At 46.3% G+C, this 128,774-nt stretch overlaps 2 protein-coding genes across 9 annotated transcripts; both read right to left on the reverse strand.

Annotated features, from left to right (window-relative positions):
• Window positions 1–42,722: 42,722 nt before the first annotated feature.
• LOC140491572 (multidrug and toxin extrusion protein 1-like) lies at window positions 42,723–85,975 on the reverse strand. Of its 5 annotated transcripts, none has more exons than XM_072589963.1 (17): window positions 85,443–85,975; window positions 83,385–83,486; window positions 82,902–82,970; window positions 80,255–80,403; window positions 71,191–71,233; window positions 69,525–69,569; window positions 68,721–68,818; window positions 65,988–66,085; window positions 63,378–63,491; window positions 62,399–62,466; window positions 62,060–62,168; window positions 60,002–60,077; window positions 56,147–56,219; window positions 50,007–50,139; window positions 47,920–48,014; window positions 46,830–46,890; window positions 42,723–43,731 (listed from the first exon to the last, which is right to left on the reverse strand). In XM_072589963.1, the coding sequence occupies exons 1-17, from the start codon at window positions 85,542–85,544 to the stop codon at window positions 43,535–43,537; spliced, it is 1,632 nt and encodes a 543-aa protein (XP_072446064.1). In that variant the 5' UTR covers window positions 85,545–85,975; the 3' UTR covers window positions 42,723–43,534. The 5 variants fall into 5 exon arrangements, with proteins under 5 accessions (XP_072446064.1, XP_072446063.1, XP_072446065.1 ...); XM_072589962.1 differs by having other exon boundaries at window positions 85,410–85,975; XM_072589964.1 differs by lacking the exon at window positions 69,525–69,569 and having other exon boundaries at window positions 85,410–85,975.
• A 5,216-nt stretch (window positions 85,976–91,191) lies between these two features.
• Window positions 91,192–121,275, reverse strand: LOC140491575 (aldehyde dehydrogenase, dimeric NADP-preferring-like). 4 transcript variants are annotated; one of them, XM_072589975.1, is made up of 12 exons: window positions 121,257–121,275; window positions 119,966–120,107; window positions 114,179–114,351; window positions 109,946–110,177; window positions 107,727–107,812; window positions 105,644–105,852; window positions 104,883–105,000; window positions 102,222–102,363; window positions 99,310–99,476; window positions 95,206–95,305; window positions 94,595–94,830; window positions 91,192–92,372 (listed from the first exon to the last, which is right to left on the reverse strand). In XM_072589975.1, exons 3-12 carry the CDS (start codon window positions 114,338–114,340, stop codon window positions 92,358–92,360), a joined length of 1,467 nt encoding a protein of 488 aa, XP_072446076.1. In that variant the 5' UTR covers window positions 114,341–114,351; window positions 119,966–120,107; window positions 121,257–121,275; the 3' UTR covers window positions 91,192–92,357. The 4 variants fall into 4 exon arrangements, with proteins under 4 accessions (XP_072446076.1, XP_072446075.1, XP_072446077.1 ...); XM_072589974.1 differs by lacking the exon at window positions 121,257–121,275 and adding an exon at window positions 120,381–120,399; XM_072589976.1 differs by lacking the exon at window positions 121,257–121,275 and adding an exon at window positions 120,207–120,370 and having other exon boundaries at window positions 119,968–120,107.
• Window positions 121,276–128,774: the final 7,499 nt, after the last annotated feature.

Below are 128,774 nucleotides of genomic sequence, written 5' to 3' on the forward strand. Positions count from 1 at the left end.
AGTGTATCATACTGAAATAAATTCTTTTCAATTATTTCTTTCAGACTCCAACATTCAGTGACTTTACCTGATTCTGCAGGTATCTGATCTCCAACTGGTAGAGAAACGCTGCCTAAGAAAGAATATTGGAAACAATGGCAGATAGTATGTCAATCATTAATGGGCTGCAAAAGAAAGTGATATTCAGTCATTCTTTCAGGATTTCAGCCAACCCTTTGTGCTTCAACCTAACCTCAGATTATTTTTAGCAGGTTCAATATGGCCCAAGCTGTAACGGGCTAGCCAAAGCTTAGTTCGTAGGAGGGACAAGATTGTGAGTTTTGTTCCCATACCTGACAAATTTAGACTAAACCTCATGTGCATGGTGCAGAACAGTTGTGAGGAAAGGTCACAAACAAGTTGACTTTTATCATGAGAGGAAATAATGGACACTTTAGCTGAGGAGTGGGAGCAATGCAGGAAATTCATTGATTGGGGGTGGACTTTGAGATTGGAAACTGGGATTGGTTGGCGGTTGGGGCGGGCGCAGGTTAGGGCCAAGATTTTGGATGGAAGAGGAGGTCTCAAGGGATACCAGGGTGTCACAGAGTAGGGGCTTTCAAGGGACCGGAACACACAGCACTGACATAGCTGAGGTGACACAATCAGAAATATGTCCAAGCAACATTCCACAAATGAAATATTTTACTGAAAGTCTGTTCCCTCCACCCTGTCCATGCTGCGCATGCAGCTCCCAGTGCTACTCCGCAATGCATAAGCACAACTACAACTCCATCCAGCTTGTCTCCCTGACAGAAATACTCAGTTTTCGCTGTAATTGGAAAAATGCTCACACTCCTGAAAGCCCATTATGCTCATCAAATTATTAATCCATCATAAGAGAAATGAAGTACTTGTCATTATAATCTTAACATTTAAGACAGACAATGCTTTAATAACCTCTTTGAGCTGTCAATCAACCTGTAAACTTACTACATGATTACTATGACTGGGGTTGAACATCTTTAAAAGGAAAGAGCTAGACATCATGTGAAACATTTTTCAGGTTCAGATTATACGTAATCTGACTTCACTGATGATGCATTCTAACAATTATCATAATAGTTATTAACTTGTTGCACTACTCTATAAACAAAACCCTGCAGGGATAATTGTAGATTGTGGAAAGCAAATGACTGTTATTAATGATATAATGGTAGCCCCTTAAAGTGATGTGAACAAAAAGGTATTGTAATTTTTTTCATTTCTCACTGACTGAGGCAGGGATTTTTTAAACTCAATATGCAAATGGAACTATCTTCACAGCCTGAGATTTTCAATTGTCAGTCGCACAGGCTGTTTGTCAATATTATCGAATGTTACAGTCCAGAAGGGGGTAGTTCAGCCCATTGCATCTGTGCCAGCTCCCAAAACAGGGAGCCAAGTAGCCCCATTCTCAAGCCCTATCTCTGCAGACCTCTAAACTCACCATCACCAAGTATCTATCCTGTTCTCTTTTGAATCCTTCTCTGATAACCGCCTCAATCACTCCCCTAGGCATCAAGCTCAACAACTCTGGGTGAAAAGGTTTCTCCTTACATCACTCCTAACCCTCTTGCTGATGACCCTTAAATTATGATGGTAAAAACAAGGTAAAAACAATGACTGCAGATGCTGAAAACCAAATACTGGATTAGTGGTGCTGGAAGAGCACAGCAGTTCAGGCAGCATCCAACGAGCAACGAAATTGACATTTCGGGCAAAAGCCCTTCATCAGGAATAAGATCCCTAGTTACTGGTGGAAACAGAATATCCTCCTTTACCCTGTCAAAATTGGACATAAATTTGTCATAAATTTGAACATGTCAATAAGGTCACCTCTTAACCTTCTTTGCTCCCAGGAGTTTCTCCAATCTTTCTTTGAGTATAAAATCCCTCATTCCTGTTATTAATCAAGTAAATCTAGGGTTAGGAATTTACATAAGTCCACAGCTTGACATTTATGCAGACCTTATCGATCCTTCGTGCGGTGATGCTCCTCTATAATGGTGAGACACTTACAATGCAGATTAATATATTGCCACAGTGACAATGGAACTTGTTTGAACTCAGGGATCAAATGATCCTGTTGATCTTGGGTTTCTCTCACATGTGAATCATACCTGGAGCCTCCCTCACACTGGCCAAACATGGTGCCTGGTGGAAACAGAGGCTTCACGAGGTGTTTGTGCCATCAGTTTTGTTTCTCTCTGCCTGACCTGCACAGTGACTGCAATAAAGGCAAAATGCTGCAGATGCTGGAAATCTGAAATGAACACAGACAGTACTGGAGAAACTCAGCAGGTCAACAATATCTGTGAAGAGAGAAACAGATTCAGTATGACTCTTCCTCAGGTCTAACTGGACTTGATATGTTAACTCTGCTTTTTTTCTCCACAGATATCACTAACCTGCTGGTGTTCTCCAACATTCTGTGGTGCTAAGATCATTTCCATCATTTTTTTTTCTGATTGCAGATTCCAGGATCTGTTGGCATGGCACGGTGGCTCAATGGTTAGTGTTGCTGCCTCACAATGCTAGGAACCTGAGTTCAATTCCAGCCTCAGACAAGGGAAGGATCCCCAGGCCATGATGCACGAGGGTTCCAGAATAATGTTATTCCAGGACTTCTCTCCAGCCGTGGTCCGCAAGAGGAGGGCATTCGATGAGGCGAAGAAGCATCTGAGAGACCTAAATATTCAATACTCCATGCGTTACCCGGCAACGCTGCGCTTCAGCCATGGAGGATCCGTATACAACTTTGGGTCGCCAGAAAAAGCAAAAGATTTCTTGGACTCTCTTCATTAGAGACTGCGGGACTCAAACTGTATAGATAACAACACCCTTTGTTTACCCCCCTTTTTATTCATATTTTTTTCATCCTTCTTCCACTCATCTTCCCCTCGAGGTTGGGTGGGGGGGTTGGGCTTGTTCCTTTGGTTTCCTTTTTATAGTTTGCATGGCTTACTCAATTTGTGGGCAAGGGGGCATTGTTTTGTCTTGCCCTTTTCTTAAGAGCAGGGTTTTCCTCTTTTCTCATTTTACTTAGTTGCCTAATACTCGCCAGGATTGTAATTTTGTAATTTTATATATTCCTATTTTGTACTATATTTGCTAAACACATATGTTTTGCGTTCCTTTCAAATATGTTTTGCGTTGTTTTGTTTTACTGAGGAATGGTTTTTAATTGTGTTGGTTTAAATGTTTTAAAGAATTGTTGTATTTGTGAATTTTTCATGGTCTTTATTCAAGGTTTTCTGAGTGGGGTTCTTCCTCCCGGGGGATCTCGGGCTTGCCTGGATGATCATGGCTAGCCATTCACTTAGGTGGTGCACCTGGAATGTCAAGGGGAGCAATTCACCAATCAAAAAGAAAAAAATATTATCAAATCTCAAAAAAGAAAGGGTCGATGTAGCTCTCTTACAGCAGACACATCTACTTGACAAAGAACATTTAAAGCTACAACAGGATGGATTTGATCAGGCTTTTTTCTCATCTTTCAGTTCAAAAAGTAGGGGAGTAGCCATTCTTCCTTTCCAAATGTTAAGCCAGATAAAAGATGAGTCTGGACGGTATGTATTGATCAAAGCCCTAATATAAGGTCGGTGGAGTTGTGGATAGTGACAAAGGATGTTGTAGGTTACAGAGCTGGGCTGAGAGGTGGCAAATGGATTTTAATGCGGACAAGTGTGAGGTGATTCACTTTGGTCGGAGTAATCAGAATGCGAAGTACTGAGCTAATGGTAAGATTCTTGGTAGTGTAGATGAGCAGAAAGATTGCGGTGTCCAGGTACACAGATCCTTGAAAGTTGCCACCCAGGTTGACAGGGTTGTTAAGAAGGCATACAGTGTTTTAGCTTTTATTAATAGAGGGATCGAGTTCTGGAACCATGAGGTTATGCTACAGCTGTACAAAACTCTAGTGCAGCCGCACTTGGAGTATTGTGTACAGTTCTGGTCACCGCATTATAAGATGGATGTGGAAGCTTTGGAAAGGGTGCAGAGGAGATTTACTAGGATGTTGCCTGGTATGGAGGGAAGGTCTTACGAGGAAAGGCTGAGGGACTTGAGGTTCTTTTTGTTAGAGAGAAGCAGGTTGAGAGGTGACTTAATAGAGACATACAAGATAATCAGAGGGTTAGATAGGGTGGACAGGGAGAGCCTTTTTCCAAGAATGGTGATGGCATGCACGACAGGGCATAGCCTTAAATTGAGGGATGATAGATATAGGACAGATGTCAGAGGTAGTTTCTTTACTCAGAGAGTATTAAGGGTAAGGAAGGCTTTGCCTGCAACGGTAGTAGATTCGCCAACTTGGTAAGTACATTTAAGTCGTCATTAGACAAGCATATGAACGTACATGGAATAGTGTAGGGTAGATGGGCTTCAGATTGGTATGACAGGTCGGTGCAACATCGAGGGCCGAAGGGCCTGTACTGCGCTGTAATGTTCTATGTTCTATTTGGAGAGGAATATGGAATTTTGAATCTTTATTGCCCCCCGCCCCCGGCGCATCCCATTAAATTTGTAACGGAAGCGCTTTCTAAGTTGATGGCTTTTGAGTCCGCCATACAATTATAGGAGGAGATTTTAACTGTCTTGTGGACCCTGAGACAGATTGAGTACTACAGGTATATCTCAGAGATCTAGACAATTGGCGGATCTGAATAAGGAGCTAGCACTAGTAGATGTGTGGCGGTGCCTTCATCCCCAGGGCAGAGACTTTACTTTCTATTCTAACCCACACAAGTGCCATACTAGAATTGATATGTCTTTTGCCCCCTCCACCCTTCTGAATTTGATCCTGTCTTGTAAAATAGGTAATATAGCTATTTCTGATCATGCCGCAGTATATATGGAAGTCAAGATGAGGGATGATGGGATAGGCCCCCGACATTGGCGCATGGATCCCTTCTTATTAAAGGATAGCAAATTCATAAAGCATTTTTTGTAGGAATTCAAAACCTTCTGGGAAATTAATTCAGGTATGGCTAGTAACCCTTTGATGATGTGGGAGACCACAAAGGCATATGCGTGAGGCTTGGTCATCTCATATTCTGTGACCTGGAAAAGACAAAAGGGAGAACAACAGCGCCTGCTCGAGGCTCACCTGAAGGAAGCTGAGACAGTGTACGTTGACAGGCCGTCTATTATTAAACTACAGCCCTTAGGGCAGCCTTGAATACCGTACTTACCCAAACAGCAAAGAAGGAAATATTATTCGCAAAGCAGAGATGATTTAAATATGGCGACAAGCCTGGTAGATATCTAGCGTACCTTGCCAGAAAGAAAAAGGCTCCCCAAGCCATTACATCCATAAGAGAAAGTGCTGCTACCTTGACTTGTGATCGTAAAAAGGATCAATACAGCCTTTAGAAAGTTCTATTGTGAGGATAGAGCTGGGAAGATGGAATCCTTCTTTAAAAAATTTGGCCCTTCCAGGCTTAACCTCGGAGCAGGTGTCAATCTTGAATGCCCCATTGACAACCCAGGAAGTACAGGACGCGGTTAGGCAGCTTCAGAGTGGCAAAGCACCTGGACCAGATGGATTCCAGGTCGAGTTCTATAAATGGTTTATAGGGGAACTGGCCGGGTCACTCATAAATATATATAATTATTCACACAGTCAGGGCTGCCTCCTGCCTTCATTGAGAGAAGCAAACATCTCTCTTATTCTTAAAATGGAAAAGGCCACAGAAGACTGCTCATCATATAGACTCATATCCTTGTTAAATGTGGATTTCGAAATTCTTTCTTAAATGTTAGCATTAAGACTGGAGAGGATCTTACCATACATCATAAAAGAGGACCAGACAGGGTTTATAAAGGACCACAGGTCAACTAATAATATAAGAAGGGTCTTAAATATGATATAGACCTGTCAACAGGGAACAATACCGGGTCTAGCTGTCTCCTTGGACGCAGAGGAGGCATTTGATCAGATGGAACGGCCATATCTTTTTTTTACACTGGAAAGGTTCGTGCCAGAGAGATATTTACTAAACAGGTTTCAGTATTATATAATGATCCCAAAGCAGCAGTGATCACCAATGGTTTAAGCTCGAAAAACTTTAGTGTTGGCAGCGGTTGTCATCAGGGATGTTCTCTTTCACCACTATTATTCATGTTACTGATTGAACCACTAGCTGAAGCTAACATAAAGGCTCTGAGGGTTGGATTGGGCAAACATAAAATCACTCTCTATGCGGATGATATCCTCCTTTTCTTAAGTGATCGTTTGATATCCATGCCCCGTCTAATCCAAGTGATCAATTTATTTGGGATGTTTTCAGGCTATAAAATCAATTTTGTGAAATCTGAGGCCATGCCAATGGGAGGTCTTGCCAGTATATCCAATTTAAAGGACGGATCTTGCTTTCCCTTTTGGTGGTCACTAAAAGGTTTTCTGTACTTAGGTATTTTTATCACCCCAGTATTTGGTCAGCTGTATAAAGCTAATTTTGTGCACTTAATAGAGAAAATAAGACAGAACCTTCAACACTGTGGAGATCTCCCAATATCCTGGTTAGGCAGAATAGGTCAAGCTGACTATCCTACCTCGTCTTCTATATCTGATGAGAATGCTCCCCTTGATTAGATTACTTACAGTGTGGAAACAGGCCCTTCGGCCCAACAAGTCCACACCGACCCGCCAAAGCGCAACCCACCCATTCCCCTACATTTACCCCTTTACCTAACACTATGGGCAATTTAGCATGGTCAATTCACCTGACCTGCACATCTTTGGACTGTGGGAGGAAACCGGAGCACCCGGAGGAAACCCACGCAGACACTGGGAGAATGTGCAAACTCCACACAGACAGTCACCTGAAGTGGGAATTGAACCTGGGTCTCTGGCGCTGTGAGGCAGCAGTGCTAACCACTGTGCCACCATGCCGCCCACAAATGATGATGCTGAGACACCCCATTGCATAAGCTTTACGGCTGGCTCAGCTCCTTTATTTGGAATCATAAACGGCCCATTATCAAATTAGAAAAGCTGCAGGTTCCACAAGCAAGTGGAGGACTGGACTTTCCCGATTTCAGGAGGTACTCCTTATTATCTTATGTAGCTGACTGGGTCTCTTGTGACCCACAATCAGTCTGGTGAGATATGGAGGCCTCCCAAGCAAAATGTCCCCTCATCAATCTTTAATTTATGGACAAGATGAGAGCTATTATGGACCATTGTAAAAACCCTATTGTATTAAATACAATTAAAGCTTGGAGGATAATGCGACAAGATGAGGGTAACCTGCAAAAAACCTCCCTTTATACCCCTCTAGTGGGAGCACCAGGATTTCAGCCAGGGTTGACAGATGCTACATTTAAAACTTGGAAGTCCAGAGGTATCTCGCGCTTGGGAAACCTGTTCGATGGGGAGGTTAGGATGTCCTTTGAGCAGTTGCACCAGAAGTGGACTGCGTAACAGGAACCTTTTTCGGTATTTCCAAATATGAGATTATATACAAAAGAAGACCACACTGATAATTAATCCCTACAAATCGGATAGGAAAGGAGAGTGCTCCTTTTGGTTAGTACTCTTTATCACTCATTATATAATAAAATATCCAAGAACGTGGAACGATTATTTAAAACCTGGAATCAAGAATTAGGATTGGAAGTCTCACTGGGGGAATGCCAGAAAGATCTTTGTTTGTAATAGAACTTAGGCTATTCAGTTAAAGATACTCCACAGGGGTAATATGGCACCTGAACGACTCGCAAAATTCAAGGTAGGAGCATCCCCAATGTGTCCTAAATGTAAAATAGAAGTTGGCACTCTCACACATTGTCGATGAGCATGCCATAAGATCCGTAGGTATTGGGATAGAGTAGCGAATGCCTTGATAGAGATCTTGGGTACGGAGATTAGATTGGATCCAGTGTCCCTGCTTTTGGGCTCTTCAGGTTTTCCCTCCCTGGATGTGCACGGGAGGAAATTATTTACCATCCTCTCCTTTTGTGCAAGGAAAAATATTTTAGTGAATTGGGTAGCTGAAGGCCCCCCAGGAAATTTGAACTGGCTGGTACAGGGACCCCTGGGAAGAGGAATCCCCTATAAATACGGGTTTGATTATGACTTGAGGTAAATCTATTTTGAGCATGTATCTAGTTATTTAATTATTTCGTTATTTATTGCTAGTAATGTATGATATTCTATTTTATGTTTTGGTTGTTTGTAGGATAGATTAGTAGTTAGTTGGGTTTTCTTTTGTTTTTGGTTATTATTATTTAATTTTATATTGATGTTTATACTTGTTTGTATTACTTCTGTAATTTTATAAAACATCTTAAAAATTTTATTTTTTCAATAGAAATACCTATTAAAGAAAGAGATGTACAGCATGGAAACAGACCCTTCGGTCCAACCCATCCATGCCGACCAGATATCCCAACCCAATCTAGTCCCACCTGCCAGCACCCAGCCCATATCCCTCCAAACCTTTCCGATTCATTTACCCATCCAAATGTCTTTTAATTACCTGTGAATGAACGAGAGAAAAAAGCACATTGCTTCCCACTATCCGGCCTGGGATTAGTGCACCTACCTGAGCTATGAATGTATCTCACGCTGTACACAACCCAATACCTTTGCAGATACTTGATGAATTTATTACCTGTCCAAAAGAAGAGAAGAGAAGGAAGCATTCATCAATGATATAACAGATGCCGCAAAAAAAATGCACAAAATATGTCTTTGTTAGCCTGAATCCTCCGATGCGGATAGGAATCCCTACTTCTGACTAGTGGGTGAGGTTGGGATGAGGGGTTATGCTGCCAAGGGGTTACGGAATAGGGTGCCATGTGGGTGCTGGATAAGGTGCCAGGTGGGTATGCGACAGGGTGCCAGGTGAGTACGGGATAGGGTGCCAGGTGGGTACAGGATGGGGTTCCATGTGGGTGGTGGATAATGTGCCAGGTGGGTATACGACAGGGTGCCAGGTGGGTATGGGATAGAGTGCCAGGTGAGTATGGGATAGGGTATGGGTTAGGGTGCCAGGTGGGTGGGGGATAAAGGGACCAATGTCTTTTAAATGGTGTAACTGTACCTGCATCCACCACTTCCTCTGGTAGGTCATTCCACACAGTAAACACTCTCTCTATGAAAAGGTTGCCCTTCACGTCCTTTTTAAATCTTTCTCCTCTCCCCTTACACCTATGCCCCATAGGTTTGAATCCCGCTTCCTTCGGGAAAAGACCATTGATATTCATCATATCCATGCCTCTCATGATTTTGTAAACCTCTATAAGGTCATTCCCTCAACCTCCTATGCTCCAGTGAAAAAAGTCTCAGCCTATCCAGCCTCTCCTTCCAACACAATCCCTCCATTTCCAGCAAGATCCTGGTAAATCTTTTCTGAACCCACTTCAGTTTAATAATATCCTTCCTATAACAGGGTGACTAGGATTGGATACAGTACTCCAGTGGGTTATGGGATAGCATGTAATGTGAGTGAGAGAATGGAGTGTTACTCGGTGGTGAGGTAAGGGAGCGGGTGAGGGATTATTGTAGGTCTGGAGGGTTACTTGAGTGGGGTGTAAGGCAGGTTGGGGAGTCAATATAAGTATCAGGGGTATAGATGGCTCCATGTGGATTTGAGGAAATCAGTGTTAGGAAGTATTGGTGATGGTGGGAGGGATATGGGGGAAGGAGAGCATGGGGAATTAAATCAGTGTAGGCACTTGGGACATTTGACTGGTGGGGCAATTTGCTGTTCGATAAGTTATTCGTTCCAGTGTGGGATGGGCAGTCAGTTCCACAGTAGTTTTAGAGAGGTTGGGAGAACTGGGGAATCAGACGACCAAGGGACTTTGAATCATGGGGCTAGGGTTGGCTCAGGAGAGAGAGTGGGGGGAGTGGTGATGCTGCTGTTATTGGTGGGAGGTGGGGCTCAGTGGTGCTTAGAACAGGTTTTAACTCCTCAAATGTTTCCTGAGTAACTATTCAGACAAGTGAGACAGCTCCTGAGAACTCTCCACCGCTAATTCAGAGTGGCTGGAAATGTCATCTTCCCAGGCAATTCCCACACAGCTCAGCTGCGACATTTGGTCACAACGTGCAACCCCAGTCCATACTTCAGCAACAACTATCTCCATATTGGAAGATTCAGATGATGGTATGTTTTTATTATAAATTAAATATCATTGCTCTTTTTGCCCTCTTTCTTCTTCCTCCCCCCCCCCTTTCCTCCTCTCTTTCCCAACAGATGCCAGTGTTTGATACCCTTTGATTTGCTCCAATCCCAGCTGCTGCAATGTTCTTCAAGCCATCTTCCTCCTACTCAAAGTTCATAAGATATAGGAGCAGAATAAGGCCATTCGGACCATCGAGTCTGCTCCACCATTCGATCGTGGCTGATATGCTCCTTACACCCATTTTCCTGCCTTCTCTCCATAACCTTCAACTCATCACCAATCGAGAATCTTTCTAACTCCTCACTTACTCACTGTGCCAGCATTCACCGCACTTTGGGGTAGCGAGTTCCACAGATTCACGCCTCTTTGAGAGAATTAGTTGCTTCTCAGCTCTGTTTTAAATTTGCTCCTCCTTATCCTAAGACTATGACCTGTCTTCCTTGGGTGCCCCACATGAGGGAGAATCCACTCCAAGTCTATTTTATTCACACGTTTTATCATCTTGAATACCTCAATTTGATCTCCCCTCTTTCTTCTAAATTCCAGAGAGTATAGGCCGAAACTGTTCAATCTCTCTTCGTAAGACAAACCCCTCATCTTTGGGATCAATCTCCTCTGAACTGCTTTCAATGCCATTACACAATAAGGGGGCCAAAGCTGTACACAATACTCCAGGTGCGGTCTCACCAATGCCTTATATAGTTGCAACAAATCTTCCTTAACTTTATATTCTATTTCTTTAGCTATAAAAGAAATTCTTTTCACTTTCTTTATTATCTGCTGTACCTGCTTACGAGTTTTCTGTGGCTCAGGAACGAGTATACCTAGATCCCTCTGTACCGGAGCACCCCAAAGTCTCTCCCCATTTAGAAAATAAGTTGCCTTCCGATTTCTTCAACCAAAAAGCATGACCTCACACTTATCCTCATTAAACTTCATCTGCCACATTCTGACCCACTCTCCTAACCTATCTAGATCCATTTGTAAAGTTCGTATTTCCTCATTGCACTCGACCATCCTGCCTGTTTTTGTGTCATCTGCAAATTTGGCTCTCGAGCTGTCTATCCTTTTATCCAAGTCGTTAATGTAGATTGCAAATAGCTGGGGACCAAGGACCCACCCCCCTGGCACCCCACTGGTTACATCTTGCCATCCAGATGAAAAACCATTTATCCCGACTCTGTCCTTTGTCGATCAGCCAGTCACCTATCCAAGCTATTTAATTACCCCTAATCCCATATGATCCAACCTTATGAATTAACCCTTTGTGCGGCAGCTTAACTAAAGCCTTCTGGAAGTCCAAACATATTGCATCTACAGGACCCTCATTATCCACTTTGCTTATTGCATCTTTCAAGAACTCTAGCAAATTAGTCAAACGTGATTTGCCCTTCATAGAACCATGTTGACTCTGATAGGTAGTGCTTTGACTTTCCAAATGTCTTGATATTGCTTCCCTGATAATTGATTCTAACACTTGCCCAATAACAGATGTTAAACTAATTGGTCTGTAATTTTGCTTGCCTCCTTTTTTCAATAGGGGTGTTGCATTAGCATTTTTCCAATCCACTGGAACTTTTCCCATGTCCAGGGAAATTTAGAATATTGTAACCAATGGATCCACTATCTCTGCTGCCACTTCCTTTAATACCCTAGTGTGTAGGTCATCAGGCCTGGGGGAACCTGTCTGCCCTCAATCCTAGGGTGTTGATTGTTCTAAGCCCTACCCTTTCTATTGCCTCTGCCACGCCCATTCCAATGGTACTATTGTCCTCCACCTTATCTGCCAGTGGGAGGCATCTCAATGCATCTACATTAACCACTTAGCTTCCTGAATGGTATTCTGACTTTTACGTACTGAGAATAAGGACCCAGCACTGATTCTACTGGGAGCTATGGGCAACACCACCTCGTTTTCCTTCAGTTGCCCAAGCAGGGGTTTGTGATCCATTACCATGACAGGTTCCCGTCCGTAAACATACTGGTGCAACGTCCTCACACCAAAGATGACAGCCAAACCTTCCTTCTCTATCTGGGCGCAACTGCATTCAGCATCAGCCAATGTCTGGGAAGCATACGTCATGGGGCGTTCCTCTCTAGTGGGCCGCCAACACTACCCTGATACCATACACGGAAGCATTGCACGATAGCACCACCTCTCGCTTCGGATCGTAGTGGACCAACACCTTAGATCACAAGAGCTGCTTTTTCATTTCTTGGCTTTGCGACCATTTCTAAGGCTGACCCTTTCTCAACAGCAGGTGTAAGGGTGCCAAGATGGAGGCCAGGTGACATATGAATTTCCCGCAATAACTCACGAACCCAAGGAGAAACGTAAGTTCTGTTCTAGGCATGGGGGCTGGGACTCCTTTGATCTTTGCTCACTTTCTGTTCCAACAGGTGTAACTGGGTTTTGTTGACACGGTGATCCAAATAGGTCAGTTGGGGTGCCTGGAACACAAATTTTTTTCCTTCTAAGACATAAGCTCACCTGGGAGAATTGTTTAAGGACTATGTCCAAGTGCTCTTTATTGGTCTTCCCAGTTATTAGTACATCATCCAGAGAAATGGCAACCTGGGATAGCCTTTGTAAAATGTTCTCCATGATCCATTGGAAAAGGGCACAGGCTGATGATACCCCAAATGGCAGTCTTGTTTATTGGTACAAACCCTTATGGGTATTAATTGTAGTGTACGGCTGGGACGCATCACCCAGTCACAATTGCAGGTATGCGCGGTTCATGTCCAGCTTCATAAGGGACAGCATCCCCCTTCCCCACCCCCACCAACCTTGTGTACAAGTCCTCTATGCGAGGCATCAGGTATTCATCCAGCTGTGCAAAGCAGTAACTGCTTGTTTAAAACTCCCACAAAGAGTTTTAAACTGAGCCATTAGGTTTCACAGTCAGTATGACCAGTGCTGCCCATTCTGATAACTGCACTGGTCTGATGAAGCCGTTGCTTTCCAGCTTGCTGATTTCCACCTCTACGTTTGCTCACAAGGCAATTGGCACTGAGTGGGTCTTGCAAAATCTTGGAATTGCTTCCTGGTCAACATGGAAAGTGATTTTGGCCCCTTTGATATTCCCAAACACTTCCTGAAAAGCTCCCAGGTATTTCACTAGGACTTCACTGAGGCAGCCATTTTTAAATTGAAAACAGTTGAGCCAATCCAGGTGAATCTTTCTCAACCAATTCCACCCCAATAGGTGTGGGCATGAGCCTTTTACTGTCATCAGTGGTAACTGTATCAACTGTTTCTCATAGGAGACCGGAACCGAAGTCTTACCCTTAATCTTCAATGGTTCCCCAGTGTATGTTCTCAGTCTGGCTGAGATCTTAGTCATAGAGTCACAGAGATGTACAGCATGGAAACAGACCTTTTGATTCAACCCGTCCATGCCGACCAGATATACCAACCCAATCTAGGGGCACTTGCCAGCACCCGCCCCATATCCCTGCAAACCTTCCTATTCATATACCCGTCCAGATGCCTCTTAAATGTTGCAATTGTAACCAGTCTCCACCGCTTCCTCTGGCAGCTCATTCCATACACTTACCACCCTCTGTGTGAAAAGGTTGCCCCTTAGGTCTCTTTCACCCTAAACCTATACCCTCCAGTGCTGGACTCCCCCACCCCAGGGAAGAGACTTTGTCTATTTATCCTATCCATGCCCCTTATGATTTTATAAATCTCTATAAGGTCACCCCTCAGCCACCGACGTCCCAGGGAAAACAGCCCCAGCCTATTCAGCCTCTCCCTACAGCTCAAATGTTGTGCAAACTTCAAGGTTACAGTCACAAGCAAATCTTTTTAAAGACAGCTTCTGCAATCACAGATACGTCCCTAGTTGCCCTTGAAGTGATGATGACGGTGAGCTGTCTTCTTGAGGTGCTGCAGTCCACAAGACCCACAATGCCCTTGGGGAGGGGGGCATGGCTTCCTGGAATTTGACCCAATGACAGTGAAGGAAAGGCCACATATTTCCAAATTGGGATGGTGAGTCATTTTGAGGGGAACTTGCAGGTGGAAGTAGCCCCATGTGTCTGCTGCTCTTGTCCTTCTTGATGGAAGTGGACTTGGGTTTGGGAGGTCTAAGAATCTTTGGCGAATTTCCAACATGTCTCTTGTAGATAGTACACACTCTCGCTACAGAGCATCAGTGGTGGAGGGAGTGGATGCTTGTGGATGTGGTGCCAATTCAGATGGGCTAAATTGTCCTGGATGGTGTCATGCTTCTTGAGTATTATTTGAGCGGCCCCCATCCAGGCAAGTGGGGAGTATTCCATCACAATCCTGATTTATGCCTTGTAAATAGTGGACAGGTTTTGGGAAGTCAGGAGGTGAGTTACTCACCGGGTTATTCCTAGTTTCTGACCTGCTCTTGTAGACACTGTGTAAATGTGGTGGGTCCAGTTCAGTTTCTGATCAATGGAACTACCAGGATGTTGATAATGGGGAACTCAGTAATGGTAACACCATTGAATGTCAAGGGGTGGTAGTTAAATAGTCCCTTATTGGAGATGGTCATGGCCTGGCCTTGTATGGTGTGAATGTAACTTGCCACTCGTCAGCCTGGTCTTTTTCTGTTGCTCTCTGGAAGAGCTTGGATCTAGATATTGAAGAGATGTTGTTGCATTTGAATGTGGACTGCTTCGGTATCTGAGGAGTCGTGAATGTTGCTGAACATTGAGCAAACATCCCGACTTCTGACCTTATGGTGGAGGGATCCAGTTCCACATACCTCCCCAGCCGCTGAGTGCCTGACACAAGTGACCTGTCCTCTCATGTTAGCCAAGTGACTGCCAGAGGGTGAACTCCCCATGGAAGGCATTAAGACGGAGCCCAATCTCACCCTCACCCAATGTACACCACACCCATGGGACTCCCAGGATGGCTCATGGACAACAGTGATGAGCCAGAATGCTGAGCTGATGTTCCTGATCTTTAGCCTGGGGAGCCACTACAGCAACTGCTGGGCTCCAGTTTCCCTTCCATTGAGAGCAGCAGATAAAGACCAGGCTTTTTCACAAGGAGGAGCTCATCAGCTGGTAATGGCACTGAGCTTGACACTGATAGGAAGAAATCCTTGGAATCCTCCATCGCCAGACCATAGCAACCTGACGGTTGGAGGAAGAGCGCCTCATCTTCTGCCTAGGAACCCTCCAACCACAAGGGATGAACTCAGATTTCTCCAGTTTTCTCATTTCCCCTCCCCCCACCTTGTCTCAGTCAAATCCCTCGAACTCAGCACATCCTTCCTAACCTGCAATCTTCTTCCTGACCTCTCCGCCCCCACCCCACTCTGGCCTATCACCCTCACCTTGACCTCCTTCCACCTATCGCATTCCCAACGCCCCTCCCTCCTACCTTTTATCTTAGCCTGCTTGGCACACTCTCCTCATTCCTGAAGAAGGGCTCATGCCCGAAACGTCGATTCTCCTGCTCCTTGGATGCTGCCTGACCTGCTGCGCTTTTCCAGCAAACACATTTTCAGCACTGATAGGAAGCAATGCAATTTAATCGCTATTTTATACATTAGGATCAATAAATGTGCATATTCTTAACATAAACTCACCGCAATAGCAAGACTGACTGCGTCCAATTGAACTTTCCCTAAATGTCCAGGAGAGATATCATCAGCTGTGACAAAAACTGTAAAGGAAAAAGAGAAATAAGATACACTGACCACTTAATTTTCATCAAAATCCTTATGTCTAAACAAAAATTGAATTTACTGATAATACTTCTTCCAAGAAGCAATTGTCTTTCAACTTCTTTCTCAACATCATACCATTCGCTCATGGTTTCACTGAAGTTTTCACTGTAAATTATGAAGGGACATAGCAGAGCTGATCCAGACAAACCATTTGCTTATGAAGGATTCTGATATCAAGATACACAGGGAAGAAATTATGGTCTTTGACACAATAATTCAAAGTCAAGCGACTACTCCATTGCCCCTTTTCAATATAATACATGTTCATATTCTTCATTGTTTTTACATACCTAGAATTATGATTGCGATATATTTTTAATAATTGCTTTCTCAGGGCTGCAGGAGTTTCACCTTAGATAAATGCAAGGTGCAGCATTTTGGAAAGGCAAATCAGAACAGGACTTATACACTTAATGGTAAGGTCCTGGGGAGTGTTGGTGAACAAAGAGACCTTGGAGTGCAGGTTCATAGCTCTTTGAAAGTAGAGTCGCAGGTAGATAGGATAATGAAGAAGGCATTTGGTATGCTTTCCTTTATTGGTTAGAGCATTGAGTATAAGAGTTGGAGGTCATGTTGCAGCTGTATAGGACATTGGTCGGGCCACTTGTGGAATACACCGTGCAATTCTGGTCTCCCTCTTATAGGAAGGATGTTGTGAAACTTGAAAGGGTTCAGAGAAGATTTACAAGGATGTTGCCAGGGTTGGAGGATTTGAGTGATGGGGAGAGGCTGAATAGGCTGGGGCTGTTTTCCCTGGAGGGTCAGAGGCTGAGAGATGATCTTATAGAGGTTAATGAAATCATGCTGGGAATCATAAACAAAAGCAGAAATTGCTGGAAAAGCTCTGAAGGTTTGTCAGCATCTGTGGAGAGAAAACAGAGTTAGCATTTCAGGTCCTGTAACCCTCCTTCAGAACGTTCTTCAGAACGATGTTGCCAGACCTGCTGTGCTTTCTCAGCCATGTTTCTATGATGCATGTTACTTCATAAACATAATTATGGGTTCATGATTGAAACAAAACTTATTTAAAAGAAATGCAATGATTGGTTAGCACACACACTCAATAAGATAAAAGTGCAAATGTTTATCCTTCTATATATTCCCAAAGTTTACACTCAAACACATTCTTTTCAGGAAAATAAGTGGAATACATTTCTCTGCAGAGACTGGCTTTCTGAAAACGTTGCCCAATAGGTTATTTTTGAAGATAAAAGAATAAAGAATGGAATATTCCAGAGTCTGTCACCCTGATCTTCAAACATATGTGGTCAAGCCACTAAACTTGCACAGATACCTCCAAAGTTTTGCTAACTCAGCGTGTTCAGAAAATACAGTTTTCAGATGTTCTTTCAAAAGAACAAAGAGCTTTCACACTTGAACTGATACAGATCGGATACTGTTCAGGAATAGGATATACCTGCTGGGCAACTTGTTCTTAGCAAGCTTTCCTCCAATTCAGCTTGTTCTCAGTAGGTTTTCCACCAACTGAACCAAATAAAACAAGAATCTCTCCAACCCAGTCACTGTTCAAAACAGCCTCAAAGGGATTAACAGCAAAGTATGCAATTATTAATCTGTCATGCAATTTCTAGGAATCAAAGAACACACAAGAAAGAACAGTATATAAAGGCCCTTCAGCCCATCAAGACTGAGCCAACACATGACACCTTTCTAAACTAATATTTCTTTGTCTCTACGCAGTCCACATCCTTCTATTCTCTTCCTATTCATATGTCTGTCAAGACGCCTCTTAAATATTGTTATTGCACCTGCCTCCATCATCTTCTCTGGCATGGCATTCCAGGAATTTACCACCTTCTGTGTAAAATATGTGCTCTCACATCTCCTTTAAACCTATCCCCTTTTATCTTAAACCTATGTCTGACTTACCCAATCTCTCTACACTTCTCACAACTTCATAAACTTCTATCAGGTCACTCCTTATCTATTGATGTTCAAGTGAAAACAAATTAAGTTTGTCCAATCTCTCCTCATAGCTAATACCCTCCAAACCAGGTAACATCCTGGTAAAGTGTTTCTGTACTGTCTCCAAAGCCTCCACATCGTTCTAGTCATATGGTTACCAGAACTGTACACAAAATTCTAAGTGTGGCCTAACTAAAGTTTTGCACAGCTGTAACATGACCTGCCAATTTTTAAACACGGTGCCCAAACCAATAAAGGTAAGCATGCCATATGCCATCTTGACCACCTTATGCACTTGTGTTGCCACTTTCCAGATACTGTGGACCTGTACACCTAGATCTCTGTACCTTGATGGTTTTAAGGATTCGGCTATTTGCTCTATCTGCCATTTACTGGGCAACACTCGGTGGCCTCACTGCTGCCTCACAGCACCAGGAACCTGGATTCGATTCCACTCTCGGGCAACTGTCTGTGTGGAGTTTGAACATTCTCCCTGTGTCTGCGTGGGTTTTCTCTAGGTGCTCCGGTTTCCTCCCACAATCCAAAGATGTGCAGGCTTGGTGAATTGACCATGCTAAATTGTCCATAGTGTTCAGGGATGTGTAGGCAAGGTGCATTAGTTGGGGAAATGTAGAGTAATACATGTCGGGAAGGGGTCTGGATGGAATACTCTTCGGAGGGTCAGTAAGGACTTGTTGGGCCAAATGGCCTGTTTCCACACTGTAGGGATTCTAATTCTATCTTTCCCTCGTGGATCAGAGCTTCCAAATTGCATCACCTCACATCCGTCTGGATTAAACTCCACCTGGCACTTCTCTACCCAAAAGGCATGTTTAAAAAATCCATCTCTCAAGTCCACAGTGACATTTCAATCACCTTTATTAAATTAAAAACACTCCAGGTATAACCACAGCTTGAAATACAAAACATTTTGTACAATCCCTTAAAACTGGGGTCCACCAAGCAATAAGACCATTAGACACAGGAGTAGAAGGAGATCATTCAGTCCATTGCTTCTGCTCCACTGCTCACTGAGATCATGTGCTGATCTGATAATCCTCAACTTTGCTTTCTTGCTTTTACCCCGTAACTGTTGATTCTCTTAATGATTAACAATCTAAATCAGCCTTAATTGTACTTAATACCTCAACAGCTCTTTGTGTAAAGACTTCCACAGACTCACATTCTTCTGAGAGAAGAAATCTTTCCTCACCTGTGTTTTAAATCTGCCATCCCTGATTCTAACATTGCGTCCTCTGGTCTTAGACTGTCCCACAAGGGGAAACAACCATTCCACATCCACCATGTCAAGCTCCCCTGAGAACCTTGCTTGTCTCAATAAGGTCATGTCTCACTTTTCAAAATTCCAACAAGTATAGACCCAATCTATCCAACCTAATCTCATAAAACCAACCCTCCATCCCATGACCAACCTAACGAATCTTCTCTGGACTGCCTCCAATGCTAACATATTTTTGCTTAGGTAAAGAAATCAAAACTAATCACAGTACTTCAACTGTGGTCCAACTAGTGAATTGTACAGTTTCTGGAATTTTCTGCTCCATTCCCTTTGAATTCAGGTCCAGGGTTAAATTTGCCTCCCCTATTACGTCCTATTTTTTCCCAACTGTAAACTTAATGATGCATATCACTTTCCTCATCCAGGTCATTCATATTTATAATAGTGACTCAGCACTGATCCATGTGGCACACCATTAGCTGTGGGTTGCTGGACTCCCAGCACCACGGGCTAGTGAGAGTAGGAGCAGGAGGATTGAGCAGATGAATGAGTGGCAGAGAAGCTGGTGTACAAGGCTTCACATTTTTGGAGCATTGGGATCTCCTCATGGGTAGAAATGACCTGTGTAAGAGGGGCAGGTCCAACCTGAATTGGAAGGGGACCAATATCCTTGTAGAGAAATTTGCTTGTGGAAGCTTTAAACTAGTAAGGAGTGGGAGCCAAAGCAATTGTGAGAGAAGAGAAAAGGCTGCGCTGTTACTGTAGATAAGGAGAGCAGGTTTAATAGTCAAGGCAGGCAAGAGCTTGGTAGAGAACAAGGTGAGACTGATAAATTAAATTTCACTGACCTCAATGCAAGAGACCTGACAGATAAGGCAGAGAACTCAAGGCATGTTTGGGTTCATGGAACTGGGATATCATAACAATTACAGAAACATGGTTCAGGGTTGGGCATGACTGGTACTGTAATATTCCAGGGTATGCATGCTATAGGAAAGATGGAAAGAAGGGCAGGAGAGGAGGGGAATGGCACTTTTGGTTAGGGAGAACATTATGGCTGTACTTAGGGAGAATATTCCTGGGAGATTGTCCATTGAAGCTAAATGGATACAGCTTAAAAATAAGAAAAGGGAAGATCACCTTGTTAGGGTTATATTATAGGTCCCCAGTAGTAAGTGGGAAATTGAAAAGCAAGTATGTAAGGAGATCACAGATATATGTAAGAGAAATAGGGTTGCAAACATTAGGGATTTTAACTTTCCAAGCATATATTGGGACTGTCAGTGTTGTTAAGTGTGTACAAGAAAACTTTCTGATTCAGTATGCGAATGTACCTACTTGAGAAGGAGCAATACTTGACCTACTCTTGGGAAATAAGGCAGGGCAGGTGACTGAGGGGTCAGTGGGGGAGCACTTTGGGGCCAGAGACCGTAATTCTATTAGTTTGAAAATAGTTATGAAAAAGGATACAACTGATTTAAAAGTTAAAGTTCTAAATTGGAGATGATATTAGACAGGAACTTTGAGTTATTTGGGGGAAGCTATTCACACGTAAAGGGATGGTTGGAAAGTGGGAGGCCTTTAGGAATGAGATGACAAGAGTTCAGAGACAGTATGTGTTTGTGTGGAGGGCAAGGCTGGTAGGTTTTGGGAATGCTGGATGACTCGAGAAATTGAGGTTCCAGTCAAGAAAAAGAAGGAGGCATATATTAGGTAGAGACAACTGGGATCGTGTGTATCTCTAGAAGAGTAAAAGGGCAGTAGGAGTATACTTAAGAGGGAAATCAGGAGGGCAAAAAGGGGACATGAGATAGCTTTGGCAAGTAAGGTTGAGGAAGGTTCAAAGAGATTCTATAAATACATTAAGGGCAAAAGATTGACTAGGGAGAAAATGATCAACATAGTTGCCTATTTGTGGAACCACAGGAGATGGGTGAGATAGTAAACAAATATTTCACATCACTATTTTCTGTGGGAAAGAACTTGGAAGCCAGGGAACTTGGGGTAATAGATATTGATGTCCTGAAAAGCGTTCATATTTCCAAAGAGGAAGTGCTGGATGTCTTAAAACGCATATAGGCAGATAAGTGACCAATACTTGACCAGGTGTTTCCCAGAATTTTGTAGGAAATTAGGAAAGAGGTTGTTGGGTACCTTGCTGAAATATTTGCATTATCATGGTGGCTCAGTGGTTAGTACTGCAGCCTCACAATGCTAGGGACTCAGGTTTGATTCCACTTTCGGGTGACTGTATGGAGTTTGCACATTCTCCCCGTGTCTGTGTGGGTTTCCTCCGGGTGCTCCGGTTTCCTCCCACAGTCCTAAGGTGTGCAGATCGGGTGAATTGGCCATTCTAAATTGCCCATTGTGTTAGGTACATTAGTCAGAGGGAAATGGGTCTGGGTATGTTACTCTTCGGAAGGTCAGTGTGGACAGGTTGGGCCAAATGGCCTGTTTCCACACTGTAGGGAATCTAATCCAATCTAATCAAGAGCAATGGGCGAGGTGCCAGAAGACTGGAGGGTGGTTAATGTGGTGCCGTTACTTAGGAAAGGCTATAAGGAAAGATCTGTGAAGTATAGACCTATGAGCCTTATCTCAGTGGTGGGTAGGTTGTTGGAAGGGATTCTGAGCAACAGAATTTATATGCATATAGGAAGGCAAGCATGACTTTGTGGGTGGGAAATTGTGTCTCACTAATTTGATTAATTTTGTTGAAGAGGTGACAAAGAAGGCTAATGAAACCAGAGCGGTGGATGTTGGTTATATGGACTTCAGCAAAGTGTATGACAAGGTTCCACATGGTAGACTGGTTAGTAAGGTTAGATCACATGGAATTCGGAGAGAGCTAGCCAACTGGATACCAAAGTGGCTTAAACATAGGAGACAGGACGTAATGCTGGATTAGGTTAGGTTAGATTCTCTGCAGTGTGGAAACAGGCCCTTCAGCCCAACAAGTCCATACCGCCCCTCTGAAGAGTAACCCACCCAAACCCATACCTCTACCTTATATTTCCCCCTGACTAATGCACCTAACACCGTGGGCAATTTAGCATGGCCAATTCACCTGACCTGCACATCTTTGGATTGTGGGAGGAAATCGGAGCACCTGGAGGAAACCCATGCAGACACGGGGAGAACGTGCAAACTCCATTCAGACAGGCGGGAATCGAACCCAAGTTCCTGGTGTTGTGGGGCACAGTGCTAATCAGTGGGCCACCTTGTTTTTGGGACTGGAAGTCTATTACCAGTGATATATCACTAGGATCACTGCTATTCATCATTTATATCAATGATTTGGATATGAATATCGGAGGTATGGTTAGTAAGCTTGCAGATGACGTCAAAATGGGAGGTGTAGTGGACAGCAAAGAAGACCTTGATTAGATGATCCAATGGGCCAAGGAGTGGCAGATTGAATTTAATGTAGACAAATACGAGGTATTGCATCTTGGTAATGCAGATCAGCGCAGGACTTATACACTTATTGGTAAGGTCCTGGGGAGTATTGCTAAACAAGGAAACATAGGAGTGCAGGAGCATAGTTCCTGGAAGTGGAGTTGCAGATGGACAGGATAGTGAAGAGAGCGTTTGGTACATTTGCCTTTATTGATCATAACATTGAGTATAGGAGTTGGAGGTCATGTTGTGGCTGTACAGGTCATTGGTCAGTCCACTTTTTGAATAGTGCTTACAATTCTGGTCACCCTGCTTTTGGAAAGATGTTGTAAAACTTGAAAGGGTGCAGAAATGATTTGCAGGGATGTTGCTCGGGTTGGAGGGTTTGAGCTATAGGGAGATGTTGAGTAGGCTGGGCTATTTTCCCTGGAGAGTCAAAGGCTGAGAGGTGACCTTATAGAGGTTTATAAAATCATAAGGGGCATGGATAGCAACAGTCTTTTGGAGAAGTCCAAAACTAAAGGGCATAGGTTTAAGATGAGCGGGGAAAGATTTGAAAGGGACCTAAGGGGCAATTTTTTCACTCAGAGGGTAGTGTGTAAATAGAATGAGCTGCCAGAGGAAGTGGTGGAGGCTGATACAATTACAACATTTAAAAGGCATCTAGATGGGTATGTGAATAGGAAGGGATGAGAGCAATATGGGCCAAGTACTGGAAAACTGGACTTGATTAATTTAGGATTGAATGAGTTGGACTTAAAGGTCTGTTTCTGTGCTGTACAGAACTATGATGCTATGACTCTAAGTAACTAATGAAGGTGCTCGGGCGTGGATCCTGTTCATAAGCTGGGGACTGCTTGTACATGAATGAGAAATTACGGTCTTTAATATAATAAATTAAAATCAAGCAGGACCCTTCACCTGAGTGTGTTCAAGAAAACATATTGTACAAATAAAGTGAGGGACAGAAATTCAATGCTTGTGACCAAAATGATTGAAGTGGAAGGGGTTCATAAATACGGATGTTGTAAATGGACTTGTACTATAATGTTAATTGAAGCATAAATGAATTTGTTAGAGAGCGGAGTACTTTCCTGGATGGTGTACAAAGGCTATGGTGGGTTGTTGGGTGGGTGAGAACTTACAACTGGATTAGTAGTGCTGGAAGAGCACAGCAGTTCAGGCAGCATCCAACGAGCAGCGAAATCGACGTTTCGGGCAAAAGCCCTTCTGGCCTAGCAAGTCTGGAAATACTGCTCACTTCCTGCCAGAGGTTGATGGGTGTCAATCCCTTTAATTTGCTCAGGACAAGTTTGTCACAGGTTCCCCATGTTTGAACAACATTTTCAGAGCCGATTTGCATTGACTCCTCTGTTTTCCAGATCCCTCACTGCAAGCAAGATATAAACTGGTCATTTGACTTCCCTCATTTGGATATTCCTCCACCATACCCACCTTTCGCCTACAGTGTGGAAGCAGGCCGTTCGACTCCTCAAGTCCACACTGCCCCTCAAAGAACATCCCAACCCCTCCCCCTGCCCTTATCCCTGTAACCCTGCATTCTCCATGGCTAGCCTGCATATGCTTGGCCAAGTTAGAATTCCCCATCCACCCTAACCTGCACATCTTTGGACGGTGGGAGGAAACCAGAGCACCCGGGGGAAACCCACACAGACACGGGGAGAATGTGCAAACTCCACACAGTCACCCGAAGCTGAAATCGAACCTGGGTCTCTGGCGCTGTATGCCACCCCATCGTTCTGTAATCTGAGATTATCCTCTTCACCTTTTATCAAACCCACTAATTCTGGTATCATTTGCAAACTTACTGATCAATGTGCCTCCATTCAAGTCTACATCACTTATATATACACCACAAACAGAAAGGGCCCTAACATTGATCTCTGCAGAACCTCACGGGACATGGGTTTCCAGTCACAAATTGGGCAAGGATGGACTAATCTTCACTTTCATGTCATTGTGTAGCATCTAAGGCCAACCCATTTTAAAACAAAGGTGAGCTAAGTTATCAGTTTCTTTCAAAGCACTTACAGAGAGATTTAACCTAAAGAAAAGCTATCAAGCCTGCTCTCACTCTGCAATCTGACTTGTGTTCTACTACCATCAGCTGGGACTGTAGCACAATTACACCTTCCATATCGCAGCTTTATAAGACTTTGGTTCGGCCACACATAGAATACCGCGTTCAGTTCTGATAACCACATTACTGGAAGGATGTGGAAGCTTTGGAGAGGGTACGGAAGAGGTTTACCAGGCTGCTGCCTGGATTAGAGAGAATGAGCTATAACGACAGGTTGGAAAAATTCGGGTTGTTTTCTCTAGAGCAGTGGGGGCTGATAGAAGTCTAAAAGTTGTGAAATGCAGAGTTAGGTTTGAGGCCCAGAATTTCCTCCCAGAGTTGAAATGTCTAATTCCAGAGGACATGCACTTAAGGTGAGAGGGGGAAAGTTAGAGGAGATGTGAGGGGCAGGTTTTTTTGCAGAGACAGTAGTAGGATTGGGAACGCACTGTCAGAGATAGTGGTGGCGGCAGATGCGATAGGGACATTTCAGAGATTTTTAGTTAAGCACATGAATATGTAAGGAATGGAGGGATATGGACCGAGGGCAGGCAGAAGGGATTAGTTTAATTTGACGTCATGTTCAGCACAGCATGATGGGCTGAAGAGCCCGTTCCTGGGCTGTACTTTATGTTCTCACAGGTTACCAGTCCGTAACTTTGTACAAACTGTGATGATGAATATGTTACATTTTGTAACTCATTGATACAGCTCCTGACAATCCTTATACATCCTATTATAAAAATAAAACAGTTCCTCCTAGTCTCCAACTCTCCATGTGCTAAGCCTCAATCCATGCAAATATATTCAGTCAGATTTTGCATTGGTTCCAATGGTGAAACTGTCAGCCCTTGCTGTTGTTATTTGATTTTGGAATCTGCACTCATGCAGGCAAACAGAGAAAACTGAAAATCGCGCAATTGTGAACCAGCATTTCTCCGGAGGGCACACTGTCGGACAGCTTCCTTTTCCCAACTTCCATTCGGATTAATTGAACAGAGGAGAATTTCATTTGGAGTCTCACTGTAAAATCCTTGAGTGTGATTTAATGACCTTCTTAAAACATCACTGAAGTCAGATCACAAGCAAACAACCTTTTCAGCTTTGAAAAAGAAGCATTATAATTGTTGAATGTTAAATCTTTCCATTAAAATAAGGAATTCCACATTTTATAAATAGTAAAATTACACTTGGAAACATGTCTATAACTGGTCATTGTTAATAATTCTTATTTTTCTGCCAGTTCATTGGGGTTTATCAGTAAGAATAGGTTTTGTATGAACTTTGGCCTCACTTTGTCCTTTGGTCACACCTTCACTATTCCTGCTACAGTTAGTAACTGAGCTCTGTCTCTCCATTGTTCCCTGGGGTCTACATGTCCTTTGAGAGAGTGATGTGTACGACCAGTCCAATGGCCAGGATCAGGGGTCCTGAGAGGAAGACTAGCCCATGGTGAATGATCAGTTGTTTTGTGGACAGGATTTCTCTGGCTATGATAACACCGGTGTCCACAATGGAAGCCTCATCCATCACCCGGTGCTCCTTTATCTGTGGTTCCAATTGGCAAACATCAGGAATCGGATTCACTGCTCTATTTCCTGTGTCCACACCTGTAAAGGAAAGCCACATTAAAACATTGTGAGTACATGGTGACACCAGTGGATCTGATTGTTTTCGGAGGATTTGTTTACACTTCACTGGGATCACACTCTGTAATCATGACTCACAATTTCCAAAATTGTCACAAGAATTTAACATTTTATCAAACTATGCAAAATCCCAGTTTACCCATCTGTTGGAGACTCAGATTAACAGAAAACATAGACTAGGTTTCTCTACTATGAATGCTTATTACAAATATATGCTAAGTACAAATAAATAAAGTTTGAACTCAGGTAAACAGCTATGAGTTGCTGATGTATAACTCTAACAGCTAAAACTAAAAAGTCTCCTTCTGAAACTCGCACGTACACACAACACAGACAGACAGAAAAACACTGGTGTTCCGGGTGAAGGGAATAATGGGAAAACAGTTCAATAATACCAGTCCTCAGGTACAATGGAGGGGTTCCTTTGGCTTCCTAACTCCGTCAGTTCTTTCACTTCATCACGCAAGGCATAGGGCGATTCATTCATAAATGATAAAATCTCCCACTTATTCTTTAAAAGCAACAGTTTACAGCAACTGGTGTGAGAAAATGAATTGGCTTTCATCAAGCTTTCAGTGTTTTACCCTATCTTCAATATAAAGGCTTTTGCCATTATCTTTCATACCCAATGGCTGTTCAGCTACCCAACAGCCAATCAGATATTTGTTATCAAACTGCTAGCCTTTTGGCAACTGCCACTGGTTAGAGGCCCTTAGAGCTGGGCCACAAACATATAGTCATCCCCACTGCTTGAACAAAGCAACAGTGTAAACACCACACACACCGAGTTTCAGTAATTTGCTTTTTAAAAGTTGCAGCAATTCCATCCTCAGTCTTATGTTGGCAAACAGCCCTTTTTCCCAGTTTATTAAAAAGTCAAAACTAAACTAAAATAAAAAGATCACACCTTTCCAAGGGACAGTGATCAGATTAATCATCTGCTTGTAATGACTAACCATTGCCAATATCACATGATCTATGTACAGGAGATCAGTCCTGTCTGAACAAAACTGACAAACTTAATCTTTATGCTGGGAGAAAGTGAGGACTGTAGATGTTGGAGTTCAGAGTTGACAGAGTGGTGCTGTAAAAGCACAACAGGTCAGGCAGCATCAGAGAAGCAGGAGCATTGACGTTTCAGACATAAGCCCTTCATCAGGAGATCTCCTGCCCCTTGGATGCTGCCTGACCTGCTATGCTTTTACAGCACCACACTCTCAACCCTTAACCTTTACACTCTCAACTTTGGTTTACTTTAAAAGGTTAGTAGTTTACTGACCACTGTCTACACATTTATTGGGTCACCTCATCAAAACATTTTGCAGTAGATTCTTTGGCATATACAATACAATGCTCTTTTCCCTCCTTTTTTGACTTCTATTTATTATGAGAGAAATTAGATAAAAGAAATTATTTATCAGAGGAATTGGATGAATATTTACAATGTAATTCCATACTCTACCTTTATCTGTTAACAGGTGAGTGATTGAAAGTCAGCACATTTTACCTGTTGACCTGTACTGGGTTTGAGTAGCGGAGGTTCTGTGTGAGGATTCCACACCTTTCATCACTCCCACGTTAAGCAGAGCCTTGTACCAAAACAGAAAAAAAAATGAAAACAGTGGAAGAGCACAGCAACGATCACACTTCCCTGCACAAAGCATTCTCCAATCTGTATTTTTATTCTTATTTTAAAAGCTGCCACTTGTTAACTGTAATTGTTGATGCCATTAATTATTTCATACAGAAATTTACAGCAGAGCTAACACTTTCCTATTGGGTAGGAGAATAGACAAGATCCACTCTGAGCCCTCTTTCACACAACTGTGTGCAGAGCATGACACAGGGAGAAAAGAGGGTGGGGGGGGGGGGGAAGAATAAGTTACAGAAGGAATTGCTTTAATAAATGGTCTCTTGTTACCACTCTTACCTCATCAGATGCTTCATTCCAGTTCATTCTGTAAATCACAGTCAGAAAGAAAATTGCTTGAAAGCTGAGGGAGACATATTCCAGACCAGAAACCTACAAAATAACAATATTGCAGTGAGCAGTGAGACAATGATATCCAATGTTCCTTCCACTTCTGTTTCTGTTCGAATCTCTTTCACTGTTGTCTGAAGATTGATGTTAGCCTGCATGGCGCTAGCTGTTCACTTTTGACCTCAGTATCCTGGATTGAGAGGTGAAGGGATCCTGTTGCGGAAACATATCTAGCAATCCATTTTGGACATGTGTGGAATATTGACTCAGCTCAGCTATGATGCTTGTCTCCTGACAGTCTCTATGGTCACAGATGAAAAATGAGCATGGGAGCACATACAGAGTAAGCATCGACAGACGTTGGCCCCATTATCACCCAGGGCCATGTTGCACCCTGGAAAGGCAGCTTCCACTCAACAACATGCTCCATCTCAAAATGGAATGGAATTGCAGAGAGTGGATGGAGCTTTAATTACCAATAAGAAAGAAAAGAGGAAAATCCTTCATGCATCGAGGTTGGCAGCAAACAGCAGAGCAATTCCAATGGGAAACCCAATTAGGTCATATCCAACAAGAATACCGATCACTCCTAGCTTTTGCTTCCCAGCTCCTCTTAATATTCCATCACATACAGTCTGGAGAATAGACAAACAGAATCTATTGCAGTGATTGCATAACAAAACCTAACGAGTCATCAAATAATTCAGAATGGATTATAGGATTGAGCAGAATCAACAGTGTTATGTAGGGAGGGAATCAGTTGGTCACCTCACCTTTCCACATAGCTGCATTAAAGTTAACAAGGATAAAATTATTTTTCGAGATTAAAATCAACTCATAATCCTGATTATATGTCTGCTGAAAGGCCATCGATACAGAGGGACAATTGGAGTTTCCACTCCAGAGACTGAATGATTTTAGTTGTGTAAGGGAAGCAAGAGGTATGGTATCAAGGAAGGAAATGGAGTTTGGGTACAGGTCAGTCATGAGGAAGGTTAGAAGGACTGATTGGCCTCAATCTGATCCTATGATCCAAAGCTGTGTATCTGTTGGCATTGTGAATGCGGTCTTCATTGCAGTTTGATAACAGCATTGCCAACTTAGCCTAATGACACTAAGGAGACAATCCACCATTGTGGAATTTAGGTATGGTCAAGGGATAAACACTGGACAGTGCAGAGAACTAAGAGGCCATTATCAGTCATAGAAGCATAAAGTCATACAGAACGGAGACAGACCCTTTGGTCCTACCAGTCCATGCTGAACATCACCCCAAACTAAGCTAGTCCCACCTGCCTGCACTTGGCCCATATCCTTCCAAACCTTTCCTATTCATGTCATAGAGTCATAGAGATGTACAGCATGGAAACAGACCCTTCAGTCCAACCTGTCCATACCGACCAGATATCCCAACCCAATCTAGTCCCACCTGCCAGCACCTGGCCCATATCCCTCCAAACCCTTCCTATTCATATACCCATCCAGATGCCTCTTAAATATTGCAATTGTACCAGTCTCCACCACTTCCTCTGGCAGCTCATTCCATACATGTACCACCCTCTGTGTGAAAAAGTTGCCCCTTGGGTCTCTTTTATATCTTTCCCCTCTCACCCTAATCCTATGCCCTCTAGTTCTGGACTCCCCAACCCCAGGGAAAAGACTTTGTTTATTTATCCCTTCCATGCCCCTCATAATTTTGTAAACCTTATCCAAATATCCTTTAAACATTGTAACTGTACCCACATCCATCACTTCCTCTGGGTTCAGAAAAAAATTACAAGGATGTTGCCAGGGTTGGAGGATCTGAGCTATAGGGAGAGGCTGAACAGGATGGGGCTGTTTTCCTGGAGCGTCGGAGGCTGAGGGGTGACCTTATAGAGGTGGTGGTTGATGGGAAATATTCATTCTGGAGTTCAGTTACTAATGGTGAATAACTAGGGTCTGAGGTGGGTCAACTGTTGTTTGTCATTTTTATAAATAACCTGGATAAGGGCGTAGAAGGATGGGTTAGTAAATTTGCAGATAACACCAAGGTCGGTCGAATTGTGGATAGTGATGAAGGATGTTGTAGGTTACAGAGGGACATAGATAAGATGCAGAGCTGGGCTGAGAGGTGGCAACTGGAGTTTAAGGTGGAAAAGTGTGAGGTGATTCACTTTGGAAGGAGTAACAGGAATGTAGAGTACTGGGCTAATGGTAATTTTCTTGGTGGTGTAGATGAGCAGAGAGATCTCGGTATCCAGGTACATAGATCCTTGAAAGTTACCACCCAGGTTGATAAGGTGGTTAAGAAGCCATATGGTGTGTTAGCTTTTATTGGTAGAGGGATTGAGTTTCTGAAACATGGGATCATGCTGCAGCTGTACAAAACTCTGGTGTAGCCACATTTGGAGTATTGCATACAGTTCTGGTCACCACATTATAGGAAGGATGTGGAAGCTTTGGAAAGGGTTCAAAGGAGATTTCCTAGGATATTGTCTGATATGGAGGGAAGGTCTTACGAGGGAAGGCTGAGGAATTGGAAGCTGTTTTCGTTAGAGAGAAGAAGGTTGAGAAGTGACTTAGTTGAGACATATAAGATAATCAATAAGTTAGATAGGTTGGACAGTGAGAGCCCTTTTCCTCAGATGGTGGTGGCTAGCACGAGGGGTAATAGATATAGGACACGTGTCAGAGGTAGTTTCTTTACTCAAAGACTAGTTGGGGCATGGAATGCCCTGCCTGCAACAGTAATGGACTCACCAACTTTAAGGGCATTTAAATGGTCATTGGATAAACATATGGATGATAATGGAATAGTGGAGGTTAGATGGGCTTCAGATTGGTTTCACAGGTCGGTGCAACATTGATGGCCGAAGGGCCTGTACTGCACTGTAATGTTCTATGTTCTATGCTCTATGTTCTACAGTTCCCATTGCCTCAGGAAAGCAGCCAATGTAACCAAAGACCCCTAACACCCCAGTTATACTCTTTCCCACCAGGCAGAAGACATAAAAGTTTGAAAACACGTACCAACAAATTCAAGAATAGCTTCTTCCCCACTGTTATCAGACCAATGAATGGACCTCTCATATATTAGAGTTTAGCTTTCTCTGCCCATTCTCTGTAGCTATAACACTATTTTCTGCATTCTGTTCTATTACTCTGATTTGTCAGATAGCTTGTAAAACTATACTTTTCACATCTCGGTACTTGTGATAATAATAAATCAAATGAAACCAAATTAGGCTCTTGGCATTAACAGAGGTTCTATCTCACCAGCCGCTGAGTGCCTGATACAAGTGACCAATCCTCCCGTGTCAGCCAAGTAACTGCCAGAGGGTGAACTCCCCATGGAGGGCATTAAGACAGAGCCCAATCTCACCCTCATCCAATGTCCCCCACACCCATGAGACTTCCAGGATGGCTCACTGAGAAAGGTGATGAGCTGGATGTTCCTGGTCTTTAGCCTGGGGGGGGGGCACTGAAAAAGCTGCTGGGCTCCAGTTGCCCTTCCATTGAGAGCAGCAGGTAAAGACCAGGCTTTTTCACAAGGAGGAGCTCATCAGCTGGTAATGGCACTGAGCTTGACACTGATAGGAAGCAATGCAACTTCATCACTGTTTTATACAGGAGATATTAGGATCAATAAATATGTACATTCTTAACATAAACTCACCACTGTAGCAAGACTGACTACAACCAATTCAATTTCTCCCAAATGTCCACAGAGCTGAAGGTATTTATGAGAATGATCATCAGCTGTGACAAAAACTGTTAACGGAAAATGAATGAAAAATAATATTTACTGCTAATTAACTTTTGGTCAAACTCTTTTCAATGTAAAAAGAAAGAGATAAAGCCTTTATTTCTGACTTAAAACAAGTGCCTTTCTGAAAAGGTGATGCTATTTGCTAATGATTCTTTGAGGTGTTAAAGATAATGAAGGGAAGTGGCAAAGTTGACTCAAGCAATTCACTTGCTGATGAAGAATGTAAATATCAAGGGGAAGCAAATTGGGAATAATGGCCACTGAAGATTGAAAACAAAGTCAAGCAGAAAATTCCCACCTTCACTTAATGAAACTGGGGAGTAAGATAGCATGTGAGGTTAATGAAGTATTTTCTTTTCTAAACAGAATTAATTAAATGAATTGCAATGAATGGAATTTGATTGAAGGAAAGTGAATGAATAAATTGATATTTGAAGGGGGATTATATAAATTGGTGCAGAATTGCATAAATGAGTTCATTGAAGGAAATTATAGAATTGAGTTTGTTAGACCATTAGGCACATTTCTGAAGCAGATGGAGTGTGAAGGACACAGTGATATTTCAGAGGGGTGTAAACTCATCACTTGCATAGCCAGTCTGGAAACCTGTTTCACTTCCTGCCAGAGGCCGATGGGTTTTAATTCCCTTATTTACCTCAGGACCAGGTTCCTGTAGGCTCCATTTCTCTGGGCAACATTGCCAGAGGTTAGTTGCACTGAATTCCCCACTTTTCCAATTCTTCTCTGGATTAGGAAAAATAAATCAGTTCTTACTTCTCTCATTTTAATATCCCCTCCCACACGAGCTGATCCCACCATCCCAAGCAAGAAATCCCACAGCATTGGGTTCCTCTGTTCCCAACCACTCAGCATCTTCTAATCTGATATATGGTTGTATAATACTATGACTTTAAGAGGTGGATGTTGTTCCGGGTTTTATTTTGGAAGAGAGGTTTTAAGCCAAAGGTGAAGATCTGTCCAGTGAAAGCCCATAAAGTAAACAGCTTGTGAGGCCTTGGGATTTTTTCTAAGATTGGAACAATAGAAGCAGCCTGAATGGGTGGGGTCAAGCTCCCACAGAGCTAGGATTTTTAGTTATAGTTTTAGAGTAGGAGTTGTTGGGGTCTTGAAGCTGGATGTGGAAGCTTCAGGACTGAGATATATAAAACTACGAGATGTGAAGACAAGCAAAACTGGAAGAAATCTTTCCCTTTGATGGAAGGATCAATGACCAAGGGGCACGGATTTGAGGGAAAGGCAGGAGGTTTAGAGGGAATGTGAAGAAACACTTTTTCGTTCAGAGGCTAGTGGAAACTGAAACTCACTGCCTATAAGAGTGAGAAAGGCAGAAACCCTCATCACATCGATGAAATATTCAGATATGCACGAGTAGTGCCAATGCTATGGGCCAAGGGCTAGAAAATGGGATTAGAATAGTTAAAGGATTGCTTTTCACTGGTGCAGACTTGATGAGCTGATGGGCCATTTTCTGTGCCATACCTCACAATGACACTATATAAATGAAAGTCATTGTTAATAATTCCCACTCATTACTGACAGTCTGGGTCAATGTTTCTACAAAAACTGTGTGAAGCTCCTATTGTCCATACTTCCTATTTCAGGACAGGTTGGATTTGTATAACTCAGCTACAGAGTAACAGAAACAGACAAATGCTCCTCAATGGCTATTTTCTAGAAGCTTACCTGACGCTCTTTGCTCCACGACAGTTAACCGAATCTTTTTAGAAGATATTTCGAGGTTGATGCATAAACAACAGCGAGTGTGTCAAAATAACAATGAACAATGAGCCTGACTAAATTTGTAATAACCCCTGATGACTAGCCCTTTCACAAATTAAGTTTGCAGAGTTCTGCTGTTTAATACCTTTTTCTAGTTAATAATGGTAATTCATGAAAATAATGTTTTTGGCTTTCCATCTGTCTGTTTCATTTGAGCGTTTTCCTAAAGGGGATGTTTTGCACCTGCTGTGGGTGATTGGTATTTTGGTGTTTTGATCATTTTATTTATGAAGTTCTGAGGCCCTGCATTATCTGTGTTGAAAAGGCAGCCATAGTATCATTAAAAATGATTGCTTCCATGGTCTAGCCAAGAAGCCATCCTGACTCCTAACCCTAGTAGAATGGATCAGACTGGTCACCCCCATGAAAGACTATAAGATATAGGAGCAGAATTAGGCCATTCAGCCCATCAAGTCTGCTCCATCATTCAATCATGGCTGATGTGTTTCTCAACCCGTTCTTCTGCCTTCTACTGTAACACTTGATCCCTTTACCAATCAAGAACCTATCTACCTATGTCTCAAATACATTCAATGAGTTGGCCTATGCAGTCTTTTAAAGAAATGCGTTCCACAGATTAACCAACCTCTGGCTGAAGAAATTCCTCCCCATCTTAGTTCTAAAGATTTAGCCCTACACCCTGAAGCTGTACCAAAGTTTCTAGTCTCTCCTACTGGTGGAAACAGCTTCTCCATGTCCACTCTCTCTAGGCCTCTCAGTATTCTGTAATTTTCATCAGATCCCCCCCTCATCCTTCTAAACTCCATCGAGTACAGATATAGAGTCTTCAACCACTTCTCATCTGAGCTTGTGGATTTTGGGGGTGAACAGGACTGGATTTCACTTATGATATCTACTGTGGTTGCATGGCCTGTTGGTCAGACTCACCCATGAAGAATAAATACATTGTTAGGGTACAGGAAGGTTTGGAACTATAACGCAGTCAATGTAGTGACAGGAGATGGTGAAGACATTTCTTTAATGTGTAATTTTTTTCACTTGTCCATTGCTGGTGTGTGGGTGCTGCAGAGTCGGACATCACTCCTTGTTCATCTCCAATCATTGTTCAGAAATAGGAGCAGGAGTCGGTTTAACAGTTCCTTCAACCTCCTCTGCCATTTAATAAGCTCATGGTTGGTCTGAGATCTCAAGTCCACTTTCACAGCCTGTCTCCAATTCCATTAATTGTCTTTCAGCCCAAACACCTATTGCACTCAATAACTGAGCATCTGCTGCTCTCTACTTTAGAGAATTCCAAAGAATTGCAACCCTCTGAGTGAAGTTAGTTCCATCTCGCTCCAACATGGCCAATACTGATACTCTAGTCCCTAGATCTTGAGATTCCAGCTAGAGGTGAAACATAGAGTCATAGAGATGTACAGCATGGAAACACCTGATGAAGGAACGGCGCTCTGAAAGCTAGTGTGCTTCCAATTAAACCTGTTGGACTATAACCTGGTGTTGTGTGATTTTTAACTCTGACCAATAAAGGAAAGCATACCAAACGCCTTCTTCACTATCCTATCTACCTGTGACTCCACTTTCAAGGAGCTATGAACCTGCACTCCAAGGTCTCTTTGTTCAGCAACACTCCCTAGGACCTTACCATTAAGTGTAAAGTCCTGCTGCGATTTGCTTTCCCAAAATGCAGCACCTCGCATTTATCTGAATTAAACTCCATCTGCCACTTCTCAGCCCAATGGACCATCTGATAAAGATCCCATTGTAGTCTGAGGTAACCCTCTTCGCTGTCCACTACACCTCCAATTTTGGTGTCATCTGCAAACTTACTAACTGTACCTCATATGCTCGCATCCAAATCATTTATGCAAATTACAAAAAGTAGAGGACCCAGCCCCGATCCTTGTGGCGCTCCACTGGTCACAGGCCTCCAGTCTGAAAAACAACCCTCCACCACCACCCTCTGTCTTCTGTCTTTGAGCCAGTTCTGTATCCAAGTGGCTAGTTCTCCCTTAATTCCATGTGATCTAACCTTGCTAACCAGTCTCCCACGGGGAACCTTGTTGAACGCCTTACTGACTTACTAATTTGGACACAACAATGCTGAGGGAGCAGTGATACATTTACAACTCTACATGGTTTGAGGGTTGGTAGATCTGCAGGTAGGAGGCAATTCCAAGATTTTAACCAATTAATAGTGAAGGAATGATAATGCATTTCCAAGTCAGATTCACTTCAATTCACTTGAGGTTCTTACTTTCACATGACTGAAAATGAGCACAAACCATTGAAGAGAATTGGATCAAAATTCTCATGGACAATTCTCATCACATTCTAATGGACAGACTGGTTGCTGAATTTTCTATATTATAGTGTTTGACAAATGTGAAAGCCAATAAAAGTAATGCCTTCAGGCTGTGAACAGGTCTATTCATTATGAGGGATTTAAAATGAGATGGAGGTTTATACTGAATAAGATGAAGTTCAATCTTTCCAGTAACTCAGAAAGAACACACCAGCAAATGACCAGGTGTTCTAAATTCTGCAGAGTAACTGGCTCACCAGGGAAATGAGACATTGATTTTCTCGAGGCAATTTTGTGCCACTTCCCAAGAAGAATTTCATCATCTACCTCCAAGTTGATTGTCCAAACTCACTGGATAATAGTTTTCTCCTTTGTTTTCTTAGAAGTGGTAACAACATTGCACTAGTTGAGATTAGCAAATGCTAGACCAAACAGGAATCATTTCTCTGGTTTGTGTAGCTAATGTTTGTGAAGGTGATTGTATATCAATAGTGATTGGAACATTGTGGATTTCTTCTTAAAAATGTTTGAAAAGGCCTTTAAAGAATTTGCATAATTTATAAAGGGATCGTTTATATTTTTGGATGACAAGAAATACTGGTCCATGTGATTTGGCAACCCCTGACCTGGAAGTAGTACCGATACGTAGGAAACTGGAATGCCAACATCTTGTCACAGCTAAGATGAAGAGTGGAAGGGAAGAAGATTGATTTTAAAAAACACATTTAGGATATGTGATGCAGTTTCTTTCATTTCCAAGTAATTGATTATCCCAAATTAGCCTTTCTATGCAAAGTTAAAGATGTTTCTTGTTCATCCAGACCACCACAATCAATGGGAGTTGAGAAGGTTCCAGGAGGAAGTACATCATATCAGAAACATTTTATATAGTTTCTCTAAATGGACAACCAATTTAGCTTTTCCCATCATTTCACTGACATTTTAGTAAAAAAGGTACGTTGCCATAGTCATAGATTCACACAGCATGGAAACAGATCCTTCAATCCAACCAGTTCCTGCTGACCATTATCCCAAACTAAACTAGTCCCACCAGCCTGTGCTTGGCCCATAGACCTCCAAATATTTCTTATTCTTGTACTTAACCATATGTCTTTTAAACATTGTAACTGTAACCACATCCACCATTTCCACTGGAAGTTCATTCCACATACGAACCACCCTTTGTGTAAAGAAGTTGCCCCTCATGCCTCTTCTCACCTTACAATATGCCCCCAAGTCTTGAAATCCCCCGCCCTAGGGAAAAGACACCTGTCACTCACCTTATTACACCCCTCATGATTCTATAAACCTCTATAACGTCACCCCTCCACCTCCTACACTCCAGTGAAAGATGTCCCAGTCTCTCCAGCCTCTCCTTACAACTCAAACTCTCCATTCCCAGCAACATCCTGATTAATCTTTTTCTGAACCCTCTCTAGCTTAATAATATCCTTCCGATAACAGGATGACAAGAAGTGGACACAGTATTCCAAAAGAGGCCTCACCAATATCCTCAATAATCTCAACATGACGTCCCAACTCCTACAGTTAAAGGTCGGAACAATGAAGGCAAGCGTGCCAAATGCCTTCTTAACCATCAGGTCTACCTGTGACACAAGCTTCAAAGAATTATGGACCTGAACCCCTGGGTGTCTCTGTCCTAAAACACTACCCAAGGCCCTAGTTTTAATTGTATAAGTCCTGTCCCATGTTTGGTTTATCCAAATTAAACTCCATCTGTCAACGCCTCAATCCATTGATCAAGATCTCTTTGTAATCTTAGATAATCTTCATCAACCGACTGGACCATAGGGCTGTTCTCTCATTAAAGGAAGAGAGTTGGTGGGGCCTTAACCCAAGAGTCAATGCACCCCAGGCAAGGGTAGCAACAGAGGAGGAGAGTCCATCATGGTAATCTCAGCTGGTACAGGAATTGAAACCACGTCATTGCTAACACTCTGTATCACAAACCAGCCATCCAGCCAACTGAGCTAACCAACCCCCAAGAAACATGTTATAGGATGAATCCTGCTTATGCATGCACTTGCTTCTGCAGAGAATCAATTATGTCTGTGAAGGAACAGAACGAGATCATTGATGAAATTGGGAGTGAGCTGCCAACTAATATCATAAATTAGTCATATCTAGTCTCTGTTTATTTTATAGTTTGTATCAGACAAGAAATTCATGTTTAATTTGCATAGCTTATGATTCCTGTGCAGGTAAAAACTTACAGAAAGTGAATATTCTTTCGTAATTTCTTCATTTTGGGACAGTTTAGTGAATTTAATTATGTTATTCATGGATCCCCTCAGGATCTACCCGATAACCCTACACTTATGTTTGATACAGTTATTAACTGTCCAAAAGAAATAAAGAAAGCATTTCTCAAAATCCTGAGAGGCACCACCAGCACAGCACAAAATATACAGACTGAGATGTTTATATAAAACCTTGAGCTTTTTCATTTCTTAGTCCTCATTCCTTATCTTTTCTCCTCTCTTTTTGAGCAAATTCCAATTCTTGCTCATTTTCTGCTCAGTACGAATTTGACTGTTCCCCTGTTTCCCTGGCTATCATCCAACTTTCCACTCCCTAAACCTGGCCTCATCCAAACGTCTACTGCCTGAATCCAAACTCGCATTAACTTGTCCATCTCGGCAAGATCCCTCTACATTAGCACCTATTTCTGCCTCCAATTTAAAATTCTTATACACCTTTTCAAAGTCTCCCCCGACTTCACCATGCCATGTCTCCACTTTCTAATGAAGGGTTTATGCCCGAAATGTTGACTCTCCAGCTCCTCGGATGCTGCCTGGCCTGCTGTGCTTTTCCAGCACCGCCCTCTTGACTTCTGATCTCCAGCATCTGCAGTCCTCACTTTCTCCACATCTTTACATGTGTTGCATTCCTACAAAATTTTGAGAACTTCATACTCCTGAAATTCTGGCCTCTGATGCATCCCCCACTTCCATTGATGGTCATGCTTTTGCTTGCCTGGATCCTAAACTCTGGCTACACAATAAACGTTACTTCCTCACCATCTGTCTCTCTCTCTTCCTTTTCCTTAAAACCATCTTCCTTCATCAATCATTTTGTCACCAATCTTACTGGCTCCTTTTTCTTCACAACGTGTCAGATTTTATAGTCTGATTAAACCCCTGTAAAGCTTCTTGTGAAATTTAGTATGTTTGTGTGTTGATTGAGGGGTAAATGTTGATCCCCATTCAGGTGGAGATTCCCTGCTCTTCACTGGGATTCCGATATGATCTTTCTACATTACCCTTGTCGCAATAAGAGTTGAGCTTTCCAAGACACACTGATCCTTTGAGGGAAAAATTACTTGTAAGAACGGCAGGGAAAGATGGATCCTCAGCCAAACATTTCATCCAAATGATGACACCAGCAACATTTCAGCACTGCACCAGTACAGCCAATCTGGAGCACGAGTACAGGTTTTGCATTTTGATAAAACAAATAAGGGCAGGACTTACATAATTAAAAGTAGGGCCTTTGATCGTGTTGTAGAACAGAGAGACCCAGGGGTTTAGGTACATAATTCTTCAAAGTTTGCATCACCGGTAGACGGGGTGGTTAATGCAGCATTTGACACACTTGCCTTCATTGCTCAGATCTTTGAGTATAGGAGTTGGGACATCATGTTGAGACTGTACAGGACGTTGGTGAGGCCTTTGTGGTACAGTTCTGGTCACCCTGTTGTAGGAAGGGTATTAATCAAGCTGGTGAGGGTTCAGAAAAGCGTTATCAGGGATGGAGGATTTGAGTTGTAAGGAGATAAACTGGAACCTTTTACACAGGAGTGTGAAAGGTTGAGGTTTATAAAGCCATGAGGGGTATAGATAAAGTGAATGGCAGGTATCTTTTCCCTGTGGTGTGGGATTTCAAGACTCAATTCAATACAGAGAGTATTTTAAATTATAACATATCCCTGTCACTCCTGAGCTGACTATGTGTGATCCAATGCAGCAAATCAATTTTTAACTATGCTCATTAACTAGCACAAGAAAGTTTCAAAACCCAAATTTCAACAGAGGATAAATGTCTAGATGTGTTAAATTCCAAAATTCTTCAGTTATAAAATGATTCAGTCAACATGTCGGAAAAGGCAAGGTGCTGTACAATTTTGCTGATTGTTCTTTGTATTGAAGAGGGCAGTGAGGGGCAAGTAGCTATTCTGTTGTAATTACTGCACAAACTTTATCTTTTAAAATGTTTGTAAAACTCACGTTCCATACAGCTGTTTTCATGCAGTGTCATTACTTATATTAAAAACCTAAAACAATTTACTTTTAAACGTGCTTCTGTCCATGTCTCCTTCCTAAGGTCTCTGCATCTCCTATCCAAATTGCAGCACATCCTTTCTCCCTGTCTCTCCTAACCCACATTGTGGGCCTACGTTTATTTCATTAAAAAGAACAGTGAAATGGATTCCTACATAAAAGGCACTATACAGATGCAGGTTATTATTACACTTTGCCACTAGTGAAAGCCTGGATCAGTGTCTCTACAAAAGTGCTGTGAAGCTTCTATTGTTAATGTCCCTGATACTGGGAGAGTATGATTTGTATAACTCAACTACATTATCACAGAAACATCCAAATGCTTCTAAATTGCTGTTTGTTAGAAGCTTACCCGAAGCTCTTTGTTCCATAACTAGCATTGGAAAGATATTTAGACGATACATTGTGGTGTGACACATAAACCACAACAATCGTCTTTACATAACAATGAACAAATGAGCCTGACATGATTCCAGATGAAGGGCTCCTGCCCAAAACGTCGATTTTCCTGCTCTTCGGATGCCTCCTGACCTGCTGTGCTTTTCCAGCGCCACTCTGACCTTGACTCTAATCTCCAGCATCTGCAGTCCTCACTTTTGCCTAAATTTGCAATAAACTCAGATTCTGGCATTTTTGCACATTCAGTTTACAGGCTGCTTTACATAAAGATGGATCTATTTAGCTGTCACATGGATGGCATTTCAGTCAGACTGAAAAGGAGTTTGTCCACAGGGACAGCGTAGTTTCGAAAATGTTGCAGAGTACAGAACATATCCTCAATGAGAAATCGCAATTCCCAAAGACCAAAGTCATGTTTTTGGGATGTGTTAGAACACAAGGCATTCTGGGGGATGCCAGAAAGATTAGTTTCCATTGACAAAAAAACATCAACAAAGTGCAATGCGTCCTGGAAAAGGCAAGTCAGCTTCTGAAGAAAAGTTCCACTGCACTCAAAGAATTAATTCTATTTTGCTCTGCAAAAACACAACCAGACCTGCTGAGTTTTGTATTTGTACCCTGCATCCTGTTTTTAACAGAGTTTATTCCTGACCTGGTGCTGAGTTTAACCTGAGGGTTACTATGCCTCATTTCGGGGGCAAGGTTAAGAAAGCAAGGCTTTTTTTTCATGCAGGAAACAAACCCATCAAACTATCAGCACTCTGCATTGCAAACCAGACATCCAGTCAACTGAGCTAACTGACACCTGCCCCACAAATGCAATTCCTTCTTGCGACTGAACCAGTGGCCCATTTTGTGGAGACTGTTTTGTTGGACACATCCATTTTGTTTCTGGATGGTCACCCACCACCTTAAAACCAGCACCTGGTCAAGATGGTATTCCTCCGGTACTGATGATGGCCTTACAGTATTGTTGCGCAACAATTAATCCCGTAGTGTTCTTCATGCCCAGCAGATAGTGCAATCTGAACTCAATTTAAGAAAACAAAATGGCATTAAGAGTTTAATGATGACCATCCAAAGATGTGCAGGTTAGGTGGATTGGTCATGCTAAATTGTCTGTGGTATTTAAGGCTAGGTGGAATAGCCATGGGAGATGTGGGGGGTTATGGGATATGGTAAAGGGGTGTGGGTCTGGGTGCGATGCTCTTCGGAGGGTCGGTACAGATTTGATGGGCCGAATGGCTTCCTTCCGCACTGTGATTCGACCGAACTTGGATCAGCACTAAGTGTCACCTCCTGTCCTCCATATTTCCATTGTTTAGAATTCCCTCTAGGGACAATCAAACATTTTCTGTCCAGTAAGTCAACAAACAACCAGCAAGCCAATCAGAGCACTGCAAACTGTAGATTTAACCATTGGCTAGCAGTTGAGCGTAATTCTATTGTTTCGAGGTCAAGTAATCAACCTGTTTTTCTTTCTCACACCATGGACCCAACATAACCACCCTCCCCCTGAATATTCTCATCGAACCAGATCACTTAACAGCAATTTTGCAGATAGAACAGTTTTTACTTTAACTTTATTGGTAGAATATATGGATATCCCCAACGCATTAAAAATCAATTTAACTACATGAATAATTGGGAGAAGAAAATCAGATACAAACTGCAGCAACAGGGAGAACTGATTGACTGCTGCCATGCATTAGCCCCGTTGTCTTTCGGCTCAGGGGCTTGAACTCAAATCCAACACAGAATAAAAGTTTTGGGTTGTCTGTGGATTGTTATCAAGACAAAAGTCTCCTCACCTCCCCCCTCAAAAGTCTGGTGTCAAACTTGCACCACCTCCTTTGAATTGGATGGAGGTCGACTTGAACCGGATCCAATGGTTCAGTGCTGAAATTGTGTTGCTGGAAAAGCGCAGCAGGTCAGGCAGCATCCAAAGAGCAGGAGAATCAATGTTTCGGGCATGATCCCTTCTTCAGGAAGAAGGGCTCATGCCCAAAGCGTCGATTCTCCTGTTCCTTGGATGCTGCGCTTTTCCAGCAACACATTTTTCAGCTCTCACCTCCAGCATCTGCAGTCCTCACTTTCTCCAATGGTTCAGTGGCTTTAGAGAACTCAATGAGTTTCACTTCCCACTAAGACAGTAACCTTTCGGAGAGGTTACATCTATCTTTATAAACCACTCCCCTACCCCTAACCCCTGCCCTCGTGCTGATGCTCATCCTATTGACTTCAATGAAGCAACAACCAGGTGGGTGTGCAGGAATGCAGCAAGGGAGGGCATGAGGGATACAGTAAAATCGCAAATTCGCCCATCCACTCCAAAAAAAACAACCAAATTTAACATCCTGGGGGAAAAAAAAATCACTTATCCGAGATTTTTTAAATGTTCCTCATTCACGAATTTCATCCTACACAGGGACCCCTAAGGAACAGAACCCTCACAGGTATGGACGAATGATTAGTCCCATTGTACAGGAAGACTATCACTCTCAGTCAGTCAGTCAATCAAAAACAGACCAAAGCGAGGGTCACCGGACCCAACACGTTTCTCCTCAAAGATGTTGCCAGACCTGCTGAGCTTTGCCAGCAAACTCTGTCTTTGTTTTCAATCAAACACAGAGATCGCTGGAAAAACTCAGTGGGTCTGGCAGCAGCCAGGGAGAGAGGAAGTAGATTTAACGGTTTGTGTCCAGCGACCCTTTTAAGGTTTTGCTGTCTTTCCTTTCTCCACAGTTGCTGCCCTTCTCCAGCACTCGATGGTTTGGATTCCCAGAGTTCTTTGTATTTATTTCACTCCTTGGTGTGCTCTGCAAGTAGGGAAGTCTTCAGTGGGAGTTCCTCAAAAGTTACCGCTAAACGGTGAAGTGGAAGGTGATCCCGACTGCCAGAACCACCAACCCTGCCACAACGGCGAGACCACGGCGAATGAGCAGTTGGACGGGTGACAGGATGCCAACTGCTGGGTTACTCGCTATCAATACGGTGTGTTCAAGCTGATAGGGTTCTTCCTGACCCTGTGACAAAGTTGAGGCACCATCTTCTACAAGATCTGGAACACAAGAGTTTTAGAAGCAACAATTATCTCTAACACCATGTCTAAGGTCAACACAGGCTTCCATGTGCAGTGGCGTCACGGTAATGTCAGTGAACTGGTCATCAAGGGGCACAGGCTAACACGTGGGTTTGATTCACAACAGGGGGGGGAGAAAAAAATATCACTGACAGCGGTTCAAACCGAGTTCCTGAATAAATATAAGTGTCATGCCTATAATTCAATTAACATAAAAATCTGGAAAGTTAGTCTCAACAATAGTAACCAGATTCTGGATTTGTGGTGCTGGAAGAGCACAGCAGTTCAGGCAGCATCCAATGAGCAGCGAAATCGACATTTCGGGCAAAAGCCCTTCATCAGGAATAAAAGCAGTGAGCCTGAAGCGTGGAGAGATAAGCTAGAGGAGGGTGGGGATGGGGAGAAAGTAGCATAGAGTACAATGGGTGAGTGGGGGAGGGGATGAAGGTGATAGGTCAAGGAGGAGAGGGTGGAGTGGATAGGTGGAAAAGAAGAGAGGCAGGTAGGACAAGTCCGGACAAGTCAAGGGGACAGTTACTGAGCTGGAAGTTTAGAACTAGGGTGAGGTGGGGGAAGGGGAAATGAGGAAACTGTTGAAGTCCACATTGATGTTCTGGGGTTGAAGTGTTCCAAGGTGGAAGATGAGGTGTTCTTCCTCCAGGCGTCTGGTGGTGAGGGAGCGGCGGTGAAGGAGGCCCAGGACCTCCATGTCCTTGGCAGAGTGGGAGGGGGAGTTGAAATGTTGGGCCACGGGGTGGTGTGATTGATTGGTGCGGGTGTCTCGGAGATGTTCCCTAAAGCGCTCTGCTAGGAGGCGCCCAGTCTCCCCAATGTAGAGGAGACCGCATCGGGAGCAACGGATACAATAAATGATATTAGTGGATGTGCAGGTAAAACTTTGATGGATGTGGATGACTCCTTTAGGGCCTTGGATAGAGGTGAGGGAGGAAGTATGGGCACAGGTTTTACAGTTCCTGCGGTAGCAGGGGAAAGTGCCAGGATTGGAGGGTGGGTTGTTTGGAGGCATGGACCTGACCAGGTAGTCGCGGAGGGAATGGTCTTTTCGGAAGGTGGAAAGGGGTGGGGAGGGAAATATATCCCTGGTAGTGGGGTCTGTTTGGAGGTGGCGGAAATGTCGGCGGATGATTTGGTTTATGCGAAGGTTGGTAGGGTGGAAGGTGAGCACCAGGGGCGCTCTGTCCTTGTTACGGTTGGAGGGGTGGGGTCTGAGGGTGGAGGTGCGGGATGTGGACGAGATGCGTTGGAGGGCATCTTTAACCACGTGGGAAGGGAAATTGCAGTCTCTAAAGAAAGAGGCCATCTGGTGTGTTCTGTGGTGGAATTGGTCCTCCTGGGAGCAGATCCGGCGGAGGCGGAGGAATTGGGAATACGGGATGGCATTTTTGCAAGAGGTAGGGTGGGAAGAGGTGTAATCCAGGTAGCTGTGGGAGTCGGTGGGTTTCTGCCGAGGACATGGAGGTCCTGGGCCTCCTTCACCGCTGCTCCCTCACCACTAGACGCCTGGAGGAAGAACGCCTCATCTTCTGCCTCGGAACACTTCAACCCCAGGGCATCAATGTGGACTTCAACAGTTTCCTCATTTCCCCTTCCCCCACCTCACCCTATTTCTAAACTTCCAGCTCAGTAACTGTCCCCTTGACTTGTCCAGACTCGTCCTACCTGCCTATCTTCTTTTCCACCTATCCACTCCACCCTCTCCTCCTTGACCTATCACCTTCATCTCCTCCCCCACTCACCCATTGTACTCTATGCTACTCTCTCTCCACCCCCACCCTCCTCTAGCTTATCTCTCCACGCTTCAGGCTCACTGCCTTTATTCCTGATGAAGGGCTTTTGCCCGAAACGTCGATTTCGAAGCTACTTGGATGCTGCCTGAACTGCTGTGCTCTTCCAGCACCACTAATCCAGAATCTGGTTTCCAGCATCTGCAGTCATTGTTTTTACCTCAATAGTAACCAGGAAACAAGCACTGATTGGTCTAAAAACCCATCTGTTTCACTAATGCCCTTTTGGGAGGGAAATCTGCCAACCTACATGTGACTCCAGACAACACAGTAATGTGGCATCTGAGGAGCAGGAAAATCGACGTTTCAGGCCCTGTGCTTTTCCAGCACCACTCTAATCTTGACTCTGATCTCCAGCATCTGCAGTACCCACTTTCACCTAACACAGTAATGTGGCTAACTCTGAAATGCCCCAGCAAGCTGCAATGAGTGTTGGCCCAGTCAGTGATGTAAACATCTGGTCTGGTGCACACGTGACTCCAGACCACCAACAATTTGGTTGATGCTTAAGTGCCCTCTGAAAAAGCCAAGCCTTTCAAGGGCAATTAGGGAATGAGCTTCATTGACTGGCCTTGTGAGCAAAGCCTGTATCCCACGATAGAACAACAGAAGTAAACATTGGAGTTTGTACATTCAATGGGTTGGTCCATCTCCTGTCTAGAGTAGGCTGGAGTATTCTTGTTTACAAGCAGCCTCCAAACCTCTCCAACACCAGTAAAAGAAATGCAGTTATTTGGTAAAGTAATGCATGTCCTTTTTGAGAGAACTTGGTGAGGAACAAACTGGCTGCTGTGAGGGAAGTGGTGGCACAGTCTCTAGATTAATAATCCTGAGGCCCAAGCTAATGATCTGGGGGCATTGGACTCAAAGCCCACCACAGTAGTCGGTGAAATGGGAATCAACAAAAATCAGAATAAAAGCTAGCCAGTTGATTACTGTAAAAGCCCATCTGGTTCACTAATGCCTTCAGGGAAGGAAATCTTCTCTCCTGCCTGTGACTCCAGCCAACACAGCAATATGGTTGACTCTTAACTACCCAAGCAAACAGCAAGGAGTGTTAGTCCAGTCAGGGAGGCGAACATCCAATGAATTAAAAAAAAGACCATTGATCGCAGTCCAAACCTAATTCCTGAACAAATATAACTGCCACACCTATAATTCACTAATTCAAATTGTTACATAATATGAAACAAGAAAAGCACAACAACTCCATGAGTACATTTCCTGGTCCTAGGTAGCTTCAGAGCAAATGTACTGTATCTGTGTCATTACCAAAGCCAGAGGCAATCCTGCTGGGTCCGGTTCCCTTCCTCAGTCCCGTTCTCTCTTGAGCCTGGAGGGAAACATATGGAGTCAAATATTAAACTGCTCCTTTATTCAACATTCAATGATCAGACCCATGATCGGCAAACCCAGAACCTCAGAACAGTCACACAGTTAAGAGGGAACCATGGTCATAAGTGCCCTTCTTAAACTGCTGTACTCCCAGGGTGTAGGGACACACGCACACACAGTGCTGTACTCCCACGGTATAGGGACACACCCACACAGTGCTGTACTCCCAGGGTGTAGGGACACACTCACACACTGCTGTACTCCCAGGGTATAGGGACACACCCACACAGTGCTGTACTCCCACGGTATAGGGACACACCCACACACCGCTGTAAATCTTGGAGAGTAGGGACACACCCACCATGCTGCAATCCATTGGCAGAGATGTGATTGAATGGGTGCTGACCGTAGCAGTGACAACTATTACAGCCTGAATTAATCGCAAACCCTTCGTTCCTCACTGTTCCTTCTTTCAGAAGCTTCTCCAATTCTATCTCATTATTTAGGCTGTGTCAGTCATTGATTCTGCTATCTCCATGGTTCAGATCAAGAAACATTAAAAAAGGTACATGGATGGGATAGGTACAGAGAGAAATTGACTCAATGCACGTAAATGGGGCCAGTTTGATTGCAAAACTGAGTCGCATTGTCAAATTGGGCAGAAGGGTCTGTTTCCAAGTTTCCAAGTTCCAATGTCAAATTTTGCTTGATGACCACTCCCCTGAAACACCTTGGGATGCTTTAGATACATTAAAAGGTGCTATATAAATACAAACTGTTGGACATGAGCCTGTCTATATGAGCTGGGTCCATTCCTGTGTATCTCCTGCATCTACGTCGAATGGGATGTGGGCTAGACCTTTGGAGTGAGTGGTCCACTCACCACAGTCACCCTCAGAGAGAACAGGATCTCACGGAATTCCAGGTGGGAGTTTTCCAGCTGACTTGCCTCACACCCCTCAACTTGATTTGAGTACGTCACATCAGATCAACCCCACACGACTAAATGGAGCAATAAGCTGCTTACCTCTTGTGCTGCTGTGGCCCAATTCATCCTGAAGAGCAACGTCAAAAGCAGAGAAGACAACAGGAAGGTACCAAGAGCCAATCCCGTCCAAAGTCCTGTGAGAAGCAACAAGAGGCACACTTTCGGAGGCGCTGATTGGGTTTGTAAAGATGGCTCAGCGTACAGAGCAGGAAGTTCCCAAGGGAATGGTAGCAAGGTGATTAGCACTACTGATGGTGATAGATTGACTTGATTCAACCTGGGACTCATTGGATTGTGAACAAGTGAGAGATGATCTCATTGAGGTGTTGAAGATTCTCAGGGGATTTGACAGAGTAGCTGGGGAGAGGTTGTTTGCCCTTCCGGGACAGTCTAGGACCAGAGGGTACCATCTTAGAGTAAAGGGTCAGATACTTAAGGTGGAGAATGAGGAGGAATTCTTCTCTGTGTGGGGAGTGAACCTGTGGATTCTGTTACTGCAGAGGATTGATGACACTGGGTTGTTGCATATAGTCGAGACTGCGACAGAGAGTAAGTAAGTGATCAGTAAGTGCATCTAAACTTGTGGGGAAAAGGACAGGAAAGTGAACTTGAAGGTAATCACGATCTCACTGAATGCCAGAGAAGACTCAATGAGCTAAATGGCTACTTCTGCTAATATATCGTATAGTGGTCTCATTACTGGGTCTCCTCTACATTGGGGAGACTGGACGACTCCTCGCAGAGCGCTTTAGGGACCATCTCCGGGACACCCGCACCAATCAACCCCACCACCCTGTGGCCCAACATTTCAACTCCCCCTGCCACTCTGCCGAGGACATGGAGGTCCTGGGCCTCTTCCACTGCCGCTCCCTCACCACCTGACGCCTGGAGGAAGAACGCCTCATCTTCCGCCTCGGAACACTTCAACCCCAGGGCATCAATGTGGACTTCACCAGTTTCCTCATTTCCCCTTCCCCCACCTCACGCCAGCTCCAGCCCACCAGCTCAGCACTATTCCCATGACTTGTCCTACCTGCCTATCTTCCTTCCCACCTCCCCACTCCACCCTCCTCTCTGACCTATCACCTTCATCTCCACCCCCATTCACCCATTGTACTCTTTGCCATCTTCCCCCACCCTCCTCTCTGACCTATCACCTCCATCCCCACCTCCATACTCTATGCTACTTTCTCCCCACCCCCACCCCCCTCTCATTTATCTCTCCACCCTGCAGGCTCCCTGCCTCTATTCCTGATTGATTTTCCTGCTCCTCGGATGCTGCCTGACCTGCTGTGCTTTTCCAGCACCACTCTGATCTAGAATCTGGTTTCCAGCAGCTGCAGTCCTCGTTTTTATCCAGTAAACTTGAAGCCTGGACTAATGCTCCAACAATTTTTATTCAAACCCCATTACAGCACTACATCAATTTAAATTCAGCAAATAGATTTGGAACAAAATGCTAGTATCTTGCATAATATTTATAAAACTAATAGATTCTTGTCAGGACACATCACAGTCATTGATGGCCTTCGAAGAAGGAAATCTGCCATCTTTACCAGGTCTGCCGTACCTCTGACTCCAGACCCTGGATAACTCTTAACCTCACTCCCTATGACCCAGAAGGCCTCTCTGTTGTACCAAACAGCGACAGTAAAGTCAAATATTCGGGTGCTCATGAACCATGGAGTGCAAAGGGATTTCTTTTGCTGGAATTTCCACCAGGATAGAAGGCAGTGGTAGTGCTCTGTCTCTGGATCAGGAGGCCTGGGTTCGGGTCAGACCTGCTCCAGGGATGTGTCATAACATCTCTGAACAAGTTGACTAGGAAATCCCTAAGAAAGGTTCAAAATGGCAGAGGGACAGCACAGGAACAGGAGAAATTCTTGTTAGCTCAGCGGTCAGGAGCTATCAGGACGTGACACAATATAAGAGCATATTGTTTGATATTTTTTATAGAAGGCCGTGTTTAAGAATTAAAGGAAGGTGAGAGCGCATGACTCTCTGGTATATTATGGGCGAGTGACTCAGTCTTCCTCACTATGTGTAGTAACCATGGTAATCCTACTAGACCCCAATGTATCAGGGTGACTATTGACAGAAAATTGAACCTGGTGACCAAGATTTACCCAGAATTCCAAGCTTTGCGGTAAACATCAACGAGATTCCAACAGGGATCCCAACAATATAGAATACAACGAGGTTAGCAACTGCTCCAATCTTCTGCTTCCCAGCTCCTCGGACAATCCCACTGGCTACTCCCTGTGGAGTACAAGATTAGTGTACGTCACAACTCCAGCAAAGAAAGGGGAAGCGCCAACTGTCCAGAGTTTAATGGAATAAAAATTATCCGTAAGGATATCAGATGTAGGAGCAGGAGGAGACAGGAGTATGGGGTTGAGAAACGTATCAGCCCATGATCAAATGGTGGAGCAGAGTCAATGGGCCAAATGGCCTCATTCTGCTCCTATATCTTATGGTCTTATAAGTCAAAAGCTCACCTCTTGTTGTATCCAGTTTGTGAACAGGCTTTGTTCTGTAGTCTATACTCAAATCAGTTTCTATGAAAGTCGGGATGTAATGCAGGACAATGTAAAGAAGCCATGTGTAAATACAGGAAAGGTTCATTAGTTGTGACTTTAAAAGGACACACCCAGACATTGGTAAATCCTCTATATAGTCCATTTGGCCCACTCCAGCACACAATGCGATTGTGGCTGAACTTCCTCATCAATTTGATAGTGTATTTTATTTGTTTAACTGGATTCCCACTAAGTATTCTAAACTCCAGAGAACACAGGCACATTCTACTCAAAGTAGAGAGAGAGTAGTGAATCTTTGGAACTCATTGCCACAGAAAGCTGTGGAGGCAAAGTCATTGAGTGTACTTATGACAGAGATGGATGGGTTCTGGATTAGAAAGGGATCAAGAGTTACATGGAGAAGGCAGGAGATTGGGGTTGAGAAACATATCAGCCATGACCAAATGGTACAGCAGACTTGATGGGTCAAATGGCCTAATTCTGCTCCTGTATAGAGTCATAGAGATGTACAGCACCCTTTGGTCCAACTCATCCATGCTGACCAGATGTCCCAACCCAATCTAGTCCCACCTGCCAGCACCCAGCCCATATCTCTCTAAACCCTTCCTATTCATATACCCATCCATGTACCTTTTAAATGTTGTAATTGTACCAGCCTCCACCACACCCTCTGGCAGCTCATTCCATACACGTACCACCTTCTGTGTGAAAACGTTACTCATAGGTCCCTTTTATATCTTTCCCCTCTCACCCTAAACCTATGCCCTCTAGTTCTGGACTCCCCCACCCCAGAGAAAAGACCTTGTCTATTTATCCTATCCATGCCCCACATGATATTATAAACCTCTATAAGGTCACCCCTCAGCCTTCCACGCTACATGGAAAACAGCTCCAGCTTATTCAGCCTCTCCCTGTAGCTCAAATCCTCCAACCTTGGCAACATCCTTGTAAATCTTTTATGAACCCTTTCAAGTTTCACAACATCCTTCCAATAGGATGTAATATTCCAAAAGTGGCCTAACCAATGTCCTATACAGGCGCAACATGACCTCCAAACTTTTATACTCAATGCTCCGACCAATAAAGGAAAGCATAACAAACGCCTTCTTCACTATCCTATCTACCTGCGACTCTACTTTCAAGGAGCTACGAACCTGCACTCCATGGTCTCTTTGTTCAGCAACACTCCCTAGGACCTTACCATTAAGTATATAAGTCCTGCTGTGATTTGCTTTTCCAAAATGTAGTACCTCGCATTTATCTAAATTAAACTCCATCTACCACTCCTCAGCCCATTGGCCCATCTGATCCAGATCTGATCTATATCTTGTGGTTTTATAAGTCAAAAGCTCACCTGCTGTTGTATCTGCCCCAATGACCAAGCATGGTGATGTGAGGAATAGTGTGTCTAAACCTCATCACTATAGAGTGTGTGAACCACTATATCTTCTGCTCAGAGCTACATGTGCCAAGGTCAGCCTAAGGCAATTTCAGGCCTGCTGAGTTGCTCATCACAATTGAAAGGTCTACCATCGCATGTTAGCTTGGGATCAGGCTTCACCAATTGAAGTCAGACAATTCAAGCTCCATCCTAGAAAGGAGCATCTAATATCTAATATCCAGTGTCGTGCTAAGGTGTACCATTGTTTTGAAAAGGTACGCAGCATTTGACTGCCCTGTCTGCAGTCTCCAATAGGTACCGGAGATCCCATTGCACTATTTAAAATAGAGCAGGAAGTTCCCATGGAGTCTGAAATAACATTGAATCTAGCTGAGGAATCAATAAAGTAAAATGTAAACGAATCAGTTCTCAAACTGCTCTATGTTCCATCTGGTCTCTCCACAAACTGGCTGTGACATACTGCTCCTGAACAATGCTGATTGTACTTAGAAATTATGCATTTCTTTGATTCACTCACACACTGAGCCAGTGTATATTTCCCATCCTTACTTGCCCTTGAGAAGGTGGTGGTGAGCTGCCTTCCTGAACCACTGTACTGTAAGCTGACCCACAATGCCATAAGGAAGGGAATTCCAGGATTTTGACCCAGCGACACTGAAGGAGCAATGATACAAGGCAGGATGGAGGGGAACTTACAGAGGATGTGTTGTCATGTATCTGCTGCCCTTCTCCCGTTAGATGGAAGTGGTCATGGGTTTGAAAGGTGCTGGCTAAGGAGGTTTGGTGAAGAAAATACTCAGGGACATCCCAAGAGCAGAAACGCATCAGCGAGTATACGTTTTTTTTTCCTTTTTCCCCCTCACTTTGAGTTTTGAATGCTGAGTCATTGAGTATATTCAATAGAGGTCAATGGGTAATTTAGGATAACAAGACAAAATTTCCTTATTTCTGGGTTTGATGGATAAGAAGGTAATAGAAGTGCCAGGAAAATATGGGACTGCTCTCTGAGACTTTCCCACCATCCTGTGAAATGCTTCAATGATCACAAACATCTCAATCAGGCCATCTCTTCATATACTAAACTCAAGCCAATACAAGGCCTGGCTATATAAGGTATTCTGATAATTTAACCCTATTAATCACTACAGTAACTTGTTCTCCCTCTGCTGTCATCTCTAGTAACCACACACACTCCCCAACAGCAGAGTCTGTCTGTGCCCATGACCATTATGCGTGCAGTGTGGAAATGGTTGTAGGGGATAATTATCCTTATTTCCCCCTAGTGGGGGAGTTATCCAGGGTAATGGCACAATGGTCTGACTCTCACCAAAACGTGGGGCGATCAAACCATGTCACATGTCACTCTGCAGAGCGTACACATTCCAGCAGACTGGAACTTCTTCCTTCAGCATCTCCAGTCATCATTTAGGATGGAATATCCTTTATTGTTAGGTGTACTCAAGTACAGGAATACAAGAAAAGTTTTACAATGTCGCCTCTTATGGTCATGATTTGGAGATGAAGGAGCAGCGCTCCGAAAGCTAGTGCTTCCAAATAAACCTGTTGGATTATAACCTGGCATTGTGTGATTTTTAACTTTAGCCTAAGTTGGTGACATCTTAGGTACAAGTACCTAGATACAAATCTTAGATACAAAGTGGAATATAAAAAAAACAGTTGTATTACTTCACAAAGGCAGCACAGTGGTTAGCACTGCTGCCTCACAGCACCAGGGACCTGGGTTCAAATCCAACCTCAGTCAGACTGTCTGTATAGAGATTGCACATTCTCCCCGTGTCTGCGTGGGTTTCCTCCCACAATCCAAAACTGTGCAGGTTAGATGGATTGCCGATTGTGTCCAGGGATGTGTAGACTAGGTGGGATAGCCAGGGTAGGGGGGTGGGTTTGGGTAGAGTGCTCTTCAGAGGGATGGTGTGGACTCCATGGGCTTTATGGCCCACTTCCATGCTGTAGGGATTCTATGATTCAGAGTGTTAAAATAATTAGTTAGAAATAAGACAGTCAAACAATTGACATTAGTCAGATTTTTTAAAATTTAAAATATATCCTGCTGCAGCTCCAATCTTTGTTCCGCACCCACACCAATCTCCTTTTCTCCATGCCCTGTAAAGTGCCTGAAGAACCCTAGCCAATGTGAGGTGGCATGTGACCTGTGACCTTCAATGTATTCCAACCTGAAATGTGATTGGTGTAAAACCATGGTCCTACTAAACTCTATTGGTGTTAATTGCAAATTAACTGTATTTAATGGCATTCAAAAGGTAGGAATTAACTCTGGATTCATTTGAGCACCTGTAAGTACTTTAAAAAGATTCAGAAAAGACATACAAGGATGTTGCCAAGGTTGGAGGACTTGAGTTATAGGGAGAGGTTGAATAGTTTGGGGCTGTATTCCCTGGCGCGTCGAGGGGCATGGATAGGATAAATAGACAAAGTCTTTTCCCTGGGGTTGGGGAGTCCAGAACTAGAGGGCATAGGTTTAGGGTGAGAGGGGAAAGATATAAAAGAGACCTAAGGGGCAACCTTTCCATGCAGTGGGTGGTGTGTGTATGGAATGAGCTGCCAGAGGGTGTGGTGGAGGCTGGTACAATTACAACATTTAAAAGGTATCTGGATGGGTATATGAATAGGAAGGGTTTAGAGGGATTTGGGCCAGATGCTGGCAGGTGGGACTAGATTGGATTGGGATATCTGTTTGGCATGGACAGGTTAGACTGAAGGGTCTGTTTCTGTGCTGTGATCGCTATGATTCTATAAGTAGACAGAGGCTAAAGTTGTGGTGGTTATGTTAGGAGGTGCATGCTTGTAATGTGTTCCTCTGTAAATAAATGTTTTGAAAAATGTGAAGATTAATTCCAGTTCTATCCTTACCACCTGGTACAGTTGGTACAGAACAAGCACTTCAGAAGCTCTCAGAGGATATTATGATGATTTCAATACAATGGGAGGAAAGAGACCATGGGACCATAAGAAATTGGAACCGGTGTATACTATTCAGTCCGTCGAGCCTGCTCCACCATTCAATAGGATCGTGGCTGATCGGACATTCGTCATGTCCATTTTCCGACCCTTCCCCTATAACCCTTGATTTTCCGACTGATTCAGAATATATCTCAGCCTGAAATCTACACACAAACCACTCTGTGTGTAAAAAGGTCGCCCCTCATGTCCTTTTTCAAACTTTTGCCTCTCACTTTAAAAATATGCCACCTTGTTTGAACTTCCCCACTAGAGAGAAAAGGCCCTTGCTATTCACCTTATCTATACCCCTCATGATTTTATAAGGCTCTATAAGACCACCCCTCAAGCTCCTACACTCCAGTGAAAAAAGCCCCAACCTATCTTTATAACTCAAGCCCTCCACTCCAGGCAAATGTTTTCTGAACTCTCTCCAATTTAATAATATTCTTCCTTTAGCAGGGGAATCAGAACTATACACAGTAATCCAGAGGAGGTCTCACCAACATCCTGCACAACCTCAACATGACATCCCGACTCCTAAATACAAACCCAAGGATCCCATAAGTCTTCATAACAACTGCTTCCCTAGACCAGAGTCGAGAGTGTGGTGCTGGAAAAGCACAGCCGGTCAGGCAGTATCTGAGGAGCAGGAGAATAGACGTTTGGGGCAAAAGCCCTTCATCACGAGTGAGGCTTGTGGGTCAAGGGGGCTGAACGGTAAATGGGAGACTGGGGGGGAAGAGTGAGGCTGGGGAGGGGGAAGGTAGCTGGGAAAGCGATAGGTAGATGGTGGTGAGGGTGATTGGTCAGAGAGGAGGCTGGAGCAGATCGGTGGGAAGGAAGATGGACAGGTAGGACAGGTCATGATGGTGGTGCCAAACCTGGAGGGAGACTCACTGAGATCCTTGTAGAGGGAGGAGGAGAACTTCTTCATGGTAGGCCTCTCATTCTTCTAAACTCCAGCAAGTAGAGACCCAACTTGTTTAGCCTTTGCTGATAAGACAATCCCTCCCAAAGCAGGGATCATCCTAGTGAACCTTCTCTAACCCGCCTCCAATGAAGTGATACTTTTCCTGAAATAAGGGGAGCAAAACTGCTCACCATGGTCTCACTGCACCTTGTACAGTTGCAGCAACATTTCCCTATTCCTGTACTCCATAACATGAGACACAAAGGGAAATATTGAGAGGTGGGGTCATGGATATTAAGGCAACCCAGTTGACAGTGCAGATTGGTGATTTGATACCAAAGACTTGTCTCCAATTCCCTCTGGTGATGCCCCATGCCAGGGTCTGTAGAGAATTTGACTTTGAAGCAGAGTTGTCATGATCCAGTCACTCACCGAGCCGATGGCATCAGACAGGTGGACAGGAGCCACGATTGGTATTGTCCTGGAAACCAGGTCAACAATTTGCCTGTTCCAAGAGAAAAATGCTTTTAGATTATACTTTTCAAAGTGAACATGTTGCAATTGAGGCAGTCTATTTAGCCTTCAAGATTCACTTCCCTGGTTTCCCAAGAGGCTGTATTGCTGTTGTCATCTCTGAGGGCGAGGGCTTGGGGATAGTCAATACAATTTCAGAAACAAATAACAGGACAGCATGGAAAGAAACAGTTAGGAATCTCACTTCAGCTATGTCAGGGAATGGCAAAACTATAAGAATCATATTGATTAAACCAGAAAAGAAAAATAATAAACAGGCAAATAAAGTATCCATGTTGAGGGACAGGTTATGGCCCAAATAAAGTTTGTGAACAAATGCACAGAGCATAAGGAATAAATTAGATTACTTACAGTGTGGAAACAGGCCCTTCGGCCCAACAAGTCCACACCGACCCACAACCCACCCATAGCCCTTCACCTAACACTATGGGCAATTTAGCATGGCCAATTCACCTGGCCTGCACATCTTTGGACTGTGGGAGGAAACAAGAGCACCCGGAGGAAACCCGCACAGACACAGAGAGAATGTGTAAACTCCACACAGTCAGTCGCCTGTGGCGGGAATTGAACCCGGGTCTCTGGTGCTGTGAGGCAGCAATGCTAACCACTGTGCCGCCCACATTAATTGAGCTAAAATCACAAATTCAAACTAGAGATTGTGATATAGTAGCCATTACTGAGACATGGATGGTCGGAACTGGGAACAATATATATTAGGATATAAGGTTGACAGGACAGACAGGGGAAATGGCAGAGGAGGTGGACTGGACTTTCTGATTAAAAACAGAATCACCTTTAATGATGAGTGTTATGAAGTTGAAGATGTGTACTGTACCTTTAAGAGAGAGCGAATGCTGTCCTGCTCTGAGAGCTTACGAGAGTAGCCTCAGAGTGCACTGGAACATTGAAAGGTGTAATATTTTGAAAACAATTCAAATTTAACCAATCACTTTAAATTATACCCCAGGATACTAAAACCCAATCAAGTTTGAATTTATTGCTTTGCCAACATCGAACAAATGAGACGATGCGATGTTGGGGATATAAAAAGGGCAGGCATTTTGAAAATCAGACAAAGCAACTACTATTGAGAGAGGCCTAAGACACTGAAATACTCTATCAAAGGGGCCTTATCATATGAATCTTCTTCACTGTAAAAAGAAAGAAGATGACCCAGGGGGATCTTCAGCCAGAAGATGATGACAGCCACTGTATGGCTTTGAAATTCAGTTGACATAATTTTAATAAATGTCTTATTGGAATAGCATATTGTTATTGAGTTGGAGGCAGGTAATAAGCTGTTAAGAGAAAGGGGGCTTAGAGTTGTGAATAGTTGTTATTTAATGTTCACTTTTCGAGTAAAAGAATAAATTGATATTATTTTCTTTAAATAGTGAAATTTGGGAGTTCCGTCATGCATATTTTAACAGATTATGATGTCAGATGAGTTTTTCTGGGTGTTTGGTTTAATTAACAGAGGGGTTCACCTCTGTGTCCTAACATGAAGGAGAATATAATGAGGAGAAGGCATTGTGAAGACCATACAGGGGACCTCAGGAACGGTAAAGAATCCAAAACTGTAACGGGGGTAGGGTACAGATCACACACCCCCACCACCCCACACCCCCACCCCCCCCCACCACCCCCACCACCCCCACCCCCACCGCACCCCCCCACCATCCCGGGAGCAGCTGTGAAGTGCTAGATTGTATAATTGCAGACATTAGGCAAGTCTGTAACAAAGACAAAATAGGGGAGATTATAATTTGAACATCGATTGGGAGAGACAGACAAGCACCTGTCAGAAATGCAGTGAATGTCTGAAGGTGTTCAGGAAAGTTTCCGACAGCAACATGTCCTGGATGCAACAAGGGAGAAGCAATATTGGATTTAATAATGAGTAATGAGTCTGATTTAATTAGTAACTAATCGTGCGTGAACATTTATCATAACATGATTGAGTTCAATGCAGCATTTGAAAGGGAAAAGCACAAATCATCTACTAGAATTTTAGATTTATAGAAGGAGATGAGACAGAGACTGTCTAATGTAAACTGTGAAAATCTGTTAATGGCTAAAACAATTGAAGATCAGTGGAAATTGTTTATAGAAAGAGTTAACACAGTACAAAACCAGTTTATAACCCTGAGAAAAATACAGCCATGGACAACTAAAGAGATAAGGGATAGCATAAAACTAAAAGAAAGGGCTTATTAAAAATTCAAAAATAACAGCACGGACACTGACAAATAGGAAAGGCCAGCTTTTAAAAACTACTATCATGAAAGGAAACTTGCAAGGGACATCGAAATCAATGTGAAGATATGTTGATGGTTGGATAAAGGGAAGGCAGCTGATCAGGAACAATGTTTGTCCATAGAGAGTAGGAATATGTTCACTAGCTATGGGGAAACAGCAGACATGTCAAATAGTGACCTTGTCTCAGTATTTACAGTAGAAAATGAGGATAGCTTGCCTGAAATCCCAAGGAAATTATTAGTGGATTGGGAACAGGAACTGAATAAAACTAACGTAAGGAAATTACTGGAATTAAAGACGGACAAATTCCCAGGACCTAACAGTTTCCCAAGGATGTTAAAGGAAGTAGTGAGTACATTGTAGACGACCTAACTATAATCTTTCAAAGCTCCCAAGATTCAGGAGTCATCCCTCTGGATTAGACCATTGCACGTTGTTCTGCATTTTAAGAAAGGTGAAAGAGGAAAACCAGGGAATTACAGACCAATCAGTCAGTCTCACATCTCTGCGGTGGGGAAATTGGTGGAGTCGATAATCAAGGATGTGGAAACTGAACACCTTGAAAATTTTCAGTTAATCAGAAAGAGATAGGCCTGACAAACCTCACTGAATGTTTTAAAGAGGTAACTAAGATAATAGACAGGGAAATATCTATGGATGGTACTTATATGGACTTCCATATGAATATTATCAAAATGCATTTGATAAAGTCGCACAAGACTGTTAACTAAGGTAGAAGCCCATGGAATTGAAGGCCAACCGGCTCAGTGTTAGGCAGCAGAAAGTAGGGTTGATGGGTAGGTGTGTGACCAATAGCATTGCTCAGGGATCTGTGTTAGGACCTCAGTTATTCTCCTGATTTATTAACAACTTGGATAATGGCATAGAAAGTCATATGTCCACACCCGCTGATGATCCCAAAGTTCGGTAGCATTGTAGACAGTGTGAATGATAGCATAAAAATCAAAGTGATATTGATAGACAAGATGAATGGGCAAAATGATGGCAGATGGAGGGCAATGCAAGCAAGTGTGAGGTTATTCATTTGGACCGATAGAGGAAAAACTCAGGCACTTTCTGGATGGTAGGAAATTAAATACAATGGGTTCAGGTGCACAGATCTTTAAAATGCCACAATAAGGAAAGCTAATGAAATAATAAGGAGAGTTAATGAAATGCTGACCCTTACATCTTGAGGACTGGAGCAGAAGGATACAGAAGTTAGTCTGGAGCTCTGCAAAACCCCAAGTAGACTCCAATTGGAGTACTGCGAGCAGATCTGGGCACCACGCCTTAATAAGGCCACATTTGCCTTGGAGGGGAGCTTATTGGCAGAGGGGTCAGCACTACAAGGTTTCAGTAAGTGACACCCTTTAGCCTGGATCGCAGTCCTCACCTGAACGACGGCCCTAACAACTCTTCACTGCTACCACTAGTAAAACATGCCACTACAGCATCTCATGGCAATGTCAGACCTAGGGAAGGTGTACTAACCGGTCACTGGTGAAGATTTTGGCTACAAGATCTTTAAGCCCCAGCAGTAACGTCATGAGGAACAAGGCAACACAACCTGTGGAAAGAGAACACTTTTACCACGCCAGGGTCAGAGAGTTGTCAACAGATTTTTAAAAACACATTAATTAGGAACAGAACTATAGTACACCATTCTCCAACATTGACAATTAGACAGGCCCTTTGGCTCACCATAGGAAGGATTCAAAACAGTGGGCCATGGACATGGGTTCTACTGCCTCTAGTGACAGGGAGAGGTATGGATGTGGTGGGGGGGGGGTGAAGGAGGCAGGGGAGGTGGGGGGGAGGAAGGAGGAAGGGAAGAGATGCACACACAGATAAAGTGACAAAGATAAAGGTGAACAGACTGGACTTGTATCTGCTGGAGTCTGGAACAGTAGGAGGCAACTTGGTTGAAACATCACGGGTCCTGAGGGGTCTTGACAGAATGAATGTGGAGAGGATGTTTCATTCTGGAATTCTGGAATGACAGGTCACTGTTTAACAAGAAAAGGTCACCTATTTAAAATGGAGTCAAAGAGTCACACAGTACTCTTTAACAGACCCTTTGGTCCAACTTGTCTGTGCCGACCAGACATCCCTATCTGACCTAGCCCCATTTGCCAGTATTTGGCCCATATCCCTCCAAACCCTTCCTATTCATATACCCATCCAGGTGCCTTTTAAATGTTGCAGTTGTACCAACCTCCACCACTTCCTCTGGCAGCTCATTCCACGCACGCACCACCCTCTACATGAAAAAGTTACCCCTTTAAATCTTTCCCCTCTAACCTTAAAGCTATGCCCTCTAGTTTTGGACTCCCCCCCGCCATCCTGGGAAACAAGCTTGGTTATTCACCCTATCCCTGCCCCTCAAGATGGTTACTGGCCTACAGCAATTAAAGCAGGGGTGGCTGGTAAACCTCAGGGAGGGTAAGGAGGGGAGTGGGTTTCGGGTTAGAGACTGAGGGATATACAATGTACCTGTTGTTACAATCATGGAGCTCAAATAGGTAGTAAACCAATTACAGGGTTAATTTGTTCATGAGATAAGGAGATTTTTTTTTCTCTCAAAGGGTTGAGAGTCTTTGGAACTCATTCCCTCAAAAGGCAACAGAAGTAGAAAGCTTGAATATCTTGAAGGCAGAGGTGGAGGAATACTTGGTGAGCAGGGGGTGAAAGGTCATCAGGAGTAAGCAGGAATGTGGAGTTGAGGTGGAGCAGAGTTGAGGGACTGAATAGCCTACTCCTACTCCTAGTTCATTTGCTTACATCACAGTCAGAGAGATCCAGAAGATCAATTGAGGAAGAGGGAGATAGAAATGTAGCCATAAATAAATATACAGTTGGGTAAATGCACATGGAGAAACCAGTGTAACGCTCAGAGACATTCATCAGTTGGTTCAATAAAGGTGAGACACAGTATGAGGTCTTGTGGTGCAGTGGGTAGTGTTCCTGCCTCTGAACCAGCAGCTCTGGGGCTCAAGTCCTATTCTAGGCCAAGCACGGGGAGTTCATAACATAGCTAAGAGTGATGATCATTAACCTGCAAATCCTCCAAAATCCCAACAGTAGGAATCAGAGTAGGAGAGGGTCCCTTGCTCGATATAGAGTGACACCTCCCTCAAGCCTGTAGTCAGCGGTGACAAGCTGATAACCTATTGCAGGACAAACTAACTGCAGAAACCAGAGATAATGTAGCTGCTTTACCTGTCAAAGGGGAATGGGGAGAAGGAACAAGGGACTGAGTTGGATGATCATATTGAATAACAGAGCACACTCGAAGGGCCGAATGGCTTACTCCTGCTCCAATTTTGTGTTACTATGTTTCTATGTTACTAGGTGTCAAAGAAAAAAGGAGGAGATATAGCAACAGGAAAACAAGGAGCCAAAAGGACAGCTATAGGTATGGATAGTGACAGACAGACATACACATACAAAAGCACACACTACACACACACACACATACACATCAACACACACACTCAGAAAAGCACCACGAGAGATAGATCTGACACTCCAGCCCACACTCTCTCTCACCAGCACAAATGATAGCAGTCATTGCCGAGATCTTAGCTTGCTGTGGATCACCTCCTCCGAGAGCCATGCCCACATGGACACCAGCTGCCATCCCGATCCCAACATGCGTCTGAAATCGGAAAAATGTCAACAAAGTAAAAGCAAAAGAAAAGCGTCCGTGGGTGATATTCTTCCACACCAGGACAGTGCCGGACTCTGGGAGGAGGTGGTCGTGTTCCTATACATCTGCTGCCCTTGTCCATCTCACTGGGTGGTGAGTGTACATTGGGTAGAGGTGTGGTGTGGGAATGCTATGGACTACATTGGGATAATGTGTGGATCTAAAGAATCTTTACTTACCATGTATAAAACCGTCAACACCTGGAAAATGATAGACTGAGCCCCGAGTTCGACTTGACTAATGAGGCCTGAAGAGACAAAGAGGAAAGACCTTGATAATGTATATCTCAGGTCACCCTCAGGCGTAGGGCACACAGACACAAAATATATTGTTTCATTGGAGACAGTTCAGAGAAGGTTACGAGAAGGATCCCTCGTTTGGAGGGATTGTCTTACAAACAAAGGTTAAAGAATTTGAGTTCTGAGGAAAGGTCACTCGACTTGAAATGCTAACTCGGGTTTCTCTCCACAGATGCTGCCAGACCTAGTGAGCCTCCGTTTTTGTTTAAAAAAATTAAACTCTATTCACTGGAGTTTGGGAAAAATGAGGTGGTCTTATTGGCACATACAGGATTCTCATGTTCTGAACAGGGGTCACTCGAACCGGAACACTGACTGATTTCTCTCCACAGATGCTCCCAGACTTGCTGAGTTTCTCCAGCATTTTCTATTTTCGTTTCGGATTTCCAGCTGTAAATCTACAGTTCTTTCATTTTTTGTTGCTTAGGATTCTTAAAAGGGGCTTTGACAGGGTCAATGCTGAGAGGGATGTTTCCCTCATGGGAGAGTCTTGGACCAGAGGGATAGTGCCAGAATAAAGGGGTGCCAATTGAAGGCTGAATACAGGAGGAATCACTTCTCTCAGAGGATTGTGAGTCTTTGGAACTCTTTGCCACAGAGAGCTGTGGGGGCAGAGTCCTTGGGGATATTAAAGGGTGAAATAGAGAGATTCTTGATCAGTCGGGGCATCAAGGGTTACGGGAAAAGGGCAGGAAAGTGGATATGAGGAACTTCAATCAATCAGCATGGCAGAGAGGGCTCAAGGGGCTGAATGGCCTGCTATTGTTCCTATTGCTTACGATCACAGACTGAAAAGGCCCTGTGATTTCCCTTCTACACGGTGAGGAGATCAAGGATGGATTGGCCTGTAGTTGGCTACCTGCGAGGAACGATCCCATTTCATAGGCCCAGAGTTCGATACAGAACATGAACATGCTGGGAATGGCCAATCTCAAGAAAGGGCCCCACTCCTGAAGGCAGTCCATTGTCCATCCTGCACACACACACATAAAGACAAAAAAGCTGCATTAGACAACAAGAGAAGAAAATCTGAATCCCAAAGTGAAATGTCCTCGCCCAAGGAGTTTTCAGACTAGTAGAATTACCTCTGGATAGAATACACTTTATAGAAGAAACAATTAGTGTAAATAACCAAAATCAGTACACTCAATAATCCTACAATATTGAGAGTTTGTGAGGAATTGCCACTTTGGGAATACTGCGTTCAATTCTGATTGCGAAACTTGAAAGAGTTCAGACGGGATTTACAAGGATGTTGCCAAGGTTGGAGGGTTTGAACTACAGAGAGAGGATGAATAGACTGGGGCTGTTTTCCCTGGAGTATTGGAGGCTGAAAGGTAATCTTTATAAAATCATGAGGGGCACAGATAAGGTAAATAGACAAGGTCTTTTCTCCAGGGTAGGGGAATCCAAAACTAGAGGGCATAGGTTTAAGCTGAGAAAGGAAAGATTTAAAAGGGACCCAAGGGACAACTTTTTTTATGCGGCAGGTGGTGCGTGGCTGGAATGAGCTGCCAGAGGAAGTGGTGGAGGTTAGTACGTTTTCAATATTTAAAAGGCAGTGGGATGGGTATATGAATAGGAAGGGTTTAGAGGGATATGGGCCGGGTGCTGACAAGTGGGACTCAATTAATTTAGGATATCTGGTCAGCATGGATGAGTTGGACCGAAGGGTCTGTTTCCATGCTGTACAGCTGTTTGACTATGACTATGATCATTTAATACTTGCTTAAGAATATTTATTTTAAGAATTAATCCTTTATTATACTCTAGTAATAAGAAATTAAATATTTATAGCATGGCAAATATAGTTTAAATTCACATGCGATCTATAAATCTACCTGAAGAAAAAAATTGGACACTCAAACAAAAATGCTCACAGTCCAGTATAATTTCTTAATAAGAGAAACTGTCTTTGTCTTATTGTGTAAAAGGGGGTCTTGCAGACAGCAAGGTCTGCAGATGCTGGAAGCCAGAGTCAATAGCCGAGGTGCTGAAAGAGCACAGCAGGTCAGGCAACATCAAAGGTGCAGGAGAGTCAATGTTTCAGTACTAGAATGTTGCCTGTCCTGCTGTGCTCATCCTGCTTCACAGCTATTGACTCTATAAAAGGAGGTCTCAAGGTCAAGGTAAACTCCTGACGAATGGCTTATGCCCGAAACATCGATTCTCCTGCTCCTCGGATGCTGCCTGACTGCTGTGCTTTTCCAGCACCACACTCTCGACTCTGATCTCCAGCATCTGCAGTCCTCACTTTCTCCCTCAAGGTAAAGACCTCAACTTTCAGCAGCCAATCAAAGGATATCAGTCTAGTCTGTGTGAGTGAGTGATTGTGAGTGTGTGTGTGTGTGTGAGTGAGTGATTGTGAGTGTGTGTGTGTGTGTGAGTGAGTGATTGTGAGAGAGAGTATGTGTGTGTGAGAGAGAGTGTGTTGGAGTGTGTGAGAGAGTGAGTGCTTTGGAGTGTGTGAGAGTGTGTTGGAGTGTGTATTTCACTCCAGCTGTCCAAACTTTGGTTGTGGAGTCTATTAGAATAGGCTGCCATTGTTCATTGGTAAACCTGATGGGAAAATCAATTCTTGACTGATCCTTCTCGATTAGATTACATTACAGTGTGGAAACAGGCCCTTCGGCCCAACAAGTCCACACCGACCCGCCGAAGCGCAACCCACCCATACCCCTACATTTACCCCTTACCTAACACTACGGGCAATTTAGCATGGCCAATTCACCTAACCTGCACATCTTTGGACTGTGGGAGGAAACCGGAGCACCCGGAGGTAACCCACGCAGACACGGGGAGAACGTACAAACTCCACACAGTCAGTCGCCTGAGGCGGGAATTGAACCCGGGTCTCCGACGCTGTGAGGCAGCACTGTGCCACTGTGCCGTCCATATCCACTTTTTTCAAGAGCTCTAGTTCAGTGCAAAATAACTTCACAAGTGCAAGGTTAGTAACGCTATTCCTCACCCACCCCTCACACAGGGGTCACCCCTTTATGACAGAGATGAGGAGAAATTTAATCCCTTTGGGGGGTGGGGGGGGGGCGGGGGGAGCTGATGATTGTGTCGAATTCTTTACCGCACAGGACTGTCGAAGTTGGGTTGTATAGATTTTTAATCAGGAAGGGGATCGAGGCTTATGGGGAAAAGGCAGGAACATGATATTGAGGATTATCAGATCAGCCACGATCTCATTGAATGGCGGAGCAGACTCGATGGGCTGAATGGCCTGCTTCAGTTCTGACATCATATGGTCTGCAATTCTATCTTGTGGAAAATTTCAAATTCTCAAACTGCTTGGATTCTGTTTTGAATTTAATGTTTTAATCGCTGGATTAATTTGGTGATTTCCTTTACAAATGAACAAGGGACCCTAAGTCCCATTGCCCCATCCTACAACATCTCTATCAAATCCCCTCTTAAACTCCACCAGTTTAAAGGTGCTGGTCAGAAGGACTCGCGTTACCTCCCCAGGTTGGAAGGTGCAGTTTCCTGCAATGAATGTAAGTAAAGAGGATGATGTTCTGGCTGTACTGCGAGATCACGTTGGCCCACGCAGACCCTCTGAAACAGAAAAGCAAGGGTATAAACATCACCGAATCTTCACACAAAGCTCCCAACCAGCACCTGTCCATTTCGACTGTGACCGTGTACCGTGGCACTCACACATTCAGTCTGCCACCCAGTTTTGGAATATTGCGTGCAATTCTGGTCTCCTTCCTATCGGAAGGATGTTGTGAAACTTGAAAGGGTTCAGAAAAGATTTACAAGGATGTTGCCAGGGTTGGAGGATTTGAGCTACAGGGAGAGGCTGAACAGGCTGGGGCTGTTTTCCCTGGAGCGTCGGAGGATGAGGGGTGACCTTATAGAGGTTTGTAAAATCATGAGGGGCATGGATAGGGGTAAATAGACAAAGTCTTTTCCCTGGGGTGGGGGTGTCCAGAACGAGAGGGCATAGGTTTAGGGTGAGAGGGGAAGGATATAAAAGGGATCAAAGGGGCAACCTTTTCACATTGAGGGTGGTGTGTGCATATGGAATGAGCTGCCAGAGGAAGTGGTGGAGGCTGGTACAATTGCAACATTTAAAAGGCATCTGGATGGATATATGAATAGGAAGGGTTTAGAGGGATATGGGCTGAGTGCTGGCAGGTGGGACTAGATTAGTTTCAGATATCTGGTCAGTATGGACAGGTTGGACCGAAGGGTCTGTTTCTGTGCTGTACAGCTCTATGACTCTATGACATTGCTGCCACACTGGCGATTCAGATAGCTTTGTCCTGGCAGTGCCCTCTCTGGGGCAGTAGGTGTTGACCCCAGGAAGCATTTCATTGCGAGCAGCTTTGGCTCTAAGGCATTTTCATCCAGAGGCTGGTCATCCAAGGGCAGAAGCGAATGACAGTGTTGGGGTTGGGGTCCCAGCACTTGGGGGGAATGGAATGGGGAGGGTGATGGATTGGGGTCAGCTTGACGACTCACCGATTTCCAGTGGCTCACTCCGGTCCCTCCCTGTGATTTGCGAACTCAACTATAGCTTTGTTTCCAAAGTGTCTGCCCCTGAAGTACTGTTGGCTAACAGCTGTTCCAGCAAAGTGCTATACTGTAAATAGCTGAATCAGAGACAGGCCCTCAGCCCCAAACATGTCAGAGCTGTCAACTCTATCATGTTGGCCTGGAGTCCCCAGAAATCGAGGATTCACCTCCAGGGTACAGCCACACGGAAATAATTCAGAGGAGCTTGACAAGGCTGGGTCACTAAGTACATTCAAGGCTGGGGTCGAGGGATTTTTCATCAGTTAGCCAATCAAGGATTAAGGAGGAACAAGGCTGGGAATTGAGGATTATCAGATCAGTTCTGACTTTGTTGAATGTTGGAACAGCCTCTTTGCGCTCCTCTGGGTTCTGGTCTTGTCAGGTGTTAGTACAGCTGTGGGGTCAATTTGACTGGATGATCTTTTATTCTCTCATGGGCGTCGCTGTGCCAGCATTTACTGCAGGTTCCTAGTTCCCCTTGAGAAGGTAGTGCTGAGCTACCTTTTAGAACTGCTGCTGTAGGTAGACCCACAGTGTCCTTAGGGAGGGAATTCCAGGATTTTGACGCACACTGGCTGAGGTTACTATGAAGAACTCTCCTGCTCAACCTCTCCCCTTGCCTGAGGCATGGTGACCCTCAGGTTAAACCATCACCTGTCGATCTCTCTATCTCTAATGAGAGCGCGGCCCTTTAGTTCTCTGGGATTATGGTGACTTGACCTGGAATAGTTGTCATCTTACTCATTGCCTTTGGATGCTGCTGTTTCTTTAATAGATTTGATTAGATTCCCTACAGTATAGAAACAGGCCCTTTGGGCTAACAAGTCCACACTGAACCTCCAAAGAGTAACCCATCCAGACCCATTCCTCCTACCTTATATTTACCCCTGACTAATGCACCTAACAATATGGGCAATTTAGCATGGCCAATTCACCTAACCTGCACATCTTTGGATTGTGGGAGGAAACTGGAGCACCCAGAGGAAACCCACGCAGACACAGGAAGAATGTATAAATTCCACACAGACAGTTGTCCAAGGCTGGAAATGAACCCAGGTCCCTGGTGCCGTGAGGCAGCAGTGCTGACCACTGAGCCACCGTGCTACCCTTGTTATGGAATACATTGGAACGGAATAAAGAAGGGTTTTTGGTTCATCCAATCAGGTTCCAATGGTTGCATTTATTTCCCAATCAGGGCGTGAAGGTAGGACACTGAGCAACACACATGATGGGCAACCAATGGTGCATGGTGTTGGAGGTGGGCCACCTATTGGTTGGAGGTCATGGGATTAAGGGTCCAGGAATATATCCAATCAGAGTTAGCAAGCTCAGTTTGGATTAAAGTTCAGTGTCCAAAGGTCAAGTTGGATCTGACATCGGAAGGTAACTGATGGACAGTTAATGATCTAAAACATTAACTCTGTTAACAGATGCTACCCATTCTGCTGAGTGTACCCTGCATCTTCTGTTTTTATTTTCAAGAGCAATTGCTTTACTCCAAAGATGGATGCCAGGAATATGGGGATAGTTATTGGGATTACATTACTGAACGGATATTCCAGATAGGGTTATGTTAGGTGGGCCGAAGGACCTGGCATGATCTGGGCTGTGAGAATACACGAATACCAGCAATGAGTGCCCCTCCTTGGAAAAAGCAAGCAGTACTCACGCCACTCCAAGTTTCAACACGATCAGGAAAATATAGTTTACCAGGGCACTCAGAACGTTAGCCACCAGTCCAGTGAATACCTGTGGCATAGTTATACCCTGCAGAAGGGGCATCAGACAAAGGACTGTCAGCTTTCAGTGGAGTATAACAAGGATCTACAACAGACTCCAACACACTCGGGTACCTGCAATGACAAACCCTCTAGCTGACAAGGCTGAGTCACTGCTGTCTCTCCCTGACAGTGATATCTCTGTTTCTCATTGTGGAAGAGGATGGGATGGCGAAAGAGAGAAAGAGAGAGAGAGAGAGAGAGAGAGGAAATGAATAAAATGGAGAGAGGAGAGGAGTTTGGCAGTGAGGAGTTCGAGAGAGAAAGGTGACGGAAAGCGAGAGAAGGGGAGTGACGGAGAGCAGGTGAGAGAGAAGGATAAGGGAGGGAAAAAGAGAGAGATAAGGGAGGAAAAGGAGAGTGAGAGTATGTGGGACAGAAAAAGGGAGAGTAAGGGGGACCAGACGAGGGATTAAGAAGTGGGAAAAAAAAGAGAGGATTAGACTGATGAGAAAAAGAGAGGGGGAGATGAGAGTGAGAGAGATGGGAGGCGGGGGGAGCAACAGAAGGGAAAGGAAGTGTGCACAAATGTGTAATAGCAAGAAATTTCACTCATTTCACCCTAACCTGTTTCCCTAGTTGATTCACTCATAATTCATATTTCTATTTTAAAATGCACCAACAAACACCAAAAGAATAAATAACTACTGTAAAATTTGCAATATCCCATGATTTCCCAAACTCTGGATTAGTACCTGATTCTGTAAGTATCGCACTTGCAGCTGGTATAGGAAAACAGCCTGTGGGGGCAGGAAAGAGAGAGTGGTGAACATACATGGAGTCAAAACGTCACCCACAACACACACCAGGGTGGGAGAACATGAGAGACAGTAGAATAGAGGAAGAGAAAGAGGTGATGTGATTTTTGCTTCTAGCAGGGTAGTTTCCAACAGGCAGTATTTGTGTTGTTCCTTATAACATAAGGAACTGGGAGCGAATGTTGTGCTATTGAAGAATCTAACAGATGTTTATTACATCTGGCTATTATGTACAGATATCATATTCTCAGGCACATCAGTCAATAGGTTACAAAAGAGGAGTGTGCTTCTAACAGCATGTCATGCTTCATGTGATCACAGGGTAAGATGGAGTATGAGATTATCACACCCTCAGGTATAAAGTGATGGTATCATGAACGTGTCTCGTAAATATGTGAGATGTAACACAAGGGGGAAAGAGAGGGAGGGACAGTGAGTAAAGAAGGATTTGAAAGCTGAGACAAGTGAGGAGAAACAGTGTGATGGAAGAAAAGCAAGTAAAAGAATGTGGAGTGATGGAAAATAAGCCCTCTCCCTCCCTCCCCTTTCATCCCCCTTTTTCTCTCTTTAATCCCCACTCTACATTTGACCACCCTGTGCGTGTGATGGGCATTTCAGCTCAATGTCTCAAAGTTATACTGAGAGTCCCAGTGCCAGGTGGATGCTTTGGTACCAAGGGAGTGCTGCACTGTCAGGGATACCAAACCCAATTCACAGTGAGCTAGACATTAAAGGCCCTGCCTCTCAATCTGCAAAAAGAATGGAAAGGCCTCAGCTTCCTGGTCAACAACTGCCTTCAAATTTTTATCAATCATCCAGCATGTTGTTATTAAGAGGAGAGCGTTTATTGATCTTCAACAATGTAGGGATTCATTTATCGGTAACCAGAGATTTCAAGGTTAGGAACAAAGGATGCAGAGATGCATGAGAAGAACTTTCATTCAGCCTGTAAGACCATCAGAAGCAGATTTAATGATAATTTCTAAATTGAAAGGGAGAACATTTCAGGATAATGGGGAAAGAATGGGGTGGGGGGGGGTATAGTGCGCATTGCATAGCGCTTTCAAAAAGCTAGTATAAATATGATGAGCTGATTGGCCCCTTTTGCCACATTGTCCCTTAAAAATGGTAACACCTAGGTGGTGACTGCAAATGATTCAACGGGAAACCCTTCAGGACATTCTGGGACTTTTTTTTCACAAATTAGAAGGCAAATGCCTTTGATTGGACATTGGCATTGCACAGCACGTCACTGCCATCTGCTGGTGAGCACCGGCACTGGACAGAGGAAATGAGCACAGCCTTTCAGTCTGTCAAAGCACACAGCCTGAGCAAACCCAGGTGAAATCTACTGGGAGACGACACGAGACATTAGCAAAAATCCATCTCATACTCTTCACTGAGCACTGTCACCCTGAACACAACACCTTGATTTGTCCCAATATCAAAACTGAACTCAATGGCTAGGGGATGTAAGCTGTGTTGAGGAAGGAGTGGTTCAATGCTCATTGACAATAGCACCCATCACCGAATTCAACAACCACAATAACTGACAAGGAGGAGGATGTACCCTGTAATGCTACATGGTGGAGTTCATACTCACAGGAAGAGCAGGGATAAATATCTTCACATAAAGCCCGCATAACCTGGAAGAGAGGTTTCTACATCAGTCCACAACAGCAGAGAGTTAATGCCCCTAGGACACCCCTGAATTTGCAGAAAACCTCGAACAGTTTCCCACAAGCAGCTCAAGAAATTGTGGCGCAGGTCAATTCAGCTACAAAACCACACGGTTCCTGGGATTTTCAAATTGCCACGCCAGCACGCTTGTCAAAACCAACAAAAAGTTCATGTTCATTGTAACCTCACCATGTACCCACCCCCCACTCCGCCAACCCCATCCCCACCCCACCCCAACTCCGAACAAAGTCAATTGGAAACTTCCTGAATTTCCTCTCTCAGAAAATCAAAAGGGTAAAGCTCAATATTGTTTGTGTCCCAAAATAATAGATTGGAGACAAATGCTCTTTTTGGTTGCATTTAATATTTCATGAAAACCTATCAAAACACACCTTATTCTTTGTCGATGTACATTAGCTTTAGGGAAAGCTGCATGTGGAGAGAACCTGATAGATTCTTCTGAAAGGGGTGATGGGAGGGAGATCCATTGAGGCCTGATTACTAGGCCCACCAGCCTGAGGCCTATCTGAAAATGGGCCTCAGGCTCTTCTGTCACCTGAGTGGTTCTGGTGAGGGCCTAGTACCCACTGAGAGTGGAGCAGCTCGTCGTTTTATTTATGTTTCCTTCCACAAGATGTTGGCAAAGGCCAGCATCTATCAACCGACACTAATTGTCCTTGAACTGAGTGTCCTGCTTAGCCATTTCAGAGGACAGTTGAGAGGTCTGACTTCAATATGGAGTTAGATATCATTCTTAGAGCTAAATGGAATGGGGAGAAAGTGGGTACTGGATTGGATGATCAGCCACGATCTTATGGAATGGCTGAGCAAGGTTGAATGGCCCACTCCTCCTATTTTCCTGTGGTTCTATGAGCAAACAACATTGTTGTGGATCTGGAGTCACATGTAGGCCAAACCAGGTAAAGACAGCAGATTACCTTCCTCAAAGGACATTGGTGGACCAGAATTTTCTCTGACAATCCACAAGAGGTTCACGGTCACCATTACTGGAACTGGCTTTACAAGCCAGATCTTAGTAACCAAACTTAAACTCTAATGACTCCACACTGGGATTTGAACCCAGTGGATCTTCAGATTTCTAATCCACTAACATTATCTGTGGGCCTCCAATCCCTTGGTCTAGCAGACACATGGAGGTGAAAGTCACTGTCCCTCAACTTGTTTGAAGAGGGCAATAAAACCTGAGTTGACAGTGTGTTGCTGGAAAAGCACAGCAGGTCAGGCAGCGTCCGATAGTCAGGGAAATCGATGTTTCGGGAATTTGCCCTTCGTCAGGGCTTCATTTCCTGATGAAGGGCTTTTGCCCAAAACATCGATTTTCCTGCCCCTCAGATGCTGCCTGACCTGCTGTGCTTTTCCAGCACCACACTCTCAACTCTGATCTCCAGCATCTGCAGACCTCACTCTCTCCTGCATTAAAACCTGAGTCAGGAATAGGCTATGGAAGGCCTGTGCTATCAAGAAAGGAGCTCCAATTCGACCCAAAACCTGTATGTTCAAACAGTGAGTTTAAAAAGACCGACCAACATTGATCGCCTCCAATCGTCCCTTTCAGGGACCATTTGATGAAGCAGCAACCAGAAAATACCAAGCAATGCAAGAACAATCAAAATGAATCACAAATCATGAACCTGCCTGTAATACACACCAGGGATCAGGTAACACAGGAACAGGCCATTCAGACTTTCAGGTCTTCAGGCACCATGTGCAGTCAGTGTGTGATTTCCTTCTTTGCTCAAGTTAACTCACCACAAAGTGTGAAGGACACCACCGAAAGACCCACAGAACCTGGAGACCGCCCTCAGACAATGGACACCACCCACAGACACTGGACACCACCCACAGACACTGGACACCACCCACAGACAATGGACACCACCCACAGACACTGGACACCACCCACAGACAATGGGCACCCCCCACAGACAATGGACACCACTCACAGACAATGGACACCCCCCACAGACACTGGACACCGCCCACAGACACTGGACACCACCCACAGACCATGGACACCACCCACAGACCCTGGATACCACCCACAGACCATGGACACCACCCACAGACCATGGACACCACCCACAGACACTGGACACCGCCCACAGACACTGGACACCGCCCACAGACACCGGACACCGCCCACAGACCCTGGATACCACCCACAGACACTGGACACCACCCACAGACCATAGACACCACCCACAGACACTGGACACCACCCACAGACCATAGACACCACCCACAGACACTGGACACCACCCACAGACCAATGACACCACCCACAGACACTGGACACCAACCACAGACACTGGACACCACCCACAGACACTGGACACCGCCCACAGACACTGGACACCGCCCACAGACCCTGGATACCACCCACAGACCCTGGACACCACCCACAGACCATGGACACCACCCACAGACCATGGACACCACCCACAGACACTGGACACCGCCCACAGACCCTGGATACCACCCACAGACACTGGACACCACCCACAGACCATAGACACCACCCACAGACACTGGACACCACCCACAGACACTGGACACCACCCACAGACCAATGACACCACCCACAGACACTGGACACCAACCACAGACACTGGACACCACCCACAGACACTGGACACCAACCACAGACACTGGACACCATCCACAGACACTGGACACCACCCACAGACACTGGACACCACCCACAGACACTGGACACCATCCACAGTCACTGGACACCACCCACAGACACTGGACACCACCCACAGTCACTGGACACCACCCACAGAACATGGACACCACCCACAGACACTGGACACCACCCACAGACACTGGACACCACCCACAGAACATGGACACCACCCACAGACACTGGACACCACCCACAGACACTGGACACCACCCAATGACCATGGACACCACCCACAGTCACTGGACACCACCCACAGACACTGGACACCACCCACAGACACTGGAAACCACCCACAGTCACTGGACACCACCCACAGACACTGGACACCACCCACAGTCACTGGACACCACCCACAGACACTGGACACCATCCACAGACACTGGACACCACCCACAGACACTGGACACCACCCACAGACACTGGACACCCATCCCACAGACACTGGACACCAACCACAGACACTGAACACCACCCACAGACACTGGACACCACCCACAGACACTGGACACCACCCACCGACCATGGACACCACCCACCGACCCTGGACACAAACCAGAGACACTGGACACCATCCACTGACCATGGACACCGTCCGCAGACAATGGACACCATCCACAGTCTCTGGACACCACCCACAGACACTGGACACCACCCACAGACACTGGACACCATCCACAGTCACTGGACACCATCCACAGACACTGGACACCACCCACAGACCCTGGACACCACCCACAGTCACTGGACACCACCCACAGTCACTGGACACCACCCACAGACAATGGACACCACCCACTGACCATGGACACCACCCACAGACACTGGACCCCGCCCACAGAAAATGGACACAACCCACAGACACTGGACACCATCCACCGACCATGGACACCGTCCGCAGACAATTGACACCACCCACAGTCACTGGACACCACCCACAGTCACTGGATACCACCCACAGTCACTGGACACCACCCACAGACACTGGACACCATCCACCGACCATGGACACCACCCACAGACCATGGACACCACCCACAGACAATGGACACCACCCACAGTCACTGGACACCACCCACAGTCACTGGATACCACCCACAGTCACTGGACACAGCCCACAGACCCTCGAGACCACCCACAGACCATGGACACCGCCCACAGAACCTGGACGCCACCCACAGACCCTGGACACAAACCAGAGACACTGGAAACCAACCAGAGACCATGGACACCACACACCACCCACCGACCATAGACACCACCCACCGACCATGGACACCACCCACAGACAATGGACACCACCCACAGTCACTGGACACCCCCCACAGACACTGGACACCATCCACAGAAAATGGACACAACCCACAGACAATGGACACCACCCACTGACCATGGACACCACCCACAGACACTGGACACCACCCACAGACACTGGACCCCGCCCAGAGAAAATGGACACAACCCACAGACCATGGATACCACTCACAGACACTGGACACCACCCACCGACCATGGACACCACCCACAGACACTTGACACCACCCACTGACTATGGACACCACTCACAGACACTGGACACCACCCACAGACCATAGACACAAACCACAGACACTGGACACCACCCTTAGACACTGGACACCACCCACAGACCATGGACACCAACCACAGACACTGGACACCACCCACAGACACTGGACTTCACCCACAGACCATGGACACCATCCACAGACACTGGACGCCACCCAGAAACCATGGACACCAACCAGACACCATGGACACCACCCACAGACCATAGACACCACCCATTGACCCTGGACACCACCCACAGACACTGGACACCACCCACTGACCAATGACACCACCCAATGACCATGGACACCACCCACCGACCATGGACACCACCCAATGACCATGGACACCACCCACAGTCACTGGACACCACCCACAGACACTGGACACCACCCACAGACACTGGACACCACCCACAAACACTGGACACCACCCACTGACACTGGACACCATCCACAGACCATGGACACCACCCACAGACACTGGACACCAACCAAAGACACTGGACACCAACCAAAGACACTGGACACCAACCACAGACACTGGACACCACCCACAGACACTGGACATCACCCACAGACCATAGACACCACCCACAGACACTGGACACCACCCACAGACCATAGACACCACCCACAGACACTGGACACCACCCACAGACACTGGACACCACCCACCAACCATGGACATCACCCACAGACCATGGACACCATCCACAGACCAAGAACACCACCCACAGACACTGGACACCACCCACAGACACTGGACACCACCCACTGACCAATGACACCACCCACAGACACTGGACACCATCCACAGACACTGGACACCACCCACAGACACTGGACACCACTCACAGTCACTGGACACCACCCACTGACCAATGACACCACCCACAGACACTGGACACCATCCACAGACACTGGACACCATCCACAGACCATAGACACCATCCACAGACACTGGACACCACCCACAGACACTGGACACCACTCACAGACACTGGACACCACCCACAGACACTGGACACCAACCACAGTCACTGGACACCATCCACAGTCACTGGACACCATCCACAGACACTGGACACCACCCACAGACACTGGACACCACACACTGACCAATGACACCACCCACAGACACTGGACACCACCCACAGACCATAGACACCACCCACAGACACTGGACACCACTTGCAGACACTGGACATCACCCACAGACACTGGACACCACCCACAGACACTGGACACCACTCACAGACACTGGACACCACTCACAGTCACTGGACACCACCCACAGACACTGGACACCACTCACAGACACTGGACACCAACCACAGACACTGGACACCACCCACAGACCATAGACACCACCCACAGACACTGGACACCACCCACAGACACTGGACACCACCCACCAACCATGGACATCACCCACAGACCATGGACACCATCCACAGACCAAGAACACCACCCACAGACCATGGACACCACCCACAGACACTGGACACAACGCACCGACCATGGACATCACCCATAGACACTGGTCATGACTCACATATCCTGGACACCACCCACCGACTATGGACACCATACACAGACCACGGACACCGCTCATAGACCATGGACACCACCCACCAAACATAGACACCACCCACAGACTCTGGACACCACCCACAGACACTGGACACCGTCCACAGACACTGGACACCGTCCACAGACAATTGACACCACCCACAGACCCTGGACACCACCCACAGACACTGGACACCACACACAGACCCTGGACACCACCCACAGACCCTGGACACCGCCCACAGACACTGGACACCACCCACAGACACTGGACACCGCCAACAGACACTGGACACCAACCACAGACACTGGACACCGCCCACAGACACTGGACACCAACCACAGACACTGGACACCGCCCACAGACACTGGACACCACCCACAGTCACTGGACACCACCCACAATCACTGGATACCACCCACAGACACTGGACACCACTCACTGACCAATGACACCACCCACAGACACTGGACACCATCCACAGACACTGGACACCACCCACAGACACTGGACACCACCCACATTCACTGGATACCACCCACGGACACTGGACACCACCCACTGACCAATGACACCATCCACAGACACCGGACACCACCCACAGACACTGGACACCACCCACAGACACTGGACACCACCCACTGACCAATGACACCACCCACAGACCATAGACACCATCCACAGACACTGGACACCACCCACAGACACTGGACACCACCCACAGACCATAGACACCAACCACAGACACTGGACACCAACCACAGACACTGGACACCACTCACAGACACTGGACACCAACCACAGACACTGGACGCCAACCACAGACCATAGACACCACCCACAGACACTGGACACCACTTGCAGACACTGGACACCACCCACAGACACTGGACACCAACCACAGACACTGGACACCAACCACAGACACTGGACACCACCCACAGACCATAGACACCACCGACAGACACTGGACACCACCCACAGACACTGGACACCAACCACAGACACTGGACACCACTCACAGACACTGGACACCACCCACAGTCACTGGACATCACCCACAGACACTGGACACCATCCACAGACACTGGACACCATCCACAGACGATAGACACCACCCACAGACACTGGACACCACCCACAGACACTGGACACCAACCACAGACACTGGACACCACCCACAGTCACTGGACATCACCCACAGACACTGGACACCATCCACAGACACTGGACACCATCCACAGACGATAGACACCACCCACAGACACTGGACACCACCCACAGACACTGGACACCAACCACAGACACTGGACACCACTCACAGACACTGGACACCGCCCACAGACCATAGACACCAACCACAAACACTGGACACCATCCACAGACCATGGACACCAACCAATGAACATGAACACCACCCACAGACACTGGACACCACCCACAGACCATGGACACCACCTACAGACACTGGACACCACCCAATGACCATGAACACTACCCACAGACACTGGACACCACCCACAGACACTGGACACCACCCACAGACACTGGACACCATCCACAGACACTGGACACCAACCACAGACACTGGACACCACCCACAGACACTGGATACCAACCACAGACACTGGACACTATCCACAGACCATGGACTCCATCCACAGACACTGGACATCACACACAGACACTGGACACCACCCACAGACACTGGACACCACCCACCAACCATGGACATCACCCACAGACACTGGACACCACCCACTGACCATGGACATCACCCACAGACACTGGACATCACCCACAGACACTGGACACCACCCACCAACCATGGACATCACCCACAGACACTGGACACCACCCACAGACACTGGACACCACCCACAGACACTGGACACCACCCACCGACCATGGACACCACCCACAGACACTGGACACCACCCACAGTCACTGGACACCACCCACAGTCACTGGACACCACCCACAGACACTGGACACCATCCACAGACCAAGAACACCACCCACAGACACTGGACACCACCCACAGACACTGGACACAACGCACCGACCATGGACATCACCCACAGACACTGGTCATGACTCACATATCCTGGACACCACCCACCGACTATGGACACCATACACAGACCACGGACACCGCTCATAGACCATGGACACCACCCACCAAACATAGACACCACCCACAGACTCTGGACACCACCCACAGACACTGGACACCGTCCACAGACACTGGACACCGTCCACAGACAATGGACACCACCCACAGACAATGGACACCGCCCACAGACACTGGACACCATCCACAGACACTGGACACCACCGACAGACCATAGACACCACCCACAGACACTGGACACCACCCACCGACTATGGACACCATACACAGACCACGGACACCGCTCATAGACCATGGACACCACCCACCAAACATAGACACCACCCACAGACTCTGGACACCACCCACAGACACTGGACACCGTCCACAGACACTGGACACCGTCCACAGACAATGGACACCACCCACAGACAATGGACACCGCCCACAGACACTGGACACCATCCACAGACACTGGACACCACCGACAGACCATAGACACCACCCACAGACACTGGACACCACCCACAGACACTGGACACCATCCACAGACACTGGACACCGCCCACAGACACTGGACACCACCCACAGACACTGGACACCGCCCACAGACACTGGACACCGCCCACAGACCATGGAACCCACCCACAGACACTGGACATCACCCACAGACACTGGACACCACCCACAGACACTGGACACCATCCACAAACACTGGACACCATCCACAGACCATGGACACCACCCACAGACACTGGACACCACCCACAGTCTCTGGACACCACTCACAGACACTGGACACCGCCCACAGACCATGGAACCCACCCACAGACACTGGACACCGCCCACAGACCATGGAACCCGCCCACAGACCATGGACACCACCCACAGACCCTGGACACCATTCATAGAACAGTGAAGAATCCCCAGTGACCCTCAATGTAACATCATCACTGTTTCATTCCTTAAATGGAAACACCTTTAGCTATAACTCTTATTTTAGAACTGAGTTAGGCACCTGACCTGGCCACCTCGGGGTGCTGTTTGGTAGCCAACAGGATTTTTTCCGTGTTGATGAAGAGAGCCCAGCAGGGGCAGCAGAAGATGATGAGAATAAGGATACCTCTCTGGAGAATGACCCCAATCTGCCTCAGCTTCTTGCTGCCATAAGTCTGAAATGAGATTCAAATTGTCCTGCTCAGTGACACAAACTAGAAAACATTCACTCGAAATAAGAGCAGCAGGAGGCCATTTGGTCCCTTGAGCCTGTTCCACCTTCTTGGCTGATCCTCTACCTCAACTGCACCTTCCCGCATGCTTCAAATTCCATACACCCCAAAAATCGGTCTCTCTCAGTCCTGAATATATTCATCCGCTGAGCATCATAGATTTGTGGAATCCCTACAATGTGGAAGCAGACCATTTGACCCATTGAGTCCGCACTGACCCTCTGAAGAGCATCCCAGCCAGGCCCAATCCCTGTAATCCTGCATTTCGCATGGTGAATCCGCCCATCCTGCTCATGCCTGGACACGAGGGGCAATTTGCCACAGCCAGTCCAACTAACCCACACATCTTTGGACTGTGGGAGGAAACCAGAGCAACCGGAGGAAACCCACACAGACATGGGGAGAATGTGCAAATTCCACACAGACCCATAAGCCTGTGGATGGAATTGAACCCACATCCCTAGCGCTGTGAGGCAGCAGTGCTAACCACTGAGCTACCATGCCACCCAATCATGGCCCTCAGGGATAGAAAGTTCTGGAAAGATTCTACATAGAATAACTGCCCAAACAGTTTGTATTAACAGCCAAAAACACAGGTCGCTGGGATTTGTGATCTAGAGTCATGTGATCCTGTCAATACTCTCCCTTCATTTCAGTGAGAAAGTAAGGTTCAAGTTTATATGGGCAGCTTGGGACAAAGTGAGCCTTTCAATCTCAACATTTCCAGGATGCAGGATGTTCCACATTAGGGTTAATAATCGCCTGGGAGCCATGGGCACTCCCTACTGCGATTAGTGTCACGAGATTGTGATCAGAATAATGAAGGGGCCTGTGTGAAACAGACCTGGGGTCAATGTGCTCCTGACCGTCTGTGTAGGTCTAATGTAAGTCACACTTATGCAATCTGTAAATAGTTACAGTAATGCAATAAACCTCATGTTGAAAATTGGTTTAAAAAAGATACAAGGTAAAAACAATGACTGCAGATGCTGGAAACCAGATTCTGGATTAGTGGTGCTGGAAGAGCACAGCAGTTCAGGCAGCATCCAAGTAGCTTCGAAATCGACATTTCGGGCAAAAGCCCTTCATTAGGAATAAAGGAGGGCAGAGGAAATGACCTGGGAATTGCAGTGGGAGAGAGACTCCCTGAGATTCTTATAGAGAGAGGAGGAAAACTTCTTCAAGGCAGGCATCCTTGCAAGAGGATTCGCAGTAGGGTTAAAATCAACGAGGTAAAAACAATGACTGCAGATGCTGAAACCAGATTCTGGATTAGTGGTGCTGGAAGAGCACAGCAGTTCAGGCAGCATCCAAGGAGCTTCGAAATCGATGTTTCGGGCAAAAACCCTTCATCAGGAATAAAGCTTTGCTCTTCCAGCACCACTAATCCACAATTAAAAAAGATACAGATTTGTTGAAACTTCTCATGCTGTTCTCATCTGGACAATTCACAAGAATGCCAACTTAAAAGGAAAAACCAAAATTTAGACTAAACGAGAGGAGGTTTCTAATTGGTTGGCAAGCCAATTCTGTGTGGTAGAGACAATGCCATAGAGTCTACTGGACTGAGTTCACTTACTAACCAACCAGCACTCTCCTGTATTATGAGATAAATGTTAGTTTTCCCTATGAATTGGTATTCCTTGTGCATTGCCCTGGTGACTGTAACAGGAACAGTTTTGACAAAATGTGTAATTTCTCAGCAGTATTCAAGTGGTGTACAAGGTCAGAGGTCACACAGCACCAGGTTATAGTCCAACAGGTTTATTTAAAATCACAAGCTTTTAGAGCACTGCCCCTTTGTCACCTGACGAGAAATAAACCTGTTGGGCTATAACCTGGTGTCGTGTGACTTCTGACCTTATCCAACCCTGACACCTCCACATCATGTACCAGCAAACCATTAAACATTATACTGCTCACTCAACAAGGCTCATCTCGTTAGGTCAGAGAGGGGGGATACCCTAGACTACAACAGGTCAACTTGGGCCTGAAGGAACCCCTTCAATGAAAGGTTTTCTCTGTTTACCAAATGGCACCAGTTTCTTAGATTGACTCCAGTGACTGGCCCTGACAGCTGAGAGCCCTCGTTCTGTGGGAACAACCTGTTCAGGAAGGAGCCTCTGCACGAGGGAAAGAGTTCACAGCCACATATCCGTTTGTCCCCCATCCCAAAAGACAGTATCCCCACTCTACGGTTTTTGTTTACTTGCTAAACCCTTATCTTTCAAAGCAACATGGAGCCTATCCCCAGCTCCTGGTCAGAGGTTATTGGTTTGTGGGTAACAGTGGCTGATTGGGTCTGGGTGGGTTGCTGTTCAGAGGGTTGGTGTGGACTTGTTGGGCTGAAGGGCCTGTTTCCACACTGTAGGGAATTTAATCTTAAAAAAAATTGTTTACTGCGGGTACTGTCCAGGTGACTCCTGCCGAGTGAGGTTTACCTGTGATATCAGAGTGTCACATGCCATTGACAGACCCGTGCCCACAGCCACACCAGTCACGCTGATCACCTTTGGGAAGTTGGGTGGGGTGGGGTGGGGGGAGAATGCGGGAAAGAACAATGAGAAGAGAAACAAAGCATTAAAAGTGATCACAGCAATGCCTCCACCCACCTCTCCACCCATTCTCGGTAGGTTCTCGATGTCTGAGCAGTCAGTGCCCACCCTTGAACAGGCCATTGTGATTCTTGAGCCACTCTTTGATGGAAGGATTTCACGTCAGGCCAACTGAACCCCAAACATGTCGAAACCCCAATACAGCGACGCCCTTGATTAGTGCAATTCCAGATAAAGGGGCTTTGTAAACAATGCTGGACCCAAATCCCAACAGCAGAGACCTCTCTCAGGAAACTAGTTTTCAGAGTACTCTTGTTGAATTGGTTTATCCCCATGTGTTCACTGCCCCAATTAATGTAAAGTACCCACCGATGTTGCGAGTGACACAGCACCCAATTCATATTTGCCGAGGTGTCCACTGAACGCAGAGCTGATAAAGTTCAGGCTGTAAATCATCACCTGCGACAGGATCTATTCAAACAAAACCGACATCAAGTTCAGCTGGGAGATCCAAAAAGAGATAACAGAAGATAGGGATCCTCTAGCCTCAGTGAGTCCTGTCATCAATGGAAAAGTAACCCCACTGAAACTCAGCGGCCGGCATTCGAGCCAAGATTGTTGCTTCACCATCAGCAGCAGCCATAGCACAATATCAAACAGGCACTCTGCCTCTTCACCGAACTGTCACCCTCTTCCTTCACTGAACCCTCACCCCCACCCCTTCACCGAACCATCACCCGCTCACTGTCACCCTCTCCCCTTCACTGAACCATCACCCTTTCCCCATTACTGAACCGTCACTCCTTCCCCTTCATTGAACCGTAACCCTCTTCCCTTCACCGAACCTTCACCGAACCATCACTCCGTCCCCTTCACTAAACCGTCACTCGCTCCCCTTCACCCCCACCCATTCGCCGCATCGTCACCCCGTCCCCTTCACCAAACCATCACCCTGTCCCCTTCACCGAACCTTCACCCCCTCACATTCACCAAACCGTCACCCCCTCACATTCACCGAACCGTCACCTTCTCCCATTCACCGAACCATCAACCCCTCACATTCACCAAATCTTCACCCTCTCCCATTCACCAAACCATCACCCGCACCCCTTCACCGAACCATCACCCCGTCCCCTTCACTGAATTGACACCCCCTCACATTCACCAAACCATCACCCCCTCACATTTACCAAACCGTCACCCTCTCCCAGTCACCGAACCATCACCCTCTCCCATTCACCGAACCGTCACCCTCTCCCGTTCACCAAACCGTCACCCTTTCCCGTTCACCAAACCATCACCCCCTCACATTCACCAAACCGTCACCCTCTCCCATTCACCGAACCGTCACCCTCTCCCATTCACCAAACCATCACCCCCTCACATTCACCAAACCGTCACCCTCTCCCATTCACCGAACCGTCACCCTCTCCCATTCACCAAACCATCACCCCCTCACATTCACCAAACCGTCACCCTCTCCCATTCACCAAACCATCACCCTCTCCCGTTCACCAAACTGCCACACCTTCTCCCCTTCATTGATTAATTTCCCTTTTTTACCCCATTCCCAATCCTATAGCTCTACAGGATCTCCATGTTCCTCCAACTCTGGCCTCCTGTCCAAACTCCACTGCACTCGGCCCACCATTGGTGACTTCCCCTTCAATAATTTCCTCCCAGGCTGTGGAATTCCTTTCCCCACTCACTTCAACCCCTTCCTCCTCCTGAAGACCCTCCTTTAAACCAGTCAGCCATTTTAGAAACGGTCCTGTAATTTTCCTTCTCTGACGAAGTATCAATTGTTGGGATGGCGCAGGTGCTATATAAATGCCGGTTCTCGTAAACAAGGGTAAACAGAGATGATGAATGTTGTGCACCGATGCTGTTTGGATAAGAGGTATACAGAGTATCCTGGGGATGAGGGTAGTCAAAATACCTCACAGGTATATTAGGGCACTTGGCACACTACCCCACCCTGTGGGACGTGGAAGAAAAGGATGTGTTTATTCATGAGTTTCAGGGACTCATAATATTTTGAGGCCTACATGTGACTCCAGGTCCACTTAACTGGGCAAGCGAGCCAATCAATGCTGCCCTAGCCAGTGACACCCTCACCCCATGAATGAATTTTTTTAAAAAACAATAACACAGACAACTTTGAACTCAGCAAGACCTTGCAATGCCAGAATCATTTGCCAGTAACTGGACCTCTATAAACGTTCCCCAGGTGACAACACAAATGTTGAAGGATTTTGAGAATTCCTCTCTCCCTCACACTCCAAAGCATTGCTGAGAGGGACGATGTGAACCTACAGTCACCCAGAGCTCACCTGGTCTCCAAGCTGGGACAGGGGAAGGGTAGATATCGATCTTGCCAAGTGTTGCACTTACCAATGGTCCAGCCAACAGAAATAGCTGCCTCACCTCCTTCCAGGCTACAACCGAGAGGCAGCGCAGAAAGCTCCCAGGGTTAATCTGGATCCGGGAGGTGTGCCCTGCTTCCGATTCCTGCTCCCGGTCACCCATTTCAGACTGGGAAGGTTTTCTCCAATGACAGAGAGACTCCAAGATCAGACCAGCTCCTTCCTTAGAGCACCACCACCTAGACTGTGACAGCCGTGGGAGGTGGGGGCGGGAAGAGTGGCAAGTGGGAAGAGGGTGGTAACTGGATGTGGAGGCGGTTGTGAGGCTGGGTGGGGGGATGGGACAGATGTTGTCAGAGACACCACTAGGCGTGGATAAAGGGGAGGGCGGTTGGAACTGCGATAGAGGATTCTACAACTAGCTAGACCGAAGAAAGGCACAAATTTGTCTCTCAACTTTCGCACACTCTTGACCTCGCTGTGATTTCCAAGACGACATTCCACTTATCCGTCCAAATCTCTCCGATGATCCCAGCTGCCCACTATTACCCCATTGGGTCGATCATGGACTAGGTTCCATAACCAGAGAGGAGACAGAGAGAGTAAACACAACATCAGAATGCTGACAACTAAAGGACTAGAGACGAGAAGCTTGCTGGTAATTTAATCAGACTTCTGTTTTCCCTTGGACGCGTTAGACGAAGCAGATATTACATTCCTCAGATTCCAACAATTAGTTGTGGTGTGAGAGAGAAGTACTCTTTTCTTTTAACTAGATCAGTTCCTAGATCGAGAGAGTTATCCTGACAAAGAGACCAATTCTACTGGGCCTACAAACGGTATTATAATCGTACTGGACCATAGTCCCAGTCTCTCATTACGGACGGATAGACAGACAGACAGAGTGAGAGCAAGGCAATTGGTCTCACTTAGGATCATCGTGCCTCAGGTGAGGGGAACCCTTCATGGCAACCTCAATTGGTGTGGGGATTGAACCCACACTCTTCATATTATTCGACACCACAAACCAGCCACCCAGCCAACTGACCCCCTATCGGGCCTATAAATATTTTCTAATCCACCTGATTGGAGATGTTATCACACACCTCTGTAAGAGGTAGGACTTGAACATGGGCCTCCTAGCTCAGAGGTAAGGGCACTGTCACTACACCACGAGGACCCCCTCACTGACATTTTCTCTGATGTTTACAAGAATGAGATGTTGACTCAGCGGAGAGTTTGACGGGATGTTTGCAGAGAGGCCATTTTCCCATGGGTTGGGAAGTGAGAACCAAGGAGCTGAACAGAGGGGAGACCCCATCACTCACGCAGTTCCTGTTCACTGAAATTCCTCATCTCAAAGGGTTGTGAATACTCAGTCAGCAAGTACACTTCATGCTCAGATTGATAGCTACTTGGGCAAATTGCTGGATTTAGTTGGGAAAGTGAGGTCAAATATCCTATTGAACAGTGGAGTATCAGGTAGGTGATGGTCCGGTGGTATTATCGCTGGACTGTTAACCCAGAGACCCCGGTAATCCAAATCCCGCCTTGGCTGACGCTGGAATTTGAATTCAATGAATATCTGGAATTAAGAATCTAATGATGACCACGAATCCATTGCTGATTGTTGGGGGGAACCCCATCTGGGTCACTAATGTCCTTCAGGGAAGGAAACTGCCATCCTTACCTGGTTTGGCCTACATGTGACTCCAGACCCACAGCAACGAAATGGTCTAACAAGCCACTCAGTTCAAAGGGACTTTACGATTAGCCTGACCAGAGACACCCATATCCCATGAAAGAACAAAATAAAGGAGGGAAATATATGCAGTGGCGGGGAGATAATGGATCAAAGAGGCAGAACAAAAATGTCATCCTATGAATACAGAAGGTTTGTGGATTTCTCGGGTAAATAAAATCCTGGTATACCAAAGATCAACATCACATCAGCGTCAGGCTGAACAAACATGACGCTGTGTCAGGCGTAGGTCTGTAAACAGATAACTCCACTTGTGAAGTCTGGGGAGATTTGAAATGTTGGAAGCAGGTGAGTCATTTGGGCTCAGAAAGAGGTCGTTCAGCCTGTCAAGTCCACGCCAGCTTTCTGTAGATCAACCCAGTCCGTCCTTTTGCACACATTTCTAGGATCCCCTGTACGTTTATTTCCCTCACACACCAACTACCTGGTTCACTACCTGATATCCTTCAGGGAAGGAAATCTGCCGACCATACCCAATCTGGCCTACACATAACTCCAGACCCACAGTGAAGTGGTTGACTCTCAATGGCCCTGTAGTCAATTAGAAAGAGGCAAGAGCCTAGTCAGCAACAGCCCAATAACAATTTTTTTTAAATCATTTTCAAAGGGGCAACTTTTTCACACATGTCTGGAATGAGCTGCCAGAGGAAGTGGTGGAGGCTGGTACAATTGCAATATTTAAGAGGCGTTTGGATGGGTATATGTATAGGAAGGGTTTGGAGGGATATGGGCCGGGTGCTGGCAGGTGGGACTAGATTGGGTTGGGATATCTGGTCGGCATGGACAAGTTGGACCGAAGAGTCTGTTTCCATGCTGTACATCTCTGTGACTCTATGAGTCATTGTCTCTACTTCCACCATCCCCATGGGCAGCTTTTTCCAGTTCGTTATCACCTGTCATGTGATAAATATTCTTCCTCACTTTACCCACCACCATCTCACAACTGAATCCTTAAATCTGCATCCTTCATTCCTATTTGCAGGCGATGCAAGGACTAGAGTGGAAGTGGGTACTGGAGATTAGAGTCAAGATTAGTGTGTGCTGGAAAAGCACAGCAGGTCAGACAGCATCAGAGGAGGAATTACAATGCTATTAGGCAGGAACTGGGGCACCTGAATTGGGAACAGATGTTCTCAGGGAAATCAATGACAGAAATGTGGTGGTTGTTTAGGAAGCACCTGCTGACAGCGCTGGACAGGTTTGTCCCACTGAGGCAAGGAGGGGATGGTAGATTGAAAGAATCTTGGGTGACAAGAGATGTGGAACATCTGGTCAAGAGTCCTGATGTAGGGCTTTTGCCCGAAACGTCGATTTTCCTGCTCCTCGGATGCTGCCTGACCTGCTGTGCTTTTCCAGCACCACTCTAATCAAGGACTAAAGTGTTGAGTGGGAGTAGATTGAGCTGTTTCTCGTGGGAAAAGCAGCAGTCAGAACTGGGACACGCAGATTTTAAACCTTTTTTTGTGAGGGCATCTCTGGCTCGGCCTACTTTCCCCAGAGGAAAGTTAACCATCAACCACCTTGCTGTGGGACAGAAAAAGGCGAGACCAGGTAAGGATAGCAGTTTCCCTCCCTCAGGGACATGAATGAACCAGATGGGTTTTGCCACCAATCAATGGATTCATGGTCAACATTAGATTCTTACTTTCAGATTCTTTATTGATTTCAAATTTCACCATCTGCCAAGGCAGGATTTGATCCCAGGTCCCACAGAACATTAGCTTGATCTCTGAATTAACACTGGATTAGTGGTGCTGGAAGAGCACAGCAGTTCAGGCAGCATCCAACGAGCAGCGAAATCTCTGCTCTGAATTAACAGCCCAGCGATAACACCAATAAGCTGCCCCCTCGTCCGGTTCACAACTATCTGTTCAGACAGGTTACCACACAGAGTTAGGGCAGGTGAGATTTGAATGCAGACTTTCCAGTCCGAAGGTAAGGACACTACCACAAGAACTCTGTCAGTGAGGGAAATTGAGAGAAAAGTGGGCTTGATCTCAGGATGACTGAAGCAATTAAATCTAATGGCTGTTTCCTGTCATTAACTAGCGTGTCCAGAGGCAGCCTGTTCTGACACTGCAGTTCACTGTTTGCATAAAATGGGTCCAATTGTTTGTGGCTGACTTTCCACAATGGCAGCCATTGTCCACCTGCCACCAGTGGCCATAGTGTTCAATCCAGAGTCACATGCTGACCTGCTGATGGCATGTTTACAAACCAGCGTCCTGTCTGAGAGACAACAGAGAGCCACCGTCACAGTCAGGCCCTTGGGCCGGTTCCCCACACGGCTGAGGTAAAGGGATGCGCTGCCCCTGCCCAGTCCCAAGTACATCTACTTCACCACTCCCTTTACACGCTCGTGTGCCACGCACAGCAAGCCGCGTCCTCGGCACAATTTACTGGGGGTTCCACACAACCAGCAAGAAAATTCGAGGGACCGCCGTTCACAACAGGAGGAGGTTAGTCAGAACGGGAGGATGGGTCCCCTGGTTTAGGAGGGAGGGGGGAGGGGGGTTACAACCAGGAGACATAGCTACAGGACAGTGTGCGACAGAGTGGCTCAGTCATTAGGACTGCTGCCTCACAGCACCAGGGACCCAGATTTGATTACACCCTCGGGGGACTGTCTGTGTGGAGTTTGCACATTCTCCCCGCATCTGCGTGGGTTTCCTCTGGGTGCTCCAGTTTCCTCTCACTGTCCAAAAACGTGCAGTTTAGGGTGAATTGGCCATACTAAACTGCCCATCGACTTCAGGGAGGTGTAAGTTTAGGTGGATTAATCAGGGATAAATGTAGAGTAATAGGGTAGGGGAATGAGTCTGAGTGGATTACTGTCCGGAGGATTGGTGTGGACTTGTTGGGCCGAAGGCTGTAGGGGATTCTAAGATTACAGAGTGCACCCTTTGGGACGGAAATCAGGAAAAACGTTTCTTCACTCCACAGACTGTGAATCTGAACAATTCTCCATCACAGGAGGCTGCGCCACAGAATAGAAATCGGAGAGAGTTTGATTTTTGTTTTTATTTAAGATTTTAAAGGCATCAAGGGGGAAAACGGGAATGTGGCATTAAGACAGGATCAGCCATGATCATAGCGAACGGCAGAACAGGCTCAAAAGGACCGAATAGCCTACCCTTAATTTCAGTTTCTCACATCGAGTCCATTCCAGACGTAACCAGCCTGACCCCCTTCCCAATTTTTGGTGCAGCATTGCAGGTTGCAAGATTTGAAGCTAATATTCAAAACGAAGGGCACAATGTTTCTGGTCTGATGTTGTTGAACTCAATGTTGCAAACTGCTAAGTGGAAAACGAGGCACAGTTCATCCAGTTTGTACTGGGCTTCACTGGAGCCCTGCAGGATTCTCAGGCAGAAGTGTTACTATAACAACTGACCAGTCTGCCAGGAGGCCGAGGGCAGGAAAAAGTCCCAGTGACCTGGAGGCCAGGCTGAGCGAGGACTGTGGTTTTCCTTCCAACAAAGGACATCAGTGAATCAGGTGGGATTTAACAAACAACGCAGCGATAGTTGTCATGATCGTCAGCCCTGAGACCAGCTATATATCCCAGACTTAGTAACTACACCCATGTTTCACCAGCTCCCATAGTGAGCTCCTGCCCCAATGGGCCTATGCGTCCAAACTCCGCTGACCTTCCCCCCACACATCCCGAGGGGGAGTTAGGCCCGAATCGTCGACTGTTCTGCTCCTCGGATATCGCTGTGCTTTTTCCAGCGCCACACAGTCACAGGAAAAAAAAGAGTGAATTTGGGGATATGACATGATACTCAGACTGCAATTCTTCTCCCTTCATATGTATAGGCAAGACTTTCATCTTTGGCCATAAACACTGATCTGGGCACAGGTTTGGAGGAGAGCTTCTCTCTTCTCAAATTCATTTGCAAGTCTTCAATTATACAAAAACACCTTGCGTGAACCAGCATGAGTCAAGCAGTTCACTCAAAGTAAAATTCTATAAATGGAAAGCTGGATTTCAAAACAGACACAATAATCGATTTTAAAGACAAAAACAGAGACAGTCGAAAGCGAGTTTATCACCAAGACCTTTTTAATGGCCCACAATCTGTAACTAGTGTTTAACTCCGCAAAAACATCATCACAAGCATTGAGAATAATTTGTTACTTGTACATGGGTAGAGAAGTCAGCTTCTATGCAAATTAAAAATAGCTATATACAAAACTTTTTTTTTTTAAAAATTATGTCAATTGCTATTGTACCCAAAAGAACCTTTCTGATTTGAATAACTTCCTCACAAATTCCCAGAGGTAGAGCTCATTGAGAAACTGGGAAAATGCTTGACATGGAGGAAAAGAAACTCAGGGGGATAGTCTCATACTGGATCTCCTAAGACTGAGACAGCACTCAGAAGTTTTGTGAATCACTGGAATGCTTCACCCAGAGGGTTATAAATATGTTTCGCAGAGGAGCATTTAAGGTTGGGATAGAAACGCTTAGGGAATGGAGGGATCTGGGAGGTGGGTAGTAGCGTTGAAGCCCAAGTGCAGTCACCCTTACACGATGGTGCAGCAGCATCGAATAGGCCAAATGGCCTACTTCAGCTGCTAGTTCAAGTGCTCTTCACATCAGTGGAAGCTCATTATTTAGAATAATGAGGTGGGGCCCAAACTTGAAGTTTTTGTTTGGAAAATCGTCGCAAAAAGTTCACGGATAGATTTGCACTTAAAATTCTGCTGCTATTAGCATCAGTTGGACCAAATTATGTCAAGAGAAACAGCAGAATTGAGCAGAAGCACAGAGGTGTCTTAGTGTGAGAAGCAACTTATTGTTTAAACCTTATTATAATTAATAACAGAAATGAATTGAGTGGTTAAACCTTTGGATAATAAACATGTTATTCATGCTAAAGGCAAGCTGCAGTTATGAGTTACACCAATATAAAACGCAGATATAGATTGTACAAAGAATTATGTTTTAAAAAATTACAGTATACGAGACCATTCAGGTCACGTCCATGCTAGCACTAGCTCTCCCGATGGAGCTACTTTCGCCAGGGTGAGTACAGACTTGCACAGGTTAATCGGGGAGGTGTTCAACTGAGATCTCGGAGAAACTTCAATTTGGTTGCATTTTTCTGAAATAGCGGTTGCCTAAGAAACACAGAGTCCTTTTGCGTGGTCCAAGTCTTCACAGGTTTCAAGCGCAGAATTGCCAAGACATCAGAATCCTGCTGTGTATCACACATGGTAAAACTGCAAGGAAAAGGAGAATGAGAGAGTGAGAGAGAGAGAGAGAGAGAGAGAGAGCGCGCGAGAGAGAGAGCGAGAGCGAGAGAAAACAAAAAGAAAAAAAAGGGAGAGACACACACAGACAGTGTTAGCCATCTGTTGGGGAATCAACAGAAAGGAACGATTTCTCCCAGAGGTGGTGGGATCTCACTGGGGAAGGGGTGGAGGTGTGTCCGTCAGGGGAATCCAGAACTAGAGGGCATAGGTTTAGGGTGAGGGGGGAAAGATAGATATATTGGGACCCAAGGGGCAACTTTGTTCACACAGAAGGCGGTGTGTGTATGGAATGAGCTGCCAGAGGAAGTGGTGGAGGCTGGTACAATTGCAACATTTAAAAGACATCTGGAAGGGTATATGAATAGGAAGGGTTTGGAGGGATATGGGCCAAGTGCTGGCAAATGGGACTAGATTAGTTTAGGATATCTGTTCTATTAATTTAGGATGAGTTGGACTGAAGGGTCTGTTTCTGTGCTGTACATCTCTATGCTGACAGTGAGGTGATTCCTTAACTTTGGCTCAAGAACACAGCAGTCAAAGGTCACTCAAGGATTCTTCAAGGGATGGACTGGCAGAAGGAACTTTGAATAACAAAAATCACCCACAGCCTTCCTTCCAGGACACGGAGGCTGCATCCGGGATTTTCATCTCTGCCCAGGTCAGGATTGTTCACAGTCACCACGAGGGTTCTGGGGGAGGGAGAGGGAGCTGCTGAGGGGAATGCCTACCAATTGTTTACCAATACCCAAACTCATGCAACGATGAAACATGACTTGGGAAAGGTGCATTCTGAAATGTTAACCATGTCTCTCTATGTCTCTCCATCTCTCCCACCACAGGTACCACCAAACCTGCCATGGCTTCCCAACAATATTGTGGTTTTGTGTCAACCTTTCCTTCGTCAGTTCAAAGGCCCGGAACTCCCTCCCCAACAACTGCATCTACACCCCAGATTTTTCTTATAAGACCAGAAGATATCAGAGTGGAAGTAAGGCTTTCGGCCCATCGGGTCACTCCGCCATTCAATCATGGCTGATGGGCATTTCAGCGTCACTTACTCCCACTCTCCCCACATCCCTTAAATTCTTAATCTTGCAAGGAATTATCAATCTCTGCCTTGAAGACATTTAACATCCTGGCCTCCACTGCGCAATGAACTGCACAGGCCCACCACTCTCTGGCTGAAGAAATGTCTCCTCATTTCCGTTCTAAATTGACCCCCTCTAATTCTAAGGCTGTGCCCACGGGGCCCTAGTTACCCCACCTAACAGAAACAAATTCCCAGCGTCCACCCTTTCCAAACCATTTATAGTTTAGTCTTTCATGGGACATGAATCACTGGCAAGGCCAGCATTTTATTGCCCATCACAAACTAATTGGAGTGGCTTACCTGACCATTTCAGAGATTAGTTAAGAGACGGCTACATTGCTGTGGGTCTGGAGTCACGTGCAGGTAAAAACGGCAGATGTCCCACCCTGAGGCACATTAGCAAACCATTAATGTCAGCTCTCACAGCGAGACAAGCTTTACAGGAGAGATTGAGTAGATTAGGCCTACACTCACTGGTGTTTAGAAGAATGAGTGAAGATGTAATTGGAAGGACATAAAGATGCTAAAGGACATTGACTAAAGTAGCTAAAGAGCAGATGTTCCCTCATGTGGGGTACTCTAGAATGAGGTGATAGCTTTAGGATAAGGGGTGGCAGGTTCAAAAGGAGAAATTACTTCTCTCAAAGGGTGGTGAATCTGTGGAATTCACTATCCCAGAGTGTGGGACATTGACTAAATTGGAGGAGGAGATAGACAATGTTTAATTAGTAATGGGGTGAAGAGTTATGGATAGCATGCAGGAGAGTCACGTTGAAGCCAAGATGAGATCAGCTTTGATACTATAAATGGCGGAGCAGGTTCGAGGGGCTGAATGGCCTACTCCTGCTCCTCATTCTTATGTCCCAAAGTCAGGAAGTGAATTTAGTTTCCATGAGCAGCGTTATGGGATTTGAACCAGTGATACAAAGAGGCAGAATCTGCCTGGCCCTTTAGGTAACCCGTCCAGCAGATTCCCACCAAGCCATTGTCTCCTCGGATGGCCAAAGCAGCTCACTCCCAGTGATCAGGAAAGGACAACAAACACCAACAATGCCATTGCCCATGGGGGGAGTGAGGAAGGTTTTAAAAGCTGGCCTACCTTGATCAGGATGGCAACCAGAATTCCCAGTAAAGCGAATGTAAAAAGGCGTATTTTCCCGAATCCTTTACGTTTCTTCAGCAGCCAAAGGGTCCATTTCCGTTTGGAATCAGTGGCTGGTGCGTAGCGGACACTGTTCATTCTCTCCATACCCAGCGACTTCAACACACAAGCGCGGCGGTGGCTGAAGGTTTCAAAGCTGAATTTACCGTGGTACGCCCCGGTGCCACTTTTCCCTGTCGCGGGGACGGTGGTTGCCATACAGTGAGAGACCCGAAAAGAGAGGGGAATGGAAAGATAAGAGAGAAAACAGGATTTAGGAGTGAGATCAGGCCATTCGGCCCCTTGAGCTCACTCCACCATTCGATCAGGGCATGGCTGTCTACCCAGAAAACAAAAGGACAATACTGCGTTCTCCTACCTCACTTCCCCCTCCCCTTTCCCATATCTGGAGTCACAACTCTATTACAGGCCCTGGCTACAGAACAGGGGCCTCTCCAGAGACAGTCCACAGGAAAGAGAAAGACCAGGAGAGAGGGTTCCTCCGAGAGTTTCCCACTGTTCTACACAGTGCTGCCCACCCATTCCAATCAACCGGATTTCTGACTCACCCACACCCCCAAACGGGAGCGTGTCAACGCTGTAATGGATCAAACAGTCATTGGCAGTCACACCTCCACTGGAAGTCTCTGCGATCATCCTCTTGATTAACTGCAATGAGACACAAAGAGAGAGAGAGAGAGAGAGAACAAAATGAGATAGAGACAGAGAGATAGAGAGAGAGAAAGAGAGTGCGCAAGGGAATTTTTGCAGGGAGAGGGGAGGGAGAGAGAGAGAGACACACACAGAGAGAGAGAGAGAGGATTGTGAGAAAGAGAGCACGAGAGAGAATTTGTGAACGAGCAAAAGCAAAAATCTATCAGTTATCACATTCCACAACCCAGGACTGGGGAACATCAGCTGTGCAAATGTCCTCAGTGTTACCTCTGTTACTGCAAGAGAAGGACTTAGGGACTCTTGTGGCACAGTGGTGGTGTTCCTATCACTGGCAAAGAGAGTTCAAGCTCCACCTCAGCACATGATAGCCATGGAAGTATGTCCAAAAAGATTTGATTTAAATATGCATACTATTGACCAGAAACTGAACTGGACTCACCACATAAACACACAGTGACTACAAGAGCAGGTCAGCAGTAAGTAACTCACCCCCCTGACTCCTCCAAAGCCTGTCCACCATTGACAAGGCACATGTCAGGAGTGAGAAGGAATACTCCCCACTTGCCTGGATGGGTGCAGCTCCAACAACACTCAAGAAGCTTGACACCATCGAGGACAAAGCAGCCCACTTGACTGGCACCACATCCACAAGCATCCAATCCCTCCAACCCCGATGCTCAGTAGCAGCAGTGTGTACTATCTACAAGATGCATTGCAGAAATTCACCAGAGATCCTCAGACAACACCTTCCAAACCCACGATCACTTCCACTTAGAAAGACAAGGGCAGTAGATACATGGAACACCACCACCTTCAAGTTCCCTTCTAAGCCACTCCCCATCCTGACTTGGAAATATATCACCATTCCTTCACTGTCACTGGGTCAAAATCCTGGAATTCCCTCCCGAAGGGCATTATGGGTCAACCCACAGCAGATGGACTGCTGCGGTTCAAGATGGTAGCTCAGAACCACCTTCTCAAGGGGCAACTAGGGACAGATAATGAATGCTGGCCCAGCCAGTGACACGCACATCCCATGAGTAAATGAATGGTAAAATAATAAAAAAAAATTGGCATTTATATAGCACCTTCCACAAAAGGAAATTTCCCCAAATTGCCTCACAGAAGCATTATTGGAAACAGTTTTCACACTGGGTCACGTAAAGAGACGTTAAGAAGGTTAAAACAAAGATTTGCTTCTCATGTTCAGCTTTAAGCAACAGCTTAGAAGGCAGAGTCTTACAGCAGAAACAGGCCCTACGGCCCAACCAGTCCATGCTGACCATAATCTCAAACTAAACCAATCCCACCTGCCTGCAATTGTCCCATATCCCTCCAAATATTTCCTATTCATCTCCTTATCTGAACGTCTTTTACACAATGTAACTGTGCCCACATCCATCACTTCCTCTGGAGGTTCATTCTGCATGTGATACACCCTCTGGGTGAAAAAGTTGCCCCTCGTGTCTTTTTTAAAATCTTTCTCCTCTCACCTTAAAAATATGCCCCCTAGTTGAGAACTCCCCCACCCCAGGGAAAAGACATCTGCCATTCACCCCGTCCATGCCCCTCATGATTTTTATAAACCTTTATAAAGGCCACTTCTCAACCCACACACCAGTGAAAACTCAAACCCTCCATTCCTGGCATCATCCTGGTAAATCTCTTCCGATCCCTCTCCAGCTTGATAATATCTTTCTGATATAACAGGGTGACCACAGCGGAGAGGGAAAAGGAGGGAGAAAAGGGTTCCAGAGCTCAGGATTGTGAATGTGGCAGCTACGGCCACTGGCTATTTCACAGCAACACAGCAAAAAGAAAGCCCAACAGTAACCATCCTCCTGGACCTTCCCCACATCACAGAACAATCTAGAAATAAGCCCCAACGAAGGTTGCTCGCCAGGGACATTGGTCAGAAAGTCACAGGAACAGCATCGTCCGCAAAGAGTTCTTTACCTCAGCTGGGCCACTATTTAAGTGGAGGCAAACGAGAAGTTTCCTGGAGCTCCCAACTGGACGGCTTTGTGGGACCAGGTGGGTGACCTACCCTCTAGGCCGAAGGTGTGGCAAGACACTGGCTTTAGAGGGTTCGAAGATGGCTTATCCACAGGATTCAGCTCCATCCAACACCTTTTTGGGGATTGGGGGGTGGGACAGTAACACTGGTTCTTTGGTGTCTTTCCAGCCTAGAGGCTCAGTCTAGTTCCAGTGTCTAATTCCATCCTTCTATGTTTGTAACCCCACCCCACACCCAGTCCTGTATGACATGGACAACAACAACACCACAGTGGTTAGCACTGCTGCCTCACAGCGCCAGAGACCTGGGTTCAATTCCCGCCTCAGGCGACTGACTGTGTGGAGTTTGCACGTTCTCCCCGTGTCTGCGTGGGTTTCCTCCGGGTGCTCCGGTTTCCTCCCACAGTCCAAAGATGTGCAGGTCAGGTGAATTGGCCATGCTAAATTGCCCGTAGAGTTAGGTAAGGGGTAGATGTAGATGTAGATGTAGGGGTATGGGTGGGTTACGCTTCGGCGGGGTGGTGTGGACTTGTTGGGCCGAAGGGCCTGTTTCCACACTAAGTAATCTAATCTAATCTAATCTAATCTAATCTAATCTAATCTAATCTAATCTAAAAAACCACCACCATACAAAAACAGAAATTGCAGGCAGGCAACATCTATGGAGAGAAATCAGACATAACATTAGGAGTCCAGTGATCCTTCCTAGAATTGGTTAGGATTATGATATGGGTTGCTTTTAGCACAGTGACTCGTTGCCATGTACTCCTAGATCTATTATAACATTATCATGGCCACACACCAGACCAGTTGGTTTCCAGCTTCACGGTGTGTACACACACTGCGACAACAGCTAGTTCAATGTCTTATCAAGATGCTTTATTTATTACTTGGAGGATTTGGGCTTTGAAGGGCTGTAGGAAGTGAATTCATTTCAAATGTTGTGGAAATCCTGGAGCACTTTCTTTAAGAATGAGTTAGTCAATGCTCTCCATGGATATAGGAGTTAATTAAAAAAATAAAGATTCCCATCAATCACGCAGGTGGTGGTGCCTGCTTGCTTTGCTGGGGCTGTCCTTAAAACAATCGACAGGCTCGGAGATTTGTTGTTTGTTCGAGTTCAGTTGGAGGAAAGCCTGCTAAGAACAAGCTGCGCAGCTGATCTCTTTCATTCTTGAAAAGGAAAGCCCCCTGTCAAGGCTAAACCTCTTTGTTCTTTCAATCATCCTTCCTAAAGATCATCACAAAATTGTATTTCCTGATCAAGATGTGTCTACCAAACTTCAGAGACAACCAAGTGTGACTGGGGATTAGAGAACATGCCAGCAACCAACTTCAAAACATTCAATGCTTCGTTTTTTTTTACCTTCAAGAATAACCCATTCGCGGAAGTGCTTTTCTCGTTAAAATAAAAAGCCAAAAAAAAAGTTTGTATTTTTTTTTCTTGAAGAAAGCCGCTTCCACCTGGTGAAGGGGCTATGCTCTGAAAGCTTGTGGTTTCAAACAAACCTGTTGGACTATAACCTGTTGTCGTGTGATTTCTGAATTTGTCCGCCCCAGTCCAACACCGGCACCTCTACATCTTCTCTTGAAGAGTACGTGGGTCTGTTTGCATGTGAACTCAGACAATATTTAGTGTGATAAAGATTTACATTTCTATATTACTGACTGTGCATGTTAACCAGTCAGATCATTACTGGATGGTTTAGTTTTGCTAATAAACTAATAATTGCATTAGTTAGGAAACCTGGTTGCTCGGTCTTGTTGCTTAAAACCCGACGTTAATGAGGTATTGCTTGACAACTGGAGAAAGCATTATGTATTTTACATTGTGACTTATGGATTACTGAGGCTGGAATGGAGGTAGCCCTCCAGCTTGATTCTAACAGAACACCAAGATGAAGGTTATATTTTTCAACTAGAGACTAGGAGACCAACACCCGAAATGCAAAGTGGCCAGTCACAGAGGCTGCGATCCTTACCGTTTTGTTGCGAGAGAAGAGGTAAAGAGCCAAAGGTTTGTCCCTCTTATTGATGAAGTGAATGGCCTCGTCGGCACTATTGACCGTGACGATGGGCAACAATGGGCCGAAGATCTCCTCCTGCATAATCCTGGAGCTGGGATCCACATCAGTCACAATCGTGGGAGCTGCCCAAACATCAACAAGAGGTTTTCTTCAGTAAAGGAAAGGGCCATTGCTCAATATATCCTGACCTCAGGCTCTCCTCCACCCTTGCCGCTCGCTGTGCCCCGGTCACTGCCAACCCCTCCTGGTTTCAAACCAAGCGGTTCAGAGAATCTCCCTCACGTCTCTACAGAAGGAGTTTCCCTCCGACCAGCACCTCTACTCTTCAGGAGTGGAATCACAGTTCTTGCTTCTGAATTCTCGACCTCAACGTGATGTTCCCAAAGAAACCACGACGGGAAGGACAGACAATTCAGCAGCCATTTTGACTCCATGAGCTGCTGTAAAACAACCAGCCTCTCCTCCCCCTCCCCCTCCCCCTCCCCCTCTGGGATTCCAATTTGGAGCCTCGGAGCCCTGTCTATGTGCAACCTGTGCTCCCGTTGGGACTCTCCTGGGCCATCGCTCAGCCTGAGCCCTCTCTCTAGCCAATCAGCTTGACTAAAACTCAATAGGGTGACCCTGACTCCCCACCCCACGCCTCACTGACGCTGCAGCAGAGGAAACAGGGGGAAAAGAGAGCACTCCCCCTCCTCTAGAGACATGGCACTCAGATGAGAACAAACATAAGAACTAGGAGCAGGAGTAGGCCGTCTGGCCCCACGAGCCTTCTCCACCATTCAATAAGGTCATGGCTGATCTTTTCATAGACTGAGCTCCACTTACCCAACCTCTCACCATAACCCTTTAATTCTTTTACTGGTCAAAAAACTATCTACCTTAGTTTTAAAAACGTTTCCTGAAGTAGCGTCAACTACTTCCCTGGGCAGGGAATTCCATAGATTTACAATCCTCTGGGTGAAGAAGTTCCTTCTCAATTCAGTCCTAAATCGATTCCCTATAAGTTTGAGGCAATGCCCCCTTGTCCTAGTTTCACTGGCTAGTAGAAACATCCTCTTTGCTTCTATCTTAGACATTCCCTTCATTATTTCATATTTATATTAGATTAGAATAGATTCCCTACTGTGCGGATATAGGCCCTTCAACCCAACAAGTCCACACCAACCCTCCAAAAGAGTAACCCACCCAGACCCCTACATTTACCCCTGACTAAGACACCTAACACTAAGTGCAATTTAGCATGGCCAATTCACCTGACCTACGCATCTTTGGACTGTGGGAGGAAACTGGAGCACCCAGAGGAAGCCCACGCAAACACGGGGAGAATGTGCAAACTCCACACAGACAGTTGCCCGAGGTGGGAATTGAACCCGGGTCGCTGGTGCTGTGAGGCAGCAGTGCTAACCACTGAGCCATCGTGCCACCCTGTTGTTTCTATAAGATCCCACCCCCACCCCCCCCATTCTTCTGAATTCCAATAGGGAGGGGGCATCAGGGAAAGGGTAAGATACAAGGAGGTCAACAGGTTCTCCCTGCTCAGTGATAACTGTCCCAGGTTGCCAGGGGCTGGTTTTACTGTGTCCTTACCAAAGGGTCTGTAAGCCAATAGCTTCCATCATTTTGGAGGCAGGGGGCACTTGGTTAGCTCAGTCGGCTGGACAGCTGGTTAGTGATACAGTTACGTAAACAGCGTGGGTTCAATCCCCACACTGACTGGGATGACCATGGAGAGACTCTCCTTTCCAACCTCTCCCCCACTCTTGAGGCATGGTGACCCTCAGGTTATACCACCTCCAGTCACCTCTCTCTGATGGGCCTCTGGGATAGCAGTGACTTCCTTAGCATCTCTATCGAGAGGGGGAGTGGGCCTCATCTGGTCTAAACACACAAGAAATAGAAGCCTTTCAGCTCCTGGAGCCTCCTCCATCATTACGAAGATCTGCCAACTCCACCTCCCTGCTGAACCCTCACTAATGCCATCATTAGTTAACAATCTTATCTGGTTTATCCAGCTACTCACTGACCCAGCTTTTAGTGCTCTCTGAACAGATCCAACAGATCAGCAATCCTCTCAGAGTGAAAACATTCCTCGTCTCTGTCTTAAAGAAGATACCTCTCATTTTAAAACCCTGTCCTGATTCCAGTCTCTCCCTCAAGTGAAGCCAATGATTTCGCTCTGTCAGGTCCCCCTCAGGGTTGTACATTTCAATAAAGATTGGCTGTCACTCACTCCAGGTCCAACCTTTCCTCGTAAAATAATCCTCTCTATCCCACGATGTGGAGGTGCCAGTGTTGGGTTGGGGTGGACAAAGGCAGAAGTCACCCAACACCAGGTTATAGTCCAGCAGGTTTATTGGTGTCGGGTGACCGCTGACCCTCTCAATCCCAGGTATCAGTCAAGTGAACTTTCACTGAACTGTTGACACAATTACATCCTTTCTTCAGTAAGGAGACCGGAACTGTGTACAGTGTTCCAGATGCAGTCTCAGAAACATTCAGCACAAGCGTAGCAAAGCTTTACTACTTTTATAATCCATTTTCCGGCCGATGAACATTTCAGATGTCTCTCTCATTGCCTGTTGTAGCTGCCCACTGATTTATGTACAAGGACATCCAGCTGTCTCCATATCACAGCTTTTTGCAATTTCACTCTATTTCCATAACAGTCTGCTTTCCTATTCTCTCTGTCAAAGTGAAGGCATTCATATTTATCCACATTATGCTTCATCTGCCCAGTTTTCACCCACTCACTTCACCCTTCTATATTCTTATGTCTTTGTCATGGCTTGCTCTCCTACCTCTGCATCATCAGCAACACAAGTCACTGTTGCTGACTACCATCCCCCACCACCTGCCTCTACCAGTACCTATGTAGAGATCCTTCTCGTCACTTTGACCACCAAATGTCACGTTCACTCCCTCCAGCAATAACATCAGTCTCTTAAAATGTCGTTTGTTGACGATACGTCCATAATCCGGGGATTTCTGGGGATCAGCTCCGTAGAATTCCTGGAACAGACCAAGGAGCAATGGTCAGGTAGGGAACACACTCCAATAACCATCCGGACGCTACAACATTAGGAGGTAACACCTGGTTGAGTGGATCAATAATAAAGCAATTGGACATGAGGGGTCAGGAAGGGTGGACATCAGTGATGTTTTCTGCCAAAATAAATCCAGTAACAAAGTGACATTAGTGATGAGAACACGCATTGGTGTTTTGGATAAATGCTATTCAGTTTGTCTCAGTGACTTTAGATTTGGAATTTATTAAATTTAATTTCCAGCATCTTAACATTAAAGTGGTAGCAGGAAAACTGACCACAAAGTGGTTTGATTGCAGTAAAAACACAATTTTCTTTGCTTTATTCACTCTTGGGGTGTGGGCATTGCTGCCAGGCAGCATTTACCACCAGTCCCTGGTTACCCTGGTTCACTAGTGCCCTCCATGTGCTTGGGGAACAGGCCATCGTCACCCAGTCTGGGCCTACATGTCAATCCAGACAAACTGAGATTTAACTGCCCCTGAACAAGACAAGCCCATTGCAAACAAACTGTTCCCAGTGGTTCAAGAGGGAAATCCAACATCAATTTCTCAAAAGGCATCTCAGGATTGCTAATAAATGCTGGTGTTTCCAGTGATGCTCACAACCAGGGACTAAATTTTAAACAAAACCTAAAAGCTGCTCCCAGCATTGATGCTCCATATTTAAAAGAATCTCATTTCCATTCCGATTCCTCGAGTTACAGGACTGGGTATGTAACTACTGCCCATCTCCATGACAACAACACTCAGATGGGTGGAACACAGGAACATCCACCACCCAGGAGTTTTGAGAAGATTTGTAGCTCAGTTTGAGGTTTTGGATGTAAGTTTGCTCGCTGAGCTGGAAGGTTCATTTCCAGACGTTTCGTCACCCTACTAGGTAACATCTTCATTGAGCCTCCAGGCGAAGCACTGCTGACGATTCCTGCTTTCCAATTATATGTTTGGGTTTCTTTGGGTTGGTGATGTCATTTCCTGTGGTGGTCATTTCCTGTTCTTTTTCTCAAGGGGTGGTAGATGGGGTCTAACTCGATGTGTTTGTTGATAGAGTTCTGGTCGGAATGCAATGCTTCTAGGAATTCTCGTGTCTCTCTCTGTTTGGCTTGTCCTAGGATGGATGTGTTGTCCCAGTCAAGTGGTGTCCTTCCTCATCTGTATGTAAGGAGACTAGTGAGAGAGGGTCATGTTGTTTTGTGGCTAATTGATGTTCATGGGTCTGTCAGTTATCATGATGCCATCAACACACTAAACAGCAGCTAATGAGCTTGAAAGACCCTATCGAGGCAACAAGCAAAACTAATGTCATTTCCAAAATACTACGCAAGGACTGTAACAAACACTACATTGGACAAGCAGGCAGAAAACTATCCATTAGAATACATGAACATCAACTTGCCACAAAACAACATGACCGTCTCTCACTCGTAAACCTCACTAGGACAAGCCAAACAGAGACATGCACGAGAATTGCTAGAAGCATGGCATTCCAACCGGATCTCTATCAACAAACACATCGAGTTAGACCCTATCAACCACCCCTTGAGAAAAAGAACAGGAAATGACTTCACCACAGGAAATGACATCACCAACCCAAAGAAACCCAGACATATAAACAGAAAGCAGGAATCACCTGCAGCGCTTCGCCCGGAGGCCCACTGAAGACGTTACCTAGTAAGGTGACAGAACATCTGGAAATGAACATTCCAGCTCAGCAAGTAAACCTACATCCACCACCCAGGAGTGGGAGGAGGCCATTCAGCCCTTCGAGTCAGCTCCACCTTTCAATAATATCACGGCCAATCCCATCCTTGCCTTTCTGCCTCCTCCCCATAACCTTCAACAATCGACTGACATTTCCAAAATTAGGACCCCTCTTCATCCAAACAGAGATTGGTTGGGTGGGATGGAGCAGGGGCAAGATGGATTGACACTGGCAGGGGGTCAAAGGTCGAGAATCGGGGGGCATTAGAATCAGGTAAGGGAAAGAGCTGGAGAAAGTGTTTATTTGACACAGGTGGCTTTGAGGCCGTACACAGTCAGAGTTAGTGACAGAGTCAGAAACTACATCAACAATCAAGAGGAGATTCCATAAGCGGCTGAATGAAAAACAGAGGGATAAAAAGGGAACAGGTAAGGCACTTGGGATAAGAATTCCCACTAAGGATCAACCCCAACACTGACCTGCTGGACCTACTGGTGCTGTAATCCTGTGACACAGAACATCTTCAAGAAGGGACTGAGCAGCACAGCTGCTGCAGCATGAAACCAGCTCAGAGATTAACCCCTCGATGACCAGGACTAGGACAGCTCACAGGCTTCAGTGATCGAGGAGAATCATTGTGAAGCCAACTTGTTCAGAGGACAATCCCACCCAAGCCGGTACAGGGCGTTGCTCTTTCAGGGGCTCTCTCTGCCCCTCTGCTCCTCCCACCACCTCTCTCTGTATTAAATGACAGACAGTTTCTCTGCGTTTTAAACTCACAGAGATGGCTGAGCCAATCTTCTTCACCACTTCATCCTGGATACTGTTACTACACAGGATGTAGTCTGGAGCGATGCAGGTCTGACCACTGTTTGTGTACCTTCCCCAAGCGATACGTCTGGAACAAACAAACAGGGTGTTCACAACAAAATAATTCATTCAAAGTTTACTGCTAAAACAACAGAATTTTATAGCAAGAGGGGAGGCCATTCACCCCTTTGTGTGGAATCCTCCTGCCCCCTCACTCCTCCCTTTGGCCTGTACCTACCGTAACTCTGCTCAGTTACTCCTTTCAACTGCATATTAGTTTCTACTCCAAAGGGAGATTTTTCTACTTGTTTGGAAGATGTGGGGCTGTTGGTTGGGTCTTTATTACCCATCCCTAACTGCCCTGAGGCGGGGGGGGGAGCTGCCTTCATAGGTTGCCGCTAGACAGGGGCGCCCTCAGTTCTTTGAACGCCGAGCTGGGAATTTGTGTTGCTGACGTTTCGTCCCCTGTCTAGGTGACATCCTCAGTGCTTGGGAGCCTCCTGTGAAGCGCTTTGGGTCACCCAAAATACAGCCCCTCCAACAGTGCGGCACACCCTCAGTACAGCACGGAGGGAAAGCCAGCCTAGATACCGAGCTCACATCTAACTTTCTAACTCATGGTAGAGCACTGTGACTGCAAAGGAAAGCGCTCTCTGCATGGTCCCATGCTCTCTGCATGGTCACTGCCCGCTGCAGCAGTGCAGCACTGCCGACCCTGACAGCGAACCAACCTGCAGGCCACATCCAGGTCACAGTCAGCATCAATGTAACACGGACTTTTCCCGCCAAGCTCCAGGGTCACAGGGGTCAGGTGTTTGGCCGCAGCCTCCATGACGATCCGGCCAACGTTGGTATTGCCCGTGTACAGGATGTGATCAAACTGCTGCTTCAACAGCTCGGTCGTCTCAGCGACCCCTCCGTTAATGACAGGGTAAAGGTCCTGGGGGAAACAATTGGGAAAGTAAACCATTCCCGGAATGCTCCATTCCTGCCCCAAAGACCAGAGTTATACTGTCACTTTCAACGATAGGGAAACTGAAGGAGACCATCAGCCCATTCAGCCCCTGACCCTCTTTTACTTTAGTCAGACTTCGTTTCATATTCTTGATACGAATATCAGGTTCTGTGGGTCAGTCTACTCAACAGTACTACCTTTCAACACCCCACCCTGTTCCCTGTCCAACATCTCTGTCTCAGGCTTGCTGCAGTGCTCCAGGGAAGCTCAGTACAAGCTGGAAGAACAGCACCTCATTATCCACTTGGGGACCCTGCAGCCCTCCGGACTCAATACAGAGGAACCTCTATTATATGAATATCAATTATCTGAATTTCGGATTATCCAAAGAAGATCTCAAGGTCCCAATAGACACGTTACATCAAAGACGTGTTTCCACCACTGATCGTGCCTTTTGTTTACAGCGATTAAAAGAAAGTTCAGGCACCGTCTCTAAATGACTGACCTCCCACCCTCTGTCTCCGCACACTTTCCCTGGAGTTCTACACAGGCATGTACGGTAAACTGTATTGGAAGGAAGGGTGGTGTGCGGGGGCAGGGCAGACGGGGGTGCGGGTCGGGGTCAGACAGTGGGGCGGGTCACATAGGGGTTGGGGTCTCGTGCGCAGTTTGCTGCTGCCTAGACTCCTGAACGGGGAGTGGACTTAGCAAGTGATCACTATGTCAACCTCCTTGAACTGGGGGGTGGGGGTGATGGGGATCGTCAGCAATGCTGCAGGTCCCTTACATACGGTGTGTCGCTGCTTAGAAACAAATCCTGAGACAGGGAGAGGGAGCAGGGCAGGCAGAGCAAGGAAAAAGGAAACTTCCAAAAACTCTGAGCCCCAGATGACAGGCATTGAATCAATTAACCGAATAATCAATTATCCAATCAAAATAGTGCCTGCCCATCTCATTTGGATAATTGAGGTTCCTCTGTTTAGAGTCAACCATTACACCCTGGAGTTGTGACTGGCTACTCAAGTGTTTCCTTCCTTTAAATAAAAATAAACAGGAGTGTGATCACACAGCATTGCCCTTTGTGAAACAAAAATAGAGTCAACCATTTTGGCACCTACTCCCATGTCCTTCTGCCAACCCCCACACACCACACACCTTGATGTCACACAGACTGCTACCACAAACGGTTCATTGTCAACCACTAATGGTTCCAATTACAGCTATTCATTCCCTCAGGGCTGACCTTTACCCATTCCCCTTCTCTGGTCAACTGTTTTTCTCTTTCTATGTCTGGACTCCATCTCCACCTAGGGCAGAGATGTACAGCATGAAAACAGACCCTTCCACCCAATACCATTTACTCCTCTCCCCTCCCCATCTTTAGCATAAATACCACCCTTTCCTGGCTATCATCAGTTCTGAAGGAAGGTTAACGGTCCCTAAATGTTAACTCTGTTTCTCGCCACAGTTGCAGTCAAAGTTTCTCCCAGAAATTTCTGTTTTTGAGTCTGACCTTTAACACTTTTCAGACATGGAGGGGTCACTACTCTGAGTATTTGCTGCTTGGATTTCCAGTTGTATTTTCCCTTTTACAGTGTGCCTTCCTGTATCTTGTATGTAGGAGCATCACAACTCAGATACCCAACAGACACTTGTTAAAAAAGGGGGTCTCTGCACCCTCCCCAGCTCCCATCCCATCCAATCTCGAATCATACTTTGATGGGGACACAAGTTCTTGCCCCATTCCTGTTGGTTCTGATTCTTATACGGCAGCAGCTTGGGGGAATGGTGTCAGAATCAGGCGAGTGGTCTTCATTGTTGAATGGATTTGCTGGATGCAACTCCTGTCCTACACTCACCTTATCCAAGTACTGAGGAAGCAGCTCCCCCAGTAACTGGGCTGTATTCTCACTCACTTCAGATGGCTTCAGAACTGCAGCATTTCCTGGGAATGGGATCATATTATCCATCAGCAGCAAGTAGTTGCATAGATGTTATTACACTGCAGTAAGAGTTATTATCGAGCAAGTTATGACTGAACGATAACAGTACAGAAACAGAACATTTGTCCCAAAATGCCCAAGCTGATGTTGGTATTCCTCATAGACTTCCTTCTACCCAGTCAACAAATCCTCCCATCCCCTTCTCTCCCACTTTCTTAATCCAGCATCTTCCTAAACACATCTCGAATATTCACTCCAAACACTCCTTGGGGTAGTGAGGTGCCCATTTTCACCATTCTCTGGGGACGAGGTCTTTCTCGAATCCCTGTTAGGGATTGGTTAGTGACTCACATATTTTGGGAGTGGAGATGACAAATCGAACATTTCTGCTCCTGAGCACTATCCAGGCTCCTGCTGTGGGGCAGATGACGGGTTCAAATCTCACTATGGGTAAATTCCGTTCATTAATCTGTCGTTATAAAGCCAGCCATTGTGACCACAACAATTAACATCGATTGTTGTAAAAACCCATCTGGTTCACTAGGGAAGGAAATCTGCCAAAGCGTGTGATGTTGGAAAAGCACAGCAGGTCAGGCAGCATCCGAGAAGCAGGAGAATCAATGTTTCAGGCAAAAGCCCTTCATCAGGATTCCTGATAAAGGGTTTATGCCCAACTCTCCTGCTCCTCAGATGCTGCCTGAACTGCTGTGCTTTTCTAGCATCACACACCGACTCTGATCTCCACCACCTGCAGTCCTCACTTTCTTCTGAGGGAAATCTGCCGTCCTTACCCGACTCCAGACACACACCAATGGTACTGACTCTTAATTGTCCTCTGAAATGGTCAAGCCACTCAGTTCAAGGGTAACTAGGGATGGTGAACAAATGGTAGACACTCACAGACAGTCATAGAGATGTACAGCGCGGAAACAAACCATCCAGGCCGACCAGATATCACAACCCAGTATAGTCCCACCTACCAGCACCCGGCCCATATCCCTCCAAACCCTTCCTATTCATATACCCATCCAAATGCTTTTTAAATGTTGCAATTGTACCAGCCTCCACCACTTCCTCTGGCAGCTCATTCCATACACATACCACCCTCTGCGTGAAAAAGCTTAGGTCCTTTTTAAATCTTTCCCCTCTCACCCTAAACCTATGCCCTCTAGTTCTGGACTCCCCCACCCCAGGGAAAGGACTTTGTCTGTTTACCCTATCCATGCCCCTCATTATTTTGTAAACCTCTATAAGGTCACCCTTCATAATATAACATGCATGAGCACAGGTTCAAAGGGGAAAAGGAAACAAATTTAATCTGATCAAACTGTCAACGTATACTCACTGAGCCAGATTGACAGGGTGGGATTGGGTGCTGGTGACTGCCCTGAACCCAAATCCAATTCCTGTTGGGCAGGTTACTTTAAGGCAGGGCTACCACCTCAAAACAACACACACACACACACACACACACCCCACACAACACAACACACACACCACACACACACCCACACACACACCCACAACACACACTTGCTAACATCAGTCACCAGGAGATAAGGAGCAACAACTACTGAGAAAATCCAGAAGGCAGCTGCGTGACCACCAAACAACCCATAGGACAGAAACTACATCGTGGATCACAATATGGCTTGGTACAGCAACGGCTCTGCCCTGGACCATAAGAAATTACACAGAATTGCAAATGCAGCCCAGCCCATCATGCTAACCAACCTTCCATCCATCGATTCCACCTACACTTCCCACTGTCTCGGGAAAGCAGCCACCCCACTTATAATCTCTTCCGACCTCTTCTGTCAGGCAGGAGATACAGGAGCTTAAACACACACAGCAAAAAGGTTCAACAACAGCTTCTTCCCCTCTGTCATCAGACTTCTGAATGGAGCTCTCAAATTTTAAACTTAATGTTGATCTCGCTCCTTCTGCGCTTTCTCTGCAGCTGTAAGATTGTATTCCTTGCTCTCATCTGTTACTCTAACGTACATTGTATGGTATTATCTGTTCGTACTACATGCAAAACAAAACTTTTCACTGTACCTATGTACATGTGACAATAACAAACCAAATTAAATCTTTCCTGCAGAGATTGGGAAGTAATTAATTAATGAGTTTACCTGCTGCAATCGCTCCAATTAGAGGCTGGACTATAAGAGCCATGGGATAGTTCCAGGCCCCTATGATCAGCACCACTCCAAGAGGCTCTCGACGGATATAAACAGTGTCCATTAATGTCATCATACTCTTTGGAACGTGCTCTGGTGCAGTCCACTCAGGGAGTTTGGTGATGGCCAAGGAAATCTCATTCAGAATGCCGGCAAGTTCAAAGATCTCCACAGCAAAGTCGTTCTGCAAAATCAAACTGAGCCGGTCACGTTCACACAGACCTCCCCTCCCAGCTATCAAAGTTCTGCTGATAACATCCTGCCTCACTCCGTCCTTGCTGACCCGCTCTCGTTCCCAAATCCCCACAGCCGCAATCTTGAAATTCCAAGCTCAAATCCCTTCTTGGCTCCATCCCAATCCTTCCCACTTCTGCCTCCGTAACATCTCCCCAAACCTGACCCCCCCCCATCACTTGGACCACATCGGCGTTCTTTATTTGGCCCTACTCGTGTATTTGTGAGCTAGATTCCATGATCAGGATTCTAATTCTCAAGCCTCTCTGCCACAAAGATCCTTCTTAAAACTGGCCTCAATCATCGAGAACAGAGTGCAGTAGAATAAAGGTTATAAAGCTGGATTCTTCAGCCAGCAAGTGGGCAGCCTGTGGGAATGTCTGCCACAGAAAGTTGAAGCCAAAATATAATGCTTTGTGGAAGGAGATGGATATACAGTAGTTCTTAGAGCTAAGGGGGGGGGGGTCAAAGAGTATGGGGAGAAAGCAGGAACTGGATTCTGCATTGGATGATCATATTGAATTAGCAGAGCAGGCTTGAGGGGCTGAATGGCCTACTCCTGCACCTATTTTCTATGTAAAGAAGCTCGGCTGAATGATCCAGAGACCACAAAACCATCACTGACTGCGACAATCACTAACAGCCAGTAAGGAAGGGAACCTAACAGCCTTAATTGGTCTGGCACTGGGATGACCCCACAATATGGTGGCCTCTGTAAGCAAAAACAGCAAGTGCTGGAGAAACTCAACAAGTCCGGCAACATCCATGTGGAGAGAGAAACAGACTTAACATTCCAAGTCCCGGATGACTCTCCCTATGAGCTGAAAGATGTTAGAAATTACTCTGAAAGAGGCAGAGTCTGGATTAGTGGTGCTGGAAGAGCACAGCAGTTCAGGCAGCATCCAAGGAGCAGCGAAATCGACGTTTCGGGCAAAAGCCCTTCATCAGTGCTACATGGACTACCAGGTTCCGCCCCCACTCCCAGCTCTACACCCACACCAGATCCCAGCTCCCGGCCCTGCCAAGTTTTCACCATCCCCCCCAGACCTCCCACTCACTGAGGATGAATGATCAGTCCTCAGCAAAGGACTCACCTTCATCCCCCTCCGTCCACGCATCAATGAATTTAATACACGCTGTGACGTCGAACAATTCTTCCATCGCCTCCGAGCTTACTTTCACAATCAGGATTCCCGCCCACCTTCCGAGGACCCCTTCGCCCACCTCCAACGCACTGCATCCACCTGGACACCCCGCGCTGGCCTATTACCTGCCCTCGACCTCTTCATTTCCAACTGCCGCCAGGACATGAACCGCCTCAACCTGTCGTCCCCCCTCCCCCACTCCAACCTCTCACCCTCACAACGCGCAGCCCTCCAATCCCAACCTCACCATCAAGCCAGCAGATAAAGGGGGCGCTGTGGTAGTCTGGCGCACTGACCTCTACACCGCTGAAGCCAAACGCCAACTTGAGGACACCTCTTCCTACCACCCCCTCGACCAGGACCCCACCCCCCCATCACCAAACCATCATCTCCCAGACCATACAGAACCTCATCACCTCAGGAGGTCTCCCACCCACAGCTTCCAACTTCAAAGAACCGGGCAGTGCAGAGTTCCCGGACTACCTCCTTCCCAAGATCCACAAGCCTGACCACTCTGGCCAACCCATTGTCTCAGCATGCTCCTGCCCCACTGAACTCATCTCTACCTACCTCGATACTGTCCTATCCCCCCTAGTCCAGGAACTCCCCACATACGTTCGAGACACCACCCACGCCCTCCACCTCCTCCAAGACTTCCGTTTCCCTGGCCCCCAACGCCTCATCTTCACCATGGATATCCACTCCCTCTACACCTCCATCCGCCATGACCAGGGCCTCCAAGCCCTCCGTTTTTTTCCTCTCCAGACGTCCCCAACAGTACCCTTCCACCGGCACTCTTATTCGTTTGGCCGAACTGGTCCTCACCCTTAACAATTTCTCCTTTGAATCCTCCCACTTCCTCCAGACCAAAGGGGTAGCCATGGGCACACGTATGGGCCCCAGCTATGCCTGTCTCTTTGTTGGCTACGTAGAACAGTCCATCTTCCGTAATTACACTGGCACCACTCCCCACCTCTTCCTCCGCTACACTGATGACTGCATTGGTGCCACCTCGTGCTCCCGCGAGGAGGTTGAGCAATTCAGCAACTTCACCAACACATCCCACCTTGACCTTAACTTTACCTGGACCATCTCTGACACCTCGCTCCCCTTCCTGGACCTCTCCATCTCCATTCATGACGACTGACTTGACACCGACATTTTTTACAATCCCAACGACTCCCACAGCTACCTGGATTACACCTCTTCCCACCCTACATCTTGCAAAAATGCCTTCCCATATTCCCAATTCCTTCGTCTCCGCCATATCTGCTCCCAGGAGGACCAGTTCCACCACAGAACACACCAGATGGCCTCCTTCTTTAGAGACTGCAATTTCCCTTCCCATGTGGTTAAAGATGCCCTCCAACGCATCTCGTCCACATCCCGCACCTCCGCCCTCAGACCCCACCCCTCCAACCGTAACAAGGACAGAACGCCCCTGGTGCTCATCTTCCACCCTACCAACCTCCGCATAAAGCAAATCATCCGCCGACATTTCCGCCACCTCCAAACAAACCCCACCACCAGGGATATATTTTCCTCCCCACCCTTTTCCGCCTCCTGCAAAGACCGTTCCCTCCATGACTATCTGGTCAGGTCCACGCCCCCCTACAACCCACCCTCCCATCCTGGCACTTTCCCCTGCCACCGCAGGAACTGTGAAACCTGCGCCCACACCTCCTCCCTCACCTCTATCCAAGGCCCTAAAGGAGTCATCCACATCCATCCAGTTTCACCTGCACATCCACTAAAATCATTTATTGTATCCATTGCTCCCGATGCGGTCTCCTCTACATTGGGGAGACTGAACACCACCTAACAGAGTGCTTTAGGGAACATCTCCGGGACACCCGCACCAATCAACCACACCGCCCCGTAGCCCAACATTTCAACCCACTCTGCAGAGGACATGGAGGTCCTGGGCCTCCTTCACCACCGCTCCCTCACCACCAGACGCCTGGAGGAAGAACGCCTCATCTTCCGCCTTGGAACACTTCAACCCCAGGGCATCAATGTGGACTTCAACAGCTTCCTCATTTCCCCTTACCCCACCTCACTCTGGTTCCAAACTTCCAGCTCAGTAACTGTCCCCATGACTTGTCCGGACTTGTCCTACCTGCCTATCTCCTTTTCCACCTATCCACTCCACCCTCTCCTCCCTGACCTATCACCTTCATCCCCTCCCCCACTCACCCATTGTACTCTATGCTACTTTCTCCCCACCCCTACCCTCCTCTAGCTTATCTCTCCACGCTTCAGGCTCACTGCCTTTATTCCGGATGAAGGGCTTTTGCCCGAAACGTCGATTTTGCTGCTCCTCGGATGCTGCCTGAACTGCTGTGCTCTTCCAGCACCACTAATCCAGAATCTGGTTTCCAGCATCTGCAGTTGTTGTTTTTACCTAGTTGGTTTTAATGCTACTGCGAATCCTCTGAAAGAGGCAGAGGTCCAGTGCACAAAACAAAGGGGTTGTTAATAATGGAGAAAAGAAAAATAGATGTGAAACAAGAGAATGGGTCCTCATAAGGGCAACATAAACAAACCCAAGCAAGGCAAGGAGTTCTGAAGGGTCATTGGACTCGAAAGAGCAATTCTGTTTCTCTCCCCACAGATACTACCAGACCTGCTAAGTTTCTCCAGTATTCCCTGTGGTTGTTGTACACAGATATGCGTGTGTGAGAGAGACAGCGTGAGAGCATGTATATATAGTATCCATGTGGGTGTGTATGTCTCAGTCTGTGTGTGGACTGAGTGACTGTGCAGCCTGGTTAACGGACACTGATATTATAGCTCTGTTCCAAACCTTGCGCAAATCCTTTTGCAGCACCACTGATATTTCCTCCTTTTTCTCAATGAGCATTCTCTCCAGTGCCTTCAGCTGCTGGATGCGGAACTCCAGAGGCCGACTTCTCCCCTGATTGTAGGCAGCTCGCGCAGTGGATACGATATGCTGGATTCTTTCCATGATGGGTCAACCTGCCAAGGGACACAAAGTGTGTCAATGCTTTCCGCTGTGCTAGCACGATGGTTACCTTACGGAACTAGTGATCCAATGGCCTGGACTAATTACCCAAAGATAACTGTTCAAATCCTACCATGGAAGAGGAGACATTTAAATTGAATTAATTAAATTAATGAGGAATTAAAATAAGGAGCTGGTGTCAGTATTGGTGACCATGAAAATACTGTTACAGATTCCAAAAACCCATCTGATTCACCAGGATCCCCTTTCAACTTAATTCAAAGATGAATTAACTGGCAAACGCTTTAAAGTGAAATTTGCTTTTCACTTATGACAAAGATATGCCTCACATTGTCAAAGCACTCACATCACTTCACTTCACCATGCGCTATAACTCAAACCCTCCATTCCCAGCAACATCCTGGTAAATCTTTTCCAAACCCACTCCAACTTAATAATATCCTTCCATTAGTTGGGCAAATAGAACTGCACACAGTACTCCAGAAGCAGCCTCACCAATGTCCTGCACCACCTCGGCTCCTTTACTCAATGGTCTCAGCAATGAAGACAAACATGCAAAATGTTTTCTTAAGTCACCCTAGTCTCCCTGCAACACAAACTTCAGAATCCCCAAAGACTCTCTTCTCCCATCCCTAAGTAAATGCACACAGTCTTAAATAAAACATAGGAATTAGGAGGGGTGTAGGCAACTCAGCCCTTCAAGCTGACTCCACCACTTAACATAATCGTGGGTGATCTTATCCTGGTCTCAACTCCACTCTCCCACCTGCTCCCCATAGCCCTTTATCCCACTTTTCATCAGAAACCTCTCCATTTCTTTCTTGAATCTGCTGAGTGATTCTGCTTCCACTGCGCTCTGGGACAGTGAGCTCCACAGATTCACAACCCTTGGACTGAATCAGTTTCTCCCCTCAGTTTTGAACCTACCTCCTCTCACTCTATGTCGGTGCCCTCTTGTTCGAGACTGTCCCACAAGGGGGAACATCTGTTCAACCTCCACCTTCTCAATCCCCTTCAGCACTTTACATTCCTCAATTAGATCCTCCGTCATTCTCTGAGCCCAATCTACTCAACCATCCCTCATCTCTGGAGTCAATCTGGTGAACCTCTGCTGAACTGTCTCCACTACATCCTTTCTCAAATAAGGAGACTAAACCTGGACGCAATATTCCAGGTGTGCTCTCACTAATGCCCTATAATGTTTGTAACACTTCTCTGCTTTTAGAAAGCAAAAGAACCACAAATGGTGGAAATCTGAAGGAAAGACATGGATTGCAGGAGAAACTTCCGCAGGTCTGGCAGCACCTACGGAGATCTCTGCAGCACCTACAGATGCTGCCATGGATTTCTGTTTTTGTTTCCTGTAAGTACATACAGTCTCATGGGGCCATAGCAGAGCAGAAACAGTGGCAATGGGACTCTTTTTCAATCCCTACCCTCTCCACCTTCAACTCCCTGCTCTTTTCAACAACAGACACAGGAACACAGCTGCTGCCGCAGTATCACAGCCTTCTTCCTGCTTTTGACCAGAATCTGTTCCAAACTTTGTGTTCTGCAATATTTACCTTAGCTTTAGCAAACTTCCAATTTCACAGAGACCTGGATCACATGACCTTCTCACAAACCCAATAATGTCAATCTCAGTAGAACTAATTACACCCCTTCCCAAACTTCTCTCTGGATTCTAAGGAGCCTTCACAGGACAAAATACAAGTTTTTCCCCAAACCACAAAAGTCATTCATAAGATAAGCATCATCCCTCCACCACCAGCACTCACTAGCAGCAGTGGGTACTATCTACAAGATGCACTGCAGAAATTCACCAAAGATCCTTAAAGAGCACCTTCCAAACCCATAACCACTTCCATCTTGAAGAACAAGGGCACAGATGCATGGGAACACCACCCACTTCAAGCTCCCCTCCCAGCCACTCCCCACCCTAATTTAGAACATAGAACATTACAGCGCCGTACAGGCCCTTCGGCCCTCAATGCTGTGCCGACCTATGGAACCAATCTGAAGCCCATCTAACCTACACTATACCATTCTCATCCATATGCCGATCCAATGACCATTTAAATGCCCTTAAAGTTGACAACTTGGAAATATTTTGTGATCCCTTTAGCGTCGTTGGGTCAAAATCGTGGAATTTGCTCCCTAATGGCATTGTGGGTCTATCTTCAGCATGGGGACTGCAGCAGTTTAAAGGGGGCAGTTCACAAGGACAATAAATACAAACCCAACAAGTGACAAACACAGACCAGGAGTTAGTTTTGAGAAGAATAGAGTGAAGAAGCTGTTGCTGAGGCAGGTTATGAAAGCAATAAATGAGTACGAAGGGTGTGACTCGGTAATGAGTTGGGTACACTGCATTTACCCGAAGCAAAAAGATATAAACAACTATAAAATAAAAAATATATATAAACAGTCTAGAAGTCTGAAGAGAAAGGAAATATCCATTGCAGGCAGAAGATGCTTGGAGCTGGGTTAAACTGGATTATGTTGAACTTGATTGGCTTAGGTTGGGACAGACCGTAAAATACAAATTTGAGGAGGAGATAGGTTTTTTCTTAAATTAGTATTGGGTTGAAGGGTTATGGGGAGAGAGAGCAGGATCGGTGGTTAGGCCAAAATCAGCCATGATCTAATTAAATTGTGGAGCTGAACGGCCGATACTTGCTCTTAATTCTGATGTAAGAGCAGAATTAGGCCATTCAGCCCATTGAGTCTGCTCTACCATTCAGTGAGATCATGTCTGATCTGATCATCCTCAACCCCACTTTCCTTCCTTTTCCCTAGACTCCCTTTCTGATTGAAAGTCAGTCTGTCACAACCTCTGTTTGGATTGGATTGGGATATATTTGGTTAGATGAGGTTGGGTTAGATGGGACTGGATTGGGTTAGGTTTGGTCCGGTTCAGTTTGGATTGGGTTCCCGTTTAGATACAAGCCATGTCATCCCAACCAAACCTGACATTAACACCTACCATTACCCTCCCAAGGCAGTAGCAGTGATGAGTCATGTTAGTGTCAAAATAGTAATGACTATCAGATTAATGATAATCTCACTGAGGCCTAGAATCAGCCAGCATGGAAACAGACCCTTCAGTCCAATCAATCCCCATTGACCATAATCCCAAACTAAACTCGTCCCACCTACCTGCACTTGGCCCATATCCCTCCAAATGTTGCTTATTCATGTACTTATCCAAATGTCTTTCAAATGTTGTAACTGTGCCCACATCCACCACTTCCTCAGGCAAACCACCCTCCGTGTAAAAAATGATATTTGCCTTTTTTTAAAATCCCTCTCCTCTCGCTTTAAAAAATGTGTCTCCTCGTCTCAAAATCCCCATCTTAAGGAAAAGACAACTACCTAAGCCCCATTATTTTGTAAAATCTATCAGGTCACCTACACTCAGGCCTCCTACACTCCAACAAACAAAGTCCCAGCCTTTCATTCAAACTCAAACCTTCCATACCGGCAACAGCCTGGTAAGTCCCTTCTGACCCCTCTCCAATAATAATAATAATAATAATAATGTCAGAAGTTACACATCATCAGATTATAGTCCAACAGGTTTATTTGAAATCACAAGCTTTCAGAGCGCTGCTCTTTCATCTTGACTAAGGGGCAGCACCCTGACAGTTTGTGATTTCAAATAAACCTGTTGAACGCCCCAACCACCTGATGAAGGAGTGGTGCTCCGAAAGCTAGTGCTTCCAAATAAACCTGTCGGACTATAACTTGGTGTTGTGTGATTTCTGACTTTGTCCACCCCAGCCCAACACCGGCATCGCCACTTCAACAGTAATAATATCAGAGAAGAGCCGATGGGCTGAATGGCCTACTTCTGCTTCCACAGTTTATTCATGGGCGGCACGGTGGTTAGCACTGCTGCCTCACAGCACCAGAGACCCGGGTTCAATTCCTGCCTCAGGCGACTAACTGTGTGGAGTTTGCACCTTCTCCCCGTGTCTGTGTGGGTTTCCTCCGGGTGCTCCGGTTTCCTCCCACAGTCCAAAGATGTGCAGGTCAGGTGAATTGGCCATGCTAAATTGCCCGTAGTGTTAGGTAAGGGGTAAATGTAGGGGTATGGGTGGGTTGCGCTTCGGTGGGGCGGTGTGGACTTGTTGGGCCGAAGGGCCTGTTTCCACACTGTAAGTAATCTAATCTAATCTAAAAACTCTTTCTATCTCTTTATAGAGTTACCTTTCTCTAATAGCTTAGTTAAAAATTCACACAACACCAGGTTATAGTCCAACAGGTTTATCTGGAAGTACCTGTACTAACTTTCAGAGCACTGCTCCTTCCTGTTACCTGATGAAGACGATATCCTGGTGTTGTGTGAGATTTAATATTGTCCATTCCAGTCCAACGCCTGCTCCTCCACATCTTTTCAGGTTTAAAGCATTGCAGTATTTTGGGAGACCATTGGCACATGACAAACATTGACAAGTCCTGAAGGAGCGACCAGACCCCGCCCCATCGCCACCCAGCCAATCCTGGCCCCGTCGCCACCCAGTCACCCCGTCGCCACCCAGCCAACCCCGGCCCCATCGCCACCCAGCCAACCCCGGCTCCATCGCCACCCAGTCACCCCATCACCACCCAGCCAACCCCGACCCCATCGCCACCCAGCCAACCCCGACCCCGTCGCCACCCAGTCACCCCATCACCACCCAGCCAACCCCGACCCCATCGCCACCCAGTCACCCCATCACCACCCAGCCAACCCCGACCCCATCGCCACCCAGTCACCCCATCACCACCCAGTCACCCCATCACCACCCAGCCAACCCCGACCCCATCGCCACCCAGTCACCCCATCACCACCCAGCCAACCCCGACCCCATCGCCACCCAGTCATCCCATCACCACCCAGCCAACCCCGACCCCATCACCACCCAGCCAACCCCGACCCCATCACCACCCAGTCACCCCATCACCACCCAGCCAACCCCGGCCCCGTCGCCACCCAGTCACCCCATCACCACCCAGCCAACCCCGACCCCGTCGCCACCCAGTCACCCCATCACCACCCAGCCAACCCCGACCCCGTCGCCACCCAGTCACCCCATCACCACCCAGCCAACCCCGACCCCGTCGCCACCCAGTCACCCCATCACCACCCAGCCAACCCCGACCCCGTCGCCACCCAGTCACCCCATCACCACCCAGCCAACCCCGACGCCACCCAGTCACCCCATCACCACCCAGCCAACCCCGACCGCATCACCACCCAGCCAACCCCGACCCCATCACCACCCAGTCACCCCATCACCACCCAGCCAACCCCGACCCCGTCGCCACCCAGTCACCCCATCACCACCCAGTCACCCCATCACCACCCAGCCAACCCCGACCCCGTCGCCACCCAGTCACCCCATCACCACCCAGTCACCCCATCACCACCCAGCCAACCCCGAACCCGTCGCCACCCAGTCACCCCATCACCACCCAGTCACCCCATCACCACCCAGCCAACCCCGAACCCGTCGCCACCCAGTCACCCCATCACCACCCAGCCAACCCCGACCCCATCGCCACCCAGCCACCCCCGCCCCATCGCCACCCAGCCAGGCAAGTGTATGAAACGATACTTACACCTTTCCCAAACAGACCTCAGCGGCTAGACTCTGCTTTCTTTCTCTCTCCCTGCACCGAATTTCTCCAACAATTTCTGTTTTGCTTCTAAGAGAGTGTTGGGATGGGGCGGAGTTGTGCTTTCGGTAATGATCGAGGAGGCCTGGGAAATGAACCAGACAGATTTGATCAGTGAGTCCTTGCTGTCCCTGTGGGACCCCTGTGCCAGAGCTGAGTCAGTGCCCGCTGCAGCGGCACTCACCCCCGGGGGCGCCGCGTACGCCGGAGCTAGTCTCGCTGTCACTGCCCGAGCGGCCTCGGCGTTTGCTGCAATCTCTCTCTCTCTCTCTCTCTCGTTTTTGCCCTTTAATTTGTGAGCAAGGAAAAGTGCAAAATTTGCAAAATGCAGAGCACCGGCGAGCGCAGAGGGACAAACCAGCAAAAGCTCAAAACTGCGATCACATTTCCAGCTGGTTCCGGGCTCTGTATTGCAACAGAGGCTTCTGCTCTCTCGCTAGACTTTCTGCTCCTTTATTTCTGTCACTGACTGACATTAATGCAGAGGGAGAAGGGTAACTCCAAGGGGTATCTGCATTTTACAGGCAGGAATTGACTCCTGTTTCCAGGTGAATGTTTAAACATGTTCCCATTACCACAGGAAGACTAACCCCGACTCTAAATCCTAAACAGGAGTTTGTCAGACCCTGCTCTGGGCGGCTGCTTGAGGGGGGGGGAACACGTCTTTTTTTTAAACAAATCTTTGTCACTTTGCTCATGCTCTTCGGCTGTCAGCGCCTCGCAACGCCCCCAAGGAAGCGATTTATAGGGGCGCTACATTAATGCAGGTCTCCGCCGTCGGGGGGGAGGGGGGAAGAGGTGGGGGTTTGTGCGCCTGCAAACCGAATCGCGGAAAGATCAGTGCGGTCTCCCGAAAGAGATGTGAATTGCTCTAGCGCCTACCGCCACCACTGCGCGATCGGAGGAGACGCGGCGGCTGGTTTGTGCACGGCAAGATCCCACAATGCAGGGCAGACATGACCGGGTCATGGTTTGGAGATGCCAGTGTTGGACTGGGGTGGACAAAGTTAAAAATCACAACCACACCAGGTTATAGTCCAACAGGTTTATTTGGAAGCAGTGGTTTTCGGAGCGTCCAATTAAACCTGTTGATTATAACCTGGTGTGGTGTGATTTTTAACTATGACAGGGTCAGGACCAGCAGGACTGTGAGTGACTCCTTTCCCCCCCCCCTAGTCTGTGCAAGGGGGGGGTGGGGGTGGGGGTGAGGAGCCACCCTTTCTAAAGACAGTACCTCTGACAGTGCAGCAGCCCCTCAGCACTGCAGTGCACTGTGAGAGTTCATCACCCACCAGCCCACATGGAGCCTTGGACACAGAGGGTTAACACTCACATGGAAATAAACTATCACAGCTGACATCGTTTCGTCATGTGACACTGGTCATGTGATCTTTTTAATGATCACGTGATATTTGGCACTGCCTGCACAGATTCTAAGATGAAAGGCTTAACAGACAATCAATTTTTCAATGTATAATTTCAGTTACATCACACTGTAAATTTTTGCTACAAATTCTGTGTGTTAAGATTGAGCCCTCCACAACCACCTGATGAAGGAGAGACGCTCCGAAAGCTAGTGTGCTTCCAATTAAACCTGTTGGACTATAACCTGGTGTTGTGTGAGTTTTAACTTTGCACAGATTCAGTGCGGTAAAAACAATGACTGCAGATGCTGAAAACCAAATACTGGATTAGTGGTGCTGGAAGAGCACAGCAGTTCAGGCAGCATCCAACGAGCAGCGAAATCGACGTTTCGGGCAAAAGCCCTTCATCAGGAATAAAGGCAGTGAGCCTGAAGCGTGGAGAGATAAGCTAGAGGAGGGTGGGGGTGGGGAGAGAGTAGCATAAAGTACAATGGGTGAGTGGGGGAGGAGATGAAGGTGATAGGTCAAGGAGGAGAGGGTGGAGTGGATAGGTGGAAAAGAAGATAGGCAGGTCGGACAAGTCAAGGAGACAGTAACTGAGCTGGAAGTTTGAAACTAGGATGAGGTGGGGGAAGGGGAAATGAGGAAGCTGTTGAAGTCCACATTGATGCCCTGGGGTTGAAGTGTTCCGAGGCGGAAGATGAGGCGTTCTTCCTCCAGGCGTCTGGTGGTGAGGGAGCGGCGGTGAAGGAGGCCCAGGACCTCCATGTCCTCGGCAGAGTGGGAGGGGGAGTTGAATTGTTGGGCCACAGGGCAGTTTGGTTGATTGGTGCGGGTGTCTCGGAGATGTTCCCTAAAGCGCTCTGCTAGGAGGCGCCCAGTCTCCCCAATGTAGAGGAGACCGCATCGGGAGCAACAATAAATGATATTGGTGGATGTGCAGGTGAAACTTTGATGGATGTGGAAGGCTCCTTTAGGGCCTTGGATAGAGGTGAGGGAGGAGGTGTGGGCACAGGTTTTACAGTTCCTGCGGTGGCAGGGGAAAGTGCCAGGATGGGAGGGTGGGTCGTAGGGGGGGTGTGGACCTGACCAGGTAGTCACGGAGGGAACGGTCTTTGCGGAAGGCGGAAAGGAGTGGGGAGGGAAATATATCCCTGGTGGTGGGGTCTTTTTGGAGGTGGCGGAAATGTCGGCGGATGATTTGGTTGATGCGAAGGTTTGTAGGGTGGAAGGTGAGCACCAGGGGCGTTCTGTCCTTGTTACGGTTGGAGGGGTGGGGTCTGAGGGCGGAGGTGCGGGATGTGGACGAGATGCGTTGGAGGGCATCTTGCGGCAACTCAGCAAGTGGCAAATTAGACATTGATCATTGCTTTTATCAGTAGAGATCATTAACCCAGTTTCGAACTTAAGGGTCTGGAGGCTGTATTGGATGGGGATGGTGATGGTAGACAAACCCAGCCCATGCACCCACCCATACACACACCCTCCACTACACACTCACAGCCCCTGTAGACTCTCAGCTCCCGTACACACTCGCAGCCTATGTACACAATCACAGCTCCTGTACACACTCACAGATTCTGTACAAACAGCTCCCGTACACACTCACAGCCTCTGTATACACTCACAGCCCCTGTACATACTCAAAGATCCTGTACGCACTCACAGCTCCACTACCCACTCCTTGCCTCTGTACACACTCTCAGTCCATGTACACACTCACAACTCCCATACACTCTCACAGCTCCTGTACACACTCACAACTCCCATACACTCTCGCAGGTCCCATACACACCAACAGTCCCTGTAACTCTCACAGCTCCTGTACACACTCACAACTCGCGTACACATTCACAGTTCCCATACACACATACAGATCTGTACACTCTCACAGCTCCTGTAAACACTCACAACTCCCATACACTCTCACAGCTCACGTACACACTAACAGTACCTGTAACTCTCACAGCTCCTGTACACACTCACAACTCGCGTACACATTCACAGTTCCCATACACACATACAGATCTGTACACTCTCACAGCTCCTGTACACACTCACAACTCCCATACACTCTCACAGCTCACGTACACACTAACAGTCCCTGTAACTCTCACAGCTCCTGTACACTCTCACAGCTCCTGTACACACTCATAGTCCCTGTACACACTCACAGCCCCTAAACACTCTCACAGCCCCTGTACACACTCACAGCTCCCATACACACTCACAGCTCCTGAACACCTCACAGCTCCTGAACACTCTCACAGCTCCTGTACACACTCACAGCCCCTGTACACACTCACAGCCCCTGTACACACTCACAGCTCCTGAACACCTCACAGCTCCCGTACACACTCACAGCTCCCTGTACACACTCACAGCCCCTGTACACACTCACAGCTCCCTGTACACACTCACAGCCCCTGTACACACTCACAGCCCCTGTACACTCTCACAGCCCCTGTACACACTCACAGCCCCTGTACACACTCACAGCTCCCTGTACACACTCACAGCCCCTGTACACTCTCACAGCTCCCGTACACACACACAGCTCTGTACACTCTCACAGCCCCTGTACACTCTCACAGCTCCCGTACACACACACAGCTCTGTACACTCTCACAGCCCCTGTACACACTCACAGCCCCTGTACACTCTCACATCTGCCATACAGTCTCACAGCTCCCTGTTCACACTCACAGCTCTGTACACACTCACAGCTCCTGTACACTCTCACAGCTCCCGTACACTATCATAGCCCCTGTACACACACACAGCTCTGTACACCCTCACAGCTCCCGTACACACTCACACCTCCTGTACACACTCACAGCCTCTGTACACTCTCACAGCTCCTGTACATTCTCACAGCCTCTGTACACTCTCACAGCTCCTGTACACTCTCACAGCCCCTGTACACTCTCACAGCTCCTGTACACACTCATAGCTCTGTACACTCTCACAGCCCCTGTACACTCTCACAGCTCCTGGATACACTCATAGCTCTGTACACTCTCACGGCCCCTGTACACTCTCACAGCTCCTGGATACACTCATAGCTCTGTACACTCTCACGGCCCCTGTACACTCTCACAGCTCCTGGATACACTCACAGCTCTGTACACTCTCACGGCCCCTGTACACTCTCACAGCTCCTGGATACACTCATAGCTCTGTACACTCTCACAGCCCCTGTACACTCTCACAGCCCCTGTACACTCTCACAGCCCCTGTACACTCCCACAGCCCCTGTACACTCTCACAGCTCCTGAACACACTCACAGCTCTGTACACTCCCACAGCCCCTGTACACTCCCACAGCCCCTGTACACTCTCACAGCTCCCGTACACACTCACAGCTCTGTACACTCTCACAGCTACCATACGCACTCACAGCTCCTGGACACTCTCACAGCCCCTGTACACTCTCACAGCCCCTGTACACTCTCACAGCGCCTGTACACACTCACAGCTCCTGTACACACTCACAGCTCCTGTACACACTCACAGCCCCCGTACACACTCACAGCTCCCACACACACTCACAGCCCCTGTATACACTCACAGCTCCCACACACACTCACAGCCCCTGTATACACTCACAGCTCCCACACACACTCACAGCCCCTGTATACACTCACAGCTCCCACACACACTCACAGCCCCTGTATACACTCACAGCTCCTGTACACTCTCACAGCTCCCATACACATTTCCCACAACATTACCAGAGGCGATCTCGGAAAGAGCTGACCCTTTGTCAGTAGCTCTCTCACTGCCTCATTCAGAGAAATGGTGAAGGATAGGTAGACATGGGATAGGGCTGGGAGGAGTGGGGAACCGAGTGGTAACTGAGTGAGAACAATACCCTGAGTATAACACTGTGGGCAGCAGCATCTGCTTCCAGTTTCAACTGGCAAGAGTTCCAGTGATCCTGAAACCAGTGGGAAAGCTCAGCAGTTTCAGCAGCATTGTTTTCCTATAGAAAACGCCGCCAGTTAGTAAACACAACTGACAAAGCTGAAACTCCACCTTCAAGATACAAGTCCCACATTCCACATGAAGTGGGGGGGCGGTTTCCTCAGGCAATGGTATTAGATGTGGTTTCACTCAACACAACAGACAACAGCCTCTCCAGTACACCAACATGAGCTCTCCCCTCCCCCCTCCACCCCCCCACCCCCCCACCACACACACACACACACATACATATCTCTCTGTCTCTCTGGGTCTTGCTGTTGCAAGGATTCCATAGCCAACTCCTGGGAAGGTTCTGTCCAATTTGTCGAATGTTAATGTACTGTCACTGATAATTAATAGGCAAAACAAAACCTGACAACGTGACAGCGGATCAAATATGCTGCTGAAAACCACTTCAGTTCAATATGACAACACATCCCAGTGCTCCGGGCTAATCTCACAGTACACACAATCAAATTGCCATGTCCAAAGATCAATGCCGTTCAGTCCAGAACAAAACCAGACTCTGGAGTGTGTGATTCTATCTTGTACAAAGTCAGTCTGTGCAGCCTGAACCAGGTGGAATATGATGTGCTTCTCTCGAGGTTAATGCTTTGCTGCAGATCGACAAGGGGGTGGATCAGTGAGAATCTGACCTGCAAGGTTTTGGGATACAGAAGTCTTTCCTCGTCACGCAGTCTGCTCATTCCAGGTATTCACCTCAAAAAGATTCTCTGAACTGTTTCGAGTCCGTTAACATCCCTCTGTGCGAGACACAGTCCTGCAGTTAGCATCGCACCAATACCCTGACAAATCCCTGTCAGTGCTCTGATGCATGAAATGCAAAAAGATTCGAATCACTTGTGATCTGCTAATGCTGCCTTTTTTTTTAAGACAACACAACCCAGATGCACCATGGTACTGAAATGGTTAACCAAAGCACATTGGTATGTGGTGAGGGGATGGTGACTCTCATAGCTCCTCTTGTCAGGGATCGTTTACAGGTACCTCTTAAGGCATACGCTTCTGGTTAACATTAGCCATGGAATCAGAGATGGAGTGTTCAGGTCTTCCTTAAACTCAAATGCCTGTCCCTGCCGCTGCACTGCAGCATTGCCAGAGATGCTCAGTTTTGGCTGAACGTACAAACAAGGAACTGGAGAAGGCCATTCGGCCCTTCAAGCGTGCTCAATGAGACTGTGGCTGATCTGATGTTAATCTCAGGTCTTCATTCCTGTATATCCCCGATAATCGTTCATCCCCTTGGTCATCAAGAATCTATCTCGCCTGGCCTTAAAAATGTTTACAGATTCTGCACCCACTGCCTTTTGAGGAACAGATTTCCAAAGACTGTCAATTCTTGGAGAGTAAACGTGTTCTGTTTTAAATGAGTGACTGTATCTTTGAACCATGACCCTTAGTTTGAGATTCTCCTGGCTGGTCAAGTCCTCTCACGATTTTGTTTGTTTCAATTAAGTCACCTCTGACTCTTCTAAACTCCAAAGGATACAGGCCTAGCCTTTCCTCAATCTACTCATTTCAGGTAATAGTTTAGTGAACAGAGTCCAATGCATTGTTTTCCTCCTGTGAGTACAGTCACCAGTACTGAACACACTGCTTCAATAGGGTCTCTCAATAAAGCCCGGACTGACCCCTTGCTGAGGACCTGTACTCCCCCTCAAGTCCACATCCAAGATCCCAGAGTCCAGTTCCAAAAAGGTCATATCAGAATCAAAATACTAACTCTGTCTCTCTCTCTCCACACGTGCTGCCAGACCTGCTGAGATTCTCCAACATTTTCCGTGTTTATTAAAGATCCAAGCCCACAAGTATGGAAGATGAGCTGGGGAGTTATCTCCAGTCCTGGGCAACATTTGAGTCCTCAGTCCACCTCACTCAGCTAACAGATCATCTGGTCATGATGACATTGCCATTTGTGGATGTTTGCTGAATGCAGATTAGTTCCAGTGTTTCCTACACTACAGCAATGACTCTGCTGCAAAAGCAGCTGCTAAACACTTTGGGATTCAGTCTCCTCATGAAGGGTGCTACATAAATGCAAGTCCTTCTTTATTATGATCAGATAAATTAAGGATTTGATTCTGATGCCTTACTATAATTATTCACTAACACCACCCGGAATTATAACACATGCGCAAGGGAAAGATATAAAAGGGACCTAAGGGGAAACTTTTTAATACAGAGGGTGGTACGTGTATGGACTGAGCTGCCAGAGGATGTGGTGGAGACTGGTACAATTGCAACATTTGAGAGGCATTTGGATGGGTATATGAATGGGAAGGGTTTGGAGGGATATGGGCTGGGTGCTGGCAGCTGGGACTAGATTGGGTTGGGATATCTGGTCGGCATGGACGGGTTGGACCGAAAGGTTTGTTTCCATGGTGTACATCTCTATGACACTATGACTCTATGACACAATTTTGTCGCAAACACTGTAAACAAAACACTGACTTCCAGCGCTGTGCGTTTTAACTCCACACTAATCACCATGTTATATTGGGGTCTGGAGAAATCAATAGCTTTGGGAAAAGCTCGAGGGGAGAGTTGAATGGATGAGCAGTGACCTTTCCAGGAAAGAAGATAAATGCTTGGTCATAAAAGATGACTTGTCTCAGTTATAAAATGAATTTGTGAAACAGCAGCAAGATAAGAAAAGTATTTTTATAGACACGGTCACCGTTTTATTCGGTCTCATTGTGATTTAAATCAGTGAAATGTTCCTTTGTGTTAAAGGCCTGAAGGCTGTTGAATTGCAAGTGTTTTTGTTTGTGTCGATCTTGATGTTTTTCTGGTGCTCTGTCCATTTATTTTTCATTCCGGTAATGTGGCCTTTCTCATTTCCCTTTCTCTCTATTCCTATCTCAGCGAGAGCTGCTCTGGTGCAGATTGATAGCCCTGACAGCAGTGAGCTTTGTTTTTGTTGGGGAGTGACCTCCCTCAGATGACTGCAGTCGGATTAGGAGATGCTGTAGTACCCAAACTAATTCAGACACCTCCTCCTGCTTCCCTGGAACCTGAGTCAAGCCCTGAGCAGGACACTCAATGCTTTCCCCTTCACCCCCAGCTGTAGAGTCTGGGCTAACTCCACTGCTGATTGGTACAACCACACAGTGAGGCTTCAGCTCCAGAGGCTACAGGAGCTACTGGGGTACATACTGGAGAGGTCCCAATAGAACAGTGGGGTCTCTTCCTGGGAATGGGAGTCAAGTGCACAGTTAAAACAGTGGTGATCCATTCAGCATTTAACAAGAGCCATCAATGCTAATGTCACTATAGTCTTCCAAGACCATAGCCCTGTTCTCTCATTAGCAAGAGGAACCTGGTGAGGGTTTAACCTGAGGGTCACCCACGCCTCAGGCGAGGGGAGAGGTTGAGATGGAGAGTCCTTCATGCTAATGTCA

Source organism: Chiloscyllium punctatum, chromosome 19, assembly GCF_047496795.1.
Source record: "Chiloscyllium punctatum isolate Juve2018m chromosome 19, sChiPun1.3, whole genome shotgun sequence".
NCBI lineage: Eukaryota > Metazoa > Chordata > Chondrichthyes > Orectolobiformes > Hemiscylliidae > Chiloscyllium > Chiloscyllium punctatum.

Bases quoted from the DNA above. Each gene is read 5' to 3' on its own strand.
- LOC140491572 (XM_072589962.1), bottom strand. From the start codon at position 85,544: ATGGGTGACCGGGAGCAGGAATCGGAAGCAGGGCACACCTCCCGGATC. The intron at 82,971-83,384 runs GTGGGTACTTTA...AACTTCCCAAAG, and splicing joins CTGTGTCACTCGCAACATCG to GTGATCAGCGTGACTGGTGT. The intron at 48,015-50,006 runs GTAAATCTTGGT...TGCTTCTCACAG, and splicing joins CGCAAAGCTTGGAATTCTGG to GACTTTGGACGGGATTGGCT.
- LOC140491575 (XM_072589975.1), bottom strand. From the start codon at position 114,340: ATGGAAAGAATCCAGCATATCGTATCCACTGCGCGAGCTGCCTACAAT. The intron at 105,853-107,726 runs GTGAGTGTAGGA...TGTTTCCCCCAG, and splicing joins TTCCTCAGTACTTGGATAAG to GACCTTTACCCTGTCATTAA. The intron at 102,364-104,882 runs GTGAGTTTAAAA...GGTCTGTTCCAG, and splicing joins AGATTGGCTCAGCCATCTCT to GAATTCTACGGAGCTGATCC.